Raw genomic sequence first — 120573 nt, 5'->3', positions numbered from 1 at the left:
TAAATTGTGCCCTTAGTGCTTGGGTTTTTAAGGCAATATATAAATTTACTTGAGTATCTTATATTCGAGAGAAATACTTCCTGTTCTTTTCAGGTTGACTTGCTCCATCCCTGTCCTGCCAACACTAACTCCCAAATTTCCTAAATATATCTTCCTCGGTATGCAAAGTCCTGTTTCCATCATCTCTGAGATCTTTAGTAGACTAGACTGCCCATCTTTCCAAACATTTTCATCTGTTTACCTCAAAATAGTTATCTACTGAATCATGTTAGCTTTTCCTCTCTTATCCCTAGTAGATCATAAATCTGCCCTTCTCTAATGTTTAACACAGTTCTAAGTTTGTGTATCTGGTGGACTGTCAAAATTGCTCATAATAAATCTGGCCAGTGAACACAGTGGTACATATTTGTTTACATGTGTGTGTGCTTACACACTCTTTGTAGTTCAGTAAAATATTTTTTCTCAGTAGCCGAACAACTCTAACCCTGACCCATCCAAAAGTTCCAGAGTGTTTAACGGTAAAAATTCAGGTGGCTCAGAACTATAATCAGTAGTTTTTTCAAGCTTCTGGGTTTAGATGATTTCTTATCCATAGGATTCCCTCAGGGGCTGGACTGATTTCTTAGATTCAGGGGAATTCCAGTGTACTTTAGGAGCTGTCTTAGGAAACATTCTAAACAATTAGAGGGTTTTTCCTCCTTCAAAGTAAGCTAGTGTTGCACCTGTATTTTCAGATGTCTTTTTTTGAATCATCCCAGATGCAAAAGATTCCCTTGTTTCTCGTGTTCATTTTTATCCAGCATAAATTGGGGTATTTTAGGATCCTCTATATATTTTTCATCTTTGATATGAAATCAGTGATAGAATTATAATGAATAATGACATGCAAGATTCAAAAGCAGCACATTACTTAAAGTAACTCAGAACCTCAGGTACCAAAGAGAAGAGCCATTACAACTCCCGTTGGAGAGAAAATCCAGGTTCAGATCTAGTTCTATAAGTAACAGGCCCTATCTTCATCTCCAAACTCTCTTCTTCTCCCTCACTATTCTTAGGCCACATTTACATATTTCTTTTCCTAAAATGCCTGCAAGACCCTTCCTGCCTCAGAGCCTTGCACTTGTTCCTTCTATTGAATAGGTATCATCTGACTTCTCCTCATTCATATCTCAGCCTGAATATCACAATGCTAGAGGCACCTTTCCTGACCTACCAAACTAAAATCATCTTTACCCCAGTTCCGAAGTCTGTATCACATTACCCTGTTTTATTTCTCTTATTGCATTTATCACCATCTGCAACTCTTATTGTTTACCATCTTTCTCCACTAGGAAATAAGATTCATGAGGCCAGGAAACTTTTGTCTATATTTTTCTCAGTTGAATCTCAAGTGTCTAGCATTATACCTGGATCATAATAGATAAATTTATTTTAATGAGTTAATTAACTCGTTATTTCATTACAAACTAAATTTGTAGTAATCATGCAGTTGATCTTTCCAAAAATTCTTCCTACTAAAGAATCATAGAACCACCTTTGCTCCTCCCAAAATAATATATTTTGTTTGTTTTACTCAAACATAGGGATTGTTCTTTTTTTTTTTTAATTTAAAGGGATCATACCCCAAGATCAAGTGGGATATATCCCAGGGATGCAAGGATTCTTCAGTATATGCAAATCAATCAATGTGATGCACCATATCAACAAACTGAAAGATAAAAACCATATGATCATCTCAGTAGATGCAGAAAAAGCTTCTGGCAAAATTCAACACCCATTTATGACAAAATCTTTTCTGGAAAATAAGTCTGTGAGATTAATTTTCAAAGTTATGTATTTTTCTTTAAATGAAATAAATACTGACACATTTGTACATACACGGAATTTTATTAAATTTTTTGCGAGAAAAAGAACACTCTAAAGTGCCAAATTTCATGTAAATTAGAGAACTTAGCAAATATGGTGGAAAAAAAATCAAAAGGGGAAAAATGATTTAAATAATCTCACAAAAGAGCAAGAACACATCTTCATATAAGACAATCATCATCAAACTATAAAATTAGGAAAGGAAATCTTTTTTCTTTTATAGGAGAATATATTTCAAAGTCCCACCTGTTGATGATCTCATTCAAAAAAATTGCTATTCTAAACAGATGAGTAGTCTCACTCTTGCCAACGTCTTACCAACATGTATTATTTCATACATGGTAGATGGGGGATTTAGACTACTCATTGACAGTGAGATAGAATGACAGCATTTTTTGTAGTACTGCTCACTGGCGCAAATGGTGGAAGATGAAGGAACTAGACTTCTGGATTCAGTTGTTAGGAGCAGAATCAGTTGTTGCCAAAAATTCAGACAAAAATACATCTGAAGCATCGCTACTCCCAAGTGACATAAGTATTTATCAAACATTGCCAATTTGAAGGAAACTGGGAAAATGTGAAAATATGCTGATTATTAGCTCTGTGTTACTTTCTTTTAAAGATATTTAATGGGCATATTCTAAATTATTTAGGGCTAGAATATCAAAAATTAGCATGTGTAACATGAAGCTAACAATACAGCATCAACATGTCTTGAGAGCTGTAGCCAGTGTTTGGCTACAAATATTTGAAAGAAGTCAGTTGAAAAGTAAGTATATGCACATCCAAAATGAATATTTCTAAAAGAAATCTTCATGAACCCGATAGCTACAAACTGAAAAGTGTTACACAGCTAGTAGGGGCACAATACTTATTTCATGGTTGGCTAACTGACCAATACAGTCCTCCTTCAGTATACAGAGGATTGGTTCCAGGAACCAACCCCCGCCTCGCCACCCGCCACAAGGATCCCAAAATCCACAGGTGCTCAGATCCTTAATATGAAACAGTATTTGTATATAACCTACACATATTCTCCCATGTACTTTAAATCATCTCTAGATTACTTATACCTAATATACAATGTAAATACTGTGTAAATAGTTGTAAATACAATGTAAATGAGATGGAAATTATTGCTGGCACTTGGCAAATTTAAGTTTTGCTTTTCCCAACTTCCTGGAATTCTTTTTTTTTCAAGTATCTTTGATCTGCCGTCATGGGAATCTATGGTTGTGGGACCATCTGATATGCATGCATCGGATATGGAGGGCTATCTGTATACATACTATTTAAGAAAACCTGGGTAATTCAGGTGCAAAATATATATACGTACACACACATATTTCTCTAATAGCATCTTATCTCTCTCTATATATATATGTATCTGCATGTCATGCAGTATATATAAAGTATCATGTAGTTAAAATTAAGTGTTAAGTAAAAAGCTCCTGCTATTAATACTTATATGAGAGAATGAACTTTGAAGTTTATTCATGAGTTAGTCCTTACATAAAAAAAGTTTAGTGTTAACAATACTTGTCACTTAAAAATTTTAGACAGTATAGAAATTTACAGAAAAGCTTAAGTTTTGGACCACTTTACATAGTTGGAGGGAAAAAATAAAAGGATTAAACTGGATTTTGACTCTGAATACATTTATGATCAAAATCAACACACACAAAATCAAAACATATTTCACATCAGGACCTGCAGAAAAAATTTTGTATTGATCATTTTTGAACCATGAAAAAGAATGAATTAGTCTTGTTTTAAGGAGACTTCAAGGAAATGAAAATAATCATAAAGTATCATCTTGAAAATAAACATATTCTATTATCAGTATCAACTGGTAAATTTAATTGTGTTATCCAAAAAGACCAACAAATCCTAACTAGTATGAACAGGCTATTAAAATCATTAATGATTTCTACAACTATTTTGAGCATACAAATAATCTCTGGTTTTATACCCACTACATTTCAGAATTCTGTAAACTGTGAGACATTCAATGTGTTTAATGTGGCAGAAAATCATATTAAATGCTTTATTATTTTATTTTGTTCAGTCCTTTTCCCATTAAGCATGCAAACACTGTCATAACCATCTTTGGTTTCACTTCCACAAGGTCATCAGGTAAGGCATATATCCGGGCACCAATCTTTCGAGCAACAGAAATGGCGTATCTTGAAAAGACAAGAAAAATATCTTGGTATTTGTTTTCACTTAATATATGTTAACAAAAGAATGAAATATTTTGACACAATTAACTTTACAAGAAAGTTAAGTTTCTGAGTCTTTAAATCATATTCCCCATATAAGTTGTATTTAAAAACATCAATTTTTAGGACATAATACTTCACATGGAAGGACTAAAAATGAAAGAGCCACTATGTTCTAATATAAACCATAAGGCTTACTTAGCATTGTTCAGCTTGTCCTCATCAGAAAGGTCTTCTCTCTTAATCATTTCTTGACGAACTGCATTTGGTGCAATGGCATCTATTAAATCTAAGACAGGTAAGCTAGTGCTAATGGATTTGTCCTAGAAAATAAAGATGAACATTCATAAACATCTCTGGTGCATGTTAGACTGGAAGGTCATAACCATATAAGTAAAAGCAATTCAAAAATTTTCATTATACTTAACATTCAGCTATTCTGCAATGAACAAACATCACAAACCATTTAAAATATGCTTTTCCTTTTATCCTTGCAGAGCTTACAGCATAGAGAATGGTCACCATACCTGTAATAAGGTTTGGGGATATGACAGTTCCTGAAATATGCTAACTACAGTATCCATTCTGTAAAAAACAAACAACTTTCGAAAGGGAATAGATGAAATTTAAATGAACAGTTTTGCAAATTCTAGTAGTATTTATCTTAGACCATGGACTCCTAAGGCTTCACTTAATATTTTTCATAAAGAAAAATTAAAATAATAATGAAAAGGAACTAATATTTACAAAGGCATTATTCTTGTTGCTTTACATGTTTTTGTTTAATCCTAACAGTCTGGTAATAAATTAGAATCTCTCTTTTAAAGATGAAGAACATGAAGGTCAGAGAGCTCAAAAGACCTATTCTACAACCAGTCCATACATAACCAGTATTTGAACATACAACTGTCCAACTCTAATGCCCAAGATTCTTCACTTTTGATGTTACCTCCAAAGCAAGTACAAATGGACAATGAAATTCTAATGGATAGAACTTTGCTATTGAAGTCAGAAATAATGGTCTGAATTGATTTTACCATTTACCAGTAATTGAACAAATTATTTGTTCTGTCTCAGCATGAATAGTGGCACCTGTTGCTTGGACCAGAGTCCACTCATTCCTCACTACTTTCTCCAGCCTGACAGAACCCACATTTTTACTCTGAATGCATACTTCCGACACATGGATGTGTGCTTCAAGGAAAACTAACCCTACCACAGCTCCAAGGCTGACCCTGAATTAGTGTAGACCATTTATTCTGTGGGTGAGGTGATAAACTTATTCTTTTTATGTATAGAGCATACTGTAAATAACAGATACACTAATATCTATGGCATTAAAATTTTGGTGGGGGCGGAAATTTAGGAAGAAAATGTTTAAAAGACTCATTAGGCAGACAAGACTGCAAAAGGTTGGAAAAAATAGTCTAAAAGGGTCAAAGAGAGGAATCCCATCTGATTGCTATAGTGATTTATCTGGGCCTAATTTTTATATTCAAGAAGAGCTATGGAAAGCTAGCAGCACCCCTTCCTGAATGTAAATAAGAGGATGAAATGTTTGTCACAACCAGCAACTATCCAAAGATAAGAGGAAAACCAGCTTTAGAAGGAAGCTGACCCTTTGGATGGCAAAGCAGAGATGATGAAGACCTGAAAGACATTCTTCAATTACTGGCTCAGCCAATCCTGATGTCTGCCCTACTTCTGGATCTCAGCTATTTTTCTGTACCTTTCCTTTTGGTTTAACTCACCTTAAGTTGAGTATCTCTTACTTGAAGCCAAAAGCACTCTTTTCCTAATCACTACAATGGAAATGTCACAGGATTCTTGGGAACATTAAATGAGAACATCTAGTATAGTTTCTGGCCAAATGTGGTTTTTAATAACTGTCTGATAAAACAATATGAAGCTATGTGAAGAATACAGAGTTCTTTTTGAGGGCTGGGATCTATGAACTACATTTATATTCATTTTCTAGAATGTTCATATGGGGTTTTTGGAGTGAAGAAGAAATAGCAAGATATTAGGGTCATTTATGATGCTGGTAATCCAGATTCTGTTTAAGGGGCATCTTTTCTATTTCCGAAAAAATCTCACACATGTTTCCTTAATGTACAGTCTGCAGACCACCTACATGAAAGTCACCTAAGATGCTTATTAAAAGTACAAATTAATCCCTGCACTTAGAGTAATGAGAGGTTATTTGTGGATGGGGCTAGGAATCTACATTTTTAATAAGCTCTCTGCTGCTGCTAAGTCACTTCAGTCGTGTCTGACTCTGTGCGACCCCATAGATGGCAGCCCACCAGGCTCCCCTGTCCCTGGGATTCTCCAGGCAAGAACACTGGAGTGGGTTAATAAGCTTTCTAGAAGAATCTAATTACATATTACACTTTCTAAAAGCTTAACATGCATGTCATTCTATAATAAACTAAAATTTTCTATGTGCTTATTTTCATATAATGTTTCTATGGTGGTTCAAAAGAAGACATGTGGCTTAATTTTGTTATATTTTGATTACTTATTTACATACTTATGAGAGTTTTTTAAGTTTGGGGAAAACTGTTCTTTTTTTCAGCTTTATTGAGTTAAAATTGACAAAATTCTAAGATACTTAAAATGTGCATCTTGATTATTTGGTATACATACACATTGTGAAAAGGTTCCTCCCATTTAGTTAATTAATACATCTGTGACTCTCATGTATATATATGTTGTGTGTGAAAACATTTAAGTTCTACTCTCTCAGCCAATCTCAATTATATTAAAATAGTGTTAACTATAGTTGCCATGTTATACGTTAGATCTTCGGACCTTATTCGTCTTTTTGTTGTTGTTATTCAGTTGCTCAGTTGTGTCCAACTTTTTGAGACCCCATGGACTGCAGCATGCCAGGCTTCCCTGTCCTTCACTGTCTCCTGGAGGTTGCTCAAAATACTGTCGATTGAGATGCCATCCAACCATCTCATCCTCTGTCTTCCCCTTTTCCTCCCCTCAATTCATCTTATAGCTGAAAGTTTATACCTTTTTGTGGCATTTTAGATATTTCTTAACTTAGATTTAGGAAACAAGGATTTTCTCACCTGTTTCCTTATGATTCATCTTGTGAAAAACTCTTACTAAGTTGAATGAAAAATTTAAGTTTCTAAAGATTACATTGGATTCCTTATCTTCCTATTTCCAGAAAAAACCAACATGTGTATCCTCCAACTTCTCTGATTTGCATATGATCAGTGAAAGACATTTTACTGCAAAAGGAGCAAGGGTTATGGTAAAACCCTTAGTTTAGTATATAAATACATTTTCATCATTTTGCTTTCATTTTCTTTGAGTTAATCATATAGAAATTACTTAAGCAAAAAGAATGCCAGAATCTTAAAGACAACTTGTCTAGAGTTTGGCTTGATTTTCAAGATAGTGAAAATTATTATTTTGTTAATTTGATACACATTTCTTAATTTGGTACACATTACTATTAGAACATTCTATTCCATTGTTCCTCCTGTCATTTTTTAAGATAAAAGTGGAAAAACAGTGTTGTGGTTGCCAGAATTCCAGAAAAACTCAGTAGAAACCTCTCCATAATGTCCGATAGTGTAGTGTAGTAAGCCCCATTTATTGAGCTGTTAATATGTGCCAGGTATGACCAAGATGTTTACATGTGGTAACTTATTTAGCTTGACAACAAACCCAGAAGATAAGTATTATTAATACCCCCATTTTAATTATGGGGAAACTCGGGCATAGAGGAATTTTTAACTTGCCCAAGGTTACATAGATACTAAATGTGAGCCAGAAGTAAATTCAGTTCTATTCATCAGGAGATGTAACCCAGATGGCAATATAAACCATTAAGATTTCTGTAAAACGCAGGTCCTTCTCACCTGTTCCCTATTCTCCTTAGCTGATTTCTATAGCATTACTTTTATAGTGTTATCACCCCATACTGTGATTCCTGGTTTCTTATTTGCCTCCTTTCCTGGACAGTGAGCTCTTTAAGGGCATTTTATAGCCACAGCGCCTAGCAAAGCATCTGACACAGAGTAAGAAGCTTTGAATATTTACAGAATTAATGAGCAATATGTCACACAGCTAATAAGTAGCTAAGCCTATGTCAAACCCAGGGCTGAACAACACCATAGCTTGGTTTTCAACCTGCAGTTAGATCTGGATGTGAAATCCAGCTATTCTGCTTAACATTCGATGACAGTGGACAAGTCATTTAACTTTTCTAATACTTTTTTGCTTATAGAGTTGAGAGAATTAAACAATAATGTGTTAGTATAGTGACACATAGGAATCAGTCAGTGGTAATTATGATTATCGTTATTGGCTGACATACCACCTCCTTATCTTCTTGGTGAGGAAAAATAACATTGCAACTAAAAGAGGTAAATTCATCTTTTCTAAAATTTTTGGGTACAGCTCTGCCTTGATTAATAGGGTCTTACTAGTACCACTTATTATAGCTTTCAAATATAACACACCAAGCTGGAAGAAACCTCCCCAGCCCAGCTATTTTTTTAGCATTCACTGCTATATTTCTTAATTATTTATATTCTGTCTAAAGGCTTTATTATCAAACATATATAAATGCCAAGCACTTTTGCAATATGTTTTTACCACCTCAGTTCTAGTAAACTCATAGTCTCAAGTCTGCTTTTCTCTTGAGCCATCTTCCTTAAATGGTTTGTGTGCGTGTCTGTGTGTGTGTCTGTGTGTGTGTGTGTTAGTCACTCAGTCATGTCTGACTCTTTATGACCCTTTGGACTGTAGCCCGGGACTCCTCTGTCCATAGGATTTTTCAGGCAATGGGTTGCCATTTCCTCCTCCAGGGAATCTTCCCAACCCAGGAATCGAGCCCCGGTCTCCTGTGCCTCCTTCACTGTAGGTGGATTCTTTACCCATTGAGCCATCAAGGAAGCCCCATTTTTCAACTATCTCTTCTGTTCAACTGATCACCAAGTTGTAATTCTAGTTTTAATATCTCTTTTAATCCAACTCATTTCCTGAGAATTACCTCAAATTCAATAAGTTGAAAATGGATTGTTAAATTCACTGCCTGTTTAGAAAGCAGCTGTACCTCAGACATCCCACTTTTTATTACCCAGGCCCTAAACATCCAGTTTTTTTTCCTCACCAAGAAGATAAGGAGGTGGTATGTCAGCCAATAACAATAATCATAATTACCACTGACTGATTCCTATGTGTCACTATACTGACACATTATTGTTTCTTTTAATTCTCTCAACTTTATAAGCAAAAGAGTATTAGAAAAGTTAAATAATTTGTCCATTTAAATAACTCCTCTCCTTCCTGTGCATCCCTAAGTTAAGAAGCCAAATCCTACCTGTTTTTTTTGCAAGTAACTATCCATTCTTGGGCTTCCCTGGTGGCTTAGATAGTAAAGAATCTGCAGGAAACTGTGATTAGATCTCTAGGTTGGGAAGATCCCCTGGAGAAGGGAATGGCTACTCACTCCAGTATTCTTGTCTGGAGAATCCCATGGACAGAGGAGCCTGGTGGCCTACAGTCCTTGGGGTCACAAAGAGTTGGACACGACTGATTAACACACACAGACACACGTCCATTCTTACAGATCACAGTGCCCATTCCCCACCCCTACCCAGGATCTGTATTACCTTGAGTTCTGCCTCAACAGCTTCCTTGCACTTACACGACTCTTCCTCCTATCATACTCCCTATCTTCAGTATTTCTAAAATACTTTGCTTACGTTACTTGCCTTATTAATATCCTCTTTAAAGCCAGATTTCTCTGTTAGGGGAAACACTGACTGAAACCGCCCACCCTGGCCAGGCACCACAATAACCATTTGCATGAGTTATTTTATGACAGGATGTCCTGGTAACAAACATGGAACTAACAAGCCATCACCAACCGGAAGCATTCGGGAAAGGTCAAAAGGAGGTGCCACATGTCCTACCGACCTCCCAGAATCCTCCTCTCTGGAATCCATCTTGGCTGAGTGATGTGTGCACCACCAGGAAAGACCCTAAGTCAGAATGATTGGCCAAAGACAATCCAGAAACTAACCAATTACCATAAAACCTGAGACTAAGAGCCACGTGGCAGAGCAGTCCTCCTGGTTTCCCTTACCCTGACGCTCTCCGCCCAGGAGCCCCTTCCCAATAAAATCTCTTGCTTTGTCAGCACATGTGTCTCCTCAGACAATTCATTTACAAGTGACAAGATCCCATTCTCGGGCCCTATCTAGAAGGGGTCCCCCTTCCTGCAACAGCTCCACAGTCTTGGCCCAGCCTATATCTTGCACTACATCCCTTAGGAACCATCCTGTCTGTCCAAACTACTTCTCCTAACTTTCTCAGACTTACCTTTATTCAAGGTGGAGCCCCTTCTAGCTTATTATTACCCTTCTGTTCTTTGGTGCCTGTGTGCTAGGTCGCATCCAACTCTTTGCAGGCAGATTCTTCACCACTGCACCACCTGGGAAGCCTTGTTCTCCATGAATTCAAATCCTGCCTGCATCTCTGATGCTCAAATAAAATCCAACTTTCTCCATCTACCCTTCAACTGACCATTCATTTGGAAATTAGTTAGATCTTCCCATAATATTAGTTGTATTATATCTTTGGATTTTAATGTTTACCCTGTAGTAGTGTTACCTTCTCAGTTATACAAATTTTATCTTTCAAATAAATGGCAAACACTTTGAGAGCTGAAATAATTTCTTAGATCCTTTCTTTACCAAAAAATGTTACTTAATAGCTAAGACCTCAAAAATGTTTATTAATTTGCTTCTAGATATTATCTATTATATTTACTTAAATGATCTATATGCTTATCATTTTTCACAAATTAATGTACAAATGAGTTTAATTTCAGTATAACAATTTTAAAGAGTATCTGTCAATTAGAGAGTTTCATATATCCCCCTTCCTGCCTTACATTTTAAGTTGTGTTTTATATAAAGACAAATCATGGCCTAAAAATTCTTTTCTTTTTAAATAAACAACAATAAAAACTCAATGTAATTAGTTCCTTACAAGATGGAAAAGAAAGAAACACTGTTGAACTAGGACTGGGTAACATCTCTGCCAACATCCACCTCAGTTTTTGGTAAAGAACAGAAGATTGAATTTATCAATTTCTGACATTTCTTCTGCTCTACCATACTGTCAAACATACATAGCAAAGACAAGAAAATAAGAATGGGTAGATAACTTTGGGGCAAGCTTAAGGTTTCATCTGTTTGTACTCTTAAGTCACTAAAAAAAATACAAATTGAAGGCTAATTTTTCACATATAATAAAATCACAAACAAGGCTCACGGAATGGATGTGAACAAGCAGACATGCTTATTTGTAGCTACTATCAGCTTGCATGCAAAAGCAAAACACAATGGAAATGCATGAAAATTAGTCAGTATGTGTGTGCAGGCTACATTCTGAGTGCTTTATGAATCATCCACAAATGCTCAGAAGTGAGTGTTAAGTGCCATTATGAAGCCAGATGACAAGATTTGATTTTTTTTCCTACCAGTTTTCTCATTTCCCACTTGAATCGGTTTGGTTGGCTCTGTTATGCCTTGGAAATGATGTCAATACAATTCTGAGACTGCTGCTAGGGAGCACAAAACATTATAATCCTATATAAACAATAGCTATTTATCTTTCTTTTTCTTTTGACAATTGGATTTTTGGCTCAATTTCTTCTTGAACATTATATTACTAGAGTCCAATAATATTAACCTGCATTTATATTCAATAGGATAACCAGTCAAAATATATGAATTCAAATTGAATATTTCTGGTTTACACATCCCAAATAATCAGTATGCCTAAGCTCATCAACTGAGTGTTTTAACAAAACCCAAGTCAGTGTAATCCCCAATAAAAATTCTTCCCTAAATGTAATTTCTTACCCCTCCCAAATTTTAAAATAGCTTTTGATTACCTTGAAGCTGGAAATGAAAGTATTTTTGTTTGCACTTTTAAGAGTCTGATTGACCCATTCAATGATAATTGCATCATTTACTTTTTCACCCTCTCCAAGATCCGATAACACATTCAGTGTGTACCTGTAACAGAAAAGATATATATTTAAGGCTGAAAGTGGTGAAATTTACTCTTACATCATTTATATCAATATTTAGATGAATATTTAAGAAATATTTCAATTCTAATAAATATTTCTAATTTTACTCTGGTATTTGCACTAAGTAGATTCCAAAGTCACAGAATTCAGTAATCAGAAACAAAAACTACTATCTGGTATATTAAAAAATTAAAACAACTCTTTACTAAGCAGTTTTTCAGAGGCATTAAATAAGAATAACTGTGTTTCTAGAGATTGAGTCACTTTCAAAACAGTAAATTTATAAAAAATTTATTGTCAACAAGAAATCATTAACAATATATTTTGCATTGTATATTTCTTCTGTGTTTGCTATTCTACAAAAGTAGCTGAAAGTTTACTTCAAATGACTTGTTGAAGGAAACTGATAGTGACGCCACAAACAAGTCAGTCTTTACCGTCTCATCAGCTGCCACACCAATGCCAGAGTAAGTGTTGAATTTCCTTCATTTAAGTCCTGCCCAGCAATGCCAACCAAGGAGAATTTGGCCTTATTCTTCCCAAGTTCCACTGCATAGTTACAGTTTTCAATCTGTAAATAGTAAGTAAAAGTTTGGGTATAATGACAAATTTTTTAGCGTATTTCTTGAATAGGCCAGCCTAGTTCAGTAGTCTGAAAAATACTTGTGATGACACTGAAAATTTATGACAATTTCATATCCTAGTAACCAGTGAAATTAGGGAAATAACTATTCCATTTTATAGCTGAAAATATCAGAGCACTGAGGGGTTAACTAGGTAAGGAAACAACTGGCTGAAAAGTTTAAAGATCCTCTCTTACTCTTAAAAAGTCTTGGCTGTCCAAGATTACACAGTGAATTAGTGGCAAATCTGAAACTAAAAACCTAGTTTTCTGTATTCCATCAATTGAGGTAATCAGTGTTATTTTGTCTACATTTAAAATTAGTGAACAGCGAAATTGTTTAAGAATCTAACTTCATCTCTAATATTTTATATCTAGATCTCATGCATCCTTTAAAATTAAGCTTTTAGCCAATGATTTTCAAAAAAGGATTAATCTTAACTGTATCATCTGCATCCTTTGTTGAACTTCCAATCATGGTTATTTTATAATGTTTATGCACCACCTTCTACTTAGCATTTTATGAACTTTCTTTTGCCAATCATACGTAAGCTCCTTGTAAAGGAAAAAAACTATAAAATGCACAAACCTGTATCATATTCTCCCCACCCCTAGCCCAGGACTCAGCCCAGTGTCCTCTCTGCAGTAAGAATCGGATGCATGGTAGTGGTTTAATCACTAAGGCATGCCTTACTCTTGTGACCCCATGGACTGTACCCTGCCAGGCTCCTTTGTCCATTGGATTTCCCAGGCCGGAATACAGGAGAGGGTAGCCATTTCGTTCTCCAGGGAATTTTCCCAAGCCAGGGATCGAACCCAGGTCTCCTGCATTGCAGGCAGATTCTTTACCATCTGAGCCACCAGGGAAGCCCTGTCCCCCATAGTAAGAATCTGATGCATGAACACCAAATAAACTATCTAACTACTTCTTTCCAGTGATAAAAGTACAATTTAAAAGTTTTTGTCAATCCTAGCCTCTACAGAAGTTCATTATTTCCAGTCATCTAGTACTATACTTATCTCAGAACACACACTCATTTGTGTGTGTGTATATGTATATATATACATACACACATATATATATGCCCCATATGTGTATGCACACACATATGCCCAATCCCAAGGAAGGGCAATGCCAAAGAATGTTCAGACTGCCACACAATTGTGCTCATTTTCACGAGCTAGCAAGGTAATGCTCAAAATCCTTCAAGTGAGACTTCAACAATACATGAACTGAGAATGTCCAGATGTACAAGCTGGATTGAGAAAAGGCAGAGGAACCAGAAATCAAATTGCCAACATCCGTTGGGTCACTGAAAAAGCAAAAGAATTCCAGAGAAACATCTAACTCTGCTTCACTGACTATGCTAAATTCTTTGACTGTTAGGATCACAAAAAACTGTGGAAAATTCTTAAAGAGAGGGGAATACCAGATCACCTTACCTGCCTCCTGAAACATCTGTATGCAGGACAAGAAGCAACAGTTAGAACCAGACATGGAACAACCAACTGGTTCAAAATTGGGAAAGGAGTACATCAAGGCTGTATACTGTCACCCTGCTTATTTAACTTATATGCAGAGTACATCATGTGAAATGCTGGGCTGGATGAAGCTCAAGCTGGAATCAAGATTGCAGGGAGAAATATCGATAACCTCAGATATGCAGGTGACACCACCCTAAATGGCAGAAAGTGAAGAAGAACTAAAGAGCCTCTTGATGAAGGTGAAAGAGAAGAGTGAAAATGCTGGCTTAAAACTCAACAGTCAAATAACAAAGATCGTGGCATCTGGTCCTATCATTTCACAGCAAATAGATGGGGAAATAATGGAAACAGTAACAGACTTTATTTTCTTGGCCTCCAAAATCACTGCAGATGGTGACTGCAGCCATGAAATTAAGACACTTGCTCCTTGGAAAAAAAGCTATGACAAACTTAGTGTATTGAAAAGCAAAGACATTACTTTGCCAACAAAGGTCCGTATAGTCAAAACTGTGGTTTTTCCAGTAGTCATGTACAGATGTGAGAGTTGGACCATAAAGAAGGATGATCACCAAAGAATTGATACTTTTGAACTATGGTGTTGGAGAAGACTCTTGAGAGTCCCTTGGACTGCAAGGAAATCCAACCAGTCAATCCTAAAGGAAATCAATCCTGAATATTCATTGGAAGGACTGAAGCTGAAGCTGCAAATCTTTGGCCACCTAATGCAAAGAGCTGACTCATAGAAAAGACCCTGATGCTAGGAAAGAGTGAGGGGAGGAGGAGAAAAGGGGCAACAAAGGATGAGATGTTTGGATGGCATGATTGACTCAATGCCACTTGGTGGCTCAGAGGTTAAAGCGCCTGCCTGGGATGAGGGAACCCGGGTTCCATCCCTGGGTTGGGAAGATCCCCTGGAGAAGGAAATGGCAACCCACTCCAGTATTCCTGCCTGGAGAATCCCATGGAGGGAGGAGCCTGGTAGGCTACAGTCCACGGGGTCACAAAGAGTCGGACACAACTGGTAGGCTACAGTCCATGGGGTCACAAATAGTCAGACATGACTGAGCGACTTCACTTTCTTTCACTTTCACATTGACTCAATGGACATGAATTTGAGCAAACTCCATGAGACAGTGAAGGACAGGGAAGGCTGGCATGCTGTAGTCCATGAGGTCGCAAAGAACTGGACACCACTAAATGACTAACACTTCCACTTTTGAACATTTAGTTAAGAAAAACAGTATGACTGATTTCTCCTAATTTTCTTTCCCAAGTTAGTTAAGACCTCATTACAAAACAAGTAAACCTGAGAAACAAAGATATACTTTTTTTTCTAAGAAGAAGAAAATGTTTCCAGGAAAAGTGAGAAAAGCACTACAAAATAACAGAATTTGTATAAATTAATGGGTACTGTTCTTTAAAAAAAAAGAATGCAAATTTCCAGAGGTCAGTTTGTTACAAATAAAAATGTAAGAAGATACTCTGAACCTGCTGTAATATCTGCCTTGCTCCCTTAATGAGTTAAATCAAATCTTTGATGTGCATTCATTTTTTTAATGCATGGAGATAATGTTACAAAATTCTTTCTCTTTCCCAGGATTATAGATTTAGGCTTCTAAATAGAAGTATGCACATAACTGAAAAAATGAATTCCTATTTATGGAATGCAGCATCAGAGCTCTGTTTATGTAATAGTGTGGATAGAAGAGAGAAAAACCAGAATATTTGGGGCACTTCCCTAGTGGTCCAGTGGGACCTCCATGCAGGAGGCATTGGTTTGATCCCTGGCCACGGAAATATTAATAAGATCCCACATGCTACAAAGTGTGGGCAAAAGATTTTTTTTAAAAAAGCAAGTTTTTCACTGCCAGTCATCTCAACAGGAGAATTTTTGAACAAATTGTAATAATTTTTCATGTAAAATGTATTTCAACAAAGGGTTATCTATTTTATGGTTAGTTTGAGTAAAATTCCTGATGAGAATGATGGTGAGCAAAGAGCTAGGGGTTAATAGTTTAGAGGGCCAAGATTCTGATGTGACGAGCAATGAAAGAGAAAATGGAAATGGATGCTAGCATAAGAGAAAAGATGAGTTCTACTTTTTGGCAACATTTGATTCCAAGTTGGGCAAAATAGTTCTAAGATGAAGAGAGGTACCAAACTAGAGAAAGAGTAAGAAGTTAGGTTCCTAGAAGTAAGCCATGTTTATGATGTTACTTAACACTCTAAAAAAGGATCTGCTCCCTGAGAATGTAAATACAGAAAGTTAAGAGCATTAGACCAAGAACTGAGCCTTGGAACTGAGCCTAGAGTTGTCAGGCTAAAAGTTTAAAACCCTGTGAAAGGTAAGAAGAACACAAAGCATGAAAAAACTGGAGTGTATATAGTCTCATAGAATTAATGGAAGAAATGATTACCAAGCATTTCAAAAGTGAAGCTCAGATAATTTGAAAATGAAAAAACTATATAATGGGAGACAGAGTTCCAAGGGAAAAGAAATACCAAAGAAACAGTGAAGAAAGGCTTTTCTTAAGTGGTGCAGTTTTACGAACTGCACAAATGAAGCTAAGTGACATCCTCTGATGAATGCCCAAAGTCCATAAAAGAAGTCCCTGGATACTGTGTCATGAAAGTACTGCTTCTTTATTTTTTAAATATCTTGAACTTATTTCAGGACTTGTGTTTCATTCTATAAATAGCTAGTATTCGTTGAAAGGGAATATTCTACATATGACTCATTTGTGACATCATATAATTAACATTAAAAACCTCCAGGTATAATGAATGAGGGTTCAGTTTGTTTTCCTGTTACATTTTGCATCTGAAATTTTGATTTAACAAACTTATGTGAGATTAGGTAACAAAATTTCCTGAATTTTACTCCCATGATAATTATAGGCATATCAAATAAAATATAAAACACAGATAGTCCAACCACTAGAAATACTGAAAAATGTGAATATATATAAACCTCTTGTAATTATACTATCCATTTAATTACTTTTAATATTATGATGGCTTTCTTTCTTGTCTTTCTTTCAAAAATAGGATTTTTTTTAAATCACAAAGTCTATAAATACACAGTCTAGAGATCAAGAGGAAGAAGTCCATTTTGAACACGTGTCTGTGTGTGTATGTGTCATACTGAGTGAAGTAAGTCAGACAGAGAAAGACACATCATATGATATCACTTATATGAGGAATCTAAAGAAAAGAGTACAAATGAACCTAGCTACAAAACAGAAATAGAGTCACAGATTTAGAAAACAAACTTACAGTTTTGCCAGGGGTAAGGGGAGGAGGATAAATCAGGAGATTAGGATTGACAGATACACACTATTACATATAAAACATAACTAATAATGACAAATAATAAGTGAAATTATAGGTCAATTAAAAGGACTTCTGGAAGATCATTGATGTATATTACCAAACAGTTTTAGAAAGTTTATACAAATGAATACTCCCTCTAACACTGGATGTAGTACAATCCATTTCTTTCATTTTATTTTCTTTGGTTACACCATGTTGCATGTGGGATCTTAGTTCCCAACCAGGGACAGAAGTCAGGCCATAGCAGGTCCTAACCATTGGACCACCAGGGAATTCCCAATTGTTTCTTTTCTTAAATTGCATTTCTTTACTGTGGGTGAAAATTTTTTCATGTGTATGTTATCCATCATCATTTCTTTTTCTGTGAATTGTTACTCATATTGTTTACTCTCCCACTTTGCTATTACAATTTTAGTAATAGTAACTGATTTGTATAAACTATTTTTATGTTAAGGATATTAACCATTTGTTCTGCAAATATGTTTCATAGTGTACTGTTTTTATTTACTTTTAAGTTTGTTTATGGTGTTTATTTTTGCATAAGAAGTTTTAAATTCATATGTAATCTACTACATCAATTATTTCTTTGTAATTTATCATTGTAAGAGTAAATTATAATTCACTTCTATTTTCTTAAAGTTTTATTTGTTACATTTAAGCCTTTAAGTCTTCACTTTCATTCCAGTGGAATTTATTTGAGTGGATAATATATGGTGAAAAGTACTTTTTTCCCTACAAAATATTTACCCAGTTTTTCTGGCATCATATTTTGGATAATCCTTTCTCTCCCTACTGGATTCAGTAAACAATTTGTTATATATTAAGTTCTTATATTTTAGGATAGGTTTCTAGGCTACTATAATCCATTTGATTTTTATATGCATATTAAATTATTTCAGTTACTTTAGCTTTATAATAAGATCTTTATGTTTGCTAACAGCTTCTCCCTCAATATTCCTAGAAAATGTTCTTGATGATTGGGGCTTATTTCTTCTTCCAGTTGAACTTTAGAATCATTTTTATAATCCCATCCTCGAATACACTCACATGCCCACATATGCATAAGGAGATTTATTGTAATTTTAACTAGAATTATTTCCTACCTATAAGCCAATTTGAAGAATTTTAATATCTTTATAATATTTAGATTTCTATCCAGGAATATGGTTATAGTTCCATTGATTATATTTCACTAGAGATAATTTTTAACTCATGAGACTGCAGGTTAATTTCACTGTAGCCATACTAATAAGTTATAGCGATTTGAGTCCATTAATTTGTATTACATATTTAAAATATATACATCATTTTAAATGAAAGGATAAAGTTAAATGAAAGTATAAAAATTTTAAAGTCCTACAAACTTGTACTTTGAAAAACAAATGAACTTGATACAGAAGGTAGAAATGAAAAGCTGAACATTAAAGCAGTAATTCAACATAGCAATCTTGAACAGCAAGGACACCACAGATCCCGTATTTGAGGAAGAACACTTAAGAAAAGCACTGCTTTTACCATTCACCTGCCAGATGTTCTCCCATCAACTGTTATCAAGTCACTGCTCCGCTCAAAGACATTTAATGGCTTCCCAGTACTTAACTGTTTAAAACCCAAACTCTTTCCTTCTGACATTCAAAGCTTTCAACATTGGCTTCAATCTAAATTTTTAGCATTCACACTCACTTCTTACCTAATAGAATCCTCTACAACAGTCAAACTGGTCTTCCTGCCCATCAGCCCCCTCTCCAGTCTCCTTCTGACAAAATTCTATCCATTTCTCAGGGTATAACTCCAAACCCACCTCTGGCATGACCCCTCTCATGATGAGTGTAGCCTATGGCTTTTTCTTCCTTCAGTCAGTTAACTCATTCAGTTGTGTCTGACTCTTTACAACCCCATGAACTGCAGCACGCCAGGCATCCCTGTCCATCACCAACTCCAGGAGCTTATTCAAACTCATGTCCATTGAGTCAGTGATGCCATCCAACCATCTCATCCTCTGTCGTCCCCTTCTCCTCCTGCCTTCAATCTTTCCCAGCATTTGGGTCTTTTCCAATAAATCAGTTCCTCGCATCAAGTGGCAAAAGTATTCGAGTTTCAGCTTCAGCATCAGTCCTTCCAATGACTATTCAGGATTGATTTCCTTTAGGATTGACTGATTGGATCTCCTTGCAGTCCAAGGGACTCTCAAGAGTCTTCTCCAACACCACAGTTCAAAAGTATCAGTTCTTTGGTGCTTAGCTTTCTTTGTAGTCCAACTCTCACATCCATACATGACCACTGGAAAAACCATACCTTTGACTACATGGACCTTTGTTGGCAAAGTAATGTCTCTGCTTTTTTAATATGCTGTCTAGGTTGGCCATAGCTTTCTTCCAAGGAGCAAGTGTCTTTTAATTTCATGGCAGCAGTCACTATTTGCAGTGATTTTGGAGTTCCCCAAAATAAAGTCTCTCACTGTTTCCATTGTTTCCCTACCTATTTGCCATGAAGTGATGGGATCAGATGCCATGATCTTAGTTTTCTGAATGTTGAGCTTTAAGCCAACTTCTTTAACTTTTCTCTTTCACTTTCATCAGGAGGCTCTTTAGTTCTTCACTTTCTGCCATAAGGGTGTTGTCATCTGCGTATCTGAGGTTATTGATATTTCTCCCGGCAATCTTGATTCCAGCTTGTGCTTCATCCAGACCAGCATTTCTCATTATGTACTGTGCATATAAGTTAAATAAGCAGGGTGACAATATACAGCCTTGATGTACTACTTTCCTGATTTGGAACCAGTCTTTGTTCCATGTCCAGTTCTAACTGTTGCTTCTTGACCTGCATACAGATTTCTTAGGAGGCAGGTCAGGTAGTCTGGTATTCCCATCTCCTTAAGAATTTTCCAATTTGTTGTGATCTGTCAAAGGCTTCCTTAGAACTCATAATATTCACTTTTGCCTACATTGCATTGTATTATAGTTATTTGCACACATTTCTTGAGCTTTGCAAGTGGCTCTAGTGGTAAAGAACCTGCTTGCCAATGCAGGAGATGTAAGAGAGAGATGCGAGTTCGATCCCAGGGTCAGGAAGGTCCCCTGGAGGAGGGCATGGCAAACCACTGCAGTATTCTGCCTGGAGAATCCCATGGACAGAGGAACCTGGCAGGCTACAGTCCATGAGGTCACAAAGAGTCGGACACAACTGAAACGACTTAGCACGCACGCACACACACATATCTTATCTAATTTCTTTAGGGTTTCCTGAGGACCAACTCCATGACTTGTTCTATTTTATATCCTGCATTTTACAGTATGTACAGGTTGTAAGTAATCAATTAATATCTACTGAAAATATTAACAAACAGCCAGTAAATATCTGGCAAGTTTTGGCGATTATAAAATAGGAATTCATGGATGATGCATCTCCAGGAACATTAAGTACTACAACTTGCTAAAGTTGTAGTTATACAAAATGTCTGACTTGGAGGACTAGCTTCATCTTTCCAAACACGAAAGCTCACCTGTATTAAGGATAATAAGCATAATACATTTTGGGATGAATCTGTGGGGACAGATTACACTTTACTAAGCTTTATGAAACTCTTAAGACCTCTGTTTTATATGAGAACAATAACAACAGATCCATGGGCATTATTTCATTCACCTTCTTCATGTTCCCTCCAAGAGCAGGATAAGGAGGTTTGTTGACAAGGTTCCAGTCAACTGGCACGCGGATCATTTCGTAGAGCTGAAAGATGACTAATGCATCTGCAAGGTCACTAAGACAAGAGGAAAAGAAAATGAAGGAAGAGGAAATGTTGGTATGATCTGGTTTTACTAAGCACACTGGAAATGGGCTTATGTCTATAAAAATACAACAGGACTACTGAATGCTTAAAGAATGGCAGGCAGGATAGATCATTTGACCCAGAACTTCTAATCTAGGAATCTGTCCAAATTTTTTTGATAAATATGTACAAAGATATATGTACATGGATATTCACTCCCATGGTATTTATAAGTTTAGAGATGATTTAAATGCCTGACAGTAGGGGCTGTTGAGTAAATTAACCTTACCCTGGACTCCTGGACCACCATAAGACAGAACAAGGTAGATCCCTATGTACTAATATGGACGTTTTATACAACACACTAAGTTTAAAAAAGCAAGAGGCAGTTATTTATTTATTTAAAATATTATTTTAAAGTATTTCTATTTAAGATATTATTAAATATATTTTAATTCTATTAATGCATTTTAATCTTTTAAAATGTTAAAAATATTTTCAGAGTTAGTAGTGTTTAAATACCTCTATTAATGGCCATTACCTCTGGGCAGGAAAAAAAGGAACATAGGATGGGTAAGATGGGATTATCATGGTTTTTTTGGTGTTGCTGTTCTGCATACTTACATACGTCCTGAAGCTTGTACAGTGAGAATGAGTTCATCTATTACTTATCTGTTATGATTTTTAAAACTTTAAAAAATAATTATATAAAAATCACAATAGCTACTCAGTAGGAAGCTGCTCATATTAAACAGTGAGGGTTAAGAGGAAGGAATTTAGGAAAAAGTAGGAGTTACTGAAGTAAAACACTGCTACTTGGGATTCAGAAAAACATGTTCTCCTCATCTATTGTATCTGTTTTCAATTCTGTATGGTAAGGACATAAAGGAACAGTGGCTGATTTTTAAATTGCTAGCTCCATACTGAATTACATGAGTTTTCTCCCTCAGCAGCTTGTTCATTGAGCTCTGTTTTGCTAAGGTTCATATTAAAGTTACTTTGCATCTATGAGCACACACCATACGGCCATGCAGGGGGCTGCGCCCTGAACTGAGTGAAGGAGAGAAAAAGTCCTCCTGTCTTAAAAGAAGAGTCCTCTTTTGATGAAGGTAATCAAGAGCTAAGGCATCTATCCGCACATGGATAAAGCTGTATGAAAAGTAAATCACTGAAGTAGTTGTATACACTAAAATCTCATTTCATGAATTTTTTTGTTTTTTACTTTAAAAGAATTCATTCTTATTTCTATGTAGTAAGGTATTAATACTCATGTTTCACAAATAGGGAAACTGAGGCCCAGAGAGTTGAAACGATTTCCAGGTGTGTTCTAGAACCAACCTGTCATAGAAAAATTCTAGGGTTAGTAATTCTTAAAATATATTTAATAACCTGAGAGGAGAGAATTTTCAGTTAAAAACAATCTAAATGATTCTTTTGTTTTGGTTTAGGTTGGGTTTGGTATACTGCAGGTGGGGAGCAAATCACTTAGGGGTTGGTTTAGGAATATGACCCAGACACATATATATGGACATACAGTTCTGGTGCTAACTAGACCTCTGGTTCTTGTTTCTCTATATCCTGATGGTTCTTTTTAAGGTGATTTTTGAGAATTTTCTGAACTTGCCTTACCCCTCCAAAAATTACCTATACCTGGAAACCCTATGCTAGCAGTTCAGGAACTAAATAAAAATAATCATCTTTAGCTAAAAAAAAAATTGGTCAATTATTCTCCACTGCCAACCACAGAGAACTCTAGTATTCCTGACATTTATGAAGCTACCATGAAGTCTCAATAAATTCTAATCTCCTAGTTTTACATGTCCTTCTTAATTTAAAAAGAAAATACATGTTTATTGTAAAACAAAGAAAAACCCTCCAAAACCATATTTAAGTTACTAACATGAAAACTAAGTCTCCTTACTACCTTAACCCTCCTCTCTAGGTTGTATACAGTTTGGTATTAATCCCTCTAGATTTTTTTACAATTCAAATACATATATGTATATACTAAACTTTAAATAAAAGTGAGATTATAGTAGTCTTATTGTATCATTATGTTCTCAGTTATACATTGTAGACATTCTTTCAAATGAGTCCATAAAGATCTAACCTATTTTTTTAGAAGAAAATTTCTTTATTATAAGTACAAAAGTAACGATAAAGCAGTATCATATTATATATTTACATCAAGTAACAAGTATATCACAAGAGAAAAATTGAAACTCTCTGACTTATGTATAATGCCTTTTAATTGTGGCAACATTCAGTGGGTTCAGAAAAGTAATATTTCACCTGAGGATTCTGAATCAAGGATTTTTAGTGAGATATCACACTTAGAAAGATAAATAAGGCAATAGAGTTTGCAGTCTTATTAAACTGCTCTCCCTTTAGAAGAATAAGCTTAACTAGCATCCCTCTTTACCTCCAGTATTAGAGTTCTTTACTGCGCCACTATTCTGAGAAGTTCCAGTCTAAAAGACATATGTCTTTTGTCATCCAGTTGGAATTCACACATTCCTATTAAAAACTTTATGAAATTTAAGTCTATCACATCAAAGCTAGTTTCCACAACCAGGCAATACTGATTTTAAAGACTATTTTGAATATACACCAAGAAATAACTACACCATAAATCTCATCCAGTGAACATGGTCTTTTGTGGTATTAATCTCCAGTTCATATTTAAATAAAAGCAGTTATTGTTCATTAAGAAGTTTCCTTGGTGTGTAAATTATTAATAGGTTTAGTTAATTAGAAAAATATACAATTAGCTGGAGCTGAGTTCTTTTGCACTTTTAGGCATGCTCAGGTAGATCTTATATTGGAGAAGGATGGTTTCCTCTCATCTACACCTAGAAAGACTCCTTATTTGCACTACCGGAGAGCACAGGAAATGGTTCAGTAAAATATTTTCTTAATCCTACCAATGTTAATAATGTGTTGTCATTTTTAAACAAAAAAGAATAAAACAAACAACAAATACTAAGGGAAACAAAGTTAGTTCTACAAATTAGAAAAAAATATTCAGAACAAATTATGGGGTAATTGAAGTTTGGCGCAAAAATAAATAGAATGTGAATTATAATGATGAATACTGATAAAATAACAGCAATTAATATTACTGTTCTTCTAATCTGTTAAACTTGAAATAATTTATTATTTTCCTGATTAGCAATTATAAAAAATCAAGATGAATTATCTTTACTAAATTATTTATATCATCAAAAATTATAACAACAACATAATATTATCTCTTCAAGTAATACTTTTCTATTAAAATCCAGTGTATTGCCAATCCTCAGGATTCTGAAACTATAAATGTTGGCTAAAATTTTTGAGATTTTTACAAAATAGTCTCATGTAAACACACCTACAGTTTAGAAAAGTTGGACTCTAGCCAGAAAGCTAAAACATATAAAATATTTACCTGTACAAATGATTAATATATGGGCTGACTCCCAAGGAATTCATCCAGTTCCGAAATGTCCTCTCTTCCTTGCTCTCTCCTAAAGTAGACAGAAGTTTACACTGATGATTCAAGACAAAAAAGGAATCAAGAACTGCATTTTAAACCATTCTGGCAGGCACAAGCTGGTCATACATATTTTGCCATGATTCCTATGATACAACAATCTTTTTGTTTGTTGTTTAGTCACTAATTCATGTCTGACTCTTTGCAACCCCATGGACTGTAGCCCACCAGGCTCCTGTGTCCATGGGATTCCCCAGGCAAGAATACTAGAGTGGGTTGCCATTTCCTTCTCCAGGACAATCTTTTTAGGGAAGAAAAAGAAATCTCTTTCCGCCAAAGCTTCCTTCCCCCCTGTCTAGAAAGTCTCCATTTGCTTTCTAAATGTCTTCATCTAGAGTCCCTTACTTGATGTTTGTAAATTATTGAGCCATTAGTTTCTGTGTTCAGAAAAGTAACAGGTAAACCTATGTGGTCCCATCTGTAGTTATGAGTTCATGCAAAGGGGACTGGCTAAAAATTAATAAAACAACCTTTTAGAGTAACATTAGCACTTTAAACAGATAGAAAAGTTCTACCCTTCCCAGTGGGGTATCTCTAAATCTGTACAGATTATGGCTTTACACAGGAAAGTATCTGAGCACACAAACCTACATTTTCATCACGCTAAACAGCAATGAAGGGGAGAGGGCATTACAGGTAATATAAAAACAAGCAATGAGGAGCTATAACTATTTTATAGGCTTCCTGGGTTATTTTAGCTCATCCCTACAGAAAACACATAAGGGACATAGTGGGAAAAGACACATTTCATCATAGTATAGTAAGTCACTAGACCTCAAAGATCACCTCAAGAAGTAATTCCTGCAGGTAGTATTATTTAACCTGTGATTACCTATGGTCCTTGAGCATCCCCTTCATAGCAGTGCTTACCCCATCCATAAGGGGAATGTGGGCTCTGGTGTGGGCAGAGAGAGATGGAGGCTCTTTTTGCCACATCTACCTTTTAAGCATCCCCAGCATTGCAGATTGTCCTAAGGGGCCATCTAGAAATATTATTGTTTGTTTTTCAGCTAAGTTAGGGGACAATGGAATGGCCTTGCCTACCTCTCATCACTATAGACTCTTGAAAATGGAAACATTTATACCTCTCGTAACTTCTGAGACATGGACAAGTCCAGATCACCATCTGAACTTTGGTTCATGGGGGATCCTCAGGACAATTTATCACATTTGGCCATCTGAGCACCAGGGGCCCATTCCTATCACATCATCCTTGCAGTCTTCTTCAGACTGAATGTCACACATAGAGTAAACCTACACGCCCAGCACAGAAACCCACACCTTGTAAAATTTAAAAGATTCTGGTTTTTGTGTTGACTGCTCTTTGCATTTCCATGTGGTTTTCAATACCATTATCTAAAGCCTTTCCCATAATCTGCTTTAATTCTTGCTCTATTCAATTATATAGCCATATAATTTCTTGCTGAAATTTTGTTTCCTCTGGTCTGCATAAAAGGTAACTGGTCCATCTGTTGTATCTGCCACAGTCATTTTATAATACATAACTGATATGAGAATCTTTTTTAAAAGAACAAAGTTTAACTACTCCTAGACTCATGCTTGCCTTGTTTTGGGCATTATTAAAAGGTGCCTGTATGAAAGCGAGAGTTGGTCCATAAAGAAAGCTGAATACTGAAGACTCGATGCTTTTGAACTGTGGTGTTAGAGAAGACTCTTGTGAGTCCCTTGTACTGTAAGGACTTGCTACCAGTCAATCCTAAAGGAATTCAGTCCTGAAAATTCATTGGAAGGACTGATGCTAAAGCTTCAATACTTTGACCACCGGATGTGAAGAACTGACTCATTGGAAAAGACCCTGATGCTGGGAAAGATTGAAGGTGGGAGGAGAAGGGGACGACAGAAGATGAGATGGATGGCATCACTGACTGGATGGACATGAGTTTGAGCAAGCTTTGGGAGTTGGTGATGGACAGGGAAGCCTGGCGTGCTACAGTCCATAGGGTCGCAAAGAGTCAGACATGACTGAGTGAGTGAACTGAAATAGGTGCAAATTAAATATTTCAGCTTTCCTGGAACTGACATAAATGTAACCGTACTATGATTAGCAGCTTGATGCATGTGACTTGAATTTATCTTTTAGTTATTTCTCTATTACATTCTGTTATTTTGCTATATGTATAAATCTTTTCTAGTAATTAGAGAATTTTTACGTTATTTTCATCTAGCAAAATCCAAATTATGTTTTAAGGTTTCAAACATCAATAGTGTAACAACAGTTTAATTTTTACTAAAACAATATCCAGTTTCTGCTGGACCTGATGATAGAAGACACTAAATTTGCATTTTCATTGAGTTCTATAACTATTATAGACTTAAGGTGTTTGCTGTTTCTTCCTATTGCTCTAAACTAGTTATATCATTATTTTAATTTTTGATACCTGGAAAGTAAAAGAGATTTTAAAAGTGAGCATCTACTTATCTACTACCATTCCAAGTTGTCTTGGTAAATAAATGCTCAAGGCCAGAAGCACTATGCATTTGCGTAGGAGTCATGGTAAAGCATTGCAAAAACATATGTATTCCAGACTGGAAATGCTGTCTGGATTTCAGACAACTAAAGCAATCTTGGAAGTAAAATCTTAAAGGCAGATATAAAAGAGAGAAAGAATTGTAAGACACTCTCTTCATTTTTAGGACTAAACTGACATTGCAATTGATAAAAGTTTAGAGAAAATAACAAAAGCAGGCTACTTAGAGGAAAGGAAAGGAACACTAACTACATGTGCTAAAGTGGTGTATTGTTTTCCTCTTCCCGACCATTATTGAGCACACAAAATTTGTTCACTAACGAAAGGTCACTTTAACTTGCTCTGGAATTCTTCAAAATAAGTATTATTATTAAGTCTGGTTTTATATATGAGAAAACCAAGGTTCATAAAGGTACTCAGTTATTAAATTGGGGGTATCGTGATTTAGACAAAGTCTAATTCCATGGTCTATGTATTTTCTATTACCACAAATGAATTTTGAGATTGTCTGTATCTGTAGCCCCCATATTTGGCTCAATTTAATATGAAGATTTATTATTTAATTGGGCCTTTAATTTTCTTTAATTCCATACAGATAAAATTCTTTGCCACTGAGGACATACTAATACATGAATATGAAGGTGATAAGGTCAAGCTTCAAATTTCATAAGGATCTACAAAAACTAATGTACAGAGGAAAAAGTTCCAATGACAGTCAAAGTCAAATTCATTTTTGGCAGATGTATCAGGACATACATATGTTCTAAATAAAGATGACTGATAAATATTTCCCACAGTATTTTTTATATAAATAAAGTAAATACTAATGGAAATATTTAGCAATCCTGTTCACACTGAAAAATCCCAAAAGCATGCTGAACACCAGCAAAAGAATTCAAACGTGACAAGTAGAAGAGCAAGCAAGTTGGAAAAGATATCTAGCAAGGATTCAGTGACTATAAAAAGCAGGTCATTTTTAATATGCCACTCTAAACAATGCCTTATACCATAAGGCAGAGAGGAATTTTGAAATTTTCCAGACTGATAAAAAAAAACATAGCCATCTCTCTTTTTAGTTTCTTTAAAAGTTCTAACCCCTCACCCTAAATTTCTCTGCTGAAAAGTCATCCTTTCTTAATCTATCTGACCTCTCAGTTACATGTCTATGTAGAGAACACAATCTTTATTTTACTGAATCTCAGAAAGAGTGAGGTAAAATCATAGTCCTCCAACAACGTATTTGTTAAATCTGAAGCTTCCTTCATTAATCAAAAGGCTGTCATTATAAACTGGCCAGGACATTGGAACTCTGATTGTGGTAGTCAAAGGGGAAAAGATGATAGGGCTAATTTCTCACTCCGTCTCACAGGTGAAGAAGGGAGTAAGATGGGTGATGTGAGACCGTGAACACTGAAGTGTCAAGTTCTCCCCACCAGGAAGAATCCTCACCTCAGAACCAGCTTCTCCGAACCAGGCCAACTATCAAGGCTATTGTAGGAGTAGTCCCTACCTCTGATAACTGCCACTATGTTGCCACTATTTTTACTTTCAGTTCTAGTACTAAGGTGGGTCTTGGTATACATGTGAGTAGTTGTGAGGATGAGAGGGAAAGGAGAGAGGCTGAAAAAGATGAGAAAGAATGAGACATTGAGCATGTTTTTGTCATTATGATGATTCATATATTGTAAGCATCAATGACATTTAGTAAACGTAAGTAACATAGCTAAGTAATACAAAATGATATATGTTATAGATCCTAAATCAATCCTTTCAGAGATTCTTGAGATAAAAAATAAGTGTGCTTCTTCATAGCAGAGGGATAAAGGCTTCCATCAATCATGACATCCAATTGTCAAAACTGATCCCTAATGTGTTTACAACTCCACTATCCCATAATTACAGAAGGCAAATTAGATACAGTTTACATAATCAAGTCTTGCCCTGCTGTTCTAATTAAGTTTCATTTGTGTCTTGCTTGTCATCCTTCATTCTTTAGGCATATTAAGACAGATTAAAAAAAAAAAAACAAAAACACAACATGAACAATGCAAAAAATATCAATCCAGATAGAAAGAACAAATGGTACTGATAAAAAGCACATTCAGAATGAATATATTTATAGAGTATAGAAAAGTACTAAATACAGTACCTACATTAGGAGGGGTCAAATCTGCATTTCATGAAGCAAAATAGGAAAGTATTATAAATTATGAGACAGAAAACAACAGCCCACACACAAGACAAGTAATGAATACTGTAAATTTTTTCAAGTGAACTAAACACAGAAAAAAGAGAACAATACTGGAGTCAAACTGAAGCTTTCAAAGGAGGAAAAAATTTCAAATAATTATTTTTTCAATAGCTATATTTCATTGTACATATTGGTGGTGGAATTATGTAGTCATTTAAGAGAATATTTTAAATGTATCATGGTTTTCACTAAACTCTTATGGAGAAATGACAGACAAGTAAGATTTATCTCAGCATTTGCTTTTAACCCAAATGAACAACAATTTTCTTTAACTTCTTAATGGATGCACATGCCAGCACACAGTCAACCACATCTCCCTCCACAATCCCCTACCTCCAACAATGAAGTAGGACGATATCATAAAAAGATACACACAGTGAATCAATTAAAGACAGAAAAAGCATACCTTCCAACAAATTCATATCGATGTCATTATTATCAGGCTTGCGGAGGCCTGGGTACGTGTTAAACAGATTAGCTACAAAAGCCAGGTTAAGTTTAGGATTGCCTGAAACCACATCTGCAGGGGTAACAAACTGTCTACAGCCCAGTTTATCTGCTTCCTGAAGCATGAATTCAGCACGCTTCAAGTCATTTTTCTCCTAAACAATGAAATAAAACAAAAATGGTCAAGATTAAACTTTTGATTAGCATAATTTCTTATTTATATACATATTTATAAGCAATTACTTTTCTGGAAATAAATCAACAGACGGCTCAAAAGGAGATCAGGATGCACAGCAATTCCAAATTAACTTCCCCATTTCTTTCAAATCAGTAAGAACAAGTCTCTGAGGTTTCTTGCTGGAATCAGAAGAATATTTCATCCTCAAGGCTAAAGTACTCAACAAAACTCTCAAATATCGTTATCAGTAAGCGGCTACTGGCTGAATTATAGGTAACTTGTTCAGGGCCATATGTAAGAGTGTCTTCTGGCCAAGAGACTTACTTACAAATAGTACTAATAAAAAGATATCTACTCTGATATTTCCAGTGTATTCTTTTCTCAATGAAAAACAAGTTGGGATACATATAAAAAAAATACTAAAATCAGAAGGAACAGCACTTTTCACAAATGCAAAACCTTGGAAACAAACCAAATGCTTATCAACAGGAGAGCAGATGAAAACTGAAACTGTGTTAATAGTCACACCAGAACATACAATAGGAATGACTCTCAGTAATATAATATATTCAAAATAAGTAGTAGAAGTTTAAGTACAACATGATAAACTATATATGAAGTTAAAAAATAAAATGAAAAGTTTAAATCTGTAAGAAATACACTTAGTTGAAAGAAAATTGTATTAAAAGCAAAAGAACAATGAGCATAAGAATAAAGATGATGATTATCACATTAAAGGTAGGCAGAGAGATGGGACAGCGAAGAACTACACAGCTTAATATAATCTGATGTAAAAGTCCTAGCATTCTTGTTGGATTGAGGGTCTGCACGAACTTGTTACAATTTCAATACAACAAACAACTACCAAAGAAAAATAAATTTAAACAAAAACATGCATGGACCCATGATGAGAGTATATCATGACCAAAGATTAAGGTTTATCTAATTCTGTGCACCAGAGTTGTAAATAAAATGTAACTGAAATCAGAGAAAGCAATAAGTTCAGTGCTATTAAACAACAATAAAAGCATCTTGGGTAGACATGAACAAGGCATAATACGTGGACCTTATTTAGATTTTAATTCAAATAAATGATAAAAACAGAATCTGACATTTATGAGGCAACTGGAAATGTCAACATTGATCAATCATTTTGATATTAGACTCTTTTTTTTTTAGGTATTATGGTTATATTTTCAAAGTGTCTTTATCTTTTAGAATTATATATTAAAATACTTATTCATGAAATGAAAATATGTCTAGAATTTGCTTCAAAATAATATGGAAGATGAAGGAAATAGGTAGGTAATAAATGGAGAAACAAGACTGACCATGCATTGATGGCTGTTGAACCTGAGGAATGAACATGTGGTAGTTCAGTATACTGTCTGTTCACTTTTGAATAAGTTTGAAACTTTCCATAAGTTTTTTTCAGTTCCTAATATCAGGACTCAAGTGAATTTGCAAATTTTGCATAATTGTTTTTAGATTTTATAATAATGTGAAATATAATTAATTAGTGATGACTCAAATTGCCTTTAAAACTAAACTTGGATGTTACACTTTAAGCACTTAATAGATTTTTATACGAACTGTAGTCTGACCAGATTTTAACATTTAGATGTAACCCTGGTATTTACAGCTTATGCTAAAAGAATGGACTTCCCTAGGAAATTTGTTATATGAGCCAGCATTTACATCAGTCTTTTCTACATCATAAATACTAGAATTTCCATCTTTTATTTTGTGTGTCACCAAATATACATTGGGAGAAATGGTAATTGATTGCTTATGAATCCATTAACAGCTTGTTGCTCTCTCTCCTTGTACACTGTCACAGCTACAAAAGCACCCTAGTGAGTTCCAGTGATGTTGCACCAGGGACATATAGGTGGGTATAAAGCTGATTCTACACATACTAGATGTCAGGATCCTACAATTCCCTTTCTTCACTCATGACAGCCAGTGGCTTAGCATAGAAATTTGGAGCCTACAGCACAGAAAAAAGCTTCTGAAAAACATAAAAGCCAAGGGCTTTTTTTTAAGTCCTTTAATGAAGGGCTGAGGACTCTACCAGGGAATGCCCCTGTAGAGAACTGGATTCTGTGACTCTACTCACTACTCAAATTCATAGAGGTACGAAGTTGAACAGTGGTTACCCGGAGCTTGAGAGAGAGGGGAAAGGGGGTTATTGTTTAATGCCTATAGACTTTACTATGTGATGAGGAAAAAATTCCAGAGAGGGAAGGCGGTAATAATGGCACATAATGCAAATGTACTTAATGCCGCTGAGCTGTACACTTAAAAATGGTTAAAATGCTAAGTTTTATGCTGTGCATATTTTACAAAAAAATTTTTTTTAATTTTAATTAAAAATTATACTCACACTAAATCCTGTAAGATCAATGGCAATGGCAGGTCCATCATCCCGGTCACCTTTAGGTGCAATCTGGTCCAACAGATGAAAATAGGCTCTTGAATCCTTTAAGGAAAGAAACACAACAGAATTTTAAAAGTGAATAAAATCACAATTGGATTTAGGGAAAAAGTACTCATTGAAGAAATTGCCTTCATTTCAAAGAATGAGTTATTCAATAACTTAGCAACCTTTACTTGTTACTCCAGGATCCTGAATGCACTATGTTGTTTCACACTTTAGAGCTTCTGGCAATCCTGTTTCTCACCTCAGAGCTTCTAGCAACACTGTCTCCCACACTGTTTCATTGCCCTTCCTCACCTTTTTCATTTGTTTACACTCCTAAGCATCAGCATCCCCAGTGGGTGGTGGTGATGGGGAGGGATGGGGTTTCAAGTTACTTTGGCTCAGAGACAAGCCTGAAGACTTCCTTCTGTCTACTGATTCCCTATGCCCTCAGATACTTTGGTTTCCTTTTTTTAAAATTAATTAATTACACGTTTGCTTGCACTGGGCCTTCATTGCTGCACACGGGCTTCCTCTAGTTGCAGTGATCGGCAGCTACTCGTTGTTGCAATGTGCGGGCTCCTCATTGTGGTGGCTTCTCTTGTGTCAGAGTACCCTGGCTCTAGGAGCACAGGCTTCAGTAGTTGCAGCACATTACTGAGCACAGGCTCAGTACTTGCGGTTATGTGCTCCAGAGTATAGATTCAGTCGTTGTGGCACACAGGCTTAGCTGCTCCCCAGTGTGTGGGATCTTCCTAGATCAGGGATCAAACCCATGTCCCCTGCGCTGGCAGTCAGATTTTTATCCACTGTACCACCAAGGGAGTCCCTTTGGTTTCCTCTTAACTGGTTATTGGTAAAGTGGAAGTAAGAGTAAGAAACAGGTTGTGCCCACCAGGGCCTCTAGTCTAGCAAACAGATATAATTCTCACTCTAACAGACTGATATCCTCATTATAACTTAGTCTGTTAGTGTCACAGAAAATGGAAAAGGATGCTTTAATTTGCTAATGCTAGCATCTCTTTCCTCTTACAACCAGTTGTATTTCTTTTTTCTAATTTACTTATTTTTTGGCCACACCATTTGGCTTGCATGACCTATGTTCCCTAATCAGGGATTGAACCTGGGTCCTCAGCAGTGAAAGTGCCAAGTCCTAACCACTGGACAGACAAGGAATTCCCCAGCTGTATTTCTTATTACAAGCCAATAAAACCGTTTGGTTTTTTTATTTTAGCAAAAGATTTTGCGATTGTAAGTGGGGCATCACCTCAGATGGAAAAAATGCAAATTTTCCTTTTCTATACTGTGTCCTTGAGAATTAAACTTCAGTTCTAATTTACTTCTAAATCCCATTTAACATTCAAAACAAATCTGACATGTGTTTTGACATTCTTTTTTAATGTCACAAATCTGAGCGTTAAAATATGAACCTTAATGTCGTGGCTGAAGTTGCTGATAGTAGGCCATCCTGCGTTTGTCAGATGGTAGTTCACCCATTGCAGCAGTAATTCCTCTGGAGATAGCCTCATTAGCTCTTCTAGATCCTCACCTTCCTTCAGCAATGCAATCAGAGCTGAGAGGAAAATAATGAAGTATAAATTCTTCCCACAGTAAATACATGTCAATGAAAAGCAAATATTTTTGATGACCTTACCTTCATTCCTGGAAATCTCAATATCAGCAAAAAGACCAACTTTGATGATCTGCCAGAGAAGTCCCAAGACCAAGTGAGGCTTTCCTTCTGTGAGATCCTGTGCCCCAATGTTGACCACAGTACAACCAATGGCTGAGGCAGAATTCAGAGCTAGGTTTAAATTTTCCTAAATTGCCACAAAGAAAAATAAATGTTAGAAAGTACTTTCTAAACTCTTGTCAACAAGTTGTGGAGGTAAATAAACAATCGGGGCTAAAACTTGAGATTTTTAAACATAATTAGTACTCACGTCACCTCTATGTGCCAAAGACTTTCAGAAACCTATCTCCAGGCCACACTTCTGCCCAGCCCCCACTGTAAGCTCTACACCGATATACACACTTGGCTATGTCCAGCTGGGTGTTTCACAAGTACCTCCAAGTCAATGTGTCCAAAACTGAAGCAATTTTCTGGCCATGCTTCCCTAGTCTCCCTCTAAGCCTCTGTTAAAACTAGGTTTTCCTTTATTTTCTGTTTTGGTGCATAGGCCCAACCTTCATTCTTGCCTTCTTTCTTCCTAAGAAGGCAACCTGAGCAGAATCCTTGCTCTTCTCGCCTCCTATAGCCTGTGAGCAACTGCTGTGTAATTTCACCTTCTAAAAACCTCTGAAAACTGTCTTTCTTCAAGTTTCTTAATTCCTTCCTAAGACCCATGCTCAGACTTACTTTCTACAATCCACCTATACTTAGGTACTCTAAGTACCCTGTGATCTTGAGAAAATAAGAACCTGACCACGTTCCCTGGCTTTAAAACCCTTCAAATGTCCTCTGTGTCCCACTGTGTCCTGTCACTCACTCTGTTCCAGGTCTAAAAGGCCTTTGAACTTGACCTCCCCTCTGCCTGGAACACAGTTTCTTCAAATATCCACAATTCCTTTAAGACTGCTGAAATGCAACAAATGGCTTGCTCTGATTATTCTACATGAAACAACAAGCATCACCACATCACCACACTCTTTGCTGGCACTCATTATTCTTTATTTTACTCTTCATCATTCCCTAACATATTATATAGTTACATATTTATTATTAACTAATAATATAACATATATTGATATAATAATATTCATTATTAAATAATTTTATTACATATATTTACATATTATTTTTACATATTTATTGTTATTATTAAGAATATGAGCTCTGATTATGTCAACAGAGGAAGAATACCTACAACCCAACAACAAAAAACCAAACCACCAAAAAAAAACCCAAACAACCTTATTAAAATATGGGCAAAGGACATGAATTTCTCTGAAGAAGATATCAAATGGACAGTAAACACCTGAAAAGATGATCAACAGGAGAAATCATTAGGGAAATGTCAGTCAAACCCACAATGAGACACCGTTTTATATCCATCAGGATGTCTGTTATTAAAAAAACAAACAAACTAACAAGTGTTAGAGAGGATGCGAATAAATTGGAATCCTAGTGCATTCCTAGTGAGAATATAAAATAGTGGAATTTCTATGGAAAACTGTATGGCGATTCTTCAAAAAATTAAACATAGAATTACCATGTCATTTTGGGACTTCCCTAGTGGCTCAGATGGTAAAGAATCTGCCTGCAATACATGAAATCCGAGTTTGAACCTGGGGTCAGGAAGATACCATGGAGATGGGAATGGCAAACCACTCCAGTATTCTTGCCTGGAAAAATCCATGGACAGAGAAGTCTGGCAGGCTACAGTCCTTGGGGTCACAAAGAGTCAGACCCAACTGAGCAAAAAGTATGGTGGAACCATGTAATTCAGCAAATCTACTTCTAGGTATATACTCAAAAAACTGTGAGCTAGGACTTAGATTATTTGTATACCCATGTTCATAGCATCATTATTCACAAAAGTCAAAAGGTGGAAACAATCCAAGTGTCCATCGACTTAAACAGACAGGTAAAATATAGTGTAGACATACAACAGAATGCTATTCAGCTTTAGAAATGAAGAGAAAACTGACATATGCTATGAAATGGGTGAACCTTGAAGACATTAAAGTGAAAGTCGTTCAGTCATTTCTGACTCTTTGTGATCCTATGGACTGTAGCCCACCAGGCTCCTCTGCCCATGGAATTCTCCAGGCAAGAACACTGGAGTGGGTTACCATTTCCTTCTCCATTGAAGACATTATGCTAAGTGAAATAAGCTGGTCACACACAAAAAAATAATTATTGTCTTATTCCAATATGAGGTACCTGGAACAGCCAAATTCACAGAGACAGAAAGTAGAATGGTGATAGCCAGGGGATGGGGGAGTGGAGAATGGGGAATTATTACATAATGGGTATAAAGTTATAGTTTAGGAAGATGAGAAGGGTTTTTGAGAAGAATGCTATTGATGAATGCATAGCAATGTGAATGAATTTAATGCCACAGATCTATACACTCAAAAATGACTAAAATGGTAAATTTTATGTTATGTGTAATTTACAACAATGAAAAAAAGGGAAAAGAAACACCTTGAAGGTGCTCTCTATGGCCAAACCTGGAATGATTTAAGTACCAAAATAATCAAGAACACTAATGAATTATGCTACTGGAAAAAATAGGAATTCCTAAGTCCATATTAATGATAGAAAAGGAGAAAGAAGGAGAGAGAGAAAAGAGGTCTCTGGGTTACAGAAGAATGCCAAATAATAAATGACTGGTGCATGTGGAGAAGTGCTGGAGTTGAAGAAACAATTTCACAACCATCATGGTAAAGGCTAGGTTAGAGGGACTTTCCTGGTGGTCTAGAGGTTAAGACTTGTGCTTCCATTATAGGGGGGCAGGTGTGATCCCTGGTTGGGGAACTAAGATCGACTCAGTGTGACAGAAGGGAATAAAATGGGGGGGTAGGGGCAAGTAACTCAAAGTTTTTTTTATCCAAATATGCCATTAATTTTAATCTAAAAGCTTAACTGAAAGCAATGTTTAATTAATATTAATTTTTCCTTTAGTTGTCATCTATCAATGCTATACCAGTGACCAGAAAAGAACCACCAAACAGCAATAAAAAAATAGTTTGGGACAACACATGGCAGCAAATTGAAAAAGACAAAGAACTAGAAAAATTCAGAGTTACCTTGGCTTTTAGCTATTTTTTTAATTCCCTTTGCAAATTTCTTCCCTAGAAATAACAGATGCACAGTATGTAGCAATGACTTTTTTCCCAATCACTTTTTCACCCTTTGGAAAGACACCATTTGCTACTAGGCATTGTCTTTGTGGCCGTTTAATGGCAACAAATAATCAATACAGTCAGACTTTAAATTCACCAAAGTTAAGAAGCAGTAACTTTAAGAGCTAGGGGATTTGTTGTTAACTGTGTTTGATTTTCTTTTGGGAGAAAGTAGAGATTGTCTTTTCCTCTTTTATTTCTATAGTCCATGTTAGGGTGGGACCCCTGCTCCCATGTTTGTTTAAATTTTCATGTTTATTAGCCAGAAGCTACACAAAGGCTTACAAAGCAGAGTAATTGTTTTAGTGGCTTCCTCTTGCAGTATGCTGAAGCAATTTATCTTGCTGGGCTCCAAGTAAATGGCTGCGTCTCTTGGGGTTCAGTCAAGGGTAATTAAAGTAAGCATTTGCAATTAAATTATTTTGTAGTGGAATTAAGCAATGTTCATTTAAAATGCAGTTCTCCCAAAAGAAGGCAGAACCAGAGGATTCTTCAATATATATACAACCTAAATAAACATGATAAATATGACAATATTATTGGTAAATTTGAAATATTTTCTAGATATTCAGAAGGTTTTTTTCATACCTTCAGATATGTTTAATTATCTTAAATCAAATCAACTTAACTTTCAAGAGACAGCCTCTACCAATTCATGCTAGACCAGTAATATTTTTCTGTCTTCTTTTTTAAGAACATATAGGATGTTTGCTCCAGTTGTGATTCCCCTGAATGTTGGGGAAAGAACCGTACTGAAAATGATTCCAGGAATAGTGTTAATCTTACAGTGATACCTTACATTGACATCATGGTACTGTAGCCAAAAAAAAATGTGATTTCACCAAACTGACTGTAACAACTAGTGAGAACCAAAATCTTTCATTGCTTCTCTCAGCCTGGACAGCGATAAGGCCATATCTTAACATGATTTTGCACTTAATTGTCTATCTTACTGGCACGATTTTACTCTTCTAGGAAAAAGGCAGCAAAGTACCTGTTTGTTCATTGCAGGCACTACTTGGAAGATCTTCAGTGGAAAACATCAATAGGCAGTTAATACTCTAAAGATTCTTTGACTCCCTCACCTTCAAATCTGTCCCTTGCAATCTCCACCAGTCCTGACTGCTCTGTCATGATCCTTACCTAGTCATCCATCCCCTCCCTTCCCCCTGCCCATAGTGAAAGACCCACCTTCAACCACAATTCCAAATCTCCAGTTCCAGCCTCAGCCTAAAGACACTGCCATGGGCTTGCAGGCGGTGTTTTCTCTCACTGCTGTAAGCAGTGAGACTCAGCTTTGTCATACCTACAGGTTATGTTGGTGACATGTGGAGAACCAGCTTTTGATGTTAATTTTACTCAGAGATGTTGGTTTTACAAGTATTGCAAAGGACTTACAAGTAATTGGCAAAAAATGGATTGAAAATAAGGAGTGAAAATGTGCTTCCTCAAATAAACGTAGTTTCTAATTGGTAAATACAATACCAACAATGGTCCATATAGTCAAAGCTATGGTTTTTCTAGTAGTCATGTATGGATGTGAGAGTTTGACCATAAAGAAAGCTGAGCACCAAAGAATTGATGCTTTTGAATTGTGATGTTGGAGAAGACTCTTGAGAGTCCCTTGGACTGCAAGGAGATCCAACCAGTCCATCCTAAAGGACATCAGTCCTGAATATTCACTGGAAGGACTGATGTAGAAGCTGAAACTCCAATACTTTGGCCACCTGATGCGAAGAGCTGACTCACTGGAAAAAGACCCTGATGCTGGGAAAGATTGAAGGCAGGACGAGAAGGGGACAACAGAGGATGAGATGGTTGGATGGCATCACCAACTCTATAGACATGAGTTTGAGCAAGCTCCAGAAGTTGGTGATGGACAGGGAAGCCTGGTGTGCTGCAGTCCATGGGGTTGCAAAGAGTCAGACACGACTGAGTAACTGAACTGACTGACTGAACTGAAATACAATATTGCCCTACTGGTGACCGCTATTGTCTCGAGACAATTCTGAAGAATGAGAAGTAACAGGAAAATCCCGCACAGAGGTTGTTCTCCAAGTTCTGTCATGGACAACTGCCCCTCCCGCTCAGCCTTTCTTCCTGAAGACCCGTGTTGGTGGGGATAGACAGGGACACTACGAAACCTCCAAGAGCTGAGACATTAGAGAAGTGCTTGTTCCTCTTTGTGTTTCAGTGTCTTAACCTGTACAATAGGGCATCTTACCTCATAGAGATATTAACAAAAGACTGGAGTAAACATGGCAGTTTTAACAGTCTCAAATAGGGACTGCAACTTTTCTTTCTTTTCATTCATTCCACCTTGCAAACTTTCATTTCCAATAAGGCTTCAATTTCAGATAAGTCCACTTTTGTTAATCATTTTTTAGAGGGCTCTGTTATACACTTATTGGGTCAGTAAGGTCAAAGGCATTATTCGTTATTCAGATTTCATTCTTATTTTACATACCATCACTTGTACTCCATTTGCAACATACAAATGAGATTTGTGTTTTCCCTACTTAAACTATAATTGAAATGAAGACTATACATGTGTTTGTACATTTGTATACATATGTAAGGGTGAAGTATAACCCTAGCCCTAACCTACTCTTGCATTAACTTCCTGACTTTTAAGTCCTTAAATCATTGACATCTATTTTTCAGACTTTTACATAATTATTTTTTCCACTAATGATAAACAATCCAAAGAATGTAGCCCTGTAACACACTGGGTAGGAAGAGAGATGACAGTCTCCAAAATCACAAATGAATTCTGCTATTAGCTACTTGATCTGTCCCTTTCCCTTGCTTTCACAGTCACTGTATATCATTTTCATCCTTTGATATTTCTCTTCTTTCATACATCTTGATACTTCATAAGCCTATCATCATGAGGTGAAAAACTATACTATCACAATCTTTTACAAATGAATTAGGCTTCTTCGAGATAAAGTTTCATGGGAAACTGGTAGCTTTCTGGCAGATCTATTCCCAGACCTCTAAAATTACTGAGGAAACAAAACTGATTTAATAATCACAGTAACACTTTGCCTCTTCCCAGAGGACTGTCTTTTCTCATTCTACATTAGTACTCTTTTTCAAGCATCCTAGAGACCTAGACTATTAACACTACTCATATTGGTGGAAGAATGTTACCTTTAAAAATAGAAATATAAAACACTTAGCCCCTCAGATGCATCCTATAGTTATTGCAAAATAGTTGTAGGACATTTTTTCTTTATTTTCTCCAAATGCATGGCATGGAAGTATTAGAAGCAATATTTAAATTTTTAATAAATTAGTTAAAAATTAATTTATACAATAGTAAGAGATGTTGCATTTCAGATTCAGGAACATAAAAAACTGTGTGACATGTATCCTAAAAAGATAAATATGAGTATTTTCAACAATGATAGGTATTAGATGGTAGGTATTTCTTTCACATCTGACACAAGTTGAGAAAGAAAATAAACTTCTGGCCATTACAATCAGAAAGGAGCTTCTTCAAGAATAGTTTCTGCTAGGAACATGAAATGTTACTGGAAAGTGAGGGTCAAGAAAGCCGTGTTAGTGAACAGACAATTATACACTTCTTCAGGATAACAGGAAATGGGAGGAACCCTTAGTCTGAGACTAACCAAGTACCACTGCTCTAAAGGATGAAGCTTTCTTAGAGAAGAGACTTAACAACCTTAGCAAAATCAAGAATTATACCCTGCCAATAGAAATGAAGGAAACAGCTTAGCAGTAGCTCATTTCTGATAGCTACAGCCATAATTTGCACATTAACTAGTCGCTTATTGCCACCACCACAGGAGAGTGGCAGTATAGCATGATGATTAAAAGGATGGATACAGGGACCTCCCTGGACGTCCAGAGGTTAAGACTCTGCACTTCCACTCAGGGGACGTGGGTTCCAATCCCTGGTCTGGGAACTGAGATCCCACACATGCAGCCAAAAAAAAAAAAAAATTAAACACATATAAACAAAATTCCTTAAAGAATGGGCTCTGGAGCGAGACTACTGGGATCATGGCTCGTCCAGTGTGTAACCTCTCAGTGCCTCGGTTTCCTCATCTGTAAAATCAGAGAACCTACTTTATTTTAAGGCTGCTGGGAGAAGTCACATGGTAATTCATGTGGTGTGTTTAGGACAGTGTCTGATACTTAAAATGTACTTACTATAATATTCTCCTATTGAGCCAGAGATTTTAAGGGGAAAACTGTGGTGACTATAAATTCCTGAATTTTAACAAGATCTGAATGGAGAAACTGACTGCAAAACAGTTTGGTACAAAAAAATGGTTAAAATTTTGTGCAATGGTAAAAGATGTATTAAACTATGGAGTATTTTTATCTCAACCAACAGGAACACTAGCATCAAGCAAATATTCATTAATAAAAATAACTTAATAATCATAATAACTTAATCTGAATACTATTTTCTTAAGAAATTTCATCCAACATAGTCTGAATCTTAATTTCTTCATTAAAAAATTCAGCTGAATTTTTACTTAGTAAAAATCTAGCTTTTATAGGAAACAAAAAGTATGTTAAATGAATGGTTTTGCCTGGACCTAAAGATCAATTCATAAGGGATCCATGATCCTTATATGTAAGATGATTACCAGCAAAGGACAAATACTTACAGAAATAGTGAAGGGGGTGAGCTTTTTCTTATTAATGGCTCTTTCATCAATGGTATCTGGTTCAGACAAGTTGATCATTTTGCTAAAGAGAAAATGGGAATAAATCAGTTTAAGACACTCAGAAATGTTTTTAGTTGATTTTTGTAAGTAAACAATAAAGTTAAATTTTGAAAAGTAATAATCCATTTCTTTAAAATATACTTCATCTCAGGGATTTAATTTTAAAAATCTAAGAAATATTCCCTAATCTAAATCAAATTCATCATTCACTGTAATAGTAATCTTAGCATTTCTTTCTAATTTTTTCAAAGTCTTGCATTATCTTCATGTGAATCTTGCCTTTATTTCATTTAATGATCATTGACATTCAGCAGCCTGAAATATAAAACAAAAAAATCCTCAAGAAGTCAAATTTCATAAAGTGGTATCAACAGTGTTAAAATTACTGTTGTTGCAGAAAAATAAAGAGCAGAGACTTGACCGAAAATTTCAATAATTCACACATTTTAAAAGAAACTAATATAAATTTTACTTCTCTGTTTTAGAATACATTTTATATTATGAAACGCAGATAAGCAAACACCCATTCAATTCATAATAGGAATTTCTTCTGAAGGTTAGAGGAAGAGATCTGAATTGTAGGTGGAATAAGATATATTTTAGATATGTCTTGAAAACTAATATCCCGTAATTGTGGGTAGTTTTTTCTTTTTAAGTAAACACACAGAAAAAAGACTGAGGAAATGTGCCAAAATATCAATAATAGCTTTTTACAGCTGTTAACATTCATGGTGGTTATTTTCTTCTTTGAACGTTTTCTGTATTTTTATAAACTTAAAAAATAAAAGACATCTAGTTTTTACAAAGACGTATGCTGGGACTTAAGTACACACAACCAAGGGCAAAGATAATGCCTTTAGAGAGTTTACAGTCTAGTAAGCAGAAACAGATTGCAAAGAGCCATGAATACAAGACTGAATTAAAATATTAATCTGATTTAAGCACAAATGAGATATATATTTCTATTATAGTTCCTCAAGTTTCAGTCCTAGTCAATGATCAATACTCCCTTATTGATAAGTGGAAAAAAAAAATTCTGGGGAATTTCCTGGCAGTCCAGTGCTTTGGACTCAGAGCTTTCACTGCTGTGGCCCGGGTTCAGTCTCTGGTCAGGGAACTAAGATCCCACATGCGACATGCAGCCAAAAAAAGAGAAAAAAGAAACCCTTTGAACATTATTAAATGCATTGGAGAGGTAAAGGTTTCCTGGCATAATTAAGAAAATAAATGAAAAAGATACCAAATAAGAGATTGCATTTGAAGGAAAATCTTGGAAAACATATTATACTTAATTGTCTATGCAATATAAAAACTTCAAGAACTGTATACTACTTGTTAACTAATTTCAAAAAACAATGGACTCACTGAATTGTAGTTTTCACTGACTACTCTTCAGTGGAGACAGTAAGAACACAGCTCCTTAACCCAGTGCTCAACTCACCAAAGAAGGATGCCATCAGCAAGTGATTTGAAAAGACTGCCATCATTGGGGTTCATCGGTAAGAGGTGCTTACAGTCAGGGTCATTCTCCAGGGCTTTGTTTATCCAGTTAACAAAAGCCACTTTTTCTTCCTCTGAAAACAGAAAATTAGTTGGCATACCTCATTTCACCTACTGCACTACAAAAATATACTTTTAAATTTCTGTTCAAAAATAATAAATGCCAATTTTAGAAACTCTGCCAAAACACTAAAGGATGTAAGAGGGCTTAGGTTTAAGGAGAAAGAGGAATTCATTCCACTTTTTCATCAATATCTTAGGGACAAGGAAGGCATATAGCTTAAATGAGCACAATAAATATTCAGTTTGATTCTAAAACTTTTCACATATATTTCTTCTGAGAATTAATGGATCAAGAACCAAACATCAGAGGTCAGATCCCGCACATGCACACACACACCCGCCAAGGGGAAAATGTAAGAAACAAACAACCACATCAATCAGTTCCACCTCCCCCACAAAAAAATTTTTCATAAAGTTGTGATTTGCAACTTACAACAGAAATAATAATTTTAATTGAGTTATTTGAATGAATAAAATAGCTCCATTTCTGTGGAATTTCTATTATAAGGAAACTGACACATCTAAATACCAGTATGACTATCAGCCATCTTCATCCTCAACTTCTCAAGCTGTGGCTTCTAGCATGGGAATATTTATCTTTAGGCAGAAAAATACTGGTGGGCTATGCAGTGAAGAAAGTAGGGAGGAACTTAAAGGAAAAATGTTCTACTGCTTTATTATTATTCTGTAAGCATAAAAATGATTTAACAAAATCTAAAAGAAAATAATGCCCATTTCTATCACAGGGTAGCTGGACTTCCTCTATATGCCCTAATTCCTAGAACTAGATAACTTTCCTAAAGGCATATTTGGCAGGTACTCTCAAAATGTAATCTATCACAAACAATCAATAAAGACATAAATATTTACTTTTGTACAGATCATTATCTGCCTTCTTATCTTCTTGCCTCACTATACATACCTCCTTACGGACTTAGAATCAATGGATTTAAAGATCACTAAGATGTTATAACCCCCATCAAGGAATTTTAAGGGTAATGATAAAACAGATATATGAAGAAATGAAATAAATGAACATACCACAAGAGAGTTACAAGCAATGTTTCAAATAATTTAAAGAAAGAATAATTTCTCATCAGGTTGATCAACAAAAGGCTATTTATGGAGAAGGAACTATTTATTTTTTTTCCATTTATTTTTATTAGTTGGAGGCTAATTACCATATTGTAGTGGGTTTTGTCATACATTGACATGAATCAGCCATGGATTTACATGTATTCCCCATCCCGATCCTCCCTCCCACCTCCCTCTCTACCCGATCCCTCTGGGTCTTCCCAGCGCACCAGGCCCGAGCACTTGTCTCATGCATCCAACCTGGGCTGGTGACCTGTTTCACTATAGATAATATACATGTTTTGATGCTGTTCTCTCGAAACATCCCACCCTCGCCTTCTCCCACAGAGTCCAAAAGTCTGTTCTGTACATCTGTGTCTCTTTTTCTGTTTTGCATATAGGGTTATCATTACCATCTTTCTAAATTCCAGAGAAGGAACTATTTAAAAGATACATTTTTAATAGGTATGAAAAAATGGGCAGGAAAAGGGAAAGAAATTATTATTTCTTTATAGCTGGACTATGAAGAAAGCTGAGCACCAAAGAATTGATGCTTTTGAACTGTGATGTTGGAGAAGACTCTTGAGAGTCCCTTGGACTGCAAGGAGATCCAACCAGTCCATCCTAAAGGACATCAGTCCTGAATATTCATTGGAAGGACTGATGCTGAAGCTGGAACTCCAATATTTTGGCCACCTGATGCGAAGAACTGACTCATTAGAAAAGACCCTGATGCTGGGAAAGACTGAAGGCGGGAGAAGAAGGGGACAACTGGGGATGAGATGGTTGGAAGGCATCATGGACTCAATAGACATGAGTTTGAGTCAACTCAGGGAGTTGGTGATGGACAGGGAGGCCTGGCGTGCTGCAGTTCATGGGGTCACAAAGAGTCGGACATGACTGAGCCACTGAACTGAGCTGAACTGATAGGAAACAGGAATGAGATATCACTTCACAACACCTGGATGGTTGTAATAAACAAAACTGACAAAAACAAATGTCGTCAAAAATGGGAAGAAACTGGAACTTTCATACATTGCTTGTGGGAATGTAAATGGTGTGGCCACTTTGGAAAACAGTTTGGTAGTTCTTTAAAATGTTAAACATAGAGTTAACAAATGACCACCCCTGGGTATATACCTTAGAGAATTCAAAGCATATGTCCACACTAAAATGTGGACACAAGTGTTCACACAGTATTATTCATGATAGCCAAAAAGTGGAAACAACTCAAATGTCTATCAGCCAATGAAAGGATAAACAAAACATATTAGCAACAGAACAGAAATGATTCAGCCATAGAAAAGAATGATGTACAATGCATGCCTCAACATGAATGATCCTCAAAAATATTCTGCTAGGGAAGAAGCCTGTCAAGTGAAAAGCCGTTACTGTATAATTCCATTCGTATAAGATTTCCAGAATAGGCAAATCTATGGAAATAAAAAGTAGATTAATGGTCACCCAAGGCTGGGGGAAGGGGGAAATGGGTAGTGATTGCTAACAATCATGGGGTTTCCCTTTGGGGTAATGAAAGTATCCTAAAATTACATGGTACTGATATACTACAATTCTGTGAATATACTAAAAACTACTTAATTGTACTTTCAAAGATTCATGGTATTTCAATTATGTCTCAATAAAGTTGTTCTTTTCTTAAAAGCAGTTAAATGTTCTGTGCATGTGTGAAAAGTCACTTCGGTTGTGTCCGACTCTTTGCAACTCTATGGACTATGGCCCACCAGGCTCCTCTGTCCATGGGATTCTCCAGGCAAGAATACTGGAGTGGGTTGCCCTGACCTCCTCCAAGGGATCTTCCTTACCCAGGGACTGAAGCCAAGTCTCTTATATCTCCTGCATTGGCTGGCAAGTTGTTTACCATTAGTGCACCTGGGAAGCCCCTAAATGTTCTGTGTTGGGTTCTAAATAATGGTTATGTGGGTGTATTCATATGTAAAAAAATCATCAAGACATATACTTAACAATAGGGCACTGTATGCACTTTACTCTGTACATCTTATACCTCAATAAACAAGTAAAAAAAAAAATCTATTGTGATAGACATCAGAAAAGTGAAGAGTTACGGCTAGAGGCATGAGGGAGCCACTCAGGGTGAAGGAAATGTTAATGCTTTATATATACATATGCTTTGCATACATATATATGTATATGTTTTATATGCGTAATGTATGTTTATCACATATATAAAACATGTATATACATATACATATATGTTATATATATATATATATACACACACACTTATATGTGTATTTTACTGTATGATCTCATTTTTTTAATGTAGAATCTGGAAAACAGAACTGAAGCCATAGATACAGAGAGCAGACTGGTGATTACAAGAAGCAAGGGGTGATGGAGAGTGGAAGAAATCGGAAAATTTTTTTTATCTTAAATAAACTGAATTTAAAAATTTTTAAATGACCATATCTGTGAACTGGTTATAGGTTCATTCATCTGGGTTACCTTTATAATCAGTAATGACTGCTAGAACCAACAAGATCAAAAAGAATTGTTTTAAATCAATGGAAAAATTACTCCTGTCCTTCATGTAGCTCTACAAGCCCAGAACCTCTCACTTCTTCTCTTCCTCCCTTTACTCACTTTCTCTTTTTCCTTCAATTTAAGGGAAAAAATCTGATTTTACTTTATTTAAAGTCCTTTAAGCAAGAAAATCTTGGTAATATAAAATGCTCAAAATGGTGCACATTTACTTTCATAGAATTTTTGTATTTATGTATTATAATAATTTACATATTATTAGATGTAAATAATCTAGAAATAATCCTGGTGAAGGAAATGTTATATGTTAATCTACTTGGCAGCTGCATGAATGTAGCTACAAGATGCGTACCCATGTGAAAACTCATTGAACTGTACACATAACAATTGCAGCAATTCACTAAATGGCATATTATACCTTAATAAAAAATGAAGATGCCATTCCATTAGAATGGACAGGCAGAAACAGAGCTAAAGAGTAAGTACCTTTCAAAAAAGGAGGTGGGAGTTATAGAACACTGCCTTCACCACTGCACTTCCCTGGTAGGAAAAAGTTAGGAAAATATATACAGTGAGTAGAAGTGTGAGTGTCTTATTAGAGGAAAATCCATTGAGAAAGCAAAAGAATCAAGAGGATAATTAACAGATTCAGATCTCAAAGAAAGAAAGAGGGAAAAGTTAAAGTGAGTTTTTATAAAAAAAAATTCCAAGAGTATAGTTCTAATTATGTTAACATGAACAAAAAGAACTTGGCCAAAGGTTTTTAGGCATCTTGATCCTGAGAAGCAACCTTAGCATGGGGCAAGCTGTCTCCTCTTAGGAGCTCATGTGCCTCTGTATCTCCCACTGGGCAACAGTCCAGTGATTCTATCAGATCAAGCAAACCAAGTGCTGTGCTCTACTAGTTACTGGGTTGCTTGATAAAAGATGAATCAGGAATCTCAGCTCCTCAAAAATGGAAAGCCCTTCCAATAAACCTCTCCACCATTCCTAAAATTATAGGTCTAAACTAAACTCATATCACCAGTCAGGAAGAAAAATCCATCCCAAGTTCATGATTAAACACATTCAATGCTGAAAATATAAACAACTCCTATTTTGCTGTTTCTAATCTCTTGACCACTGTGCCTAACACACAGTAAACATTCACTTACTATTATCTATCTTAAATAATTCCAGGATTTTTCATTCTGACACTTCTGAAATTATGATACACTTCAAATCTAATGGCACATTATAATTTAGTCTCATTATAAAACAATGGTATATAAAATAGTGTAAATTACAATAAATGGCATCTTAGATCCTGTGAAATACAGGACTTGTTGAATGAACCAATGACTGAAAGATTAAATTTGGAGCAGGTGGTTGGTTACCTGAATAAGAATGCTGTGTGCCCTCACTGGAGATGGATGAAGTTCCTCCAATAGCAGTAATCCCTTCCCTCTTGTTAATTATTTTTCTGAATGTTTTGCTGATGTCTTTGCTTTTTAACTCTTGCATTAGCTGGAATGGGAGAAAAGTAAAAGTGACCCTTGATTAGATAGCCATTAAAATCCTTGCTGTGTAAAAGATAGTTATTTATTTGGAATGACATAAAATTAAATACGAATCAGTTGTTCTTGCATTTATTGCTTGTGTAGGCAGATAACCCTCATGTCATCTTATAATAACACGAAATGGAAAAATGTTTGCACCACAACCTATAATTAAGCTCAAATTGTACACATTGAAATTGTTCATCTAGACTTGCCGTGATCTCTTGTACTAACAACTAAAGAATAACTAAGTACATGATAAAGATTTTTAAATGTCTTAATGAGATATTTTCCAATCTGAACAGCTTCAATGTATATGTTAAAGTCAAGAAGTCAGCGTTTGTAGGAAATTACACAGGCTTCAACAAGTGCCCTCTGCCAGTTCCTGTCACTGGCCACTCTAGAGCCTGGCTAAACTGAATTCAATCAGTTCTCCATGCAACAGCCAGAGTGAGTTTTAAACAATGCATATCTGATCATTCTTCCCATATCAATGGCTTCCTATTGCTTTTAGATAAAAACAAAAAATTCTACAAGGGCCTGATTATCTGACCCTGACTCACTTGTCTAAACACATTCCTAACCCTCAACATTTCAGCTCCAACCACAAGGATGTTTTTTTCCCCAAGTGCTTGAGAGCATCTACTACCCCTAAAGCCACAGAGCCTCTACACATGCCATCACCTCAGCCCGTCTTACACATTACTTATTTCCCCCACCCACTCCTTTTATCTGTTTAACATCTTCCTTCAGACAGCAATTCAGTCTTCACAGCATTAGAGATAGTTCCATTTCACTGAATCTCTGCATTCTCTAATCTCCCCACCAAGTTCAATTCCTCCTACACAAACTTTCAAGTGACCTGTCTTGCTCTGTCAGAGCATCTATCAGTTTTCTTTTACCTATCTGTGAGATTCTGTCTTCCCCTCCACCTACAAACTTCATCTCTTTGGGTTCATCACATTACTCATAATACCAGAGTTCCTGGTATGAAAGGAGCTCAATGAACAAAGAATGTAAAAGCAGACAATTACTATTTCATAAATATCTGTTCACTTGTATTAGTGAATAAACTATTTCATTAATTTTTGTACAAAAAGCACAGTCATGGTGCTGTTGATAGAAGGAAGTGACAGCCCTTGCTCAACTGTCAGCTGGCAATGGCAACTTAGTCATCGCTCTCAGCCTGAGAGGTTTAAAATACATGATACTCAATATTCAGTTCTATCTTTCTTTTATTGGTGGAGTCATATATTATTCTGAATCTTGTTCAGTTCCCTGAGTCTCCAGGTGGTTTAATAATGAACCCATAACTGATATCAATATTCACCGGTGGCATTTACAGAAACTGAACATATAACTTTATCACAAGAAAACAACCAGTTTCTAGGAGGTTATCTTCCGAATCTTAGCTATTTCAATTACAAAGATATTTCACTTCTCAAGACTAAGTACTAAGATATGAAAATACTTTGCTTACAGAGAGAGCCAATAAGCATTTAAACTCAACTGTAGTTTTACTACAGGATAAATGATTATCTAAACCTAATTTCAATTCCAACAATTTAAGAATGATTTTTCCTTTGCTTTATGAATTATTTGTGGAAATTGCTGTTATTGTTACCATCATCATCATTTAAAAGCAGTGCTTTTTCTGCTTTCTGAAGCCAGATTCAACCAAAGAAAGCAATGACATTACTAAAATTCTGCTCGAAGCAAACCCATCAGTAGCCAAGGAGAGGATTTAGATCACTTACCGACACAAACTCTTCAAAGCTGATTCTGCTATCTTTGCTGTTGTCAGCAACTGCTAGAATTTTCTCCACGATCTCACGCACCTTGTAGCCAGGCAGAGGAAGGCTTGCTTCCTTAAACAGGTCCTGGAGTTCATAGTCACTGACATACCCACTGTTGTCAATATCTAAAAAGATAAATTATGAGAGATCAGATCTTATTTGTACTCTGTTGGAGATGTGCACTCTGAAGGCTGCTTGGGAGATTCATGGGCAGGCAGAACCTTCCAGGTTTGTTTCATAATTGGCAGTAACCTTTTCTCCTGCACCTAAATTGTACAAGGTAAGCTATATACTTTATCAAACAAACTCATATTTCATGAACTTTGTTAGTCGCTCAGTCGTGTACGACTGTGAACCCATGGACTGTAGCCTGCCAGTCTCCTCTGTCCATGGGATTTCTCAGGCAAGATTACTGGAGTGGGTAGCCATTCCCTTCCAGAGGATATTCTCAACCCAGGGATCGCAGCCGAGTCTCCTGCATTGTGGGCAGATTCTTAATGAACTTCACCCGCCATCCATAGACTCAGGGTTAGCATATATATTTTAAGTGTGTAATAAGAACATTGCATGACAGATGAAAAACTCAAGTTTGGCACATGACTAATTTTCAAAGAATTAAGAATGGGGAAGTCTCAGATATCTAAGGGAAATAGAGCAGCAACAGTCATAGAGGAACACCCACCCAGACTTTGACTTCTTCATGGAACTTACCAAATGGATCTGCTGGCCCCACTTTCCATACAAAATTCGTACGTCATGTAAAATGCACATAAGGCACTTCTGTTCTACATTTCACTTGGTGGCAGTTCTGTTTCACTTGTCAATAATTCATTGCCTCTTCATTACGTATTTATGATACCATTATGTAGGCTGAATCATGTTTGATGTCATTTTGAGATTAAGTGTTCAAGAAATAATTTCACACCTACATTTGGACTTAGGGAAATAGGTTTCTGGGCGTTTTCATATTATCACTGATATAACCTTCCCTGGGTTTTCCTGAGAGACTGGATTATCAATTCTTGACACAGAAGAAAAGCAACATTAAACACTTGTGGCCAGAGTTGGCAACAGGGCTTAGGACTGATTGGTTAGTTGCCTGGATCCACCTTGTATTGGCTCTCTTCACTCACCTGGTAGTAGTTACTTTGCTTCCTATGTCTCTTTTTCCTCTCAGTGAAAGAGCTGTCATCACTATTAACTGAATGAACGATAAGACAGAAACCTTTCTTTTAAACTCTCAAACACAAGTTTTAGAATTAATACTGTTCAGAATGGTGAAAATTTTCTAAACTAGAATCTTCCAAGAACCAAAATAGTGCTGTGATCTGTAAAGGAAGCTAAATTGCATGATATTGCCATAATTGCTTTCTTTGAATTTAGAGTAAAATCTCATTACTTAGTACATCACCAGTTCAGAATTGCTGCCTGTAATTCTGAAATAGACAAATAGACGAGGCAGACTCACTGCCTAACAGCACTGTGGCGAGGAGTATTTAAACAAGATCATGAAAAAGTTATGTGCTAACCATCACACTAAACTAACAGTAAGAGTTGGGCTCTGAAGATGGACACATCTGTGTGCTTAAATGACAGCTCCTTCCTTACAACCTCTGTGGTTTGGGTATGATGTAACAAGAAATAATAGATACCACTTAATGAGCACGTATTCTGGGTCAAGTGATTTGTTAAGAACTTGAGGGCTTCCCTGGTGGTTCAGTGGTAAAGAATCCACCTGCCAATGCAGGAGACAAAGGTTTGATCCTTGATCCAGGAAGACGCCACAAGCTGAAGAGCAACTAAGCCCGTGCACAACTTCTGAGCCCATGCTCTAGAGCCCATGCTCTGGAACAAGAGAAGCCACTGCAACTAGAGAGTAGCCCCCAATCGTCACAACTAGAGAAAAGCTCACGCAGCAACAAAGACACAGCACAACCAAAAATAAATAATAATCTTTTTTTAAAAAAAAGAACTTGTCTAATGAAATCCACACAATAACTTTGAGGTAGTTAATAATAATATTCTAATTTTAAAGATGAGGTAGTCAAGGCTTAGGTTAAATAGCCATAAAGTCACAGTTTAAAAAGAAATAAGACTTTCCTACAACTCTGCAACAAAACAATACACAACCTGATTTTAAAATGGGCAAAGGGCGTGAATAGACACTTCTCCAAAGAAGACATACAAACAGCCAATAAGCACATAAAAAGATATTCAAAATCACTAATCATTAGGGAAATGCAAATCAAAACCACAATGAGATATTCTATATTCATGAGAATAGCTATTGTAAAAACAAACAAAAACAGAAAGTAATAATCATTGGCATAATTTGAAGAAATTGAAACCCTTGTGCATTGCTGGTAGGAATGCAAAATGGTACAACCACAATTGGAAATTATTTGTTAGTTCCTCAAAAAATTAAACAAAAGTAAATGATTCAGCAATTTCACTTCTGAGTATATGCCAAAAATAACTGAGGAGAAAGACTTGAACAAATATTTGAAATACCCATGTTCACGGCAACATTACTCACAATAGCCAAAAGGTAGAAACAACTCAGAAGCCTGTCAACAGATGAATGGATAAACAAAATTTAGTAGAAACAATGAAATGTTACTCAGTCTTAAAAAGTAAGGCACTTCTGACACATGCCACAACACAGATGAATCTTCAAGACATCACGCTAAGTGAAATAAGCCAGTCACAGAAATACAAATATTATATGATTCCACTTATATACGTTACCTAGTGTAGCCAAATTCACACAGACAGAAAGTAGAATGGCGGTAGCCCCAGAGGACGGGGGTTGGGGGAAGGTGGATTGTTGAGGAGTTAGTCTTTAACAGTACAGTTTCAGTTTGGGAAAATGAAAAGGTTCTAGAAATAGATGGTGGTGAAGGTTGCATAACAAGGTGAATATACTTAATGCCAATAAACTTGTCTACTACATTGGTGCTTGCCAAGGGCATTTGCCATCTGCCTCAACCAGGGGTGAATCCTGTCTCCACATGCCCTGAAGGGAGTTCACGATGGAGAGCAGAAATGAGGCACTCTCTGCTCCAAGGGAAACTTGTGGCACAGGTCTTCCTAACAGTTAGTTAGATATTTTCAGGAACTGATTTTATAAGCCCAATCCTTGCACCTCCTCATATTTAGAAAAGCACTAAATTCTTTCAAGGTAACATCAGCTTCTCGTGACTAGCAGAAAATCTTCTGTAAAGATAAGTGCTTGATTAAAGGACCTCTCCCTTCACCAAAATCACATATATTGACCTTCCCCCCCGCTGCCTCTCTGGAGCAGTTTCTCAGAGCCATCTGTGGTGCTGTCTCTCAGGCTGCAGTCCTCATTAAGTAAAACATAACTTGCAACTTTCACACTGTGCAATTTTTTTTTAGTCAACAAACTGTACATTTGAAAACATTGTTAAAATGGTAAATTTTATGTTATGTGTATTTTACCACAATTGCAGAAAAACAGGACAAATATTTTAACTTCTCACTTTTCCCTAGAGACCCAAAAAAATATCCCGATGGGCATGTTTCTCCGTCTCTGAGAAAAGCTGTTTGGGACAAATTAGCAGAGGGTTACAGAGTCCATGAGTAGCAATTTATCTTGTAAATAAAGTAAGGAAGTATATATTCTGCTAGTATTAGAACTTCCCTCACACAGAACAAATTACCTTGCTGTCAGAATTGTTTCATCAATGATTTATCAAAAATACAATTAAATAAATATGGCAAGATTATACATCCATGAGTTATAAAGATTAAAGCTGGTGTGTGAAAGAAAACAGACTACTAATTTATTTTACTAGGACCAAGGTAGCATTTTTATTCAAGCTGCCAAACTGCTCCTATAACATAACAAAAACGACCAAACTAGGAGATATGGGGGGGTGGGGGGCAGGATTTGTTTTGTTTTTTGGCTGCACTACAAACCCTGCAGGATCTCAGTTCCCTGACCAAGGATGGAACCCAGGCCCCCTGTAGTGGAAGCACAGAGTCTTAACCACTGGACCAGCAGGGAAGTTCTGGAGCTATGTTTTCACTACTTCCTTTCTTTCAGTGCTCTGAATTAGCAGAATATTCCAACATTGCTCCCAGTTTTTTTTTTTTTTTTCCTTGAAATGACTCTGTGCGCTGCATACAATGTTCCATAAAATTTTTTTTAATTTTACTGATTTATTTTATTTTTGGTTGTGATGGGTCTTCATTGCTGCTGGGACTTTTTCTCTAGTTGCAGTAAGTGGGAGCTACACTCTAATTGCAGAGAACGGGCTCTAGGCTGTGTGGGCTTCAGTACTTGTGGCACATGGGCTCAGCAGTTGTGGCTCCTGGGCTCTAGAGCACAGGCTCAATAGTTATGGCACATGGGCTTAGTTGCTCTGCAGTGTATGAAATCTTCCTGGGTCAGGGATCAAACCCATGTCTCTTACATTGCCAGGCGGATTCCTAACCACTGTTCCACCAGGGAAGCCCAAAATGTATTTTTAACAATAACGTTTTAGAAATCACATCATAGTCATACAGTGCTCTAGCATGGGCAAAATAAAGAAAGTGAAAGTGAAGTCGCTCAGTTGTGTCTGACTCTTTGCAACCGCGTGGATTGTAGCCTACCAGGCTCCTCGGTCCATGAAATTTTCCAGGCAAGAGTGCTGGAGTGGGTTGCCATTTCCTTCTCCAGGGGATCTTCCCCACCCAGGGATTGAACCCAGGTCTTTCACATTGCAGGCAGACGCATTACTGTCTGAGCCACCAGGGAAGCCCATTAGGATAAAGAAAAGATCAAGGTTAAGGAATTCATTATGAGCCAAAGGCGGCCACATGCGGACTGTATTCTCAAGGTCTGAGTTACTCTCTAAACAGCTAAGCAAGGAGAAGTGGAAAGGCCCAGAGATTTGCAGAATTCACTTTATTTCATAGCAATGTTTTGTAAGTCATGAGCTTCCAGAAAGCATTACTTTTGCTTTTTTTTTTTTTTTATAATTTTTTTTATTAGTTGGTTTTTTTAATATAATTTTTTTTTTATTAGTTGGTACTTTTGCTTTTTTTTGAGAGAGAGTGAGCCTTGTTTTTGTTTTTAAGTTAAATCTTCCTTTCTTTATCTTGGTTTCTAAAACGTCTGTACTACATTTCATCTACATTAATTTTAGACATTATTCACTAAGTTTAAGAGAAATTGAGGCCCAAGACCAACTGTGATCACCCCATCCTCCCTGGTCTGACTCTGTTTTTTGGGGAGTGCTCTAACACACCAAGGCAGGAGCCCACTGAGGCAGAAGCAACTTTGGGGGTGTCACTGTTTCCATGTCTATTTACTGTGCTCATCTTTTACCACTTGCAGACTACAGCAAAAGATGGTATCAACACTGTCTTGCTTTGCTACAGGTCTCCTACAAGCAAAATGCAGGAGATTCACGATCCATCAGAAGATGGGAGAGTTTTTTGGAAGAAAAAGACCAAGCTGTCAAAATGACATCATAAAGACAAAAAACAGTGGATGGCTTTTAAAGCGAAAGAAGAATAAATAAATAAATAAAAGTGAAAGAAGAAGTATAAGGCATGCAGCCTTTAAAAACAACACTTTAAAAAAAAATTATGCTCAAGGGAAGAGAAAAATAAGACATATGGTCTTTGAAAATCATATCGCGCTTTTAAAATACTCTGCGTGAAGTCAGAACGTGTTATTATTCATGACAAACACACGGGGGCCAGAGTTCAGTTTACACACAAGGAAGTGTTCCCATATTTTTTTCTCTGTAATGAGGATATCACATTAAGCATATTCAGTTACTCTGTCATTCATTAACCTGGAGTATTCTCTGCAAAGAAATGATCAAAGAATTCAAAGTCCAAGAAATTCAAGCCAGTCTTGGTTTATCTTTTAGAAAGAAAGAAAGAATCCAGTGAAACCCAGATGGGTCACAAAAGAAAAAGGGAATACATCTGGGGGTTAGAGGGCAGTAGGAGCAATAGAAGGCATTGTTCCATTCCTGGAAGGCTGGTATCCAGCAGAATAGTAACAATGTATTTACTTTTTCTCAAGCATACCTATTTTATTAAACGCTTCTTGTAGTTCTTCCAGCTCCTCCCGAGAAATGGTGGTGGTACTATTCTCCATCTCTGGATAGGAAAGACTACCTTCAGGTCTTTATATCTGGAAAAAGCAATGTGAGAAAAAAGAACATGAGCCCTTTGGAAACATTCATCTAAACAAGAACAAAGGACACAGGCAGTAAAGCATCTGGAAGAAACCTCCTGAGAGGTAAGGCTGAAAAGGAATAAATAGGAAAAGATTTCCTGGTAACACTCTTTCCCAACATAGGTCAGCCAGACAATAACTGAGATTCAGTAAAGGGAAGAAACACTGGTTTTTCACACCCTGTGCTTTTCCAAAGCAAAGGCATTTCTCAATGGCTTGTATAATTTTCCTTTCCATTTGACTTCACTGTTTCAGTAAAATAAGCATTTCAAGCTGAGAAAAGTATAGCATTTAAAAATACTCAGGATGTGGCTGAAAAGTAAAATTTTAGGACGTGAATCATGTCCAAAAAAGAATACAGTAAGTTAGAGGCTGATGATTTTGGGATGGAGCTTGTGGCTCAAACGTTCAACTTGACTTTATTCAACCACTGCCACCTCCTCTCCCCTTCCTTGTGCAAGGTCTTTCCCAGATCAGTGGGGCCTTTCTTATTCCAAGCAGGAGAAATAAACTAAAACCAAAAAAAAAGAAAACTGATGTAAAACTGGATTGTAAGAAAAGCAGGCATGTAATAGTCATTGTAGAAAATAATTGGTAACAAATGCCCAAATCAGAAATGTAACTTATCCACAAGCCTACTGTCCAGAAATGTCAACTAGTACTTTTTGTCATCTACATCTTTCTGGTCTGCTTTTCAAATGCACCTGTACCTTTACTGAGGTGTGAAAATGTGAGCATAATATTTTGTGCTAATATATTATATGTATCAACATAATATTTAGTGGCCACATAACAACTTATTTGTTAAATCCCTGTTTCACAGTGTTTGCATTGCTTCCAATTATTTTGCATTGTAAATGAATGCTACAATGAACAGCCTTACAGATAAATCTCTGAACATATCCATGTTTATTGCTGTAAATAAATATCTCAAGGAGGAATTACTGACTTTTTTTTTTTGGCCACACCTCATGTCTTGCAGTGATCTTATCTCCCCAACGAGGGACTGAACTCAGGCCACAGCAGTGAAAGTGCCAAGTCCCAATCACTGGACTGCCAGAGAATTCCCAAGAATTACTTACATTTTTAATACTTCTGATATGTAACAAGGCAGCTCTTATTTTTAAAGTGACTTTGTGGTTTGACTCTTCAATATAAAGCTAAAGGTGAAGACAAATTATGTATACCTCTTATACACACCTAATTACTTTAGACTTAATGTGTATTTCAGAAAGTGAAAATGAACTAAATAAGTACTGAAGCTAAGTAGGAAAAATTTTTTTTATACACATATTTATATAAGAGGTTCAACATCATCCCTGAACATCTCTAATTTGGGGGGAAGCATATAATTTTTTGAAATAATTGAATTAAAACTTTCACTGATTACTTAAAAATCATATTAAATTGTGTGAATCCTTCTAAAGCGTACAGTGCATTTGTCATTCATGATCTGTAAACCAACTTGTTTAGGAGTTTTGTTGTTCTTTCAAAAGGACATTTTTTTTTAATTAAAGTACAGTTAGTATACAGTATAGTGATTCACAATTTTTAAAGGTTATACTCCATTATAGTTATTATAAAATATTGGCTATATTCCCTGTGCTGTACAGTAAATCCTTGTTGCTTACTCCATACCTAATAGTTTGACCTTGTAATCCCCTATCCCTGTGTTGCCCCTCGCCCTTCTCTTTCCCCACTGGCAACCACTGGTTTGTTCTCTAAATCTGGGAGTCCGTTTCTTTTTTGTTGTTGTTATATTCACTAGTTTATTGTGTTTTCTAGATCCCACATGTATGTGATATCATACAGTATTTGTCTTTCTCTGATTTATTTCACTTAGCATAATGCCCTCCAAGTCCATCCAGGTGGCTGCATATGGCAAAACTTCATTCCCTTTTACAGCTGAGTAGTATTCCATTGTGTGTGTGTATGCGTACATACATCTTCTTTAGCCATTCATCTACTGATGGACACCTAGGTTGCTTCCATATCTTGGCTACTGCAAACAAAACTATTAGGAACACTGAGGTATAAGTATCTTTCAGAAAGTGTTTTGGGGGGTTTTTGGTTATATACTCAGGAGTGGAATTTTGGGGTTTTATGGTAGCTCTATATTTAGTTTTTTGAGCAACCTCCCTACTGTTGTCCATGGTGGGCTTCCCTGGTGGCTCAGATGGTAAAGAATCTGCCCACAATGTGGAAGATCCAGGTTTGATCCCTGGGTCAGGAAGATTCCCTGGGGAAAGGGATGGCTACCCACTTCAGTATTCTTGCCTGGAGAATCCCATGGACAGAGGAGCCTGGCGGGCTACAGTCACGGAGTCCCAAAGAGTCAATATAACTGAGTGACTAACACTTTCACTTTCACTATTTACATACTCACCAACAGCATGCGGAGGGTTCTCTTTTCTCCACATTCTCTTCAACATTTGTTATCTGTGGTCATTTTGATGATAGCCATTCTGACAGGTGTGAGGTATTATCTCATTTTGGTTTTGATTTTCATTTCCCTGATGATCAGGGAATGGAGTTGAGCATCTTTTCATGTGACTGTGACCACCTGTAATTCCTCTTTGGAAAAATGTCTATTGAGTTCTTCGCTTCATTTTTTAATTGAGCTGTTTCTCTTTTTGATCTTGAGTTATATGAACTGCTTATATATGTTGGATATTAACCCCTTATCAGTCCTATCATTTGGAAATCTGTTCTCCCATTGAGGTAGTTGCAAAATGACAGATTTCTATCTCTTACAGTTACTCTGGGGCCTGATTCTAACTAAATATGTAATTAAATTGTTTAGTTTTAAATACATACACACACCATTGCCCTCTATTTCATTCCACACTGTTTAAAAAAAATCTGAAGAGCTCAGTTCTGTAGAGTAAGAAAAAGGCAATAAATGCAATTTCTTTTATGTGAGCAGTAAGTACATATTCACATTTTATTGAATTCTCACTTTTAGAATGTTTACTTATTTTGTGTTGAAAGAGATGAAACAGTCCTTTTAGGACATTTAAAAATAATCCCCCAGTCTGCAAAATGCTAATTCTGTTGTGGCTGGCTTCAAATTTCTGTGGTTTTGGTCATCCTGCATATCCTTTCCCATATTCAGAATGGTTTCTATCCCTTGCCTCAAGTTTTAAAAATAGTGGTCCAATTTTAGCATTTGCACTCCACAAAAATGCTGCAAATTAACGGTTCTTGTGTTGATCTTGCATATGAAATGATAAATACACCTGGGGTTCTATTCTTTGCTCAAGCCTATTTAAATGTATGTCACTTGTTAATTACATAAAATATTTTTATTCTCCCATAATCCAGCAGAACCAGCACATAAAATTAGTGAAAAAGCAATTTACCCAAATGTTATTATTAATATAAAGAAGTTTGTAGCATTATACAAGTCCTTTAGTATTTAAATGAAGCAAATATAATAGATACAGAACAATCTTTAAAATATATTCTTCTTCAGTTTTTGTTTTGTTTTTTTTTTTTGGCAGTGACATGCAAGATCTTAGTTCCCTATCCAGGAATAGCATCTTCGCCCCCTGCATTGGAAACGGAGTCTTAACTACTGGACTACCAGGGAAGTCCCTTTAATATATATTATTAAAAGAATAAAGCAAGGAGCAGAAGATTAAGTATAGCTGGGGGAGGGGGAGCTATATCAGTTGCATATTTATAAAAGCATTTCCAGAAGGATACAAAGAAAGGTAATAGTGATTGCCTTTCTAGGGGAAATGGGGAATCGGAGGCCAAGTGAAAAGTGGGCTTATTTTTCGTTACCTACTTTTAGTCATTTTTTTAGACTAAAGGCAGCCAAAATAAACAATAACTGTAAAACAATAGAAGTAATTGTGATGGAACTTCCCAGGTGGTCCAGTGGCTAAGACTCCATGTTCCCAATGCAGGGGACCCAGGTTTGATGCCTGGTCAGGGAACTAGATCCCACATGCTGCAACCAACAGTTTGTATGCCATAACTAAGACCCAGCACAGTCAGAAATATTTTTTTTTAAGAAGTAATTGTGGAAAGACAATGGAAACAAATAAATACTAGATATTTCCTTATGAGAAATTAGTATTTAAAATAAATACTAAAATATTTCCTTATGAGGCAAAATACTATGATTAAAATAGCAAAATAATTTATAGCTTTCTACAAAGGCATGAAGATTTAGCAGTAGAATGGTTAATGGAAAACATTTTGCCTCTTTCATAAGTGCAGAATCATGCATAAACATACAGTATCAATACTTCTCTAGATTGTTGCAAAATTATGATAATAATTAAGTACACTACAAAAAACTAAGTACACTACATAGTATGCCTTAACAAGCATTTTTATATTGCACAATAAACTTATCAGGAGTAACATAATGTTTGCTGAGGAAATACAGCTGTTGAATTTGATGTATAAAAAACTATTCTAGCTACATGATCCCAAATAATTTGCTTACTATGATGTTTCTCCATGGGAAAATGTTTCTGCCACAATAACATAGCACAGACTTTTTAAAACTTTGCGACCCCATGGACTGTAGCCCACCAGGCTCCTCTGTCCATGGAATTCTCCAGGCAAGAATACTAGAGTGAGTTGCCATTTCCTTCTCAGGGGATCTTCCCAACCCAAGGATACACTGCTAGCAAATTCTTTACTGTCTGAGCCACCAGGAAAGCCCCTAAAACTTTATGGAAGAGAATTAAATTTTCAAAGTAGTATGTAACATTTTAGAAGAAAACCCCAATGATCCTATAGCTAGTAGCCCAATATTTATTTTTCTTACTAGTCTCATAGTTAGATGATTAATACACTCTCTTAAATGCTTTGTGTCCATTCTCTTTCCTCACCACTCCATAAGGCAGGTACTGTCCTCATTTTGTAATTGACAAAGGGATGGTTCAGAGGATTGAATAACTTTCTCAATGTCCCAAAGTGAGGAACTCTCAGAGGCGCCTAACCAAGTTGTAGCAGAACCCTACTGTGTCTTATTCCTTCCTCTAGGCCAGTACGTTCTGAAGTCTCCCCAATGTTTATGGTTTTTATATCAAACCATAAAATGTGTAAATATGTAACTGTCCAATAATCATATAATAATTTATGTAATATATGAAGCATATATACCTGTGAAATAAGAATTTGCATTTTAAAAGAAATCAGCTTCTGTAAAATTCTTTGTAAAGTTCTGGGGAAAAACTTCTAATTAGATCAACTCATACTTATCGAGCACATAACTTGTCAGTCCTAAAACACTAAAACCCAGAGTCACTAGAATTCATTCTGCAGTTTTAGAAATGAAGCACACATCACTAATTGGTACCCAAACACCTGGCACTGATGCTCACCTACCTGGATGCCTGAGACAGCTCAGAACAGCATAGCTTTCCAAAGTTAGTCCTATAAAAAGGAGCCCAGAGACAGCCAGGATCACTGTCAGAGACTCAACAGCAGGGAAGGTTATGCTAGATTTTCTAGACAGGTACATCTTCCCATGACTTTTGACATATGTCCTATACATCTTCAATAATTTCAACTCTTCTTTCCTCCTGTTTTTTCTCTTTTTTAGCCCATATAATTTTAAATAACACCTTCTTTCACCAAGTAAAACCTTTCTTCCCTGTCTTAATTCTTAAGTGTACCATGACACAACCAAACATAAATTTGGAAAGTTAAAAGTATATTCTAAAAATGGACTTCTTAATTTAGATGAAATTGGATCTGATCTTTTCTCCTCCCTCAAATTTCTAGCTTCCCTGAACCTCTGAAAGCTTTACTAAATTAGTCTACGTAGCTCTTTATGGCTGGCAGGTTCTAAAGTTCTTTGGACAGTTTCAGAAAAAAAGGCATCAGAAACAACTCTGAGACCACCAAGACTTTGATGCCTTTCTACCAATCCCAAAGGCCCAAACTGTGAGGGACCAAAGCAGTCTTCACTGGTACTTTCTGGCTTCCCAGCTCTTCTGCTTTCCCTCCTCTCACTGTGGTCCTAGGTCCAGGTCACCCGAGATTCTGAATTCTTGAGGGAGCCACTGACTCAGGGGATGCAGCATTCCCCCTAGTCCATCTTCCAAAATTCCCTTTTTCCCTCACTCCCCCTTCTCTAGCATTGTAAACAACGATGGCAAATACTTAGAACTTTCAATGAGGCTGGAACTATGCTAAGCTCACCATTTACCATTCTTCTACTGATGGAACATCCTCCCTTAAAATGTAAATTAGAAGACTATTGAGATTAGACAACCTGCCCAAGGAAGGCAGACAAAATAAAAGATTAAAAAACAAATCAGTTTCTTAACCTAAGCTCTCAAATTCTATATACAGTTCAATTAATATCCCTGTCCCTATTCTCTCACTGCAAGCATCACAGGTAGTTCCTAGCACACGTAGTTTTGAAGAAAGGGTTGATGACCAATTGACACTTATGTATGAGTGGCTAACAAACCCTCAAGGTGTTAAATTATTCCAACCGTATTTATATTTTAAGGGCAACTGCCTGTTTTCTTTAGTTGAATAATGGGTAAATACATGATTGTGTAATCAATAGAATATTTATACAACAGTAGATTAAATGAACTACTAAATTAACTACTGAATTAACTACTGAATTAACTAAATTAACTACTGAATTAAATAAATCCATCTGCTTCTTAAAAAAAATATTAAATGGAAAAAGCAAAGTGCTAAAGGATACATACAGTATACCAATTATTGTAAATTATGAAACACAGAATATATGTCATTTACATTATCATACATATGTAGTAAAACTTAAAAACACATGGGAAAGACACAATAAATTAATAATAGTGTTTGTCTATGGAGAAGGAGTTTCCCAGGTAGTGCTAGTGGCCACCTGCCAATGCAGGAGACTTAAGAGATGTGGATTCGATCCCTGGGTAGGGAAGATTCCCCAGAGGAGAGCATAGCAACCCACTCCAGTACTCTTGCATGGAGAATCCCATGGACAGCGGAGCCTGGCGGGCTACGATCCATAGGGTCAAAAAGACCCGGACATGATTGAAGTGACTTGGCACATGCATGAATGTGGAGAAGGAGGTAAGGGACACCTCTGTGGGCTAGAGCTGATCTTTTTTTTTTTTAATGATAAATTTGAAATAATTATGGTAAACTTTTAACATCTGTTTTAAATAATGCATTACTTTAATTTTTAAACTCAATAAAAATAATAAATAAAATAATAAAGATAACAAAAGAATGTGTTTTGAAAAGAAGAAAATTTCCCAAAGCCCCTCAGGGTTTGGGGGGGGAAATCTCTTTAATACTTTAATCATAAGCAATAAAAATAGTTAATAATATTGGGGCAGAATAATTTATTGAAACATAAACTTGTATTTATTCTCCCACCCCATTTAAAAAGCAATAACTAACTCTTGTCTTAGGAGTTCTGGCAGCCCAGAAGGCAAAAGAAGATTGGAAGTGGTGGTCCCTTCAGTCTTTGGACAGAAGCACAAAGCTTCTCAGGGCTCACTTAGGCTGGTTGTGCTGGGAATGGGGCGGCAGGAGAAGACCACCTCTGAGTAAGATGGAGAGGAAGAAAGATTATCCTGGTGGAAACAGAAGGGAAGCCGTGGATATGAGCAAAAAGCCCCGGGGAAGGCAGAGAGAAGGGACGAAATGCCACAGAACCTCTGCTGCAGGGACCCACGGGCTGAGCCGCGTGGGTGTTTCCCAGGCCCCCTCAGAGGATGAAAGACCAAGGATGGAAGCATTTCCTCCCAGCCTTTGCCGTCTCTAAGATCCCAAGACAACAGAGGCTGATAGGCAGATTCCAGGTGCCTAAGACTTGACAGGACTCAGGTAGGATGAGGCATCACAGTCAAAATAAAGTTGCTTTCAAGAACATAAAGAGAGAATTCCTTGGCTGTCCAGCTGTCAGGACTCCACACTCTTGCTGCCGATGGTGTGGGTTCAATCCCTGTTCCGGGAACTAAGAACCCCCAAGTCACGTGGCCAAAAAATAGAATATAAAGAAATGTGATATTTCTTTCCTACCTGACTTTTTTTTAATGGTAAAAGCCTTGATGGTGTCTCTCTAGAGAAGTGACTAGGATCAGAGGTTCCAGGGCATTTCAGTACCTTCTACTGGTGTCCCCTCCTTCCCTTCTTCACCAGCTGTGATCCTAGCTCCCACCACAGCCCTCCTCTTTGCCTGTTACATCCTATATTCAACTCTCCATTACAGTTGAAAGATCACAAGGTCACTGGAATATATCCCTATGTGAAAAAGTAAATGGCAAAGAAATATAAATTAATTGAAGAGTTTTCTTTCTGGTGTAAAGGAAACCTGGAAAAATATTTTCATCTGTCTGTACTATTTCCAGCAATTCCCTTTTCTGATCACATTTCACTGCATCATTTATTTTGTAAAAAGCAAACATTCATGTTCCATATCAACTTGTTCAGTTTTTCAAACCAGACAGGAAAGTCCACCAACTCACCAATGTAAGTGTAAACTGGGATACCACTGAGTTTGTTAAATATTAGTGTCCTACTCTACATACCAACCTGGATAGCCCTTTGGACAGAGAGAATTTTTAATGGGTACACTAATTCAAATTTTCCCTGAGCATCCTTCTGGTCTGACAGAACTGAGCTCAACTTCCTTATTCATTCTACAAGGGGCAGACATGTTAGGTAAACATTCCTAAAAAGTGATTAATTTGATTGCTAACAGCTAGAATTTTTTAAACCCCAAACTATTTTTTAAAATAGTAGTTATGGTTACTATGAATTAACTTTTTCTCAAATAAGCAAAATAACTTCCTAAGTGCCTGCCTGCACCATCCCAGAAAACATAATTAGACACCATTATGAGGAGTTAAGCCAGGATTAACACCTGGGATGAAGGGGTTTGGCTCCAAGTTGACTCATTTGTGACCTCTCAAAGTGAGGCCTGCCAATCTCCTGCAAAAACAAACAAGACAAATAATAACAATATTGTTATTGCTATCTTAACGTTGGGGCTCTTCCCCCCTTTAGTCTTCCCAAGTCTTAACCATCTCATTACTCCCCACACTACCAAGTTAACATAATTTCTGCCCCTAATTCTCAACCAACAGTTCACTCACCACTCCCGACACGTCCTTAACTCCTTCCCACCTGCCGTAGATATAAGCACCTCTGTCTTTTCCTTGCCTCTTATGTATTATCTACATACATTATTGTGATGGTGATGGATACAATAATACATTCATTATTGTATTCTTGAATATGTGTTGTCTTGTAACAGTCACATTTTGCTATTTTATTCTTATCTTCCTAACATTGCTGTCTCTTTGCAGGTAAAAGATATATGTTTTCTTCTTTTTGTGTTCCCCATGGTCTTATCATATTATATATGTGGGAAAAGATTAGTAAAATTTATTAATAGTGATATTTCCCTTCATAGAGCAGGAATGAAAAAGTGAAAGTGTCAGTTGCTTAGTCGTGTCCAACTCTTTGCAACCCCATAGACTTAAGACTGCCAGGCTCCTCTGTCCATGGAATCCTCCAGGCAGGAATACTGGAGTGGGGTGCCACGCCCTTCTCCAGGGGATCCTCCCAACCCAGGGATCGAACCCAGGTCTCCTGCATTAGCAGGCAGATTCTTTACCATCTGAGCCACCAGGGAAGCCCCAAGAGCAGGGATGGTACTAGGTCAAAAAAGGGCCAAACCAAACAATGGTCCATGGGAAATGTGTCACCAACAGATGGGTGAAAAGACTGAGTGGGGGTTTCAGCACCTCAGTAACCAGTCTTCACTCACTCACCTCCTTATTTTTTATTCAACAATGACTTACGAGCACCTGTTCATGGTGCTGAGTATTATAGGCACAAAGATGGCACTGAAATTTTGAACCCACATGGGTTCAAAGTCTTTCAAAATAATCTTTAGTCAACCTTTCCCTTAAATCTTGCAAAATAATTTTTGGCAACTTTTTCCTAGTTCAATTCAGTTGCTCAGTCATGTCCTACTCTTTGCAACTCCATGGACTGCAGTACATCAGGCTTCCCTGTCCATCACCAGCTCCATCAGCAAAGTAGAGAATAACAGAGAGAATCTGTATACATCTTGTCCCCACTCACTGCATGGGTCACCTCCATGACCAGCCTCAGTTACATTCATCACAGTTCTGTGTTTCTGTACACCTGAGCATAGAGTTGGGGTTGGCTTCTGAGCATTGAGTGGCTGCTAGAGTTTCCACCAAGATCTTTCTACATCCATTTACTTCAAAGCCCTATTATGAACCCCTAGTTGGGGAGCTTACATTCACTCAAATACTCAATGAATAAGTATTATTTGACTGGACTAATGAGATTTAAAGATGAATAAGAATCAGTCTCTTCCAAAACAACATTCAATATAATACTGACCAGGTTCAACTATAAACACCTGAGAAGCTTAACTAAACTCAGCTTAACTAAAACTGAGCTTGGGGTAAATGACAAAGTAATCTTATGATTACTTCTCTCTGATAAATTAGAATCAACTCCTAATTCATTTCCTGTTTTAATCCAGATTTAAAGGCACCTCTTATACACAACATATCATTTACTGTCGGGGTCACTCAGTATATATCACATATAGTCCTGGGTTGGAACTTTCTGAATGAATTGTAGCCAAGGCAATCATAGCATATGGAATAGAATACAAGAAGGCTAAAAGGGTGTGTGTGTGTGTCTGTACACATGCATGTGTATATATACAGCACATGCAAACATATGCATTGGAGAGAAAACAAGAATGAGAGAAAGAGACCAAAGACTTTTGAAGAAAACAGAAACAGGAGTTCTCAGAGAAGCATTTAGCAGGTGAAGGACTCATGTTGCAGCAAAACTCTCTTTCTTTATTTCTCCTTCTTTATTAAAACAAAGTGCAAATCAGAGCTGGGCATGACCCAAATCAAAATACTTATGTAAAAGCATGTGGTGAGTCAACAAGTATTTGGAGTCCAAAAGTGGACTCAGACCCAAAAAAAGCAGATTATACAGAAGGACTTGGAAAAAATAACTTTCCCAAGGACAGACACCAGAAGCTGCTGGCATCACAACTCTGACCTTCAATACTTTGTGTATAGGATTCGGTCATTAGAGCACAGAGGTTCAAATGTCATTTGACTTATGCAACTGAATGAGTAGTTGTGAAGCGTTTGTGTTGCTCACTGATTAAATGAGTGTGTAAAAAAATAATAATAATTTGGTGTCTTCTCACAATGCCCTTATCCGAGTTCTCCTCATTATTCCTGACTGAAACCAAATAAGTGCTGGTTCAGTTCTGAAACCCTAATACTTAGAGTGGGTGCAAGTGCAGAAGTGATAAAGCACTAGCTTAGGCAGAGAGGGACAATATGTAAGGCTCATCTCCCACCCTGTGCCCTCAGGTCCACCCGGACAGGTGTACTAAAGGACCCGCCATGCCTCCACGGAGTAGACACAGCTCCTCCACTGCAGCCTAAGGGGCAGGGAAAGCTCTGCCCCTCCGTTAGCCAAGGTTAGTAATCTTTTTTAAGTTGAGAAATAGGAAACTACATTAAATGGATAGCTAAAAGAAGGAAAGTTATGACCAACCTAGACAGCATATTAAAAGCAGAGACATTACTTTGTCAAGAAATGTCCATAGTCAAGGCTATGGTTTTTCCAGTAGTCATGTATGAGTTGGACTATAAAGAAAGCTGAGCACCAAAGAATTGATGCTTTTGAACTGTGGTGTTGGAGAAGACTCTTGAGAGTCCCTTGGACTGCAAGGAGATCCAACCAGTCCATCCTAAAGAAGTCCTGAGTGTTCATTGGAATGACTGATGTTGAAGCTGAAACTCCAATACTTTGGCCACCTGTTGCGAAGAGCTGACTCATTTGAAAAGACCCTGATGCTGGAAAAGATTGAGGGCAGGAGGAGAAGGGGACGACAGAGGACGAGATGGTTGGATGGCATCACCAACTCAATGGACATGAGTTTAGGGTAAACTCCAGGAGCTGGTGATGGACAGGGAAGCCTGGTGTGCTGCGGTTCACGGGGTTGCAAAGAGTCGGACACGACTGAATGACTGAACTGAACTGAAAAGATACAAAATAGAGTTTATTGATCAAAGCTTAAGTCAAGAATATGTATAGGAGATTGTGATTAGAACCACTGGAGGTGTGAAACAAAGGGAAGCCTTAGTCCCCAGTCTTCCTGAAGCTTCAAGCTCTAAATTCAAAATTAAATTAATATAACTAACTTGAAAACTGAGGTCATTATGATCTATGAAGTGGCAATCAGTACTTCTCAGAGCCTACTGGCCAATGAAGCCCCATGACCCCAAGCTCAGCAATATCTTTGTTCTGCAAGCCATGGAAACTCTTCCCAGTTAATGAAGTCCAAGATGAGGGGAGAGGTCCCTACAACCTGTATAGGAGGTCCCTATATCTGACTCCCCATTCTCACCCCTTTTCTTGATGTGTCCATGATGCTAACCGGGGCTTTAAAAGGGAAAGCTAAGGCAGAGCTCCAATGAACTGTTGTCTAGCAGAATCAGGCCCAAAGTTGCCTGATCTTCTGGTGTTTAAAGGGAAGCCAGAAATTCTTCTTTTTTTCCTTCAGAAATCCACATTTTTATGTGAACTTTGATTTTCAAATTTAGCAAACAATTTGAATTATTATAACACCAGGGTTATCAAACTAGAACTCTGGTCTATTAATTTTGGTTCTGCAGCTCCCTAATTTTCAGTTATCCCACTTGGCCCCTCTAAGGGCCTCAGAGAAAATGCTGTGTCTCTCTAGAAACACTCCAAACAAATTAGCTCATTCTAAGGGCCAGAGGAAAATATTTAGTCCCTTGATGCGTGAAAACACAACCTCAGTTGTGTACCACTCACGACATCCCTGATCCCAACGAGGGACATTTCCAAGGGTCAGTTCCACTGCGAGAAGAGGGACCAGCATGTCATGAGCCCATCAATCAGATTCCCAGTCAGGTAACTGGATCTGCCTTCCATCCCAGGATCTTTTCTTCTCATTTATTTTTTATATCCCATCTACTCTCCCCCACCCCCACCCCCACTTTAGGACTTCTCTGGTTGAGAAAATTCAATACAAAGTGTTACCCAAGTTCCTATCATATTGTGTTACAATATCAACACTTCAAGTATTATTTTCTTCACATGCTTTGTTTCTTCTCTAGCAACTGTCTCTGAACTTCTGGTAACAGCATTAACTTTATTTTGGGGGTTCTACTCGTTCCCTATCATCTATCCAAGCCGTTTGAACAAAGCTCCGGGTCCTTTTCAGCCACAGTGATTTGGTTCAGGGACAGGCATAACACCTAGTTGGAGCCAACAAGACAGAAGAAAGCTTTTGTGAAACTTTCTATAATGGGAGGCCTACACACTCCCCTGGATCCCTATTGACGAGGATATAGAGGCCAGAGCATCTGTAGCCATCCTGCCTCCATGAAGAAAGAACCCAGGACTGAGAATGAGGCTAAAACCAACACTCAGAAGAAAGCAGAGACAATGAGTAAAGAGAAAACACATCTGGCAGGGCTGAATCTTGAATCCCACCATGCTAAAGCCTTTGTGCTTTTTCCAGCTACTTGAAACTATATTTTAACGCCAGTTCAACTGGGTTTCTGTTACTTGCAACAATGAGTCCAAACTGATAACAAAGAGCAATGACATACATAATTTAGGAAAAGAAAATGATAAAGGTGGGTGTCATTTCCTCAAAGGATAGATATTTGGACATCCTGAATTGGGAAAGAAATTAACCATAATTATATTTTCTGAATAGAGTTACACTTCGATAAGAAACATTTTTTCACAACTTGTAATTTACCCCCACCACACCTAATCCCAGAAATTCAGGGCATCAGTTGGTTTACAATTGCTCCCACAGCAATCATCAGCGTTAAGAGTATATTCATAGCCTAAATGCCTCCCAGTCTATATGGCTTCTTTGTACTGTTTTTTTTCCTTCTCTTTATCCACAAAGGTTTTTTCTACTTCTCTCACAAGTCACTTCTTTTTTATTGGAGGGGGGGGGGGGGCGTTGTTTTTTTTTTTTTTTTAATATGGAACACTTCACGAATTTGCGTGTCATCCTTGCACAGGGGCCATGCTAGTCTTCTCTGTATCGTTCCAATTTTAGTATATGTGCTGCCGAAGCGAGCACTCATAAGTCACTTCTAACTGGAGATGATAAACTAAGTAGTAAAATATAGTATGAGAAATGACAGATGTTTCTGGTATGAGGCAGGGCACGACAATCTAGTTACAATAAGGAACATTCAAAGTCAACAAATCATTAAAATCAGGAAATTACTAACTCAATGCACGTAGAAGGGAAAAAAACAAGTAATTTACATACATCTCTAAGAGAAAAAAAAAAAACACACAAGATGTTTGCAGATTTATCCCATGCTCAACCCAAAATAGGTACCCTCAGGCATCAAGTCCCTGAAAGTTAGTGCAATTTCCAAAGGGATACTTAACCCAGACCGCAGTAGGACTCATGCTATAATTTGCTGTGTGGACCAGTAATGTGCTTCCAACATACAAAGGGAACAAGAAAGATGCATGGCAGACAGGATTTAGGAATGAATGAGGCTGAATAAATAAAACTCTTTATCTATTCTTATAATAGCATTTTTATACATTATCAGATATCATATGGCTTCTCAAGGAAATTGGCCTGAAATAAACTTTGGGTATGTATATTAGAAATGACAGAGCTTTCTTTCTTTTCTGTACTTAGATCAGATTTAATATTGTTTAAATCATCTAAACCCTTCCTGATTTTTTTTTTTTTGTCTTCTATCGGTTACTGAGAATTTTCTCATTCTTGTAAATTTCCCAATGTAATTGCAAATTTGTGTCTTTCTCCTTTTTGTTTAATTTTTGCTCTCCCTCTGTGTATGTGTGTGTTAGGTGCATATAAATGTGGAACTGTTATATCCTCTGATGGACTGACCCATTTCTATTATAAAATGCTAAACGTTAACTTTGCTATTTTGAAATAAATTCAGGCTTACAAGAAGTTGTAAAAATTGTGAAAAGTGTCTCCATATACCTTTTACCCATCTTCCCCAAATGTTAACGTTGTATATAAACATAGTACACATCAAATCCAAGAAATTAATGTTGATATGACTAATAAACAACAGACTTTATTAAAATGCTACACTTTAGGACTTCTTGCCTCAAAACTTTCTTTGACAGTAGTATAACTTTCTTTGGATTAGTGCTTCTTTCTTTCAGTTTTCCTGAATCCTTTTTAAGACATAGCTCTTATAAGCATTATATTATCAATTTAATATCAAATATCCAAGCAATTTTTATCTTTAAACAGGAATATTTACTTAACTAAACTTAATGTAATTACTAATGTGTTTAGACATAAGGCTACCACCTTATAATTTGTTTTCTATTTTCCCACCTGTTTTATCTTTCTATCCTTTCTTGATTTCTTTGGAATTAATAAGAGTATCTTCTTTTTTTCTAGTTTTCTCCTCTATTAGCTTCTTTATCAAGTCTATTTCCTGCTTTTATCATTGTTTTGGACTTCCAGTTTACAAAAATTTCCTGAGACAACACTATATTGCTGTTTAAAATTACACAAGCTGCCTAATTATCCTCTTTTCCCTGCCATCCCACTCTTGGGCATATATTCAGAGGAAAACATGGTCCAAAAAGATACATGCACCCCAATGTCCATGGCAGCACCACCTGCAACAGCCAAGACATGGAAGCAACCTAAATGTCCATCTACAGAGGAATAGATAAAGATGTGGCCTGCATATACAATAGGCAATTACTCAGTCATTAAGAATGAAATAATGCTATTTGCAGCAACATGAAGGGATTGTCATATATGATTATCATATTGAGTGAAGAAAGTCAGAGAAAGAGAAATATGGTACCATGTCCCTTAGATGCGGAATCTTGAAAGAAATGATACAAATGAACTTATTTACAAAACAGAAACAGACTCACAGACTGAGGATGAATTTATGGTTACCACCAGAGGGTATGAATAGGGGGAAGGGATAATTAGGGAGTTTGGTGTAAACATGTATACACTGCTATATTTAAAATGAATAAACAAGAACTGCTGTATAGCTCAGGGAACTCTGCTCAATATTATGTAATAGCTTAATGGGAAATGAATTTGAAAAAGAATAGATACATGTATATGAGTAAAAAAAAAAAGAAAGAAATTCTAGAGAAGGAAATCATTCCAAAAGTTCATGTTTCCCAGAAAGTATTCTCTCTTGTCCTTTTTGTCCCTCTAAACTACATTCAATTTCCTTCATCAGATTACAGCCTCAACAATTTTGACTAAACCTATGCCTCCAGACTCTACTCTTTCCCTGTGAGCAATTCTTGTTTCCCACTCTATCCTGAGAAGGGCCTTCTCTTTCTCTTCAGGCCTCTTCTTGATGGTCCCATAATTTTCCTTCATGTTACTTCCTATTTCTAAGCACAGCTCAAACTTCACCATGACTTCCTTCATTGCCTTCATTTCATTTTAGCACATGTTTATTGAGAACATCTGTGGTGCTTGATGTTGTACTAAGTTCTGGAGGCAATCAAATGCTGACTAACACAGGGGCCACAAAGAATTTACAATCTAGGAAGGGAGTCAATAAACCATAGCTGACAGCAATGGCAAATGCATGAGACTCCCTCACCCACTGCCAACATGACTCCAATTGCCAGTTCTTACCCAGGGAGCCTGGAGTGCCTTCAGGATCCCCTTTTCAATATGACCCTTCACAAAACTCCTATGAGCGGGTCAGGCCTCAAAATGAACTGAATGCCACCTCCACAACCCCAGTACAGGTTGGAATGAAAAAAAACAGGAAAGAATCTTCTGGAAGATTCAAGGAAAACTTTACAGAAGAGGCACTCTTTGAGACCTTGAAAAATGAATAATTATAGAGAGAAACATGCAAATCCCAGTTAAGGGAGAAAAGTCTTACAAAAGTCTCCCCTCAGGGCACAGGTATGACAAAATAGAATTTTTTTAAATTTATTTTTAATTGGAGGATAACTGCTTTATAATGTTTTGTTGGTTTTTGCCATGCAACAATGTGTACCAGCCACAAGTATACATATGTCCCCTCTGTCCCTCCCTCTTGTAAACCATAAGTACACATATACATACTCCCACCCCTCCCCACTCTACCCCTCTAGATTGTCAGAGAGCGCTGGGTTGAGCTCACAGCGTTATATAGCATCTTCCCACTAGCTATCTATTTCATATATGGTAACATGACTTAGCAGCAGCAGCAGCAATATGTAGGTTTCAATGCTACTCTCTCAATTCATCCCACCCTCTCCTTCCCTTGCTGTATCTACAAGTCTGTTCTCTATGTCTGCATCTCTGGGAATCCTTAACTAAGTATCTATGTCATATTAGAGCATCTTATCACCATCTAAGTTTTAATTACAGAAGAAATGTAAGATATACCATTGCCTTCAAGAAACTTAAAATTTTCAGGGTGATAAGATGATGCAATACAATGTAAATACTCATTTTAAAAATCCATTTTTAACTCCTTGATGACAATGATGTTGAGTGATCCTATTCAAAAAGTGTCACTCCTTTGAAAGTCTTTAACTTTTCTCTTAGCCCTTTTGCCTATGGTAATTTCCATTTCTTTTTTTTTTATGGTAATTTCCATTTCTGACATAAAAAAAAAAACCCTGCTATCTTTAAAGATGGCTGCATGCAACACTTTGTATTTAGAACAGACCCACATAGACCAATCTGAAATCTCTTCTTTTTTCCATTCAAGTAAGACAAAAGTCACCTTTTTTGCACCTCAGGAAACAAATTATATTCTTCAAGTCACACTGTCTAGAGAGGACTTTTCTATGATCAAGGACTCTTGGCTTCATATGTGTTCCCTTACCTACTGACAATAGAAACGTTAATCTATCTGCTTGGTATTGGTGCCAATTAAGGTATTTTGATTGCAAGCAATAAGGGCCTGCACTGGGGGTTGGCTCAAAGAATGGAGAGAGGGTTAAACAAGCAGGCTCTCGAAGGGCTGGTGCCTGGAAGGTCTAAGGAGACCCACAGTAGACACTATGATGTTCCACTTTGGAATGCTAGCTCCAGATGCCTCAGCCATCCATGGAGGACAGGCTCATTCCCAGGATGGGGAGTCTGACTGGCAGAGCCCAGGCCTCATGCCCATCCCAGTGATCAGAGGATACCAGGAAAACAAGACCTGCAGCTGTAGAGAATCTCATTTGCCTTCACGCCTCTGTGTTTGCATGAAGCCAAGATAAAAGTTTAAATCTGATTCCAAAGCAAATGCAAGCACTCCTGACAATCTCCTGACCTGAACGAATCTCACGCAATCAAAAACACCTGAAGGTGCTTCTCTGGTGACTCAGTGGTAAAGAACTCACCTGCCAATTCGATCCTTGACCTGGGAAGATCCCACATGTCGGGGAGCAACTAAACCCATGTGCCACCAACTACTGAGCCTGCGCTCCAGAGCCTGGGAGCTGCTACTACTGAGCCCATGTGCTGCAACTACAGAAGCTGGCACATCCTAGAGCCCAAGGTCTGCAATGAAGAGCCCTGGCTCACCAAGACTAGAGAAAGCCGGTGCAGCAACAAAGACCCAGCACAACCAAAACTAAATAAATAAATACAGGTTAAGATTGAAGAAGACACCAGAAGGTCATACAAACCTGACTCATAAAATCTCCCCCAAGACCCCCATCTCCAAACAAGACACAGCACTCACACACAACGGAAGTCCCAACAAAGCAAGGGAGACTGGGGCGGTCACAAAGGCCAAGCTCTGTTCTGAGCAGTACACATACTGTCTCATTTAATCCTCATTGCAACAGTATCAGGTTGGTAATATTATAATCCCCCTTTTACAATTAAAGCAATTGAGGCCAAAAGCTTCCCAATAAGTGGCAGAGCTGGGGTTCAAACTCAGGGAGTCTGCCAAGTCCAGATCCTTCACTACATATTGCCTTCATAGCAGTAGACTCCATCTATTCCTTCCCATCCCTATATCTCAAGTTATACATCCTGTGGTCTTTTCCTGTTACAAGCTGCCCTAGAACCCTCCTTGTCAGGATAAACTGTTAGGACGAAGTGTGGCTACAGGGTGATCTGTCTTTCTAGAAACTCATGGAATGGGTGGAAGGGTTTGAATGAGCTTTGGGGAAGTGATATGAATTATTTCACAACACCTTTTTTTTTTTTTTTTTTTGGTCTCTGGACAAGTACTTTGCTCCTATTTTCCATGTATGACTTAGTCATGGGAAAGTATACACTAGGGAGATAACTGCCTATATTGTTATGGCCTATATTGCCAAATATCTCATTTAGAATGAACGCCTCAACACCAATATCAAAGTGCTGTCAGAGAAAGGAATCCATGAGTCATTTCCCAGTGCTCTGGAATAAACTGGGCCTTACCTGCTGCTAGTTTATTATTCCTTTTCTCCTGATTCTAGCCAAGAAACTCTATGTAAATAATTCACAGCAACACAGAAATTCCGGTCCAACTTGTGTCCAAGTGAGCAGTGGAGTCCTCCCCAGGGTGCTTCTGTGTCAGCGTCTGAACTTCAACCCCCAAAGCACACACGGCTGGTGCTCGGAACACACTTTAAAGTCTGCATGTTTTATGCAGAAAAATTAAACTAGTATTTTCCAGAATTGACCCTCTGAGGTCCTTTACATTACAACCTGCAGAATCCAACTCTGACATTTCTTTATTAACATGGAAGGAATTATCATTTGTAAGTGTGTGTTTTCAAGGATCCATAGAAGTCTTACCTAAAACCCTAAGTTTCTACAAATTATGAATAAAAATCATTAGTACTGAAAAATATTTTCAAATGCAAAGGATACAATAAGACAAAAATTCAACTATCAAAATGTAACACGATTTTCTTAAAAAGTACCACTAGAAAACAAATCTATAGTTTTATCATTCTTTTAACAGCCTGTGTGCTGCCAGTGAAGGGTTCTAACAGCCAAACAGAACAAGTTAAAGTCTTTTCCTATTCACAAGAGATGGGTACCCTCACAGTACAACTAGGTATTTGCTCAAGAATTATGAAGTTCCTTTGCTATCAGAGAATGGAAGAAAGCAGTACTCACTACCAGCTCAGGAAATTTTCTCACCAGAATCTTGGCACTACAAAAATTAATAACAGCACTATATATTTGCCAAGCATTTTATACTTTCCAAAGTAGATTCACAGTGATCACCTCATTCTTAGACATAAAGAAATCTAGACACAATGAATTTTAATTATTTATAACACTGATAAAATCCAGTCCACACTTCTTACTCCACAGAGAAAGAGCTGGCACTCAGACTGAGGAGTAAAATGTGTTCAGAGTTCCAGACAAGTCATCATCAATGCTGGATGAGAAGATGTACATCAAAAGAGAACTCAAAGGAAAAACCCTTAGAGAAAAATACAGTCAAAATTAAGACACACAGGCATTAATGTTTATATGCCATCAGTTATATAGCTTTAGAAATTAACAAGTGCACTATTACTATAAAAGATGTTAAGTATTGATAGTTTAATTAGTCAAAAACAAATAAGGACAAAAGAATTTGAAAAAAAAATTAAGTTGTAGCAACTTCCCTGGCAGTCTAGTGGTTAAGACACCATGCTTTCAAGGCAGGGGGCACAGATTTGACTCCTGGTCAGGGAACTAAGATTTTGCACGCCTTGTGGTGTGGCCAAAAAAAAAAATAGGAAAAAAAAATTAACTTGTAAGGGTATAATATTTTCTACGACCCTCAGAATATACCCTTTGTTTTCTTAAATTAAATCAAAGTCAGCTCTAAGGCCTACTCAGTATCACTTGAGAAGACCAACACCAGTTGTCACATAGATTCTTTTCCACTCTCTTGAGTTATAACAGGACCTCAGAGAATATACGAGAACAGGAACAACAAAAAGAACCCTTGCATCATCAGTAAGCAAGAGAGATGCTTCCTCTTTTAGATTTATGTCATACATTTAAAAGCACAGGCATCGGACATCCTGGTGGTCGAGTGGTTAAGACTCTTCATTTCCAGTGCAAAGTGTGTGGGTTCTCCTGGTCGGGGAACTAAGATCAGATAGGCCACATGATGGAGCCAAGTCCTGGGGCCAAAAGAGAAAACAAAATTTAAACTAAACTAAAAAAGAAGGAGAAAGTCACTGGCATCCACCCTCCCCGTTACAAGCCAGAAACAGTGACCTTTCCTCCCAGGGTCAGTCCCAGTCACTTGGGACATCTCCTACAGCTGCACTCTCCCCAGCGGTAAGCCTCAAAGTCATCTCGACTCTATTACTCTCTGCCTTCCAAAACCAGTAACTTACCACCAAAACCAAATTCTGGAATATTCCTCTCCACTCCACTGCCTTAGTCCAGCAATCTGTTGCCTTGTGAGGGCTACCTCAGAAGGTTCACGTCTGCTCTCCCTGACTGTCCTCATCCAGTCTTTGACTCTTACTCTATGCCCATCAGCTTCAACATATTTCTGTTAGGTAGAGCCAATCTAACAATGCATTGAATAAGAAATATGGAGAGGTAGGGGAAAAAAAGAAATATGGAGAGGTAGGAAAAAAAAAGAAATATGGAGAGGTAGGAAAAAAAAAGAAATATGGAGAGGTAGAGAAGAAAATTTACATTGCACAGTTCAGTTCAGTTGCTCAGTCATGTCTGACTCTTTGAGACCCCACTGACTGCAGCACACCAGGCTTCCCAGTCCATCACCAACTCCTGGAGCTTGCTCAAACTCATGTCCATCAAAGCAGTGATGCCATCAAACCATCTCATCCTCTGTTATCCCCTTCTCCTCCTGCCTTCAATCTTTCCCAACATCAGGGTCCTTTCCAATAAGTCAGTTCTTCATATCAGGTGGCCAAACCATTGGACCTTCAGCTTCAGCACCAGTCCTTCCAATGAATATGCAGGATTGATTTCCTTTAGGATAGACTGGTTTGATCTCCTTGCAGTCCAAGGGACTCTCAAGAGTCTTCTCTAACAACACAGTTCAAAAGCATCAAACTGCACACCACTGGGGAAAACTCTGCTAATTTTTCCTTAATTATCCCATCTCTCCTGAAAACTCCCCTCTGGGAGAAGGCCTCCTTCTCTACCACAACTCCTGAACTGTCCCCTCTCTGGGCTTCAGTCTGCTGTCCTTAGTCTCTAACCCTAATCATTTATCTTACATGGAGCAGTTCAACTCTTTCCTCAGCTTCTACCATGTACAGCCTTTCACCCATCACCCAACACAACTCCCACCTACGGATCTAACTTCCTTACAAGACAGCAGGGGAATAGCAAGTAACAAAGAGGACAAGATAGTTAGAGGATAAGCTCCAAATGTGACTGTTTAAGAAAAAATGTTAACTGAGAAATCACTAACCTACTGAAAGATCTTTTTTTTTTTTTTCCTTGCACCATATGGCATGCAGGATCTTTGTTCCCCAACCAGGGGTCAAACCCAAGACGCCTGCATTGGGAGCATTGGAGTCTTAACCGCTGGACTTCCAGGAAAGTCCCTGAAAATATCTTTTTTAAATGACCATTAAGCTAAATGACTGGCATGACCGACTCAATGGACATGAGTTTGAGCTAACTACAGGAGACAGTAAAGGACAGGGAAGCCTGGAGTGCTGCAGTCCACGGGGTCGCAGAGAGTCAGACACGACTGAACACCACCACCCAAAAGCTAAATGAAAATTAAGCCAAAACAATGAAATTTCATTGGTCTGCCCAGAAATCTAGCACCCGTAATTTTAAAAGTATAAGAGTCAGTTAAAGCAATGGTGCCAGGAAACATAAAAACTCGCTATATGGGGTGCAAACCAGACCCCACTGGTGGGGTGCACATTCCCAGTAATCATTCCAGATCCAGGTCAAAGACCATACCCCAGGGGAATCTTCCTCCCTGAGCAGATGTTTTGCTCAGTGATGCCAAAGAAAGTCATTCAACACTCTGGTAAATGCCATTTCGCACACTGTATTTTCTGTCCACCATAACTCCATCAAGGACTAAGCATTTGGGGATGTAAGAAACAACTTCTGTCAGATCATAGCTGAATACTGACTGTCCAACACACTGCTTACCTATAGTTGGTGTTCAACGAACATTTGCTGTATGAATGTAACTGTAGAAGATCATTAAAATCCTACCAAAATAAAACTAGGGGAATCATTTGCTCAGCAATTTTTCTCCTTTAGCCTCACAGAAATGAACTGGATTCATCTGTCTGCTTACATTCTCTTGAAAAGTGAAGTCACTCAGTCCTGTCTGACTCTTTGCGACCCCATGGACTGTAGCCTACCAGGCTCCTCCGTCCATGGGATTTTCCAGGCAAGAATACTGGAATGGGTTGCCATTTCCTTCTCCAGGAGATCATCCCCATCCAGGGACTGAACCCAGGTCTCCCACATTGTAGGAAGACGCTTTACCGTCTGAGCCACCAGGGAAGTCCTGTATCCTCTTGAGAAATTGCCATCACAAACCTAGCCAGTACTATTTGTGATGGCAATTACATCACAAATAATACTGGCTAGGTTTTTTATTTTTCTGGCCTAGTTTTATTTCTTATTGATGAAATGATCACACCTTGTATACAATCACACTCATTTTACCTTCCTTCTCTATTCTATAAAACTCTCCCAGCTGATTTTAACCAATACTTTAAATTATTTTCAATGAGCAGTCTGTAGAAGACCTGGCTTCTCTAGACTTCTTCAGGCACTGTAAATATATGTAGAAAGAGTTAACATAAAATGACTCTCAAGGACTTCCCTGGTGGTCCAGTGGTTAAGACTTTACCCTTCCAACGCAGGGGGCCCAGGTTCAATCCCTGGTTGGGGAACTAAGATCCCACATGCTGCATGGTGCAGCCAAAAAAATTGTTTTAGGGATCTCCCTGGTGGTCCAGTTGCTAAGACTCCATGCTCCCAATGCAGAGGACCTGAGTTCAATCCCTGGTCAGTGAACTAGATCCCACATGCTGCAATTAACACCTGGTGCAGCCAAATAAATAATTTAAAAAAAATTTTTTTAATTAAGTTAAAATGACTCTCAGTTCAATTAAACTAAGTAAATCATTTGGGATTACTCAGTATTCAATACTATGTTAAGCATCATAAGAGATGTAAAAGAAATATTAGATGAATTCTCTGTACTCAAAAAATTTACATTCATTCATTTGTTCATTCAGCCAATAATTACTGGAGACCAACTATGCACTTTGCCCAATGCTAAGCACTAAGAAAAGCATCAAGACATCAAATCTCTGATCTGGGCATTCCAGGAACTTACACACAAGTCAAGGGGGATGTAAAAAACACAAATAGAAAGTTAAATCGCAATGTTAGTGTTACACATGTAATAAATAGCATTCATCAGGAAAAAGTGTTAAAAACATTATAGATGATGTTAAGATCACTTTTAAGATGTTCCAAGAGATGTCACTAGGTAGATGGCATGGTTGTGGTCTGGACACAAAGAATTAAGAGGGAGAGGTTTATGTGTACCCCAACGATCCAGAAAGTGTTTCAGGGAGAAATGAGAATTGGGGACAGGCAATATGTTATCTCAGGTGCAACAGAGTGAAGTTGATAAATAGTAACTTACCGTTTACATTCCCTCTTCCCATACCCTCCATCATTTCACTACTACCAGGTGGACTTGAAAGGGATTCAAGGTCTTAAAGAAGCGACACCAAATGGACTACAGATGAAGGGGAGATTCAGACACTTCTGCAGATGGCAGCAGAGAGGGACAGCCACACCCAGGGACTAAGCAGGAACTGAAGTCTCAGCAGAAGCCAGTGACAGAGAAACACAGCCCTGAACTAAACTCCTTACTCTCATACACATGAAATTTCTGAAAACTAAATACCACCCAGGAAAGACAACTGAGTTCAGTTTTAAGTGACTGAGTTTTACCCTGTACAACTAAAAGAGTCTTCCTTTTACGGGTACTGATGACAGAGACGGTGTAGAAAAATAAAAAATATTTCTTACACCACAAAATTTGAGGCTTGGGAATTAAAATTCTGCTACAGAGGTTCCTAACATCAAATATAATACAAGATAGCATATCATTACATTCCAAAATGAGCCTCAAAGACAAAGATGGTAAGGCTAGAATGTAGTGTATACATACTAAACACCACATCCAAGCAGTTTTTTTTAAGCAGGTCTTATGTTTACTTATATAGGTCCATTTCTGGTGTTCTTGAGTCCTTTGTAAAGATCTGTATTTCTATATTGCCATGTGGTATCATTTTCTTTCTGCCTGATGGCCTTCCTGTAACATTTCTTGTAGTGCAGGTCTGCTGGTGATGAATTTTTTCAATTTTTACATGTTTGAAAAGTCTTAATTCATCTTTGTTTTTGAAATATATTTTTGTTAAGTATAGAATTGTAGGTTAGGGACTTACCTGGATGTCCCTTGGTTAAGACTCTACGCTTTCAATGCAGGGGATGAGGGTTCAATCCCTTGCTGGAGAACTAGGATCCCACATACTGTTTAGTGTGACCAAAAAAAAAAAAAAATTTATAGGTCAAAGGTTTTTCTCCCAGTGCTTTAATGATGGTCCTCAACTGTCTTGCGTACTTTGTTTTCAACAAGAAATTTGTATCATCTTTATCTTTCTTCCTCTATATGTAATATGCCTTTGTTCTTTGGCATCTTTTAAGATTGTTATCACTGCTTTTGAACAATTGAACTGTAATGTGCTTTGATGTAATCTTCCTTATACATCTTTTGCCGGGGTTAATTGAGCTTCTTAGATCTGTAGGATTACAGTTTTCATCAAATCTGGAAATTTTTTAACCATGCTTTCTTCAAATATTTTTCCTGTTCTCCCTCATCTTTCAGGGACTCTAAATACATGTATATTAGGTGACTAGAATTTGTCCCACAGATCACTGATATTTTAATTTTTTTTGTAATTCTTTTCTCTGTTTTATTCTGGATAGTTTCTAATGCCCTGACTTCAAAGTCACTATTCTTTTCTTCTACAATGTCTAATCTGCCCTTAAACCAATCTACTGTATTGTTCATATCAGATGTTATAATTTTCTGTCTCTATATGGAATCTAACAATCCTTTTATTGTCATTGTCTGATAATCATAATACCTGTCTCAGTTTCCAGGTCAGTTTTGTTTGATAGATTTCTTCTCTCATTATGGGTCATTATTTTCCTGCTTCTTTGCATGCCTGGTAAATTTTGATTGGATGAGACACTGTAAAATTTACTTTGTTGAGTAACTGATATTCTTGCATCCCTATAATTATTCTTAACTTTTTACTGTGATTAAAAAGACTGAACATTAAAGCTTCCATTTTAACCACTTTTATGTTTACAGTTCAGTAAGCTAAGTATATTCACATTGTCGTACAACTGATCTCTAAAATTTTTCATCTTGAAAAAGTGAAACTCTATACTCATAAAATACTAGCACTCCCCTTGCCCAAGCCCTTGGCAACTATCTTTCTACTTCCTGTTTCTATGGCTTTGATTAATTTAAATACTTCATATGAATGGAGTCATATAGTATTTGTCCTTTTGTTATTTCACTTAGCATAATGTCCTTGAGGTTCACCCATGTTGCAGCATGTGACAGGACTTCCTTATTTTTTTAAGGTGCATATTATTTCATTGTATATATATCACATAGTCTTTATCCATTCACCTCTTGATGGACATTTAGGTTGCTTCCATCTTTTGGCTAGTGTAAATAATGTTGCAATGAACATGAAAGTGAAAGTGAAAGTCACTCAGTCATGTCCGACTCTTTGCGACCCCACAGACTATACAGTCCATGGAATTCTCCAGGCCAGAATACTGGAGAGGGTAGTCTTTCCCTTCTCCAGGGGATCTTCTCAACCTAGGGATCGAACCCAGGTTTCCCGCATTGCAGGTCGATTCTTTACTAGCTGAGCCACAAGGGAAGCCCAAGAATATTGGAGTGGGTAGCCTAACCCTTCTTCAGCGGATCTTCCTGACCCAGGAATCCAACTGGGGTCTACTGCATTGCAGGCGGATTCTTTACCAACTGAGCTATCAGGGAAGTCCTGCGATGAACATAGGTGTGCAAATATATCTCTTTGAGGTATTGCTTTAAATTCTTTTCAATATATACCCAGAAGTGGGGTTACTGGATCATATGATAATTCTAAATTTTATTTTCTGAGGAAGCATACTGTTTTCCATAATAGCTTCATCATTTTACATTCCCACCAGCAGTGCACAAAGGTTTCAAATTTCACCACACCCATGACAACACTTGTTCCTTTGATATTAGCCATTCTAATGAGTGTGAGGTGTTTTGTGGGTTTAATTTACATTTCTCTTATGAATAGTAATATTGAATATCTTTTAATATGCTTATTGGCCACATGGGTATATTCTTTGGAGAACTGTTAATGCAAGTCCTTTGCTTATTTTTAACAGGGTTATAGGCATACTTCATTTTATTGTGCTTTGCTTTATTGCACTTCATAGAATTTGCATTTTTTTTTTTACACATGGAAGATTTGTGGCAACCCTTCATTGTCAGATGATTAGCAGTTTTTAGCAACAGAGTATTTTTAAATTAATTATGTACATTGGGGCATAATGCTATGCACACTTAATAAACTATAGTATAGTATAAACATAACTTTTACGTGTACTAAGAAATGAAAAAATTCATATGACTTACTTTATTGCAATATTTGCATTCTCATGGTGGTCTGGAACCAAACCCACAATATTTCCAAGGTATGCCTGTACCTTGCAGAAGTTCCCTGTATGTTTTATAGGGAACTGATATTAAACTTGTGTCAGCTATATTATTTGCAAATATTTTCTTCCATTCCATAGTTGCCTTTTCTAATGACTGTTTCCTTTGATACAGAGAAGTTTTCAAGTTTGATGTAGTCCCACCTGTCTACTTTTGCTTTTGTTGTCATATTCAACAAATCATCACCAAATGTAATGTCCTAAAGCTTTTCCTCTATGTATTTTTCTAGGAGTTTTGCAATTTTAGGTATTACTTTTAGGTCTTTGAGGCACTTTAATTTCTGTATATTGTATTAGTAGAGTCCAACTTCATTTTTTCTGCATGTAGATATCCAGTTTTCCTAACACCAGTTATTAAAGAGACTGTCTTCTCCCCGTTGTATAGTCTTGGGACCCTTATCAAAAATCATTTGGCCAGATACACAAGGGTGAATTCCTGGGCTCTCTATTCTGGCCCATTGGTCTATATTCCAGTACAGTACCATTTTGATTAATATTGTTTTGTAGTAAGTTTTGAAATTGGGATATGTGAGTCCTACAACCTTGTCCTCCTTTTTCAAGATTGTTTTGGCTACTTAGTACCCACTGAGATCTCATTTGATTTGTTTTTTTCTGTTTCTGCAGAAAGAAAAAAAAAGCCCTATAACCACTCTTGATCTTTGTTCTCAAATGCAGAAAAATCCTTGGGAAGGGTTTAATTCTTTGGGGGTCTTATGTTTAAGCTCTGTTAGGCAGGACAAAACAGAGTTTAGTCTTGGGCTGTGGTTCCTCAGCAGGAGATGATTATGCTCTCCAGAGGACATCTGGCAATGTCTAGAGACATTTCTGACTCTCATGAGTGAAGAGGTGTTATAGGCATCTAGTGTGTTGAGACCAGAGATGCTGCTAAATACCATACCATGAACAGGATATCCCCTTGTAACAAAGAGTTATCCAGTCCAAAATTTCCACAGTGCTGAGGCTGACAAATCATGCTCAAAGGGCTAATAATGCCCCACTATTAATACTGAGGTAAGGTGCTTCTGAATAGTCTATCCAATACCCTTTTAAACTATTTAAATTTACAAATACTCATTTATATATACATACCTATGTACATGTATGATTATTTAATGGAGTGATGGCATAGATTTTAAACATTCTTTTAATAGCTACATAAAACAGAAAAGACAAATGAAAACAATGACCTAACATCCTCAACCCATCAGGCTGCCAAAAATAAAACTGACGGAGATACCACATGCTGGAGAGAGTATAAGAGATGGTCACTCTTGCTGCCATATTGCTCTCCAAAGTAGTACATCTAAAAGAGGTGAAGATATGCATATTCTATGACCCACAACTCTACTTCTAGTAATTCATCCCAGAGGAAATCTTGTATAAATAAGTCAAAATATAGGTAAAAGCACACCATTATTTATAGTATCAAAAAACTGGAAACAACCTGAATGTCTATCATCAGAAGACTAGATAATTTTAGAATATTCATTTAGTGAAATACTCCACAAGTTAAAATGAAGTAGTTATCTGTATTAATAAGAAAAAAAATCATGAACACATATGTTAAATGAGAAAGCTGTATAGCAGATATTTGTAAAAAGTTTCAAGTACTTTATATTATTAATGAAAAGTGTTCATGGAAAAATAGTAAGATGGACAGAAAGAATAACTAACACATGCCAATTTCAGATGAGGAAAGGGATTAAATGGGAGAGGGCCTTCAATCATATCATGAGTGTTTTATTTCTTAGAGAAAATAAAGAGCTGATACATACAAATTACTGACATTTCTTAAATCGGGGTAGAGAAAATGAGCGTTTATTATATTATTCTATTCTTCTGCATGCTTTATCTTATAATTAAAAATATTAAAGAAAATTTGAACAGAATAATATTACATTAGGGAACATCCTACAAACATATGTATACAATGGTCCTGCTTTCCATAGAGCATCTTACTTAATCATCCTCTTTATTCAGTCTTAAGAAAATATAGTCGAAAGCCTGTTTTCAGAGTAAATTATATAGCAACTTCCCTAAGGTAATATTTAAATTTGGAAATAAGAGGAAATGCTTAAGAGTGTCAGGATTTTGTTCTTCCGTTCAGTCGCTCAGTTGTGTCCGACTCTTTGTGACCCCACGAACCGCAGCACGCCAGGCCTCCCTGTCTATCACCACTGCCAGAGTCTACCCAAACCCATGTCCATTGAGTCGGTGATGCCCTCCAACCATTTCATCCTCTAAGTTTAAATAAAAAAACATCTGGAATGAAAGGCTAAATGATGGATGGGGGTTATAACAGCAGATCTGCGTGGACACAGGAATGCACAAACATGGAACAGTGTAATTTTTTTTAAGTTGATACTATGTACACACTAAGAGAATCTACTGCCAGGCACTTGATATAAATTATCTCTAATCCTTAAAACAACCTCCCAAAGTAGTGGTCACATCTATTTTTACTGATAAAGAAACTCAAGCTCTCTTAAGGTTAAGAAACTTGCCCAACACCACTCAGCTGGGTGAGCACTAGAGTCATATAATTCAAACAAGTGTCAAGGTCCACGTTTCCACTGTTCCATATAAGGTTGGGCCCAGGAAGGTATGCTGGACCTGCCCCAGGGTAATTTAATCATTCTGCTTACAGAGTTAGTCTGACCCTACCCAACTTCCGCAATCTTGGAAATTTTTACTTAATTCTAGTATCTTAAAATAACTTTAATAGGCTGATTCCATGTTTTTTTGTTTGTATGTTTTAATGTGATGGGTTTTTCCTATAACTCTGTTTATTCAGTTAGTATAAGCATGCCAGGCAAATTTACTAGAGATTTTATTCTTAGCTAATAATAATGACCTCAACTTTGTGAGAGAAAAAATAAGCATGAAACTGATTCTTCATAGTGGCCTAAAACCAAAGACTAAAGAAAATGACCAACATGTCCCATATGCAAGAGAATTAAGTCTTACACGTTAACTCATAAAGTACTTTCACATATGACCTTCAACTCTCCCATCAACCCAGTGAGTTAAACAAAACTGAAAACATTATTATCATGATTATATATACATACACATACATAAACACACACACACTATAATAGTATTGGGCTGACCAAAAAGTTTGCTCAGATTTTTCTGCAATATCTTATGGAAAAAGGTTTTTGGCCAACCCAATATTATGTTTCCTCGTATTATTTTGTTCTCATTTTACATGAGAATAAAACAGGTAAACAGGTAAGGTAAACCTACACAGCCTAGGTCATCTGCTGGTATCAAAGATGGTACTATTTTCATTGTGCCTGGGGCCCAGGCTCCTGTTCCATGGAGGGTGGGGGGAGGGGAGGGAGGCTCCTGGAGAGGGGAGATACATATATATATAATATGTGTGTGTATATATATATATATAGTGTTATGACTGATTTACACTGTTGTACCACAGAAACCAATACAACATTGTAAGGCAATTTTCCTCTAATTAAAAAATAAAATAAACTATATTGCCTCTTGCATCATGTCTGCTAAGGGTATTATAAAATCCTTCTAATTAACAATACACTTAAAAAAATTACCTTATTCTTTCAAATTTATTTTTACATGGACTCTAGTATATATCACATATACATTAAGTAGTACTTGAATATATTAGTAAGTTAAAAATGTATACCTTGAAAGTGTTGTATCCACAAAACAAAGTTGTTTTTTAACTAATGGGAGTAGAACAATGAAAAAAGCCTATGTTCACCTGAAACTAACCCAACATTGTAAGTCAATTATAGTACATATAAAATTAAAATGTAAAGAAAAAAGAAATAGAAAGAAAGCCTAAAGGCCATTACTCCAAGGAAAAACCACTTAACTTTCCACCTCCACTGGAATAGGTAAAAGGATAATTCTCCCCATTTGCTCCTACTGGTTAATGACAGCATGTCTTCTATCCTGCAAGACTGAGAACTGAGTCAGAAACTTTTGGAAGGAATGAAAAAGAAGGAACTATAGAAACCTCAATGCTAAAGAAGAATGTTATCAGAAAAGGCCAACAAACTTTTATCATTCTCAAAGCAATTTAGGCCCAGGCACACTGAATATTAGAGATTAAAATCAGTACTTAGAAGAAAAAATGGGCATCAGGAACTCAGTGGAATATATTCAGGAGTTCAAGATGCATGTACCTGCAGTGCATGCCTAACCCAAGTCCTGCTCCCTCTTCATCGGTTCATATTACTTATTACTAGGGTCCTTAGCAATAGGGGCTTTTATAGCGTTGACCAGTAAAGCAGCATGAACACAGACTTTTAAATGGCTAGATAAGGCCACACCATTAGCAACATATGTTACGCAAAGTAACATAATAAGGGTAATCAAATATCATGCTTTGGGTGGTAAGCTGATCTAAACTGGGGATCATAAAGGAATGTTATCCCCCTCCTCCACAAGAACACAACTGAACACTTGGCTTGTTCATTATGAAAGGGCTGGCAGGAGGGCACAGCCTTTGTTGGACTCTGGGCATAATACAGGAAAGAGAATTCAATTCTGGCTCCTGAGAAAGCCTTCAAGAGTTGGTGCCTCTTTTTTTTTTTTTTTAAGAATTATGTGGAATTTGTCCATGGCACTCAGTCTCCAGAGTTAATTGGTCATGATGTGTTTGTCTCTCTAATAAGAGCCAGAGTCACCCTACTCTATGATGACTCTGAATCAACAGTTGACTGCTTCACAGAGCGGAACAGATAAGTCTTAACTTTCTACTTCAGTGTGAGACCTCAGGTCACTGCACAAAGGAAACACACTTAACTTTTTAAAAGCTGGTCTCTCTCAAGAAAACTCAAGAGTCTTTCATTCTCTGGCAATAAGACCGATGCAAATTGCCAGTGATACCAGTATCTAGGTTTCCTCGACATGTATCATTCAAGAGCGTCTCAGTGTTACAGGGCTGGGAACTGTACATTTTCTGCTTTACTGAGAAAAAGAGCTAAACTAAGGCAGCTACAGACACCAAGACTATGTGGGGTAAAGATATGTAGATTCTTTAGCCAATTTCAGAAACCATTAAAAAGGCTCACTATGAAAGGCAACCTGTGTTTTAGAATTTGTACACAGTTTATAGGAAGCCCTTTCTGAAAACCTACAGTCTCTTCTCAAATTCAGTGAAACAGTGAAAACAAGCTTTGAAGCAGAAGCACTATCTCCAAGACTTCAAAATATAGGTGAGCAAAAATAATGGTAAAGAATTTATTTCAAATAAGATGTCTTCCTCAGACTCCAGGTGGATGTATATAATCATGTCATAGCCCTAGCACCTACAATATCCTCTATTGATATTTGTTTCATATATCTATAGAAATTCTTTAGGAAAAGAAGAGGAGTTTCGCTTCTACATGACTAAACTATAGACTACAAGTGCTGTTTCATCAGAATGAAAGAATCAGGCTTCGAAGCAATAATACATATACATTCTAGATGACACAAAAAGAGAATATTCAGTCATATTAGCATTTTTCTAAAATTGCATATATCTTTCTAAAGGGAAACTTAATGCCAAAACAAAAATTATGAATTTAATTTTTTATCAAATCCTGAATAAATCTAAACAGTCCTTTCTTACCCAGCAAGTATCACTTAAGAAAGAAATAATTTTTAAGACAGAAAGATTAAGAGAATTAAAAATTATGTGACCCTCACATCATGGTCACTGTGCGTTGATTATGCAGAGTTACCTAGACTCCCAAAGCAAGAATGCACTAAAAACAACAACAAACATGAGGAGGTTTATCTCAATTTAACAATCACATTTTAAAAAAGCAGCTCTAGAATCTGAGGCTGTATTTTCCTATCAACATAAGGGAAATTTTTGCATACCTGTTTCTGTTGGTGTGATCACCTGAGATTTGGACATCCAAGAGAACAATTCAGAAGATTCAAAATTCAGTCACTTTGTCTATTTTCAAATAATCTTCTGTCAAAGTCAGTATCTGACCAAAGAAAACAAGCAACTAACTCCATACTAAAGTGTTCTGCCTACTACTATAGATTTCAATCTCAAAAAATGATTGGTCTCAAGTAGTAAGGCCAATTTGCACTGGGTGTGGTTTGGAACTATAAAAAAAAAAAAAAAGGCAAAAATGTGAATGTCATCATCTTATCTGTTTGATTATGACTGTACAGCTTAAAATATACCACGATATTCACCATATACATATTTAAGTACATATATATGTCAGGATACTCACCTTTTAGATTCTACTAAAACAGGTAGAAGGAAGAAGTTCCTACAACATGGGACTGCCTGCCCTAAGAGGTCTTACATGAATTTTATAAATGTTCCTTTGCCACTGTAGCTTTCCTTCCCCATGCGAAAAATCATTAAGTAATTATGTATACATTGAGATTCATAAAATAACAAGGAAACTGTGTTAAACTTTAAAAATTGAAACAACAAAGCCCTACGGCCTACTGAGTTTTTAAAAAAAAATTGTCACTGGACTAATTTCAATCAAATGTACAGCATTAGCTTTGAGCAGTAAATAGAAGCATTACATAGAATGAAACAGTGTTAAAGCTGGAAACTACCCTCAAGGATTATAATTCAACTCTACTTTTTAAGTGAGCGAAGGTTTACTCATAAAGTCTATAATACATTTTCACTAAAGGGTTAGTTCTCTGAAGACAAAGTCTGAAACACCTTTTATGATGGCTCCATAAAAGTGAAGAATGGAGCAAAACTGCTTCACAAAGTGAAAGAAAAAGTTATGCTACAAGCCAGTTTTTTAAAAAAAAGAAAGTACCTACTGTATTATTCCATTTATATGAAATTTTATAAAATACAAACTAATCGATGGTTACTGAAGGTAGATCTATGGTTGCCTAGAACAGGGTCTGAAGGAGGGATGGACTGCAAAGGGACATGAGGAAACTTTAAGGAGTGATGAAAATGTTCTGCATTGTGATTGTGCTGTGATTTTAAGGGTGTATACTCTGTCACAACACACCAAGGACTTCCCTGGGGGCCCAGGGGTTGGGGATCCACATGCTAGTGAGGGGGTTGGGAGGGTGGTATGTGCTTCCAAGCTCAGTCATGTCCAACTCTCTGCGATCCCATGGACTGTAGCCCATCAGGCTCCTCCATCCATGGAATTTTCCAGGAAGGAATACTGGAGTGGGTTGCCATTTCCTTCTCCAGGGGATCTTCCCAACCCAGGGATCAAACCTGAGCCCCCTGTGTCTCCTGAATTGGCAGTAGATTCTTTACCATTGCGCCACCTGGGACCCTAGTGTGGGGGACATGTGTTTAATTCCTAGTCCGGGAAGATTCCACATGCCACAGAGCAGGGCAGATGAGCTCCTATGCCACAGGTACGATAACCAGTGTACTCTAGAGCCTGTGAGCCACAACAAGAGAAGCCACAGCAGTGAGAAGTCCACACAACACCTAGAGAGTAGACAGCCGCTCTCACTGCAACTAGAGAAAGTCTGCTTGCAGCAATGAAGATCCAGCACATCCAAAAAGAAAAAAAGTACACTTTAAATGGGCACAGCCTATTATACCTAACTTACACTTCAATGATTGCTAAAAATACACATACATATATTTAAATATGTGAAAGGCACCTGTAATGAAGAAAGGCTTTCTCTTGCTCTGTATGGCCACAAGATGCTAGAACTAGATCCATCAAGCAGAAATACCAAGAAACAAATTCCACATCAACATAAGGAAACATATCCTAGCCAAGTGCTCCACAACCAACCTGGGCTGTCTCTGGAACACTGGGGGTCTCTTCACTGGGTCGGCTCCAACTTAGGCTCAAAGTACATTTTGGGCAGATGTTGTTGTTTTGGGGTTTCTTACATAGAAAATTGGATGAAGTGAACATTAAAGTTTCTTGCACTGAAAATTCCATTATTTCAAGGATGATCACTCATGAATAGATGCTTGTGACCCTGTGGCTGTGGTGCGGAATTCTGTCCACCTCTTGACTAGGCCATTTATTTGCCATGTCTTATTTCCCTCAAAGACTTTGCTTCTCAGTAGAAGTCATTATCTGCCCAACACATCTTAAAAAAAAAAAAAGGATTCTGTGTAGTTATTTTCTGATTTTTGAAATCTATAAAATGAAAATATTTGTAAAATAAAAAAATTTAAGTTGCACTCAAGCACACCATTTAGAAACAACCTGAGCCAACGGGTTATGAATTTCAAGTCTTTCGTCTACACACATGTGCAAGAATGCACTTTTTTTTTTTTTTTTTACAAAGCTGGTATTTTTCAGTACATAGTTAATTCTATTAAGAAGTTTTCCATATAGTTAAGCATTTTTTTGAAACAGGCCTTTACAGTTTCGTAACGGTCCACATTATGACTATACCACAATTTACTTAAGCACTCATGTTGGTTAGGCAAGGTTGTTCCCAATGTTTTACATTTAGAAATAATGTTTTGACATCCTTGAATACAGAGAATGAATAGGGAATAAGAGAACTACAGCCCTGAATCCAATTTTTCTAACATATTATCCATTTCATTTTGCTACAAGCAATTTCACTTTACACTCAGCTAAGAAAGTGTTGTGGTAGACAGTTAAAATATGTGGTATGGGGACTACCACCCTTGCTGACAACAGCTTTTTTTTTTTTTTTTGAGTACACTACTATGAACCTCAACCAAAGTTCCAGAGAAAATATAAAATATACTAATTTTATCTCAATAAAAAAATATTTAGAAACAGATGTGGTGCCAAGTCATCAATCAGGGTCAAGTGCCTGGTACAGTTTTAACAACTTGGGAGTATTTGAGGCAAAGGGGTTGTTTGAACCCTTAAAATATTCAATAAATATTGAGAAATAATCTGACTCAAAGTTGCTTTTTAACTCAAACTATCAAATAAAGCAAGAATATTTAGAAAAGAATTTACCATTTTGTACTTAAATGCACATTCAGGGCAGGAGAGATTTTTTTAAATCTCTGTAAACCCACATGGGGCTTCAGGTGGCTCAGAGATAAAGAACCTGCCTCCAAGGCAGGAGGCCGGGTTTGATCCCTGGGTCGGGAAGATCCTCTAGCAAAGGGAATGGTAACCCACTCCAGTATTCTTGCCTGGAGAATTCCATGGACAGAGGAGCGTGGCAGGCTACAGTATATGGGGTTGCAAAAAGTCAGACACAACTTAGCAACTAAACAACAACAACAAACCCACATACCTTTGCTTGGGAATTTGTTCAAAAGAAGTATTTTCACCATAATTATAAGAATTTTTCTCTATTTTAAAAACAGTCCATTTCTCAAACTTCTAAAGCATCAGGGTAGTGATTACCCTTGACAGTAGTAACCACTAAAAGGAAGCAGGAGGGTTTCTGGGGGGCTGATAACAATTCTGGTTTCTTGATATAGATGCTGATTTCATGGGAGTATCATTTTGTAAAAGTTCATCGTTACACATTTACCATATGTATATTTTTCTGCACACATACTATACATCATTGAATATTCAAAAACAGACTCCCTTTTTAGTCTATTCCCTTACTCCCAATATACTTCTAGGTACTGACTGAATATAATTTAATATATTCAGTAAAGGAGAATTGGAAACTTCATCTGCAACAATCCCTGTTTTCCTCACCTACTCTTGACATTCTTAGCAATGTTCTCTTTGTTAACAACCTTGTAAGGAAACAATAAGTACACACATCTTGCAGAATTGGGGTGTACAGACAATACAATTGCTATTGTTTTAAGTTTTACTTCTTTAAATCCATAAGTAGTTTTGGGTACCGACTATGTCCAAGATATGACGGGCTTCTTCAGTGTTGAACAGGAACTTATGAAGGAAGACATCCAGAGAAGAACTCAAAAAGAGCCTTTGAAAGACTGGGAGATAATATAGATTCTTTTTATCATTTGAATTCAGCAACTGGGAAAAATGAGTAGATATACTTTTCAGCACCTTGGAAAGTGTTTCTTAGAATGAGTAGGTATCAGAATTTGCCATAAATATGTACTGTTACAGATAAATGGGCAAAAAGCTAGAAGGGCAGACTAGGAAATCAGAAGGATACAATCAAAACTGCAGAAGCCTGACAGTGAGTGGCATCAGTGGCCAAATGAAAGCCAATATCCTGGCTGAATGTGCCTATTTCACATCAATACCATTTTTTTCTGACTCTAAATGACCAGAAAAGCAGGCACTCTGGGCATTACCCACTTTGTAACACACAGAGATAAGTGATGCTGCAGCTCTGCTTGATTGGACAAAAGTCCTGAAACATCCTTTCTCGAATTACATGCTTTAGAAATTGACCATGAAATTATTTCAACTGAGAAAACGATCCTGTTGTCACATTTTCTCCTATGTATCAACATTAATGCCTGAAGTCCCAGTGTCAATGACAACTCCTACTGTCTTATTTGTCAAACAAAGGCAGACAATATGTCTGTGACAGGCAGAATAATACTCCCCCAAAGAGGCCCATCATTAGTGGTAAAGAACCCACCTGCCAATGCAAGAGACATAAGAGACTCAGGTTCGAGTCTGGGTTGGGAAGATCCCTTGGAGGAGGGCATGGCAACCCACTCCAGTATTCCTGTCTGGAGAATACCATGGACAAAGGAGCCTGGTGGGCTATGGTCCATAGGATGGCAAAGAGTCAGACACAACTGAAGTGGCTGAGCACACACGCAAAGAGGCCCACGTCCTAATCCCCAGAACCTGTGAACTTCTTATCCTGCATGGCAACATGTGACTTAGCAGAAGTGACTAAGGATATGCATGGGCTTTGGGAAAGAGTTGAGTATCTTGGATTATGTAGATAGGGCCAATCTAATCACCTGAACCATTAAGAGCAAAGAACTTTCCCCTGCTGGGCTGAGAGAAGAAATAGGAAGAAGTGGAACAACTTCAATGAGTGAGAAGGGCAGCTGCCAGCTTTGAAAATGGAGGGAAACAGATCACAGCTGAGGAATGCGGGTGACTTCTAGAAGCTGGGAATGGCCTTCAGTTTACATCCTGTAGAAAAACGGGGCTCTCAGGCTCACCACCTCAAGAAACTGAATTCCGCCAATACTCTGAAGGAGCCATGGAAAGGATCTTTCTCTAGGGCCTCCATAGAGGAACACAGTGTCTCCTGATGACTCTTTGATTTTAGCCCAATGAGACCCATATTGGACTTCTGACCTACAGAACTATAAGATAATAAATTTGTGTTGTTTAAACTACTGAATGTGTGGTATTCTGTTACAAGAGCAACAGAAAACTAAAACAAGTTTAGACAGTTTTGTTCTTATCACCTAGGCCTTGGATTGTCCACAGAGAGAACAGTTAGCATTTGGGGGAAGCAGAGGGAAAGGAAGAGTATATTTGGGGATAGGGGCCAACATCAGCTTTACAATTCTCCTAAAATTTTCCCTCCAGTAGGATATACATACCCTCATATTGGAAGTCAAATATTCATGTTAGCCACTTAAAGAGAAAAACATGACAAAAATTCAAATATTCAACATTCTGCCAATAATGGTGAACAGAAATGCCTGTCTGAATCCTACTGGAGCTTGAAGATCCCTGCAGTAAACATTAAGTGCTACCCAGCAATTCAACACAGTGGTTCTCATCAGCAGTCACAGGAACAACCAGTGGAGCTTACAGTAAACGCAGATTCCTGGATCTCATCTCCAGAGACACTTATTCCAAAGTTTTAGAGTAGGGCTCAGTAATCTGGATAGAATCAAAATGAAGAATTTCTGAATTTTTTCATCTAACAAATGACTAATGTTGCTGAAACATTATCCACTTCTCCCACCAACCACTGGAGACCTCTGCTATTCTGACCAAAGCCCAAAATGCAATTCATATTGGGAGTTAACCCGGGAGCTGGCCCATCTAGTAGACAAGAAGGCCAAGGGCATAACTTTCATATAAACAAATCTGGATTTGATTCTGCTTTAAATTCTCAAGAAGGGAGTGTTTTGAGTGTTTGGGGAAAGTCACTTAAGTTCTCTGTGCCTCAGTCGTCTCATTTGTACAAAGGGAATGATCTACCTAGCCACAGGGTTATGGCAACAGGTTGAACACAGTTCTTGGGAACAAGCAACTATTCAGTTCATGTGATTTTAACACCACCATAATTCCATTTCCAGATGAAACCAAAGCAAAGCATTTATAAGCAGAGGTAGTTTGAATTTTTTAGCAATTTTCATTCCTGGAACAGTATCTAGAAAGATTAAATATTTAATGGAAACAAGCTTCCCCTTTAGACTGGCTGTGTTTACAAGAGGTTGTGTTGTGGGGAAAATAAAGGGAACCATAATCTCTCTATTTCGTTGAGGTTGCATATACCCAGGGAGGCATAATTTCATACCAAGCCTCTAGAAAGGTGGGATGAAGCCAAAAGACATCTTCCCCAAGTACAAGCATTTGGGAAATGCATCTCTTTTTTTTCAGGCTTCCCAGGTGGCACAGCAGGTACAAAATCTGCCTGCTACTTCAGGAGATGTGGGTTCAATCCCTGGGTTGGGAAGATCCCCTGAAGAAGGAAACGGCAACCCACTCCAGTACTTTGCCTGGAGAATCCCATGAACAGAGAAGCCTGGTGGGCTACAGTTCATGGGGTCTGAAAGAGTCAGACACAACTGAGCAACTATCACATACACACATGTTCCTGCTCTTGGAGAACATGGAGTTGTCACCCAAGTGGTGTAGACGGAGACGAGAAGATACAAGACCTTCATGAAATTCAGCCTAGATTACTTCTCTGGGTCAATGATCAACAACCATCCAGACCAGGTTGAGTGGCTTAACAACCCCCTCCTCACCCACAGCTAAGCCAAGCCCTTGAGCTGTTCTTCAGCTCCCTGGACATCTCTCAGCCACCCTTTCAAGCCTTGCTCCATCCTTGGGCCTGGCAGCTCTGTTTTGTGCCATGTTTTGTCCGCCTGCCCAGATCCTGCAGAGATGCATTTGCATCTCAGCTCTCAGAAGGCAGCCTGGTTTCAAATCCTGTGGTGTAACCAGCCTTGCCCCACCTCTGTTCGGTTGCACTCAGCTCCTGAAGTCCCCAGCTGAGTTCAACATCCCCATTCTCTTCTCCTCCAGGAGGGAAATCTGGATTCTGGAAATCTGGAAGCACAAGGTTTTCCTTCAGATGAGCAGAAAAATTACAACACAACCTTGTCAGCCAAACAAAAAAGAGGGAAGAGAGTGAAACTCAAGCCAGGTCTTGCATTCTATGGCCTCCATGCCCTGGTGCACTCATCTCATTTTCACCAAACTGAGAGGCCCCTCCTGGCTGCCAGGGGGTACCATGGGCCAAATCCTGCCTGGACATGTGTCCTCTGTGGCTCACTGAGTGTTTGTTAAATTTTGGAGCAAATATATAAAAATGAGAAGATTAGCATAAAATTCAGATTTCTATTTTCTCTTTTCAGATCAGAACAACTGGCAATAGTTAGCCCACATTTTCACATGGTAACACTGAACTAGGCCAATGACAATCATGCCCTTTAGACAAGGGGTAAAGTTCACCATCAGCCTTATATCCCCTACCATCCCCATTCTCCCACAGAACATACACGAACCAACAGTGACTAGGCACAAGCTCTACTACCTACTGCTGTTAACTTTCTTGGATATCCCTGAGGAAGGGATACTCAAATCAAATTGCTATGATCATGAGAGAAAGAAACATTATTTTTTTCTCTTCACTTGGTGGTTACTTCCATTCTCAGTCATGAAGCTGTAATTACAGGAATTATGAACAAATGGGCAAATGTTTACTCTAAAGTGGCCCAGACTCACGAAGGGTGAGGAGAGAGAGAGGGTGAAGAAACTCAAAAAGTCATTCCCAGGACTTCCCCACTCCCAGTGCAGGGGGCCTGGGTTCAATCCCTGATCAGGAAACTAGATTCCATATGCCAAAACTAAGACTTGGGGTAGTCAAATATATTTTTAAAAGGCAATCCCTCTTCCAACATCTTGAGGTCTTTAAAAGATGAGGACTCAGAAAGAAAAAGTAGCTATATCCTGTATTGCTACAAGACAAAATATCCATAATCTGAAGTCACCAGATATAGAACTTTAGGGTCCATTTACTTATAAATTATATATAAAGCAAATTAAAGTTTGTTTTCAGAAAGACCCTGTCACCTGCTGGCCCTTTTTATTTAGCAATAAGCTAGACCACAGAAAAACTTAGAGAATTATTAATTAAGAAACAATCACTGTGCAATAAAAATGTAAAAAGATCTTTCCTTGTCTCAAATCACCTGTTACTGGCATGTACCATGAGCTGGCTGAAAGCACTGCAATGCTACCACCAAATGACTGCAGTGCCAGAGACTCACCCCAGAGGGGTACAAGTTAGGGTACCTTTGGAATTCCTGGTCTTTGCCCGTAAGATTAGATAAATGAGTCAGTGTCAAGGTAAATATTTGATTTCCAGAATACTTCCTGCTCTTTCTCACCTCTCTCCCTCTAAGGCCAGTAATTGAATGAGAAAATATAATGTGTCCAGCCCTACTTCTCAGAAACTTCCCAGGACAAGAATAGATTTTATAGTCTTTTTCCTCCTGGTTCAACATAAAGCTGGTCCAAAAGTAAATGAGGGAAATGGTCAATGGTCCACTAGGAATCTTTCACAGGTTGTGTTCCCTTGAGACCTAACCTTTTCTACTGATCCAGCTTCAGGAGCAATGAAAGTAGGACTAAGGCTGTATCTATAGTGGAATGGGCCACTGGAATGACTAGCAATGATCACTTTGGAATATGATTTGCAGGTTACACAGTGCTTCCACCTAGAGTATCACAAACAAGAAAGTATTTTATAAATGTATATACAAATATAAAGTATCCATACTATGATATTTGAGGCGGACATTATGCACCATACTATTGTAAATCCAACCCCGCCCTGATTCTCAGTGATAATTTAGGAAAGAGGAAGTTCTCAGCATACTGAGAGTCAAAGTTAATTATCTTCGCTCATGGACAGAAACAAATTAAAATTAAATCAGTGAAAAACTATTAGAATACTTGCTTCCTAAATGTTTCCTTTTGTAATCATCTGCTTGCTTCTCAGAAAAAAATAATTTTTAATCTTTATTCACCACTTCTATTTTCTTATATAAAACTTAAAGACAAAGTTTAACTACTTTCATGCATATATTTTAGTACCCAGGAAGTTGTAATTTATCACTAGGATCCCTGATGCTGGAGTCAGAATTCTGAAGAATATAGACTCTGCTTCCTATGAACTACATCACCTTGGGTGAGTCATTCTGCGTGTTGGTCTTCATAGCCAAAAAATGAAGATGATGATGATATTTTCAACTTCATAGAGTTCTGGGAAGGATTAATTAAAATAAACAGCAAGGGGCTGAGAAAAGAGTCTGATGTATAGTAAAGTGCCCAGTAGATATTAGCTATTATTTTACATACTTGTGATTCATGGTTTTCATAGCATTAGTGGAATGTGGAACCCTATACCAAGGGTCACAGGTGTGAAGCCCTGTACCAAGGTCACAGGATAAAAGTCTCTGGAACTGACCAAACCCCCATAGTAATTGTTGCCACAAGCCTCCAGATCTAAACTGGCCAGTTTGCTGACCCCATCTTAGGTAAAATACCTCCCTATTATCCACCCTATAGCATCCTAACCAATTACCTAAGGTCACCAGTCCAGTAGGAATTTTCTCTGTCTTGAGACTATGAAAATTGGCTGCTACCCTATGAAAGGGCTTGGCTCTCCCTTGAGACAGTGACTTCTACTCGAATAAACTTTATTCTCCTTCCATTCTGCCTCATGTCTGGAAATTCTTTACCAACCTGCACACTGACCACAACAGTCCTCAAAAGTAATACAGTTGTGAACACACTTGTATATTATGTGTACATGTATGTGTATATGGAAAAATCATCTCAATTTGCAGAAATGATATTTTCTGCAAATATCAGAAAATTATTATTGGAAAGTTATTGGAAAGTCTCCCAATAACTGATGGGAGACTTGTTTATTAAGTAAAGGCCTGGATGAAGTTAATTATCTTTAAACACTGAACTTGAATAATGTAAATAATCATTAAGGTAGTTCCCTGTGAGAAGAAATTCATACAGAGCTTTATAACTAAATTCAGATACTTATATGGATTCTTTACTAGAGATTTGTTTAAAAAAAAAAAAAAGAAGAAGCAGCAGCAGCAGAAGAAAAGCTAATTCTAGACCAGGGATCAACAAAGTCAGCTGGAAGGCCAAATCTGGTCAACTGCCTATTTGTATACTACCTGTGAACTAAGAATGGTTTTTACATTTCTCAATAGTTTTTTTAAAAAATGAAAAGAATAGGGACTTCCCTGGTGGTCCAGTGGCTAAGACTCTGCACTCCCAATGCCAGGGGCCCAAGTTCAAGCCCTGGTCAGGGACCCAGATCCCACATGCCTCAATGAAAAGCCTGCATGCAGCAATTAAGATCCTGTGCAATCAAATAAATACATAATTTTTTCAAAAAATCAAAAGAATAATAGTTTGTGACATGTGACAGTAAGAAATCAAAATGTGAGTGTCCACAAATAAAGTTCACTGGAACACAGACAAGCTCATTCACTTACATACTGTCTACAACAGCTTTTGTGCTACAAGAGCAGAATTAGGTAGTCAAGACAGAGACCATAACCCAGATAAATACTTATTATCTGTCCCTTTACAGACAGAGTTTGCCAACCTTTGGTCTAGACTGCTGTTTCTACGAGGGCAGAGGCTGTAGGGCCTAGCTCGGTGCCTGGCCCAGACTGTGTTCAGTAAACATTTGACGAGTGAACATGACATCAACATAAAAAGCCTGAGGTGGGGCTCCTCCTATGTGCTTAAGAGCTGTTCTCAAACAACAGAGAGCCATTTTCAGATGGAGACTAAGAAAGGGCTGCTCCAATCTATACAGCTCAGCTAGGGTTTTTTTGGTTTTTGTTTTTTTTTTTTGCTGGTTTTTTGTTTTAAAAATGTTTATTGCACAGAATTCAAGGAATTCCCAAGTGCACTTAAATTTTTTTTTTTAATCAACATGCTTTTTAAAGTTAGTTTGTTGTGCATGGTGACACCTTTCCCCAGAAGAGTCCCAACCTGAGAACTCCCTTTTAATGAGGACATTATTTTTTTAACTTTTTAAAATTTATTTATGCTTTATTTTTGGCTATGCTGGGTCTTCACTGCTGCATGGGCTTTTCTCTTGTTGCAGAGCATGGGCTCTAGGGCGCACAAGCTCCAGTAGCTATGGAAGGTGAGCTTCAGTAGTTGCAGTTCCTGGGCTCCAGAGCACAGGCCCACTAGCTGTGGCACACGGGCTTAGTTGCTCCACAGCATGCAGGATCTTCCCTCATCAGATATCGAACCCATGTTTCCTGCACTGGCAGGCAGATTCTTTACTACTGAGCCACCAGGGAAGCCTGAGGAAATTTTTAACAGACATGAATAAGTTAAAACCACGGAGTTTTCTAGATCTTCTTAAACATTACCTGTAAGGTTCAGCTAGGGTCTTTTGATACCCTAGCTAATTCTAGCAGTAGAATTTTAGAATCAAATTGCCAACATCTGCTGAATCATCAAAAAAGCAAAAGAGTTCCAGAAAAACATCTATTTCTGCTTTATTGACTATGCCAAAGTCTTTTACTGTGTGGATCACAATAAACTCTGGAAAATTATGAAAGTGATGGGCATACCAGACCACCTGACCTGCCTCTTGAGAAACCTATATGCAGGTCAGGAAGCAACAGTTAGAATTGGACATGGAACAACAGACTGGTTCCAAATAGGAAAAGGAGTACACCGAGGCTGTATACTGTCACCCTGCTTATTTCACTTATATGCAGAGTACATCATGAGAAAACGCTGGGCTGGAGGAAGCACAAGCTGGAATCAAGATTGCCAGGAGAAACATCAATAACCTCAGATATGCAGATGACACCACCCTCATGGCAGAAAGTGAGGAGGAACTAAAAAGCCTCTTGATGAAAGTGAAACAGGAGAGTGAAAAAGTTGCCTTAAAGCTCAACATTCAGAAAACTAAGATCATGGCATCTGGTCCCATCACTTCATGGGAAATAGATGGGCAAACAGTGGAAACAGTGTCAGACTTTATTTTGGGGGGCTCCAAAATCACTGCAGATGGTGATGGCAGCCATGAAATTAAAAGACACTTACTCCTTGGAAGGAAAGTTATGACCAACCTAGATAGCATATTAAAAAGCAGAGACATTACTTTGCCAACAAAGGTCCGTCTAGCCAAGGCTATGGTTTTTCCAGTAGTCATGTATGGATGTGAGAGTTGGACTGTGAAGAAAGAAGACTCTAGAGAGTCTCTTGGACTGCAAGGAGATCCAACCAGTCCTTCCTAAAAGAGATCAGTCCTGCATGTTCATTGGAAGGACTCATGCTGAAGCTGAAACTCCAATACTTTGGCCACCTGATGTGAAGAGTTGACTCACTGGAAAAGACCCTGTTATTGGGAGAGATTGGGGGAAGGAGGAGAAGGGGACAACAGAGGATGAGATGGCTGGATGGCATCACCAACTCGATGGACATGAGGTTGAGTAAACTCCGGGAGTTGGTGATGGACAGGGAGGCCTGGCGTGCTGCAGTTCATGGGGTCACAAAGAGTTGGACATGACTGAGCAACTGAACTGACTGACTCCATCTTGACGTATACAGAAAAGCTGAGCAGAAAGAAGCCCTGTAATCTGTGATCAACCAACCTGAGCCATTTACAAGGATTAAATAGGGAAAATTTCCAAACCTTCCTCAGACAGGTATGTGTGCAACTTTCTTATTTCACTTCAAGCAGATTTTTCATTTCAATTCACAGATTATTGCCATACCTACTCCTATTTCAAAAATCAGTATTTACAACTACATCATCTTTATTAATAAAACTTACTTATTAAGAAAACTTAAGATCTTACCGAGACACACACCAAGCAATGTACCTTGAGTGATGTTCACTTAACAATGTAACTAACCACTGACAAACCTTAGCTGAATATGCTGTTCTCCCACATGGTTCATGTCCTACTTTATGACTCTTCATTTTCAGGAGACACATGTAGCAGTGGGGTTACACTCCATGGACAAGATGGTAGAGAGCTCTGAGCAGAGCTAGCCCAGTTCTCTTTTGTTAGCAGTCAACAAGTAAGCTGTTCATTGGACACACTGATGTTGGTGGGGCTTTGAACTCAGAGAGATGCTATCTCCTCCAGCTGGCAGTAAAAATATCCACTAAGATAAGATACATGCCTGATTTAAAACCACTGGAAAATCTGGAGCCTGGCCTGGCAAACAGTAGGGTATAAACTTCCATAGCCCTGGGTTCAAATCTCAGCTCAACAACTCACAGTTGTGTGAGTCAGGCCAAAAGACAAAGACAGAGCCCGTTAGAGCCTCAGTTCCCTGCCCCACACCACGAGGAATCTGTAAGGATCAACAGAACGAATATAGATGGAAATATTGACTGCATGTTGGACTGCTGCTGCCTCAGAACTGTGGGATTGTTTTTTTTTTTTAATGCCTCAGAACTGTGGAATTGTTTTAAAAAAAAAAATTTTTTTTGACCCTTTACCATGTGGGATCTTAGTTCACTGACCAGGGATCAAATCTGTGCCCCCTGTAGTGGAAGCATGGAGTCTTAACCACTGGACCACAGAAAATTCCCCAGTACCATGGCATTCTCCTTAAAGCCAATTAAAATTTATATTTCCTTTATGTTTTATTACAAGTGAAACAACTTTCTCAGGTACATTTAAAGCAGCAAAAAATATACCTTTGGCTTTATCCTTAGAGTAGATGCTGTCTATGAAAATAAATTCTATTACTTAATTTGGTCTATTACTTAATTTGGTCCTTTCACAATATGATCAAGTCCTTGGTAGGAAAATATATCTTGGAATTAAATTTCTGCCCATTTTCCAGGGGTAAATGAACTTTTAAAATTTCTAAGAATTTCCTATTACCCATACTTCTGCTGATTTTCAGTTCTGATTATGTATTTTTATGCTCCAAGTAAATTGCTCTCAGTTATTTTTTAATACTAAAAATTAATGTCAATGTAGCCTAATCATAAAAAAGAAAAATCAGACAAATTCCAACTGAGGGGCATCTAACAATGTACCTAACTCTGTGTGTGTGTGCGCGTATGTGTGTGTGCACACATGCTCAGTTGCTAAGGCATAGCCAACTCTTCACAACCCCATGGACTGCATCCTACCAGGCTCCTCTGTCCATGGGATTTTCCAGGCAAAGATACTGGAGTGAGTTGCTATTTCCTTCTCCAGGGGATCTTCCTGACCCAGGGACCAACCCCACATCTCCTACATTGGCAGGTGGATTCTCCCACCTGGGAAACAGCTCCTCAAAACACTCATTATTGTCATAGAGCATTGTTGACTTGAGCTCCCTGCATCATATAGCAAATTTGCACTGGCTATACAATTTTACATATGGTAATATATACGTTTCAATGTTACTCTCTCAATTCTTCCCACCCTCTCCTTCCCCTCATGTGCCCACAAATCTGTTCTCTATCTCTGCATCTCCATCGCCGCCCTGAAGATAGGTTCATCAGTACCATCGATGTGAGGGAGGTTTGAGAGAGAGGGGACATACATATACCTATGGTTGATTCACGTTGATATATGGCAGAAACCAATACAATATTGTAATGCAATTAACATCCAATTAAAAAATTTTTTTAAAGATAAAAAACACTTGTGGTCATCAAAAACAAGGAAAAAGTCTGAAAAATTGTCACAACCAAGAGGAGCCTAAGGAGCTAAATGTCAACTAAATATAATGTGAGTTCATCAGGAATCTATCAGGATTAGAAAAAGGAATAGAAAAAGGACTTTAGGCAAAAACTAAGGAAATGTGAATAAACCATAGACTATAAATAACAATAATATAGCAAAATCAGTTTCATTAATTATAATAAATGTACCACACTAATGTAAAATGTTAATGACAGCATAAACTGCGTATCAGTGTGAGGGACATGGAAAATCTCTGTGCATTTTCTCTATCAATCTAGAACTGTAAATGACACAATAAGACACCACTTCACAGCCAGATGGTTATAATCAAAATGACAAAATAACAAGTGCTGGTGAGGATGTGGAGAAACTAGAACCTTCATACATTGATGGTAGGAATATAAAATGGTGCAGTTACCTTGGAAAACAGTCTGGCAGTTCCTCTAAGTGTTTAACGTTGTGTCATCAAATGAACCAGCAATTCCACTTCAAGGTATATACCCAAGAGAAATGAAAACACATGTCCCATTGAAACTTGTTCACAAATGTTCATAGCAGCCTTATCCATAGTAGCCAAAAAGTGAAAACAACTCAATGTTCATCAGCTGATGAATGAATGAATAAAATGTGGTAGATCAACACAATGGACTATTATTCAGCCATAAAAAGTGAAGTATTGGTGCTACAACATGAATAAACCTTGAAAACATTATGCTAAGTGAAATAAGCAGACACAAAAGGCCACACACTGTATGATTCCCTTTATATGAAATGTCAAGCATATGCAGACTATAGAGACAGAAACATGTGTCATTGCCTGGGGAGAGGTAGAGCATGACTAACAGGATTTTAATTATAGGAAGGCACATTTCCAAATAAAGTATTGTCCACTATATTTTTAGAAAAATGGGGAAATGAGGAGTGCATGCTAATGGATATAGGGTGATGAAAATACCCTAAAACACCCTTATACTTTAAATGAATGGACTGTATGGTGTGTGAATTATACCTTGATAAATAAAGAAAGCTATTAGCTTAAAAAAAACACATCATGTGCACCAAGAACACTGATGGAACACATTCAATCCTATTCAAGGCGAATATTTTGACAATGTCTGATAGTGGTGGTTTAGTCGCTAAGTTGTGTATGACTCTTGTGACCCCATGCGCTGTAGCCTGCCAGGGTCTTCTGTCCATGGGATTCTCCAAGCAAGAATACTGGAATGGGTTGACATTTTCTTCTCCAGGGAATCTTCCTGGCCCAGGAAATGAACCTCTGTCTCCTGCACTGCAGGCAGATTCTTTACCAACTGAGCTACAAGGGAAGCTCTGACAATGTCTGGCTGATATGAAACCTTTAATTTCCCTGGGAAGCCTTCTGTTTAATTTTGTAATACCCTTAGTATAATGACTAAGGGCAGAACATAGTGAAAAGAACCTCTGCACACAGAAGGCCTGAATGAGGCTTCTCAGATTAAATGAGCACACTACTGATACATAAACATAAGGCCTCCCTAAAGTGTGCCTGAGATGTAAAAGAGGATGCAAAAGAAAATTCCTGTTGATATTATAATTAGCTTACAAAAGGGCTTCCCATGTGGCCCAGTGGTAAAGAATCCTCCTGCCAATGCAGGAGACACAGGTTCAATCCCTGGGTCAGGAAGATCCCTTAGAGGAGGAAATGGCAACCCACTCCAGTATTCCTGCCTGGGAAATCCCATGGACAGAGAAGCCTGGCGGGCTACAGACCATGCGGTTGCAAAGAGTCGGACACAACTGAGTGAGTGACTGGCTAGCTTACCAAAAGGGTGGGTATCACTGTGTCCTTTTTTAGCCTACTACCTCAGAATGGAGTCATTTCCTCTAATTACTAGAAAATTATAACTTTTTCAGTTCTTCTATCATTTGTTGTCCTAGTTCTATGAGAAATGTAAAACTCACTCATAAATATGCAAATTAGCTTAGTCTCCCACAGCACAAGACATATCACATAGGTAGATCATAACTCAGTGAAAATTTAGAAAGGTTCATCTTCTTTATCCTCCACATTCCAGGTGTATATTAACAGGTAATACAATAATTTTGAAAACCAAACTACTTTGTTCAGAATGAAAGAGATGAACTTTTCTCCCATATAAATCACATGGAACTTCATGAATCAAGAATTGAATTTCTGTCAACATTAGAGAAATTGTAAAACCTAAGGTATAATAAAGTTTTGGTTCTTGTTTCATTTAACTGTAGGTAAAACAGGTACTCAAGTCTCTAGCAGATTAGAGTATTAATACACATTTCTTTGAGCATCTTCATAAGTTACTGTCCTACTCACCTCTAATCTGATTTCTTTTAAACAATAAGAAACACTTCAAGAAGAATACAACCTCAATTTATATTTGTCAGTTTCTTTTGGAGGTGAATCAATTTTCCATATAAGCATTATCGACATGTAAAACATTATTAAATAATACTATTTAATTCATTTCTGGAATTAGTTTAGAACACTTATGGATCCACAAAGATCCTTATACTTTGAATTCAAGCTATGTAGCTGTCTCTTGCATAAGGCTGGAGTGTCATGATTTACTGTCAGTAAAACACAGGCCTGGGATTAGCAGTCTGAAAATAAGGCACCATGGATCTTAAGTCTCTACAAGCAAGTAGAAGCTAGAAAACATTAAGTATATGTGTGGAGGTGGGTACAGATTTTCATCCATTCATTCATTCATTTTCACGTTCCATTCATTCAACAATTTATCAAGTGCCTCCTTGTATAGTCGTGGGCATTCAGGCAATGAGGATACAAACTGAAATAGACATAATCCTGCCCTCAAGAAACAGACACTCTACATGGCCAGGTGTGGGCACACATGTGGCCACAAGAAAAAGTAAATCTTCATACTAGAGAAGATTCTGATCTAAAATGTATATCACAAAGTGAAGTCAGAAAGAGAAAAACAAGTATCATATGTTAACATATATATACAAAATCTAGAAAACTGGTACAGATGAATCTGTTTTGCAGGGGGCAGAAATAGAGGACACAGATGTAGAGAAAGGACATGTGGACACAGCTGGAGACATGGAGGGTAGGCCAAATTGAAAGAATAGCACTGACATATATACACCACCATGTGTAAAAGAAATAGCTAGTGGGAAGCCGCTGTATACTACAGGGAGCTCAATTTGGTGCTCTAGGATGACCTAGAGGGGCGGGATGGAGGCGGGGTGAGAAAGAGGTTCAAAAGGAAGGAGATATATGTATATGTGTATGCATATAGCTGAATCCCTTGGTTGTGTAGCAGAAACTAACAAAATTATAGAGCAATTATTGTTCTTGTTGCTGTTTAGTCACTAAGTTGGGTTTTACTCTTTTGCGACCCCATGGACAATAGCCTGCCAGGCTCCTCTGTCCAGGGGATTTCCCAGGCAAGAATAATGAAGTGGGTTGCCATTCCCTACTCCAGACTATCTTCCCCACCCAGGGATCGAACTCATGTCTCCTGCATTGGCAGGCGAATTCTTTATCACTGAGCCACCTGGGAACCCCAAAAGCAATTATACTCCAATAATAAAATTTTTTTAAATTAAAAATAAAATAAAATGTATATCCTTTCATTCCTATTGTACCTTATTTCATCCACAACAAAAAGAACAACAAAATACAAACAACAGTAACTTCATGACAAAAACCAAGGTTCAGATAGGCTGAATGACTTGGAGATTCTCCCTCAGTTTCAGCCTTCACTTTTGAATTCCCTTGTCTTCCCAGAACAACACTGAACAAGTACTATAATCACTTTAACCTGATGATTCAATTATTTTTATCTTATTTTTATAAATTGTCACTCAGAAATGGAAATTGGTTGTCCTTTCATATTTTACATATTTTGAAAGCCACAGAAACCTTTAACATGATGGATTCATTTTTGCAAGTCTGTAAGATGACTGAAATACACATATTAAAGTCAGGGGATTCCCTGGTGGTTCAGTAGTTAAGACTATGTGTTTTCACTGCCAAGGGCATGGGTTCGATCTCTGGTTGAGAAACTAAGATCCCAGAAGCTTCAAGGCATGGGGTGCACCCCCCCCCCCAAAGAGTTAAAATCAGAGCCAGGGAAAAGCATTTTGGGGTGTTTTTCCACAAGAGTATGAACCACAGATCAATGCTGAGCGAAAAATGGGGTTCCTCCTCCTCTGAGGTGTTGGGGGTTAAGAGGGAAGTAGAAGTAAAAGTAAGTCGATAGATAAGCAAGCCTATGACTCACACTGTCTATAGAATAAAAAGTCCAAATTCTGCAGCATCATACTCAAAAGGTTCTACAATCTTCCCTAAATGCCTTTCCAGTCTTACCTCCCTGTACTTGCCAGAATGAATCAGAGACCCCAGCACTGGCTGAACCTGCACTTCCTGCTTCACTTCTGTTCTGAGGTTCAGTTGTCCCTCTGTCTGGCACGTCTCTCCAGTAATTCCCCCAGGGCCCACTCTATCTATGAGCACCTGCCCATCCTTCACTGTCTACTTCATATGCCCCTCCTCCACTATTTTCTTTACATAGACAAATGATCAGCTGGCTCACAAAGATGGATAAAACATTATCCTCAACCCTGCTCTGCTTTCCCTAACTGTCCCAATGGAAAGTGAACCTTTCCCCTTCTCAGACCTGTCATTGTGGTTTCTTACATTCTTATAGCACTTAGCACAAGCTGCCCTGTACTGGAGCCAGGAATTCAACTAGCTTAACCTTACTATAGGACTGCACATTTTCTGAGAGCAAAAAAGGAACTTTCTTCAATTGTGGACATCCTACCTCTGAGCTCAGATCTTGCAAGCTATTCCAAAATTACTTACTGGACGAAGTTTAACATTATATCCAGATTAACAAAATAAAATACCAACATATACTCCTTGGGTATATTCGTCATTCACTCTTAGTGTGGGTCAGCTCCTAACATCTTCTGGCTGATGTCAGCTGTTTAGCACATCACGGGTGGAATGTCATTCTGGCTGAACAGCAGTTACTTTAAAACATGGAATGCAAGAAAAGAGCTGGTTTCTCATGGAGCAACTGAGCCCCTATGCCACAACTACTAAGCCCACGTGCTACAAGTATGGAGGCCCATGCACCTGGAGCCTGTGCTCCGTAACAAGAGAAGCCACCACAATGAGAAGCTTGCATATGTCAATGAAGAGTAGCCCCTGCTCACCGCAACTGGAGAAAGCCCATGCACAGCAACCAAGACCCAGCACAGTCAAAACAAACTAAAAAATATAAAATGATATTTAAAAAAAGAAAGAAAGAAAAGGTCTGATTTTGAGGGAGAGCTGGGGGGTTGGGGTGGGGTGGAGCAGGTATGGAACTTCCAGATGGCAAGGGGCACAGGCAGCAACCACTGGTGCGTGTGTGCTAAGTCACTTCAGTCATGTCTTATTCTTTGTGATGCTATGGACTGTAGCCTGCCAGGCTCCTCTGTCCGTGGGATTCTCCAGACAAGAACACTGGAAATGAGGCTAACTTAAAAAGAAAACAAAACCAAAAAAATACCTTGAAACATCAATTCTATGAACATAGTATAGATAGTACAGTTACAAAAGAAAACCATCTGTTTCTATGCTTCTAGCTCTCTTATCTCACCTACACTACACTCTAGTCTGGTGGCTCTCAAAATTCCCAGATCATCAGCCTCAGCATCACCTTGGAATTTGTTGAAATGAAATTCTCCAACCCCACCTCAGACCTAAAGAATGAGAACCTGCAGTTGGGATTCAGCAACTCCTTCATTTACAAGCTCTCCAGCTGATTCTTATCCTGCTCACATTTTAGAACACATTAAAGGACCTGAATTTTCCTAAACAGATCAGCTCCACCCTGTTTCCATGCTTTTGCTCATGCTGTCCCTTCTCCAAGGAATGCCTTTTCCTCTACTAGTCCCTGTAGATTGAACTTGTGCTTTCCTTTCAAGGATCAGCTCAAAAATCTTAACACTTTCCTCAAGAAATTTAACAGAATGATCTGCTCTCCACATTCAAGCTCCCTCAAAGCTTCATTCTGCCCTTCCTCCTGGTGCTCACTCCTGTCACAGCCTGGTCCTGTATCTGCCTCCCTCAATTGACTGAGAACCTGTGAGTACAAGGACTATGCTTCACTCACTGTGCTGTCCCCAGCCCTTTAGGCCATCCAATTCCTTTGATTCTGCAGAGTAGGAGAGAAAAGTATTCTTCTGCAACAAGCCTCTGATTGACCATGAGAAGGATGCTAAGAGGCATCCGACTCCTCTCTCCACAATGGAGATGAATGAAAGGCCCATCCAGTGAGACCTGAAGTTTAGTGGGCAGCTATTGAAGGCACCTTTGGGAACCACTTAAACCACTTAAAGGGCTCCATAGTCAAGGCTTAGCCATAAACACATTTAACATCTTACAAAAGCCAAATATTAATTCATAGAAAAAGTATTCCTTCTTGTCAGTTAAAGAAGAAAATATGGATTGACTGAAAGAGCACTGTATTTGGGATAGACTGATGCTCCATGTGGACAGGGATCCTGTATCTGTCTTGGCCATCACTGTGGTCCCAACCCTGAGCCCTGACATTTTGTCAAATGTCAAAATTAAAAGACACAGATGTGCATTCCATCTCTACCATTTTTTCAAGCCAGGTAGACTCAAACAGGCAAGTCATTCATTCTCAAAGTCTTGGTCACTTAACAACGAAAGGCAGCAAAGATGGAAAACTATTATATCAATAAATACCTTACCTCCTTACCTTACAGTTTACTAATTGCTTTCACATTTACTATCTTGATTAATCATCAAACCTGCAGCTGAAGAGAAGGCCTCTCTTCTCAAGGGGTCAGAAACAGAATCACAGACTTTGACTTCTCATGCATGGCCCTGATCATAGGCCAACTGATTTCAGCTATCTAAACTTTAAATTACCTTAAGGAGCTCATTCTGATTGACCACTAAACATTCAGAGCTTCTCAGATTACCTTTTTTCCACTGATGGTGATCTGGGGTTTAACTTGATAGAAAAAATGATCAAGTCAATTGCTGCTACAGTTGTTTTTCCAAAATTAATTCACTTGGCATGAAAACTTTTGCTAAAAAACATCACTGGGTTTCTGTGAGCTGTGTTTCATGGCTGGCATCTCATTGACCCAGTAACACTTCAACTCTGCAAGAACTGGGCCACTCTTGACAATACTCTTGAACCAAAACAGTGCCCCAGTGACCCTAAGACTAAGAGAAAAGGGAGATTTTACCAGGATAGAATGCTGAGAGAGCTTTCAGGTGAAAGAATTTCAGAGTCTTGAGAACTTTTGATTTGTTCCCAATGGTTATAAATACTAACTTGCTATAGACATAAACGTTCAATTATGTACTTATTTGATACTGTTTTTCCACCAAATTATTGATGAATAGCATTAAAACCCTAAGCAGAGTCACATTTATCAAACCTCAGAATTCTAGTTTGCATTGATTTTTATCTATAAACAGTACAAAATATATATCATCAAGGACAAAAAAGAAAAAGAAACCAATAGAGCCATAAATGGTGGCATTTAAGATGACAAAGTGAAATGAAACAATGTGCCTTTGATCATTCACTGTAAATGAGTAGGCTCTGAACCTGTTGGTTTTTTGTTTTTTGTTTTTTTTTTCATTTCAACAATTTAATCTGGATTCTGAGCACTAGCTATGGGAATAAAGTGTGAATACAGCCAGTACTTTCTGTCTAAGGCATTCAAATCTGTTTGATCAACATCAGTTTTAGGTCACAGATTGTCATGCATCATTTGAGACTTTTCAACTGTGATCCATGAAGATAAGTCTACTCTTTTATTTATGGAATGCAGAGGGCCCCAGAGTGGGAATTCATTGTCAGGGGTGGGCGAGTGGGGAAGGTCTGTAATTAAACAACATTCTTCTACACACATTTACCGATGTTTTAATCTCAAATTCAATAGAAGTTCTATTTTTTCAGCACTGCTAACATCTCCTGTTTCTTACTTCTCCAACAAATCGAAGGGACTTTCATTATTTTTCTCTTAAATGTTATTTCCTGGGACTGGTTCTTTAAACAATTTGAGTTTCTCAATAACAATTCTGGTTTCCTCTAATACTGAGTTTCTCCTGTCAACCATTCCCCCCAAAACCTTTTGTTTTTTATAGTGAAAGCCATCCCATCCCACCCCACACCAAGGCAAAACCCTCTTCTACCTTACTAAGGTAGATAGCCATCTATCTTACTATCGGGAAAAGTCAGTTTCTCCTGTTATCTTTGGAATTTCTGAAGCAGACATGTCTCTGTGCAGTGAGTTATAACCCAGATATTCTAGTTTTATAGCTCTGAATTGCTCAAAAGAGTCAATTGTAAAAATTTAGTTTGTTGTAAAGTCTAAAGTCTCCTTCACAACTGGAATTTATGAACAGATTATCTTTAACTCTCCTACAAAAGAACATCGATACTTTGATGAAACGCATGTTTTACATAAGAGAAAAACTCTCCTAATTAGCCCTCTCTCACCCTTTCTGCATCCACAGTATTACCAAAAAGCAACCTGCCTTCACAGAAGACACCCTCTATATTTCTCACCGAAAAAATGGCAAGTAGGCACTTTCAGACACTGTAGTACTGGAAAGAAATAAGATGATCAAAGTTGACACAGTCTCTCATGTGGTTTTAAGTCAGCAAAATTTCCAGCAATTAAAACTGCATAATCATTTTATAACCAATAAACCAACAGACAGCACAAAGGCCTCTTTCTCCCTGATTTTCATCAAAAGGTGGACTGAGATTGTTGGATATTGAAACGTATTGAGTAAGGGCCTGAGGCAGGCGGCCTTCTCTTTCATGTCCAGAGACTGACCCTGAGGATGCACAGGATGAGCTCAGCGGAGGCAGAGGCCAGAAACAGAGGGGCTCAGGCAGCACAGGGAGGAGAGAAATGTGCTCACTGGGTTCCAGGCTGAGGCTCCCAGGAGAGAGTAATGAGGTCCATTAAGGAAGGAGGGACGGGACATTCTCTTACAGCCACGTCAGCTGGTCAAGTGTGGGGCCAGCCAGTCTTGCTTCTAAATCACCTAAATGATTAGATGACTCAGGCCCCTGACCTGCAGCATTCCCTGAGGTATCGACACCCACCTCCACCTGCAACACTGACTTCAGAATTCTCTGGACTGAAGGATCCTGGAGGAGGTGTCCAGGTACGCATTCAGCCTGAGGATTTTAACCACAGTTCAAAGATCTGAGACCAGGGTAAGGGGCAGGACCTAAAGATCTTCTAGGAACTCCCACCATGGATCCCAGGTGAAAAAGTCCTTGCGAACTGTTCACCCTAGAGTCCTTAGGCTCATACACAAGGTGAGTGTCTCACTTCCATACCCCAGAGGCATTTCCTGGATCACCACCAACTCACATCCATCACCTCAAATGAGCTTTATGTGCACTCAGAGGAGGAGATGCCATCTCTGCTGCCTCCAGAAAGGCTTTGAGGGTAAAAAGAAGATAAAGACTGAGTGGGATAATTTTAAAAACAAAACCCAGAAAGATGTATCTCTGTTGTTTTGTTTCTCTTATGAAATTCTGGCTCATAGATCGTTGGGAGTGCCACCAGCTAAAATCTGTAGCCATTCTAAGCATCTGTTAGGGTTACCACGGATAAAGTTTTGCATTTTACTTTAGCTCTCTGTGCCTGAAGTCACGGGGGCCTGGGATCCAAGCTCAGCTCAGCCACTTGTTAATGACGTGACATCAGAAATGTGATTTCTACACAAGTCTCAGTCTTCTAGGCTATAAAACGGGAATAACTGCACCAATCTCTCAGAATGGTTTGTAGAGATTCAGTGATATATTTCTGGTAAAGTGTTCAGTACAGTGTCTGGTCTATAGAAAACATCCTAAAATACAAGCTATGAATATTATCATTATTTTTAAAAAGTTACATAATGTAGTCATTTTACACAGGGCTATGATATATTACTCTAGAATTTACTATCTGGGTATTGTTTAAGTGTATGAGACATTAACTTCAATGTACTGCCTGATTTTGTGTTTGGCTGACCAATCAATTTTGACTAATGTCATGGTTTTTAAAAAAAAAAGTAATTCCTCTATATTTGGCCAAGCCTTTCCTTCCCACGATTAACCATCTCTCAAGCTGTTTCTCTGCTCAACTGCTCTTTCTTCTTGACTCTTACAAGAGGAGGTATCAGGCCTTCCCTGGTGATCCTGTGGCTAAGATTCCCAACTCCCAATGCAGGGGACCTGGGTTCAATCACTGGTCAGGGAACTAGATCCTATATGCTGCAACTAAAAGATCTGGTGTGCCGTGACTAAGGTCAGCACAGCCAAACAAATAAGTATTTTAAAAAAGAGAGAGACAGAAGAGACAACACTGCCAGTTGAAGATGGTGATCAACTATAGTGTGACTGACAACAGAAAGGAGGAGTGCCTTCCAACAGCTCCCTTGATGCTGTGTGCTCATGGAAAGCTCAATGAAAAGACTGTGTTTTGATTTGCAAAACAGCTATTTGCAACATCTGTTCGAAATAAACAAAATATAGCAAACTACCTCTTGATCCAAGATGGGTTGGGAAGCACTGCCTTCTGTCTGTTTTTTTCCAGGTGGAAAGTCTGATCACAATTCTATCTCAAACTTAGCCCCACATTCCTGGGCCATAAACACCACTCTCAGAAGCATTGCTCCTGGTAATGTAAAATGTCCCTCTCAAACACACTCTCAGTCCAAGGATCTGGGGCCCACCTGGGGCCCATCTGCTGCCCCTGACAAGATAAGCTACCACATCCTTTCCCTCGATGAAAGGAAGTCCTCAACTTGATCACGTGGAGGTCCCCAGATCTGCAGTCATACCCCTATTCTGTGCACTCAACGCTGAATTAGCCAGTCACCTCTAGTGTCTCATCTCTTCCAGTTACACAGATATCCTCCCACTAGCTACCAAGATCCCCCCAAATCCACAGAATATCTCCATGGCAAATGAATCTCGGGATTGTTAACCTTGAAAAGTCAGGGTTAACGAAAGTATAGCAGAAGATCTGGCTACACCACTAATTAGCTTAGTTACATATATCTCAGCTCCTCCTCTACATCATGAGGGGATGATGGCCTGGATGAAGGGCTACCTCATAGCTCTGGTAGCTCAGCTGGTGAAGAATACCACCTGCAATGCAGGAGACCCCGGTTCGATTTCTGGGTCTAGAAGATCCCCTGGAGAAGGGATAGACTACCCACTCCAGTATTCGGGCCTGGAGAATTGCATGGACTGTATAGTCCATGGGGTTGCAAAGAGTCGGACATGGCTGAGTGACTAAGCACAACACAGCTATAAGATCCTTAATGCCCACCTTCCCCATGTCAAATACACTTGTTTGTTTATTCATGCAATAACAGTTGAGTATCTAATACTGCAAATCTACGTGCCTGGCATTGTGAGGAATTAAAGAACATCCCCCAAAGAACTTATCATCTCAAATAGGAAGTGAGACAACCACACAACTATATGAAAAAGAGAAGCAGATAATGTCATAACTGGGTATTATTTATAATATACGGAGAAAATTATCATTACCAACACCCCAAACCTGAAACTAAAGCGATTTTCAAAATATCTTTTCTTCTCTGCATCTAGCCTTTTTTTGGGGTGGGGGGCATGTGGCAAGGCATGAGGGATCTTAGTTCTCTGACCAGAGACCAAACGCACCTGTGCCCCTTGCAGTGGAAGCTCTGAGTCTTAATCATTGGATCGCCAGGGATGTTCCTGCACCTAGTCTTTTACCAAATGCCTCCCCCTTTGTATGATTTCTTACATCTGTATTCTTCACTCTGCACTTAGAATCACATGCTTACGTCCAGGCCTTAGGCAACTCTCCTCTATTATGGATTGACCCCTATCCGCAGAACTTAGAGGTCATGACCTCTGATGAAGATATGAGAAACATCCCACCAGACTGGTTTGACTTGTCCACTGTCTTGCTAGAGCTCTAAGGTAACCTCCTTCATTTCACAGAACATCCACATTAAATCCCTTTACCAAACTGTCCCTGTCTCACTTCCTCCCACAAATAGTACCAAGAGCATTATTTTCGCTTAGTTCTGTGTGGGATGTCTACATCATAGACTTGAAGCTCCCAGAGCATACACACACTGGTCAGGAAGTTGGGACATGTATTAAAATTCAACAATCCAGGATACTAAAGATGAAGGGGGATACTAGCACAGACAACACTAACAAATGTTAGAGGCTTCAGAAGGGGGAGAGCTACTTTCTGGCTATAGTAATAGAAGAAGCCTTCTAGGAAGAGGCTCACCTGAGCTACACCTTGCTTCGTAGGCAAGACTTCAACAGAGAAAGAGGCAAACAGGTACTCTGAGACAAGGAAAGATGGCAATTTCAAGATCAGTCAATTGTTAGTGGGGGCTTGAGAGGGTACTCTTTGCTTTGTCGGGGGGTGGGGGTTGGCTATACCACCCGACATTCGAGATCTTAGTTCCCTGACCAGGGATCAAACTGCACTCCCTGCATTGGATGCTTGACATCTTAACCACTGGACCTCCAGTGAAGTCCCTAGAAGGTACTGTTTGAAATGAGTTTACAAGGTAAGCAAGTTTAGTAGCAGGAATAGCTAATTTTCAGTTTAAGCCAGACTACAAAATAAGAGGGGGCTTCCTGAATGGCTCAGAAGGTAAAGAATCCGCCTGCAATGCAGGAGACATAAGAGACTTGGGTTCAATCTCTCAGTGGGGAAGATCTCCTGGAGGAGGGCATGGTAACCCACTCTAGTACTCTTGCCTGGAGAATCCCATGGACAGAGAAGCCTGGCGGGCTTCCGTCCATGAGGTCACAAACAGTTGGCCACCACTGAGTGACTAAGTGCGTGCGTGCTCATGTGTGTGTACGCGCACACACACACAAGGTAAGGTGGTAGAAGAGAAAAAGGAAGTGCAATAATCTCACTAAACTCTGAGGACAGTATCAGCAGGGGACGGCATAAAGAGCCCTGCAAATCAGAAAACCTGGGTCCGAGGCCCAGCTTTGCCAAGGAGAGGTTCCACGGCCACGTCAAGTCATTTAACCTGGTTGGTTTCGGTTTTCTCACTTGTAAACTGAAGCAGCTGAACTGGCTGACCTCGAAGGTCTCCACAGGCCAAAACTAAACCAACTGTATATTATTTCTTCCATTAAAACATTCATCATGGTAGCGGGGAGGGTTGGGGGGAGTTGAAGGAAACAGCAATATCTGTATTATCTTTCCATAAAGATGTCTCCTCCTGAACTACAAATTTCTTTCTTCTAAACTTATTAATTCTATGTATCTGCCTCCCATCTTGCAAATTTAACACTTAAAAATGTTCAGTGTGCAGTCCCAAAATTTTATTTATGGCTCACAGGTTATCCAAGAAATGTGTGCGGCACAGCCTTAAAATCTTACGAGTGTGTCCAATATGGCAGACCCAGGATAAAATATTTCTGTGTGAGTTAGAAAATGTGACTGAGTAAAGAAAGGGGAGAAAGTGAGGGCTGTTACTCATCTAAGAGGCAGCTCCCTTTCAAGAGTACGAAACGATGCCTGAAAAAACAGTAATGTAGAAAAGTGAGGCGGAAATACATCTTGGACTTTACGAAGTCTGTATTATATGTACTGCCGAAGCAAACACTGAACGTCTCTACTTTAAAATGCAGCTGAAATGCATAACGTTTTTGGCACTGAAATACGCTGAAAGTTGGCTTTTTTTTTTTTTTTTTTTTAATGCCGCATCCAGGAGACCCCCGCTCCGGAAAAGGCACCCAAACCAGAAACCACAGATCTCACTCCAGTCCTATTGATCCTATGCAGCAAAAGGTCAAAGGCAAATAAACCAGGCACACAAGCAAAAGAGGCTGGATCAAAAAGCCTCATCAGTAGCCGTCCAACGTTTAAGAGAGAGGAAAACAGAAAAGTTAACAAAATGCCTAACTTCATGCAAAGAATCATAATGCCGTTCTCCAGCTTACTGTGCAAACAGTATATACACAGGATGTAACTAACACCTGTCCACATTACTTGCTGCCCAGACTGGGCACAAGCGCACCCCGAGGTCGGCGGGCGCCGGAGACACCTCTCCAGTGAGGGAAACCTGCAGAGACTCCTCTGGAGGCGCCGAGCGCCGGCGAGGAAGTAAAGCTCTGTTTTCTGCTTATCGGTCGAGACTTTCTCTCGCTCGGACCCCCTCCGCCGCCCCGCGCACGTACCTGCAGCCGCCGTTCTGCCCTCGAGCCCGCAGCTGCCGCTCCGGATCCCGGCACACGCAGGTCTGCTCTGCGGCTCCCCAGTCGCGCCTGCCTAGCTGCTGCCCTGGCGCCACTACGCATGCCCGGCCGGCAACCGGCAGGCGGACTCCGAATCCACTTGCCGCGTTTTGACTGCGGCTCCCGGGGGAAAGGACCGGAGGCCAAGAGCTGAAGTGGAGTGCAGGTGGTGGGAGAGGCGAGGGAGAGAGGGGGAGACGTGGAGGGGCACTGAGCAACTTTATCCCTACTGCCCAAAGCGAGCAAGCCTAAAGATGACCATCTCCACCACTTGGACGAGCTTACAAGTGCTTCGCGAACTTGATCGTGGATAGGAATCACCTGGAGGGATTGGTGAACCACAGATCCCACTCTCAAGAGTTCAGATTCAAGTAGATCTAGATAAGGACCCACCATCTGCATGTCTGACATTTTCTCAGGGGAAACTGGCTCTGCTAATTGGGATACCACATGCTACGAACTTCTAATCAAGAGAAAAGATATAAATACACACACACACACACACACACACACACACACACACACACACACACACACACACACACACACACACACACACACACACACACACACACACACACACACACACACACACACACACACACACACACACGGGCTTCCTTGGTGGCTCAGATAGTAAAGAATTCTCCTGCAACGCAGGAGACCTGGGTTCGATCCCTGGGTTGGGAAGATCCCCTGGCGGAGGGTATGGTAACCCATTCCAGTATTCTTACCTAGAGAATCCCCATGGACAAGGGGCC

General features: G+C 38.0%; 1 protein-coding gene, 1 long non-coding RNA gene and 1 other non-coding gene across 5 annotated transcripts; 1 reads left to right on the top strand and 2 right to left on the bottom strand.

Annotated features, from left to right (window-relative positions):
* Positions 1 to 3338: 3338 nt before the first annotated feature.
* On the bottom strand, positions 3339 to 119895 carry PLS1 (plastin 1). Of its 2 annotated transcripts, none has more exons than XM_061167793.1 (16): positions 119756 to 119895; positions 56799 to 56904; positions 50706 to 50869; positions 48787 to 48916; positions 43695 to 43827; positions 42194 to 42275; positions 34348 to 34513; positions 34124 to 34266; positions 32658 to 32753; positions 30053 to 30248; positions 24802 to 24880; positions 21251 to 21365; positions 12603 to 12736; positions 12025 to 12148; positions 4287 to 4411; positions 3339 to 4052 (listed from the first exon to the last, which is right to left on the bottom strand). In XM_061167793.1, exons 2-16 carry the CDS (start codon positions 56866 to 56868, stop codon positions 3917 to 3919), a joined length of 1893 nt encoding a protein of 630 aa, XP_061023776.1. In that variant the 5' UTR covers positions 56869 to 56904; positions 119756 to 119895; the 3' UTR covers positions 3339 to 3916. The 2 variants fall into 2 exon arrangements, with proteins under 2 accessions (XP_061023776.1, XP_061023775.1); XM_061167792.1 differs by lacking the exon at positions 119756 to 119895 and adding an exon at positions 90596 to 90768.
* On the top strand, positions 21273 to 30248 carry LOC133073793 (uncharacterized). Of its 2 annotated transcripts, none has more exons than XR_009697046.1 (2): positions 21273 to 21407; positions 28765 to 30248. It is a non-coding gene; the product is annotated as an uncharacterized LOC133073793 (long non-coding RNA). The 2 variants fall into 2 exon arrangements; XR_009697045.1 differs by lacking the exon at positions 28765 to 30248 and adding an exon at positions 26494 to 28182 and having other exon boundaries at positions 21323 to 21407.
* Positions 70995 to 71101, bottom strand: LOC133074260 (U6 spliceosomal RNA). Its single transcript, XR_009697113.1, has one exon. It is a non-coding gene; the product is annotated as a U6 spliceosomal RNA (small nuclear RNA).
* Positions 119896 to 120573: the final 678 nt, after the last annotated feature.

Source organism: Dama dama, chromosome 19 (assembly GCF_033118175.1).
Source record: "Dama dama isolate Ldn47 chromosome 19, ASM3311817v1, whole genome shotgun sequence".
Lineage (NCBI taxonomy): Eukaryota > Metazoa > Chordata > Mammalia > Artiodactyla > Cervidae > Dama > Dama dama.
This window is presented reverse-complemented; position numbering and strand designations above follow the sequence as displayed.

What these genes read in the sequence shown, in the direction of transcription:
- PLS1 (XM_061167793.1), bottom strand. Translation starts at nt 56,868, where the DNA reads ATGGAGAATAGTACCACCACCATTTCTCGGGAGGAGCTGGAAGAACTA. An exon ending in AGAAGCGTTTAATAAAATAG is followed by an intron (nt 50,870 to 56,798) that starts GTATGCTTGAGA and finishes TTATCTTTTTAG; the next exon opens with ATATTGACAACAGTGGGTAT. An exon ending in CGATATGAATTTGTTGGAAG is followed by an intron (nt 24,881 to 30,052) that starts GTATGCTTTTTC and finishes TGTCTACTTTAG; the next exon opens with GAGAGAGCAAGGAAGAGAGG.